Source organism: Ranitomeya imitator, chromosome 3, assembly GCF_032444005.1.
Source record: "Ranitomeya imitator isolate aRanImi1 chromosome 3, aRanImi1.pri, whole genome shotgun sequence".
In the NCBI taxonomy this organism is placed as follows: domain Eukaryota; kingdom Metazoa; phylum Chordata; class Amphibia; order Anura; family Dendrobatidae; genus Ranitomeya; species Ranitomeya imitator.
This window is the reverse complement of record NC_091284.1, coordinates 129,906,369-130,011,415: the sequence shown is the minus strand read 5'-3', so window position 1 is coordinate 130,011,415 and position 105,047 is coordinate 129,906,369. Positions and strand designations below refer to the sequence as shown.

General features: G+C 44.6%; 1 protein-coding gene across 3 annotated transcripts; it reads right to left on the bottom strand.

The window, feature by feature from the left end:
* Positions 1-3,852: 3,852 nt before the first annotated feature.
* Positions 3,853-96,565, bottom strand: MTMR4 (myotubularin related protein 4). 3 transcript variants are annotated; one of them, XM_069761445.1, is made up of 19 exons: positions 96,435-96,565; positions 78,758-78,801; positions 52,601-52,687; positions 45,083-45,199; positions 43,767-43,849; positions 43,095-43,261; positions 42,101-42,197; positions 39,391-39,504; positions 38,578-38,774; positions 38,347-38,475; positions 25,655-25,766; positions 17,636-17,831; positions 17,362-17,547; positions 17,036-17,206; positions 11,168-11,322; positions 9,391-10,432; positions 8,711-8,821; positions 7,811-7,899; positions 3,853-5,908 (listed from the first exon to the last, which is right to left on the bottom strand). In XM_069761445.1, exons 2-19 carry the CDS (start codon positions 78,758-78,760, stop codon positions 5,731-5,733), a joined length of 3,234 nt encoding a protein of 1,077 aa, XP_069617546.1. In that variant the 5' UTR covers positions 78,761-78,801; positions 96,435-96,565; the 3' UTR covers positions 3,853-5,730. The 3 variants fall into 3 exon arrangements, with proteins under 3 accessions (XP_069617546.1, XP_069617547.1, XP_069617545.1); XM_069761446.1 differs by lacking the exon at positions 96,435-96,565 and adding an exon at positions 79,980-79,998; XM_069761444.1 differs by lacking the exons at positions 78,758-78,801; positions 96,435-96,565 and adding an exon at positions 58,868-59,030.
* Between the last annotated feature and the right edge of the window lie 8,482 nt (positions 96,566-105,047).

The following is a 105,047-nucleotide window of genomic DNA, read 5'->3' as shown; positions in this document are numbered from 1 at the left end:
CATCAATAATTAGAAGCCGTCTGTCTGTGTAGATGACACCCTCTCAGTTATTTGTTGTCTCTCTCCCTTGTGGAAGCAGTCTCTGCCTTAGGCCGGTTTCACACGTCAGTGGCTCCCATAGGGGTGGAGCCACATATTCATCACTTTAATGGGCGGCACCACGTGACCGCTCATACAGGAGAAGCTGCGGCGAGGAGAGGAAGCAGCGAGGGAGCCGGGTATTTTATTAAGCGCGGGGGTGGGGGGCGGGAGGGGGGTTGCGCACAGGGGGTGAGAGGGGGTTGGGGACAGGGATCTTTTTTTTAAGCACCAAAAAAAAAAAAGATTTTTCATATCTTCTCTCCAGCGAACGCTGCTGGAGAGAAGAAATGAATGGCGGCTTCAGCACCAGATGCAGGGGACAGCGCTTAACTGCATGGTGCGTGTGGTACCCAGTCGGCACACGGATGCCGCACGTGTACCACACTGATGTGCCACGTGAGCACATGGACACACGGACACGGATAATTCCGGTACCGGAATTATCTGGACGTGTGGGACAGGCCGTAGGCCGGGGTCACGCTTGCGTGTGTAATGCGAGAAACTCGCACAGGTCTCTCGCCTCAATACTCGGCACTTTCGCCTGCACTTGGGACTGGAGCGTGCAGCTACATGTATTTCTATGCAGCTGAACACTCTGGTCCCGAGTGCCGGGTATCGATGCGAGAGACTCGGGCGATATTCTCGCATTACACACGCGAGGAAGTGTGACCCCAGCCATATAGGAAGATCCCAGCCTGGAGATAGATTGTCCATGTCCTCTCTGCTTGGGATTGCCCTTATACGTGTTCTTTACTCTTTCCATATTCTTTCCTGCTGTAGTGGAGATTCATGTTGATCCCCTTCTATGCTTCAGGGAGAAGGAGGGTATAAATCTGAATAAGGAGATCCCACACTATTAAAAGTAATCCAAGGAGTTTGTTCCATCCATATTGGTGACATGAAGGATGAGACTGGTATCTGGGCTAAGAGAATAGGAGGCTGTCTTGTTCCTGAATGATGCGCAACTGTGCTGGGGCGCCATTTCGAGAGCCCCCCTCCCATGCTGAGTAGGGCATGTACTCTCTGGTACCAGTGTCAGGGATCTCACACACCATCTGTGGGAGCAACACCCTCTCTGCAATTGATGAGGAAGGCGGTAGGAACCCGGGGCCACTCAGCTCAGTGGAAGATTGCAGAGATGCTGCTCTTCAGGTGCCAACGCCATCTTGGAGGCTTCTGGCACTGATAGTGAAGAGGTCGTACTTCTAAGCAAGCAGGTAATACTTGCTGGAGAAGGCAAAGAGAGGGCAGTATACAGTGGCAGCATGTTTCTCTTCTTCTTTACAGACATTGACAGCAGTGAGAGGTATCAAAGAAGGGCCAGGAGGGCTGAGAGCTGTGGATCGTGCGACTTTAACCCTCCATGACCAGGCCACGCTCCTCCATCATCAATAATAACCGATTGTTCAGGTAGGAGAAGGAGGTGAGCTGTAACTGACACAAATTATTTTTCTCTTGGAGGCCATAACCTGGGCAAAGAGGATAGCCCGTTTGCGAACCTAATTTAGCAGTTTAGAACTCGGCCAGACTTCAATTCCAAACATTGTTTGCAGTAGATTTTCAGACAGAACACAAAATCTGAATAAGCCCATCACCTGTATAATTATTTTATTTGAAGTGTCTTATTGTCACAGCACATATCAGGTTGAACACATATCTTACAGAGATATAGTCAGTATTAACATGTCATTTGCATTACCCATCAGTTTACATTGCTCTAATTCTGGTGCATTCCGGTTGAACTTCTTCCCTTCCCAAACGCTCTGTTGTGTGGGACAGGGAGACATACATAATGCATTTTTTCCACAGTACACAGATATGGAATATTTTTCCATGAACATTTCCACATCACAATAAAAGATCCTCCTGGGAAGGGAACATGGCACGTTCTGAAATGAGGCAGCAATAACGGAAACTTTTCCATCACGTCTTGCATTATTTTGTTTGCAAATGAAAATGGATTTTGTGGCTGGGAAATTAAATCAAGTCTTAAGCCTAAAAGGTGAGCCTAGAATTACCAGTGATTCTTTAGAAGGACCACTCCAGAATCTATATTATTTATTTTTTTAATTATCTCCTCCGTTAACCCATCAGTATTTTTAGTACAGTGCCGCCAAGAACTTGTCAATTGCAGTGTTCTGCCTTCTCCTACATCGCTCTGGCACCATGCAATTGCAGTTGTGACTAGCGTCTTCTGTGTGGACCGGAAGTCAATTTCTCCATGTAAAGCCGGGATCACACATGTGAGAAATACGGCAGAGTCTCGCATGTTAATAACCGGCATTGCTGCCGTCACTCAGGAGCGGATACATGGCATAGCAATACATGAAGCCGCACGCTCCGCTCCTGAGTGACGGCAGCAATGCCGGGTATTAACATGCGAGACTCGGCCGTATTTCTCCCATGTGTGATCCCGGCATTAGTCTGTGACTCAGAACAAGACACTCAGACTTACATTAAGAAACGAATTAATGGTCCATTGTGTGACATGTCAAGAGAATGCCATTGTCATATGGTGCATAAGGGGAAAGGAGAGGAAGAAGACCGCAATCAGTGTACAATGCAAGCACTGTATACACTACTAATGGCTAACAAAAAGGGGGCAATTTTATTTACTTTAAAAAAAAAGTTCAAAGAAACTCATTTGTCACGGTCTGCATTTGCCTTAGTGTTCTGGTAAAGCTCTTGGCCATGCCTTAAACAAATCCATAGGCCCTAATCATTGGCCACTATGTGTTTGATAGATAGATGTATATTTTCTTTGCTGTATGAATAGTGCAGACCGCACCATTATATATTGAGACATCAATAATAATTAAAAAAAAGTATACTAAGCGTTATACGCTTTTACATATGGGAGCCTATGAGTGACATACCACTTAGTGGCATCAGTTTAACTTTCGGTCCAGAAAACCTTGTATACACACAGCAGAGCAGCGTGAAAGGCGCTGGGGCAATGAAGCCTCCAAATGATGGTGGTTTGTGAGCGTTCCTAACAAACTGATCCTCTAATCTAATGACTGCCATTTACAGTGAATAATATTAGTAAGCGGTGTCAAGCTTGTGACTTCATGTGTTAGGAATGGTTCCGAAATTACACCGTGCCCCTCATGAGGAAGCCAGCTGTGCTACATGCCTACACTTTACTGCATGTATGATAAAACTACACAATTTCTTATATGAAATAAGAATGTAAAACCTACGTAACTATTCATAGTAAGGTTACATGGATCTAAGTGGATTAAATCCAAGTTAAAGGGAACCTGACAGCTGATACATGGTGCCCAATCTGTGTGCAGCATGTATCTGGCACCGGCTGTATCATCACAGCAGGTACGCTTGACCCTGAAATGCAGCGTAATTATATACTTATATAACCGCCAAGGACCGAGCCGTGCTATAAACTAGTCAGACAGGCGGGTCTCCGGATAACCCCTTCATCGCTGACCTGGATTGACAAGTCTCTGCCTATACACTCAAGTAGGCAGTGACCTCTCAATCGGGGGCATTGGGTGGAGAGAAACCGCCAGGGACCGGCCTGTCCAACAAGTCTACAAGACCGCAGTGTTTCAGAGTCAAGCATGTCAGGTAGAGATCATGCAGTCAGTGTATGATTCATGATGGCCAATGAATGGGCAGCATGTATCAGCCGTCAGGTTCTCGAAGGAAGCTTGTCACGTTGAACATCCTGTCCGATTTAGGAATAGTAGGTTTTGGAGCAGAAGGAGAATACATTGACATTGTTTTGTGGGAAAAAGTAGAACTTGTCAGTTTTTTTTTTTTTTCAATTTTATTCTAACTCATTTTGGGCTTTGGAGTCCAGTGGATGGTCTCATCAGTGACTAACTTCCTTAGGCTACATTCAAAAGGCCATGTACAGAGTGGCTAGGGGTCTCCTAACTCGAAACATCTGATATGAGGCTGTTGAGTTCGGGTTGAGAAATTCGCCATCATCTTGCTTGGACCGGGATTTCCAGATGGAATATGTGAATGCAGCCTTACTTGTGAATACAGATATTGCGCTTTATCTGTAGTCAATGTGACAATTTCCTCGTTTCCCCGCAAACCTGTGGTCCAATAGAGGACTGCCATGTTCAACGTGACCAGTTGCCTATAAAAACGGAATACCTCTGTCAATACATGATCGTACCAACATTCATCGCTCTCCTCCCAGGAAGCAGACATGCAAGTCGGGTGAGACAATATTGTCTAACAAGTTTTCTACTACACTGAACCATAGTGTACCAAGGTTGTAAAGCAGATTGGTAAAATAGGCGCTGCATAGAAATTATTGTACAAGTTGCTTCTGGAACGACCTCATGACTGGTGTCACCAAAAGATGGCATAGTGCGTTGTTCATATCTAAACTACTTTCATAAAAATAAAAATAAAAAAAAAAGACTCCAAAGCTAGCAAATCTTTCTGCTCTGCTACATCTTTGTCTGGCTTTTTCAAAAGTGGAGAATGATTTCACACCTTGACCAAGCCCACAACATCAAAAGTGGCCATGGCTTTTTACGACTGCTGGCGGGAAAAAAAAAAATCCCAAAAGCTCGCAAGAACCAAGTATCTACACGACAACGCTGAAGCAACAGGACACCTCATGGCTGATTTATGTAACAAAGTGGCACTTCACAGATTAATAGTAGAACAAAAAAAAAAAAAAAAAAAAATCAATAATATCCATTTCTGGCATCACAAAGCCTTTTGGTATCATTTCATCCCTTGTCTGGGTTACATTGGTTAAGTGCACAAAAATTCAAATAGCAGCATTTAACGTGAAGCCCCTCGAACGGAAAACCAGAGAACAGCCAAGACTTAAAAGGAGACGCTTCAACCACTCAGGAATCAAGTTTTTAAGGAGTCTAACAAAAGGTAGAGTTAACTCTAAACAAAGACATGAAAGACAAAAGTAAAGGTCTACAGACACAGATGAAAGTACAAGTATAGGATATAAGTGCCATTAAGCTGATACATACAAAGTGGAGAAACTCCAATTAAACCCTTAGCAGCAAGAGGCAAACTACCATTTGCAGCAAACTCCTCCACCAAGAAAAGGGTTAATATTCACAGTTTTTTAGCACTCGGAACCTAGTATTTACATGTAAACCCTGCATAAATTGATCCAGATCATTCTAACCAGGTTTGTTTTAGTTTACGCCAGATTTAAAGGCAGCAGGGGCAAATCTCCACTGGACAACAATACGGCACACACAGACCTTAAAATAATAAAAAAATAATTAAAAAAAAACAAAACAAAAAAAAGTACAAAATAAAAAATATACAGAAAAATGCAGCTTGAATTCTTGTCACTTTTTTTTTTATACCTCTGAGCTCTTCGCAGCCAGATTGTCTATCCACATTCCAAAAAGAATTCCTCAACAAAAGGAGTTTCCCCAGAACCATGCCAAGAGTAATCGGATACCAGAATCTTCTAACTGAGAACCCGAAAAGCCCATCACAAATCCTACACTTTACATGGGAAACAACCCTGTTCTGGTGCAGAAGTGTAATGCTAAGGTAGGCCGCTGTGTTGCTTACAACCGAAGGAGGTGTTCACCGGCATGCTGACATAGTAGTAGTCACGCCGTTCTCTTAAATCTTCATCTTGGCTGCAAGGAACTAACGAAGGATCTTAAAGCCAGACACTCAGCTTGATGCTGCAGTGAGCGGTTTCTTTAGCTGCTGGGACATAAGTTCCCTAGCCCGACTGACTTGGATGTGGTCGTAACAAGTATTGCAAACTAAAACCGGATCGTAGAGCTGTTGGTCAGGAATTGGAAGCTTCAAGTGACAGCAGCCAGCGCAAAAAACATTCCCGCAGTTCCTAGAGAAATCATAAAAAATTACTTGTCTACAGTGTGGGGGAAAAAAAACTTGGACATAATATAAATGCACAATTAAAATTTAATAATGAGCATTATTATATTTATTATTTTTGATGCAAAAATCCATAGAAAAATCCTGAACTATTACAATTTTCACACTAAACACCGAGGCACATAATTTGTTTTGTTGTACAGATTGGGACAGGATGAGCAAAGTCCTCGTTAGGGGGCAATTTAAAGGGACACTGTCACCTGAATTTGGAGGGAACAATCTTCAGCCATGGAGGCGGGGTTTTTGGGTGTTTGATTCACCCTTTCCTTACCCGCCGGCTGCATGCTGGCTGCAATATTGGATTGAAGTTCATTCTCTGTCCTCCGTAGTACATGCCTGCACAAGGTAATCTTACCTTGCGCATACGTGTACTATGGAGGACAGAGAATGAACTTCAATCCAATATTGCAGCCAGCATGCAGCCGGCGGGTAAGGAAAGGGTGAATCAAACACCCAAAAACCCCGCCTCCATGGCTGAAGATTGTTCCCTCCAAATTCAGGTGACAGTGTCCCTTTAATGGCGACACCCAAACGCATGGTATACATATCATTTGCAACTGCCTGGTCTCTACGGGAGAGGATTGCCGCAGTGCAGACACAAGTCACAATGGCGTGGTTTAGTAGATGACAGCACGCTTACCTGCCATCATCTGCAATCCATGCCGCTGCTCAGCACTTTTTGTTGTTTTTGGCAGCATAGCAGGTGGACCTAGCCTAAAACTATGAGTGGTACTTAAAGTAGATTTATGAGACTACTTTATTCTTTTTTTTCACTATGGGCTAAGAACTACCAGTCAGGTAGCTACTAAGAACCTGCCTGTTCTACTTGGCACTAGCTTAGAGCAGTCAATGGCGGCTTCTACTTGCGATTCTGCTGCTTCACGTTAACAGAGCAGCTCTTACCCTTCTGGGCTGCTCGGTCATCGAGGCTGTGACAGCCAACATCATGCTGACTGACAGCCGGCTTCGCGCAATTAGGCAGCATCACATCAGCAGTCACGCCCCTTCAACAGAGCAAAGCGAAAGAGAATCACATCCTCTGTCGACGTGGCGACTGTAGCAGAATCGCCGGCAGGAGCGGTCTGCGACTGTTCTGAGCCAGCAGTGGGCAGAACACGCAGGTAGCAAGTACCTGCCTGTTAGTTCTTGAGCACGCAGTAAAAAAAAAAAAAAAAAGTCCTGAATAACCCCTTTAAAGGACTAAAGATGACACATTGCTGTAAATAATGCTAGGGATTACAAATGGCTCCAGAGGGGAGATCAGGGCCTTATAGTCCTTTTCTGAGGTCAGATGATTCTAAGTCTCAGGCAGAGATCAGTCTGAATCCACTTGTCGCATACAGAGATTCAATAAAACATGTTTTTTTCTTTCTTTTTTTCCTTTATCAAGAATAATTGATAAAATGGTGTTCTGTAAAGATCAGACTTCTGTACACTGCAATGGATAAATGTGCTTTGGGAGATAGCAATATATCTTCGGTCAATTTGTTCATCCAAGTACCCCCTATCGGAGATTGGCATTCAGAGCAGATTAAGTAGGGATTAGACATGAGCTGATCGCTTTGGCACAAACCAGGTCCATTCTTCAGGGCAGTGTTCTTTGGCCGTGGACAGGAGCAGTACGAGTTTCCCGCCACAGCGTGGTATTTGCTGGCTTGGTGCGACGCGCTCTGTACAGCGAAAGACGCACATGTGACATATATCCACCCTGGGTAATCCTAAGTCGAGAGGGTACAGTAGTTCACACAGCTCCCATCTACGGCCAGAGAGCTCTGACAAGAGCCATGGTCCTGGGGTGCACAAGGCGATGCACTTATCTCTAGGATACCTTGTAGGCATAACAATTTACCTGCAGTGATGTCTCCGTTTGGCCAACCAGAATTCGGTGTCACAGTTGAAACAATGTGAAGCCATATGATCAGGGACCCACCTGGTGACCTTTTAATGAAAAGAAAACACACCCAGATTGTTAAGTTACTTCAACTGAAAGGTATCCATACACATGAGCTGTTGGCCGAAAAAAGGGTTCAGTTGACTGCTCTCTTTTCCATACACAAACGCTTGTCTCGGCTGAGCTTTCATGCATTTGTAATGGAGAAAGGGGGAAAAAGCACCAACTTTCCTCCACAGAGAACCAAAGGAGGAAGTGTTTAAATTCAAAAAGGCCGATGTAGCTCTCCAAAGAGGGAGGAGACCCCCCACCCATACACATCAGATGACTCGCCAGATTAGCCAGCTTTACCCTCTTCCTCACTGGCAATTTTTAGTTTTTGTGCTTTCAGATTTCCCCTCCTGCTTAACATGAGTTTTTCCTCCATCTCTCTTGACATTGACACTTCCTTTAGCTTCTATCATAATATGTAGTACATTTAATAACATTAGCAAATACCTCCAATTAGAAAAGTAGTATAGTTCTTCCGATTCGCTATGTCGCTTCTCCCACGTGCAGGGCATTGCATTACCTTAGGTATGAATGGTTACGACCACTCAAAGACAGTCGTTCGTGGTCGTAACCATGACTACCCAAGCTACTGCAATGACCTGTATATGGGGTAAGCGCCATTGAATCAGGAGAACTATACTACGTTTCTAATTGGAAGTATTTGCCATTATTATTATTGCACCCACTATATATTGGGATAGGATCATGGAGACGGAAATACCCTTTTAATCTAATGTGTATGGGGGTGTATTAGTTTTCATACTAAACTGAATCGTGTGCCCACCAGTAATAACACAAAACAGTTACCTCAGTATCTTTCTTATCTACTGGTTCCCAACTGGCCTCCGATAGTCGGTCTTCACTTTTATCAGAATACAGGTCATCCATATCGCTGCTGTCTGATTCTTTTACGCAAGTCTGTTACCAAAAAGTTTATAGTTAAAGGATGTATCATGTGATATAACAAAGTTGGGGAAATGTAGGAAAGCAAATCATTTATGTACTTATGTCATAACATTTTCTCCAGACATCCCTTCTCTTCTCCACATCCCACCCTCCCCTCATTGAACGATTACGTTTTTTGTAGATACATTTTTTATATATGTGGATTGCGCTCAAGAGACGGGAAATATGATCCTTCCATTAAGCTAAATTCTACACAAATAAAGGCAGAGGTAGAAAGCAAAAAACACCGGGTGTTGACGACTGGCTGTGTAGAACGTACAGGAGAAATCATCAATTTACAGAACACTTTTTTTTACCCCCCCACCCCTCCCAACACAAAAAAACTCACTAGCTGTAGATTTTCTAAATTGCAGAATCCTCACTATGGTCCTACAATAAAGCTACAATGTAAGGGGTAACATCTTTCGCAACTCCAGAGTACAACATCCCGGTTTTGCTGCAGAAATATTGTGACTTTTCAAAGATACAAATAAAAAAAAATCTAAGTGTGAACTTCACATATCTACACCAAAAGTACTCACAAAGTCATCCTCATAATCGGCCTCAGGTTCCGGAGGTGGAGCACAATACTGTCGTATTTCCAGCTGGAGCTGCAATTCCCACACCTGCCTCCGCAGCAGCTCAACCTCCTGCTTATAGCTGGCTTCCATCTGTCTCAGGCGCTGCTGCACTACATCACTGGGAATTGGTAAACCATCATCGTCTTGGTATATAAGAGGTGCAGGAGAAGGACACACCAAAGGAAAGAATCGAGGCCTGTTATGAGACGCTATGGACCCCCTAAAGCTTCTCATTGAGGGGCCAGAACAGTGCATTGAGGCAGGGAAGTTGTATGGGATCTTTGCTGCGTCTCTAGATCCAGCCGGATGTCTTCCATGCTTGCTATGAAGGCTTCTTGTAGAGTACTCGTATGACAAATGACGGCGGAGTCCACTCTCTCCAACAGGTACAGATTTCATCATTCCTTGTAAGCTCTCCCAGTTAGACGCAAGAAAAGAAATCTCATTTCTCGGTAATTGTGGGACGGCTCTCCTATCAGTCCTACAGGCTTCCTTTACCATCTTGATAGATTTAGTCAAGTCTCTATATGAGGTATTCACATACAGGTCACCCGCTAAGTTTGGACAAGGAGGTTTTGTCAAGGTAGGACCCTCCTGCTGATCCTGGTCAGAGATGGATATCGTAATAGTCTGCTCTTGGATATCTAAGCCATTTTCCAAATCAGGTTTTTCACTATCATATTTCAAGTCTGGAGAGTCAGTAAGCAGAGAATTACCATGACGCGTCACATTATTGTTATGGGCTTCAGTGACTTCTGGCAGATTTCCTTTGTCACCTTCGTCAAAATTGTGATCATCAGCTGCCTCTTCTTGCTTGGTCTTGAGGTCTGCGGCTTGCTGCAGAGGACCCTGACAATCTGTATCACTACCCTCATCATTGCCGCATCGCGGGTCCAAGCTAACTTGATGATTATTTAAGTTCGGATCACTAGACGTGCGTGTCAGCATTCCCCCATTATCACAAGCAGTGATAAGATTGTCCATCGAGCGCGTTTTGGGTAACCTATTGAGAAAAAATAAAAAAATGATATTTTGGGGGGAGATAAAAAAAAAATTCTTTTAGTGTTTCATAGACCAAAACTTGAAAAGGCTCAAAAGGGGCAAAATACCACATAATTATAACAGAACCGTTACTTGCTAGTGCTTCCCAAAGTCACAATGACATCCCAGACTACAAAAGTGACCACAACAACCAAGCCCTGGCCTCAAGGGGTCTCATGCTGTATGCCAGCGAGACCAGTGGTTGGCTACAGTGGTGACATACAGAGGGGGATTTACACAGTGGCGGACATCTCTGCTTCCAGTTCAGCTGCATATGGGCCAAGAGGGTAGGGAGGCTTGTGCCAGCCACACAGGACTGCTGGGCAGTACATCGGAGCAAAAGAATAAAGATTTTTGTAAAATATTCCCTTTATCAGCAGTGGTGCCATGTGTATGACCAGATTGAAGCATATGTACTTAAAGTTTGTTGCATTAGATGAATAAAAAAATACCAGTGCAACAAAATAAATTAAAAAAAAAAAAAAAATAAAAAAGATAAAAAATAAATCTGAGCATACAGTTCTTATGAAGTAAAAATTAATTCTACGATTACAAGATTTTTCCCTTCTATATGCCCTCTCTGTAATTTAGTGGGAAGCAGGAGTGTCACATAGCAGGCTTAAATCACAATTTTAAAAACAATTTTTTTTGTTTAATTGAAAGCATAGGGAGGTAATAAAATCGTAATAGTTTATACCTATCTAGAGACCGAGAATTAAAGTCTTGTCCTTGAGAAGCTGGAGAAAGGTAGAGCTCCATTCCATCATCAATAGGCATACAAGGTGAAGATGCAGGAATGTATACCGCGGTCCAGAGCTGAAGAGCCCGGACGTGACAGACTGGGTGTAGAACCTACCGAACAAGAATGTTTAAAGTTTGGTCAGATCAAAACCGCCTTCAAAATGCTCATTATATCAAGACACCTAACAAGGCCACCATCCAATAACCGACAGCGCTGGAAAAGTAGTTTGCAATGGTAATGCATTTAATTTCTACAAAAAAAACCCTCAGAAGTGAAATGTGAGTGTGAACTCAGCCATATTTGTTCAAAAGGAAATATGGTTTGTTAGGCAGTGAAGACCTGGAGTCAGATGTGTAGAATTATCTATGTTTCTCCTTCACTTCTGGAGGTCAATAGTTTTGAAAAGTTAAAGCAGACTTTTTTGATCCACACACAACCTCCAACCCACCCAAGAGCTCTGGAACAGGACTTTACAATGAAACTCTGGTTTGCTATAGACCCCTAGGGTACCTTCACACTGATCAACTTTACAACGATCACGACCAGCAATACGACCTGGCCGTGATCGTTGGAAAGTCCTTGTGTGGTCGCTGGGGAGCTGTCACACAGACAGCTCTCCAGCGACCAACGATGCCGAAGTCCCCGGGTAACCAGGGTAAACATCGGGTTACTAAGCGCAGGGCCGCGCTTAGTAACCTGATGTTTACCCTGGTTACCATTGTAAAAAAAGTAAGAAAAACAAACAACTATATACTTACATTCCGGTGTCTGTCACGTCCCTCGCCCTCAGCTTCCCGCACTGACTGTATGAGCGCCGGCCGTAAAGCAGAGCACAGCGGTGACGTCACCGCTATGCTTTATGGCCGGCGCTCACAGTCAGTGCGGGAAGCTGACGGCGGGGGACGTGACAGACATCGGAATGTGAGTATGTAGTGGGGTTTTTTTTTTGTTTGTTTTTTACTTTTACAATGGTAACCAGGGTAAACATCGGGTTAGTAACCGCGGCCCTGCGCTTAGTAACCCGATGTTTACCCGGGGACTCATCGCTGGATCGGCGTCACACACGCCGATCCAGAGATGACAGCGGGTGACCTGACGACAAAATAAAGTTCTGAACTTCTAGCTCAGACCAGCGATGTCACAGCAGGATCCTGATCGCTGCTGCGTGTCAAACACAACGAGATCGCTATCCAGGACGCTGCAACGTCACGGATCGCTATCCTTATCGTTCTAAAGTTGCTCAGTGTGAAGGTACCTTTAGTCATGTTTTAATCCTCTTATGGGGCAGACACCGACTTACAGGACAGACTAATAATTGTCCTTCTGGAGGAATGCCAATCTGCAGTCCATTAAACTGTTGTAGTTTTGGGAGTCAAAAGTTATTTTCTGACCTAGTATTTTTTTTTATTAATTGAGAAAACGAAAAAAAAAAGCTGCTAGTCATCTGTCCACACGAGTGGTAAGCACATTGTTGATCTACTGGGTAAAGCCAATGCCAGGCAGTAGACCCAGAAGATCCTAGCTTGTCTGGTGACACAGCATACCATGTGACAGTTCTATGTACAGTGGCTTTTTTGTACAGAAGCACAAATGTCAAATTACATGATTGGATATCCAGACACATCAGCGAGTATCACACGATAGGCTCAGATATACTGGGTCACCAGCACAGTTGATGTTACACGTGTCCAGCTGCTCAGTACTTTGCACGATATACTTGGGTACACCAGCTAAGCATCACACAGGAGAAGAGGCTTTGGGAGACCTGCTCAGAATCATATATAATGGTTGATGTGCCATTCAGTCTGAAGCCGAGATGGGCGGCATCTGCGCAGTGTAGCGCCAGAGTCAACACATGCGCATACACCGTGGTCTTCAACAAAATAGCACCAGATATTTTATTGAGGAATTTTACTACAACATCAACATAGCAGTGAGTACGCGCTGGCCGTTTTTGGGGTTGCTGTTTGGGCACTCTGTCTCTATAAGGTTCGCCACCACTGTTGTATCATTGGAGTCAGCGCGTGCGCATACTGCGATTTACGTTGCCACTTTATTGAAGACACTGTATAAATGTATCAATAAAAATTCTCGCCACCCAGACATAGAATGGGTTCAATAGCTAGTATAGAATAACATCACAGGCTCAGGACTAGCTCCGAATCATACTGTTTTATACACTGAGAACTTACATTGGCTGTTACATTCAAATCCCCCAAAACAGGATTCCGTGGATAAACCCCAGAGAAGTAACCACTATAATGGCAGCACGGTGGCACAGTGGTTAGCACAGCAGCCTTGCAGCGCTGGAGTCCTGGGTTCAAACCCCACCAAGGACAACATCTGCAAAGAGTTTGTATGTTCTCTCCGTGTTTGCGTGGGTTTCCTCCGGGTTCTCCGGTTTCCTCCCACATTCCAAAGACATACTGATAGGGAATTTAGATTGTGAGCCCCATCGGGGACAGCGATGATAATGTATGTAACCTGTAAAGCGCTGCGGAATATGTTAGCGCTATATAAAAATAAAGATTATTATTGTTATAATGAAGCAAACTGAGCCACCGCACTGCTCTGTTGGGGCGGCGTCAGTAGACCATGCTACTGTGTCTGCCCCAAAAGACAAGACACCGCTGGAACAAGGGCCAGAAAGAGAATTAAGGGGCCCCAATTCATCAAAGTGTTCACGCCAGAAAAATGGTGCAATTCACTTTACAAAGCAGTAACATTTTTGTGCGATGTGAAGTTGTTAAAAATGTTGCAACTTTTGGAGTTTTCATATCAGTCCTGGCCAGGGAAGCAAGGGCTGGACGGGGAATGGCAACGCACTCACACATCTAATTCCTGACCAGACATGGCGTACCTTGCGCCAGAAATCTTAGACCAGTTCTTGATTAATATTGCACCCGATTCATTAAGTGGTGTGAGCTTCTTAATGAATAAGGCATCTGGCGCCACAATTAAAACTCTCAAGAACATCGCCAGTCTTAATGAATCGGGTTCCTTCTGAAAACCATTTTTGGACAGAACTTCCAACTAACAGGATAACAGGACAACTAATACGGTCTAAATTATTATAAGCGTAGCTAGCACTAATAGCAGCAGTGTCTAACTTATGTGACTATAGGACTGCATCAGCATTGTATGGAACATGAACGGCTTAGCTACACAAGCGTTATAGACAGGATCACGTGCTAAAAGGCTACGATACACCAGATAGACAGCACAGCACCACGTATGACACACTTAAGGCCCCTTCACATTAAGCGACGCTGCAGCGATACCGACAACGATCCGGATCGCTGCAGCGTCGCTGTTTGGTCTCTGGAGAGCTGTCACACAGACCGCTCTCCAGCGACCAACGATGCCGGTAACCAGGGTAAACATTGGGTAACTAAGCGCAGGGCCGTGCTTAGTAACCCGATGTTTACCCTGGTTACCATGCTAAAAGTAAAAAAAAACAAACACTAGATACTTACCTACCGCTGTCTGTCCCCGGCGCTGTGCTCTGCTTCTCTGCTCTCCTCCTGTACTGGCTGTGAGCCGGAAAGCAGAGCGGTGACGTCACCGCTCTGCTTTCCGGCTCACAGCCAGTACAGGAGGAGTGCAGAGCACAGCGCTGGAGGACAGACGGCTGTAGGTAAGTATCTAGTGTTTGTTTTTTTTTACTTTTAGCATGGTAACCAGGGTAAACATCGGGTTACTAAGTGCGGCCCTGCGCTTAGTTACCCGATGTTTACCCTGGTTACCAGTGAAGACATCGCTGGATCGGTGTCACACACGCCGATCCAGCGATGTCAGCAGGAGTCCAGCGACGAAATAAAGTTCTGGACTTTCTTCAGCGACCAACGATCTCCCAGCAGGGGCCTGATCGTTGGTCGCTGTCACACATAACGATTTCATTAACGATATCGTTGCTACGTCACAAATAGCAACGATATCGTTAACAATATCGTTATGTGTGAAGGTACCTTTAGGTATACAGTCATGGCCAAATGTATTGACACCCCTGCAATTCTGTCAGATAATACTCATTTACTTCCTGAAAATGATTGCAAACACAAATTATTTGGTATTATCTTTATTTAATTTGCCTTAAATGAAAAAGCACAAAAGAGAATGAAGCAAAAAATTGATCATTTCACACAAAACTCCAAAAATGGGCCAGACAAAAGTATTGGCACCCTCAGCCTAATACCTGGTTGCACAACCTTTAGCCAAAATAACTGCGACCAACCGCCTCCGGTAACCATCAATGAGTTTCTTACAATGCTCTGCTGGAATTTTAGACCATTCTTCTTTGGCAAACTGCTCCAGGTCCCTGATATTTGAAGGGTGCCTTCTCCAAACTGCCAATTTTAGATCTCTCCACAGGTGTTCTATGGGATTCAGGTCTGGACTCATTGCTGGCCACCTTAGAAGTCTCCAGTGCTTTCTCGCAAACCATTTTCTAGTGCTTTTTGAAGTGTGTTTTGGGTCATTGTTCTGCTGGAGGACCCATGACCTCTGAGGGAGACCAAGCTTTCTCACAATGGGCCCTGCATTATGCTGAAACATTTGTTGGTAGTCTTCAGACTTCATATGCCATGCACACGGTCAAGCAGTCCGGTGCTAGAGGCAGCAAAGCAACCCCAAAACATCAGGGAACCTCTGCCATGTTTGACTGTAGGGACCGTGTTCTTTTCTTTGAATGCCTCTTTTTTTCTACTGTAAACTCTATGTTGATGCCTTTGCCCAAAAAGCTCTACTTTTGTCTCATTTGACCAGAGAACATTCTTCCAAAATGTTTTAGGCTTTTTCAGGTAAGTTTTGGCAAACTCCAGCCTGGCTTTTTTATGTCTCGGGGTAAGAAGTGGGGTCTTCCTGGGTCTCCTACCATACAGTCCCTTTTCATTCAGACGCCGACGGATAGTACGGGTTGACACTGTTGTACCCTCGGAGTGCAGGGCAGCTTGAACTTGTTTGGATGTTAGTCGAGGTTCTTTATCCAACATCCGCACAATCTTGCATTGAAATCTCTTGTCAATTTTTCTTTTTCATCCACATCTAGGGAGGTTAGCCACAGTGCCATGGGCTTTAAACTTCTTGATGACACTGCGCACGGTAGACACAGGAACATTCAGGTCTTTGGAGATGGACTTGTAGCCTTGAGGTTGCTCATGCTTCCTCACAATTTGGTTTCTCAAGTCCTCAGACAGTTCTTTGGTCTTCTTTCTTTTCTCCATGCTCAATGTGGTACACACAAGGACACAGGACAGAGGTTGAGTCAACTTTAATCCATGTCAACTGGCTGCAAGTGTGATTTAGTTATTGCCCACACCTGTTAGGTGCCACAGGTAAGTTACAGGTGCTGTTAATTACACAAATTACAGAAGCATCACATGATTTTTCGAAGGGTGCCAATACTTTTGTCCACCCCCTTTTTTATGTTTGGTGTGAAATTATATCCAATTTGGCTTTAGGACAATTCTTTTTGTGTTTTTTTCATTTAAAACAAATTAAATGAAGATAATAATACCAAATAATTTGTGTTTGCAATCATTTTCAGGAAGAAACTGAGTATTATCTGACAGAATTGCAGGGGTGTGAATACTTTTGGCCATGACTGTACCAGCTAAGATGCAGAGTATCACACAGGATAGACTTGGATACACCAGGCTAAACGGAGAAATAGCATTATTTAAATCACAGCATTAGACACATCGGCATAGCCATAACAGACCATGACGCTGCTTGTGATCCCAGATTCTGGGGAATTTCTGCAGCTTTTGGATAAACTATGTAAGTTTTTTTTTGTTTCAGCATATGTTCCTGCAGTGGACTTACCATCTCACCGCCAGGCATGTAAAGTAGATTGTGAAAGTTCTTGTTGCCAGTTCTTAATAGGGACCAAACGGAGCAGGTTCTCTTGTAAATGTTCCGCGTCTCTCGCTCACATGGATTGTTGGAGAGGAACGTTCCATAGAGACACGAGTAAGTGTGCTGCACCAACTTCACCTGGGACCAGATAACATGACATTTCTAAAGAATTTACCTAAACATTGCAACTCACAATATTCAATTGTACTTTTTTCTTCCGTTTACATACTGAACACTGATTAAAAAGCTAATTTATTAAAGAAAAAAATAATTAATGCAAAGCGACTTATTACCAAGAAGGTATGGTTGAATTCAAAGTGACAAGGAAACTGGTGGAGAAGCTGGTGGACGCAGTCTAGCCACTGTAAGAAGACTGGACATTGCTCGTTCTGATCTTCAGCATTTTCCTGATGGCCACAACGATCCCCAAACTTATGGCCATAATCTAGCCAGTCTGTCTCAACCAAAACCTGGAATCCCTAAAAAAAACAGGCAAAAAAAAACCCTGCTGTGATTAACACTACAAAATGCATACTAAAATATTTATCTGTCGGCAAAACTGTTCACCTCCAATGTTCGGTAATATGGATCCAGTAGAAGCTTTGCCAGGGATACAATCTGGGGGGTTCTGTCCCACCCATCGGAGCAGTGAACCAACACCGGACGCTCTTCTCGATCCACTGCGTTGGCCACTACAGTGGCAGCTTTCAGCATGACAGACAGGTGCTGCAGCCACTTGGTGCTTTCCAATGCCGATAACCAGCTACAAAACACACAAGGGGTTTATCAGACAGGTAAGTGGCATTATTTAATGGAAATGAAAAAATTATCAGGCCAAAAATCATAAGGGAAACAAAATCCCAAATATATGTTAAAGTCTAATTTAAAAAGGTTATCCACTACTTTAACATTGATGGCCTATATCTGATAGGTAGGGGAGTGACACCTGGCACCCCTGCAGATGAGCAGTTCTCGGTGACGGCCGGAAGTGCTTTGGTACCGAGCTGCTCCACATACTGAGTGCCGCAGATGGGCATTGCTCATCTGCCACCTATTCAAATCAATAGGGGGCTTATGTGTAGGAGCTGGCCACTATCAGTAGATGGAGCAGCGCTGCAAGGCTGGGTTCACACTTGCGTTTGGGTAGAGTGCGTAGGGCTGCGTACTTCCTCCCTTAAGCTCCGCCTACTTCTGCATGCTTCATGTGTACCCATCTTTAACACAGGGTACGCAGAGACATGCGCTGTATGCGGATGCGTCCGCACGTGTTTTGACGTGCCCGCCGACTGCACAGGAACACTGGGGATGAGGTAGCCATGCTTACAAGGATGGGGATGAGGAGGCCATGTATACCAGGATGGGGATGAAGGGGCCATGCATCCTGGTGGATGGGGATGAAGGGGCCATGCATACCAGGATGGGGATGAGGAGGCCATGTATACCAGGATGGGGATGAGGGGGCCATACATACCAGGATGGGGATGAGAGGGCCATACATACCAGGATGGGGATGAGGGGGCCATGCATACCAGGATGGGGATCAGGAGACCATGTATACCAGGATAGGGATCAGGAGACCATGTATACCAGGATGGGGATGAGGAGACCATGTATACCAGGATGGGGATGAGGAGACCATGTATACCAGGATAGGGATCAGGAGACCCTGCATACCAGGATGGGGATGAAGGGACCATGCATACCAGGATGGGGATGAGGGGGCCATGTATACCAGGATGGGAATGAAGGGGCCATGCATACCAGGATGGGAATGAAGGGGCCATGCATACCAGGATGGGGATGAAGGGGCCATGCATACCAGGATGGGGATGAAGGGGCCATGCATACCAGGATGGGGATGAGGGGGCCATGCATACCAGGATGGGGATGAGGGGGCCATGCATACCAGGATGGGGATGAGGGGGCCATGCATACCAGGATGGGGATCAGGAGACCATGTATACCAGGATAGGGATCAGGAGACCATGTATACCAGGATGGGGATGAAGAGACCATGTATACCAGGATAGGGATCAGGAGACCCTGCATACCAGGATGGGGATGAAGGGACCATGCATACCAGGATGGGGATGAAGGGGCCATGCATACCAGGATGGGGATGAGGGGACCATGCATACAGGGATGGGGATGAGGGGACCATGCATACCAGGATGGAGATGAGGGGACCATGCATAAAAGGATAGGGATGAGGAGACCATGCATACCAGGATGGGGATGAGGGGACCATGCATGCCAGGATGGGGATGAGGGGACCATGCATACCAGGAAGGGGGGACCATGCATACCAGGATGGGGATGAGGGGACCCTGCATACCAGGATGGGGATGAGGGGACCATGCATACCAGGATGGGGATGAAGGGGCCATGCATACCAGGATGGGGATGAGGGGACCATGCTTACAGGGATGGGGATGAGGGGACCATGCATACCAGGATGGAGATGAGGGGACCATGCATAAAAGGATAGGGATGAGGAGACCATGCATACCAGGATGGGGATGAGGGGACCATGTATACCAGGATGGGGATGAGGGGACCATGCATACCAGGATGGGGATTAAGGGGTCATGTATACCAGGATAGGGATCAGGAGACCATGTATACCAGAATAAGGATGAGGAGACCATGCATACCAGGATGGGGATGAGGGGACCATGCATACCAGGATGGGGATGAGGGGACCATGCATACCAGGAAGGGGGGACCATGCATACCAGGAAGGGGGTACCATGCATACCAGGAAGGGGGGACGATGCATACCAGGAAGGGGATAAGGGGGCCATGCATACCAGGATAGGGATGAGGGGACCATGTATACCAGGGTGGGGATGAGGGGACCATGCATACCAGGATGGGGATGAGGGGACCATGCATACCAGGAAGGGGGGGATCATGCATACCAGGAAGGGGGGACGATGCATACCAGGAAGGGGATAAGGGGGCCATGCATACCAGGATAGGGATGAGGGGACCATGTATACCAGGGTGGGGATGAGGGGACCATGCATACCAGGATGGGGATGAGGGGACCATGCATACCAGGAAGGGGGGACCATGCATACCAGGAAGGGGGGACGATGCATACCAGGAAGGGGATAAGGGGGCCATGCATACCAGGATAGGGATGAGGGGACCATGCATACCAGGATGGGGATGAAGGGACCATGCATACCAGGATGGGGATGAGGGGGCCATGTATACCAGGATGGGAATGAAGGGGCCATGCATACCAGGATGGGAATGAAGGGGCCATGCATACCAGGATGGGGATGAGGGGACCATGCATACAGGGATGGGGATGAGGGGACCATGCATACCAGGATGGAGATGAGGGGACCATGCATAAAAGGATAGGGATGAGGAGACCATGCATACCAGGATGGGGATGAGGGGACCATGCATGCCAGGATGGGGATGAGGGGACCATGCATACCAGGAAGGGGGGACCATGCATACCAGGATGGGGATGAGGGGACCCTGCATACCAGGATGGGGATGAGGGGACCATGCATACCAGGATGGGGATGAAGGGGCCATGCATACCAGGATGGGGATGAGGGGACCATGCTTACAGGGATGGGGATGAGGGGACCATGCATACCAGGATGGAGATGAGGGGACCATGCATAAAAGGATAGGGATGAGGAGACCATGCATACCAGGATGGGGATGAGGGGACCATGTATACCAGGATGGGGATGAGGGGACCATGCATACCAGGATGGGGATTAAGGGGTCATGTATACCAGGATAGGGATCAGGAGACCATGTATACCAGAATAAGGATGAGGAGACCATGCATACCAGGATGGGGATGAGGGGACCATGCATACCAGGATGGGGATGAGGGGACCATGCATACCAGGAAGGGGGGACCATGCATACCAGGAAGGGGGTACCATGCATACCAGGAAGGGGGGACGATGCATACCAGGAAGGGGATAAGGGGGCCATGCATACCAGGATAGGGATGAGGGGACCATGTATACCAGGGTGGGGATGAGGGGACCATGCATACCAGGATGGGGATGAGGGGACCATGCATACCAGGAAGGGGGGGATCATGCATACCAGGAAGGGGGGACGATGCATACCAGGAAGGGGATAAGGGGGCCATGCATACCAGGATAGGGATGAGGGGACCATGTATACCAGGGTGGGGATGAGGGGACCATGCATACCAGGATGGGGATGAGGGGACCATGCATACCAGGAAGGGGGGACCATGCATACCAGGAAGGGGGGACGATGCATACCAGGAAGGGGATAAGGGGGCCATGCATACCAGGATAGGGATGAGGGGACCATGCATACCAGGATGGGGATGAAGGGACCATGCATACCAGGATGGGGATGAGGGGGCCATGTATACCAGGATGGGAATGAAGGGGCCATGCATACCAGGATGGGAATGAAGGGGCCATGCATACCAGGATGGGGATGAAGGGGCCATGCATACCAGGATGGGGATGAAGGGGCCATGCATACCAGGATGGGGATGAGGGGGCCATGCATACCAGGATGGGGATGAGGGGGCCATGCATACCAGGATGGGGATGAGGGGGCCATGCATACCAGGATGGGGATCAGGAGACCATGTATACCAGGATAGGGATCAGGAGACCATGTATACCAGGATGGGGATGAAGAGACCATGTATACCAGGATAGGGATCAGGAGACCCTGCATACCAGGATGGGGATGAAGGGACCATGCATACCAGGATGGGGATGAAGGGGCCATGCATACCAGGATGGGGATGAGGGGACCATGCATACAGGGATGGGGATGAGGGGACCATGCATACCAGGATGGAGATGAGGGGACCATGCATAAAAGGATAGGGATGAGGAGACCATGCATACCAGGATGGGGATGAGGGGACCATGCATGCCAGGATGGGGATGAGGGGACCATGCATACCAGGAAGGGGGGACCATGCATACCAGGATGGGGATGAGGGGACCCTGCATACCAGGATGGGGATGAGGGGACCATGCATACCAGGATGGGGATGAAGGGGCCATGCATACCAGGATGGGGATGAGGGGACCATGCTTACAGGGATGGGGATGAGGGGACCATGCATACCAGGATGGAGATGAGGGGACCATGCATAAAAGGATAGGGATGAGGAGACCATGCATACCAGGATGGGGATGAGGGGACCATGTATACCAGGATGGGGATGAGGGGACCATGCATACCAGGATGGGGATTAAGGGGTCATGTATACCAGGATAGGGATCAGGAGACCATGTATACCAGAATAAGGATGAGGAGACCATGCATACCAGGATGGGGATGAGGGGACCATGCATACCAGGATGGGGATGAGGGGACCATGCATACCAGGAAGGGGGGACCATGCATACCAGGAAGGGGGTACCATGCATACCAGGAAGGGGGGACGATGCATACCAGGAAGGGGATAAGGGGGCCATGCATACCAGGATAGGGATGAGGGGACCATGTATACCAGGGTGGGGATGAGGGGACCATGCATACCAGGATGGGGATGAGGGGACCATGCATACCAGGAAGGGGGGGATCATGCATACCAGGAAGGGGGGACGATGCATACCAGGAAGGGGATAAGGGGGCCATGCATACCAGGATAGGGATGAGGGGACCATGTATACCAGGGTGGGGATGAGGGGACCATGCATACCAGGATGGGGATGAGGGGACCATGCATACCAGGAAGGGGGGACCATGCATACCAGGAAGGGGGGACGATGCATACCAGGAAGGGGATAAGGGGGCCATGCATACCAGGATAGGGATGAGGGGACCATGTATACCAGGGTGGGGATGAGGGGACCATGCATACCAGGATGGGGATGAGGGGACCATGCATACCAGGAAGGGGGGATCATGCATACCAGGAAGGGGGGACCATGCATACCAGGAAGGGGGGACCATGCATACCAGGAAGGGGGGAGCATGCATACCAGGAAGGGGGGACCATGCATACCAGGAAGGGGGGACCATGCATACCAGGAAGGGGATGAGGGGGCCATGCATACCAGGATAAGGATGAGGGGACCATGTATACCAGGATGGGGATGAGGGGGCCATGCATACAAGGATGGGGATGAGGGGGCCATGCTTACCAGGATAGGGATGAGGGGACCATGTATACCAGGATGGGGATGAGGGGACCATGCATACCAGGATGGGGATAAGGGGACCATGCATACCAGGATGGGGATGAGGGGGCCATGCATACAAGGATGGGGATGAGGGGACCATGCATACCAGGATGGGGATGAGGGGACCATGCATACCAGGATGGGGATGAGGGGGCCATGCATACAAGGATGGGGATGAGGGGACCATGCTTACCAGGATGGGGATGAGGGGACCATGCATACCAGGATGGGGATGAGGGGACCTTGCATACAAGGATGGGGATGAGGGGACCATGCATACAAGGATGGGGATGAGGGGACCATGCTTACCAGGATAGGGATGAGGGGGCCATGCATACAAGGATGGGGATGAGGGGACCATGCTTACCAGGATGGGGATGAGGGGACCATGCATACCAGGATGGGGATGAGGGGACCATGCATACAAGGATGGGGATGAGGGGACCATGCATACAAGGATGGGGATGAGGGGGCCATGCTTACCAGGATAGGGATGAGGGGACCATGCTTACCAGGATGGGGATGAGGGGACCATGCATACCAGGATGGGGATAAGGGGACCATGCATACCAGGATGGGGATGAGGGGGCCATGCATACAAGGATGGGGATGAGGGGGCCATGCTTACCAGGATAGGGATGAGGGGGCCATGCATACAAGGATGGGGATGAGGGGACCATGCTTACCAGGATGGGGATGAGGGGACCATGCATACCAGGATGGGGATGAGGGGACCATGCATACCAGGATGGGGATGAGGGGACCATGCATACAAGGATGGGGATGAGGGGACCATGCATACAAGGATGGGGATGAGGGGACCATGCTTACCAGGATAGGGATGAGGGGGCCATGCATACAAGGATGGGGATGAGGGGACCATGCTTACCAGGATGGGGATGAGGGGACCATGCATACCAGGATGGGGATGAGGGGACCATGCATACAAGGATGGGGATGAGGGGACCATGCATACAAGGATGGGGATGAGGGGACCATGCATACAAGGATGGGGATGAGGGGACCATGCATACAAGGATGGGGATGAGGGGACCAAGTATACCAGGATGGGGATGAGGGGACCATGTATACCAGGATGGGGATGAGGAGACCATGTATACCAGGATGGGGATCAGGAGACCATGTATACCAGGATGGGGATGAGGAGACCATGCATACCAGGATGGGGATGAGGAGACCATGCATACCAGGATGGGGTTGAAGGGGCCATGCAGACCAGGGGACTGGGGACATATATATACCAGGATGGGGGATATTAGTACAGAATGGACCGCATTTTTTGCATTTTTTTTCTAATTTCCCCCTCTAAAACCTAGGGACATAACTACAATATGGGGATATAGATACAATATAGGAATATAACAAATGTGCACTCATATTGTACTTATCACCACATCCATAACGACCTAAGCTCTAAAAAAAAAAATAATACACTGCAAAAATGTTCAAAAGGTGTATAGAAAAAAAAAAATGGTATCACTATAAATGTCATTTTGTTCTTCAAAGAATACGGCCTCTCAAATTAAATTTTTTTCTATATGCGGCCCATATATCCAGCAAAGTTTGAGACCCCTGTTACAGACTAATTTAGGTCGAGAGATCTGATCACCACTTGAGGCCCAGAAGAAGGGAAAAAAAACCGTCAGTATGCAATCATGTCCATTAGCCTTTAAGGGTCTTGGTTACATTTTACTTTCTGAATGAAAACAAGCCTTTTCATAATGTGTCCATCCTCTGCATGCATTTCCGTCATGGTGTTGCCCCATTAAACTGCACCTGCCTTTGCCGTTCACAGTGCAAGGAACTGCTGATTTAAGCCAAGAGGACAGTGAAGCCTTTTTATAAAGAGGATTTGGAAATGATTAGCAAAAATTAAGGTCTTAAATTTAACAACTACTGGATAAGAAGTGGTGAAAAAAAAAAAAAAAAAGTGGCCATAATCCTTACATAAAGTAAAAGATAATGTAATCGTATACGTTGTGACCCAACAAAGCAGAAGACCCTTATGCATTTACACTGGATGATATTGTGAATGAGAGTTATTAGGAATGCTGGATTCCTGATATTTAGGCCGCCAGTCACCCAATGAACAAACAGTACACTTGTTCCCTGGGAAAAAAATGTTTTATGATTGCAGTTATCCACAGAAGCTTCTGCTTCAACAATGACAGTGAATACAAAACAATCTATTGCTGATCTGATGTGCAAGGGAAATGAAGTCGCCCGTCTAAAGAGGCAATTAAACGACCAACTATAAGCTACAGGTTTGCTAATCTGTGGTCATTAAATAGCAGACACATTGACTAGAGTTTAAAAATAAAAAATAAAAAGAGCACAATACAAAGAGTTCTACTAATATATTCCAACCAAATTCCTAAAGAAAACTTACTTTCCTGGATCAGGCACTTGGTTGCACACTGCTCGCAAATACTGGAAGCTATTCCGGATGGAGTGAATATTTGCCATTCCCATAAAGGCAACTTCACAATTCGGATAGTACTCTAAAAGCAAAAGAACAATGCAATAAATGATTTTACTACACTTTCAATGTGGTACAAATGCAGAACATTTATAAAAATCTTTAACCCCTTCACCCCGGATTTTCATAAGGGTAACAGGAGAAATTGCACCATGGAATTTGTTGTGCAATTCCTCCTGAGTACGCAGATACCCCATATGTGCGGGAAGACTACTTGTGAGGCACAGTGCAAAGCTCAGAAGGGAAGAGGCGCCATATTGGAGTTCAGATTATGCTGGAATAGTTTCAGGGGGCCATATCACATTGGCAGAGCCCCCGAGGTGCCAGAAAAACGGAAACACCACGATATGTGACCTAATTTTACAAGCTGCACTCCAATGAATTCATCTAGGGGTGCAGTGATCGTATTGACACCACATGTGCCTCACAGAATGTTATACCGCTGCACTGTAAGGCTATGTGCACACGTAGGAAATGTGGAGCAGAATTTTCTGCACTAAATCTGCATCTCCTGGCAGAATCCGCAGGTGCGTTTTTTTAGTGCAGATTTTACCACTGCGGATTTCTATTATGGAGGGGTGCAGAAACACTGCAGAACTGCACAAAAGAAGTGACATGCACTTCTTTGAAATCTGCAGCGTTTCTGCGATTTTTCTGCACCATGTGCACAGCTTTTTTTTTTTTTCACATTGATTTACATTGTACTGTAATCACAGTGCAGTTCTGCAGCGTTTCTGATGCAGAAAAATCTGCTGCAGTTCTGCACTAAATCTGCATCGTGTGCACATACCCTTAAACTACATTTACCACTAAAATTGTGTTTTAGCCTCAAGTTTTAACATTTTCTAAGGGCTAATAGGAAAAGAGGCCCTGAGGTGCCAGAACAGCAGAACTCCCCATAAGTGACCCCATATTACAAAATACACCTCTCAATGGGTCACAGAATTTTATACCATTGGGCAGAAATTATACCATTAAGACAAAATAACTACATTTTTACCACCAGTTTTGTTTTAGCCCCAGATTTTACATTTTCACACCTGAAGTGGGTTAAAATGACACCCAAATTTGTCCCACAATTTCTACTGAACGTGGCAATACCCCACATGTGGCTGTACAGTACTACTTAGCCATATAGAGAGACTCTGGAGGGACGGAGCGTTATTTGCATCCTGGAAAAGTCTGCGGACTCCATGTACAGAGCCCCTAATTGCTAGAAGAGCAAAATCCCCAATCAAGTGACCCCATTTGGAAACTCTACCCCTTGGGGAATTTATCTACAGGTGTAGTGACGATTTTGACTCCATAGATATTTTCCAGAAACAAGCAGCAATGAATGTTGCCAAGTGAAAATTGCAAACTGACGCTGCAGTGACCAGCACGCTGCAGTGACCAGCACGCTGCAGTGACCAGCAAGCTGCAGTGACCAGCCCGCGCTATTGGATTCAAGTTAGGTGGGCTCTCATTGCTTCAAAAATGCCAAACATGGATGATATATGTCATTTTAGATACACTGTGGGGCTCAGAAGGGAGGGGGGCATTTGGATTTGGGAACGGAGAATTTGCTGAATTTCTTTTGGCGGGTGAAGAGCCATTTTGTTCTTCCAGAGCTTTGGGCTACCAGTAGTGTGGAAGCCCCCTATATTTCTGTTAACAGATGACAGACCTTAGAGGGGACTTGCTTTTTTTGTGGATTGAGTTGAAGCTTTTATTGGGAACATTTTACAAAACATTCGGGATCACATTTATCTGGCGCTCTACGCAGAGCGCTTAATTTGGGGTTTCCATCTAAATCTCCGAGTGACGTGATTCAGCTGAAACCCCCAAGGGATTCATTCACTATAATGAGGCAGCAGAGTCACTCTGGACTCCGTCTGGCTTCTGTTCAGCAGTGTCCTCCTTTTCAGAAGTGCACAAAACTGTGGCCAACGGCACTTTTATGTAATCCTAACAAGACGGACACGGCCAGATCACAGGTCAGACAGTGTCCAAAGTGCCTCCATCTGTCTCATTATAGGGAATCTCCCACCAGAGGCTCTGTCTGAATCACAGATTTCAGGGATTTACACGGAAACACCGATGTAAGAGCTTAACGCAGACCGCAGGAAAAACGTGCGCCCGATCTTTGGGAGGCAGAATAAGAAAATGAATAAATAAAAAAAATCAACAGCATGTGAAGAATTGGTTTTATTTTTTACGCTGTTCCTTGTGCGGTATAAGTGATTAGGCAACTTTATTCTTAGGGTCGGTGCGATTACAGAGATACTAGATTTATAGCGGGTTTTTATGTTTGGTTGAAGTCACACACTGAGATTTTTATTGCAAAAAAATAGTTTTTGCATCATCACATTTTGAGAGCTATAATTTTTCCAGATTCTGGGTCACAGAGTTATGAGAGGTCTTGTTTTTTGCGGGACGAGTTCACATTTTATATAGGTTTTTTTTTTTATGCTTTGGCACTTTTCCACTGACGGAGCTGTACGTTGGCTTGTTTCTTGCGGGAAAAATTACGTTTTCAGCGGTACCATGTTTATTTATATGTCTTTTATATCGCATTTGTACCACTTTTTGTTCGGCGGTATGATAAAGCATTGTTTTTTGCCTTTTTTTATGGTGTTCACTAAAGGGGTTAAGTAGTGGGACAGTTTTATAGTTAATGCCGTTGTGGATGCGGTGATACCAAATATATGCCCTTTTATTGTTTTTTTCAATCAAATTTATTTTGAGATACAATATCTTGATTTTTTAAAAAAATATATTTTTCTTTTTTTTTATTTATTTTTTAATTTTCTCTAAGGCTGGTTTCACACTTGCGTTTCAAAACGCATGCGCGGCGTTTTGACGCGTTTACATGTGTTTTTTCAAGCGTTTGCGTTTTTTAAACGCATGCTGAGAAATGTGTGACAGCTGCCAATCATCAAAATAAAGTAAAAAACCCACTATAAACAGAAATAGTTAGGGTTAGGGGTAGGGATCATAACCCTAACCCTAAAGGGATCCTAACCCTAACGGGATTAGGGTTAGGATCCCTTTAGGGTTAGGGTCCCTTTAGGGTTAGGGATAGGGTCCCTTTAGGGGTAGGGTTAGGATCCCTTTAGGGTTAGGGTTAGGATCCCTTTAGGGTTAGGGTTAGGATCCCTTTAGGGTTAGGGGTAGGGTTAGGATCCCTTTAGGGTTAGGGTTAGGATCCCTTTAGGGTTAGGGTTAGGATCCCTTTAGGGTTAGGGTTAGGATCCCTTTAGGGTTAGGATCCCTTTATCACCTTTATGGTGGGGGGTGGCATATCAGTGTGTTTTCTGTTTTTTTTAAAATAAAAACGCATGCGTTTTTAATGCAAACAAACGCATGTGTTTACATAGACATCAATAGGTTTTTTTGCCGCGAAAAAACGCATGCTTTTTTTGCGGCAAAAAAAAAAAAACGCCGCAAAAATTACTACATGTTGCATTTCTGCAACACAACGCATGCAGAGAAAAAACCGCATGCATTGCAAAAACGCGTCAAAACGCATGCAAAAAACCGCATGCGTTTTTAATGTTAAATATAGGGGAAAAAACGCATGCTTTTTTTGCGTTTTTTACCGCAAAAAAAACAAAACAAACCGCAAATGTGAAACCAGCCTAACTTTTTTACTTTGTCCCACTATGGGACTATCATTTTTTGCAGGCTGATGGCTTCCGCAGAAAGGAAGTGGCAGAGAGACTGCGCATGATCAGCAAGTTTCCTAGCTGTGGTGACCCGGATTTCCCCATGAAGACATCCCATGAAGTCACCATGGCAACGATCGGGACCCCACGTCATGCCATGGGATCTCAGATCTAAAGGTTGAGGGGCTGTCAGCACTCTGCCTGCTCCCGGAATGCTGCAATCGTGTTCGCAGCATTTCAAGGATTAAAGTGCCAGGTGTCAGCTGGCAGAATCAGCTTACACTCGGCGACGATCACCCGCACACTCCCGTGTGTGCTGGTGATTGCGATGACGTAATGATCCGTCCCTGACCAAATAGGCCCAGGGCACATGGATGCATCATTATGTCTAATGTCAGAAAGGCGTTATCCAGTGTCTTTCTCATGTTTCCACTGGCAGTCAGCAGTGCCAAGACCGTTATAACCCAACCGGGTTGATCCCCATTCTTGACATATCCTGAGAATATGTCAGCCATGTCCGAATATCCACTTTATCACCACACATCGCAGTTCTAGTCAGGGTTTCAGCAGTATCCGATTAGTTGGCCATTAACCTATGTTGTCTGCAGGATTCCTTCCATACGGTTTAATACAAGATTACTTTGGCTAAACCAGACTACAGTGTTGTACTGAGAGTTTACCATCATGTAGCGTTAAAGCTTATGTGCACCTCTGTTAGAAATGAAATTATATAGCTATATACAGTGGCATGTAAAGGTTTGCGCACCCCTGGTCAGAATTACTGTTTTTGTGAACAGTTAAGCAAGTTGAAGATAAAATGATCTTTAAAAGGAATAAAGTTAAAGATAACACATTTCCTTTGAATTTTAGGCAAAAAAAAATTTTTTTTAATCTTTTACATCTTACAAATTACAAAAACGAAAATGGTCTGATGCAAAAGTTTGGGCACCCTTAGAGATTTGTGTGCTCAAATAATTCAGACCAAGGTTTCAGACCTTAATTAGGTTGTTAGGGTTATAGCTTGTTCACCATCATTAGGAAAGGCCAGGTGATGGAAATTTCCCAACTTTATTAAAACTAAGCTCAAACTTTGTGCCAAAACCCAGCAGCCATGGATTCTTTTAAGCAGCTGCCTAGAACTAGTATGTGAAGGCTATAAGAAGATAGACAAGCATTTTCAAGTTGCCATTTCTTCAGTTTGAAATGTAATTAATAGCAGTAAACAGAAACAGTCAAGGTCAAGATAAGATCTAGAAGACCAAGCAAAATGTCGGTGAGAGCTGCTCGGAGGATTGCCAGAGGCGCAAATCAGAAACCCCGCTTAACTGCAAAACACCTTCTGAAAGATTTAGCAGACTCTGGAGTTGTGGTACATTGCTCTACTGTTCAGAGACACCTGCACAAATATGGTCTTCATGACAGTCATCAGAAGAAAACCTCTCCTGCGTCCTCACCATAAAAAAAGCATCACTAGTATTAAAAGAACATCTAAAACAATCCTGATGCATTTTGGAAATACGTCCTATGGACCGATGAGGTTAAAATAGAACTCTTTGGCCACAATGACCAAAGATATGTGTGGAGAAAAAAAGGGTACAGAATTTCAGGAAAAGAACATCTCTCCAACCATGAAGCATGAGGGTGGACCAATCATGCTTTGGATTTGTGTTGCAGCCAAAGGAACGGGGAACATTTCACAGGTAGAGGGAAGAATGGATTCAATGAAATTTCAACAAATTATTGATGCAAACATAACGCCATCTATAAAACAATGCTGAAGTTGAAAAGAGGATGGCTTCTACAAATGGATAATGATCCTAAAACACACGTCAAAATTCACAATAGAATACCTCAAAAGGCACAAGCTGAAGGTTTTACAATGGCCTTCATAGTCCCCTGATCTGATAATTGTTGAAAATGTGTGGCTAGACCTCAAAATAGCAGTGCATGCAAGATGACCCAGAAATCTCATAGAACAGGAAGAAGTTTCCAAGGAAGAATGGATGAAAATCCCTCAAATGAGAATTGAACGACTCATGTATGGCTATAAAAATTATTCACCACCTGTGAAACTTGCAACAGATGGTGCAAGTAGGTGCCAATCATACAGGGTGACCAAGCTTGAAATGATCTCTGAAAGGCCTAAAGTTAACCTTCAACTTGCTCAACTGCTCACAACAGCAATTTTGGCAGGGGTGCAAAACTATTACATGCCAATGTATATTATGCACACACTGAAATATAAAATATATATATATATATATATATATATATATATATATATATATATATATATATATATATATATATATATATATATATATATATATATATATATATACAGTGGGGCAAAAAAGTATTTAGTCAGTCAGCAATAGTGCAAGTTTCACCACTTAAAAAGATGAGAGGCGTCTGTAATTTACATCATAGGTAGACCTCAACTATGGGAGACAAACTGAGAAAAAAAAATCCAGAAAATCACATTGTCTGTTTTTTTAACATTTTATTTGCATATTATGGTGGAAAATAAGTATTTGGTCAGAAACAAACAATCAAGATTTCTGGCTCTCACAGACCTGCAACTTCTTCTTTAAGAGTCTCCTCTTTCCTCCACTCATTACCTGTAGTAATGGCACCTGTTTAAACTTGTTATCAGTATAAAAAGACACCTGTGCACACCCTCAAACAGTCTGACTCCAAACTCCACTATGGTGAAGACCAAAGAGCTGTCAAAGGACACCAGAAACAAAATTGTAGCCCTGCACCAGACTGGGAAGACTGAATCTGCAATAGCCAACCAGCTTGGAGTGAAGAAATCAACAGTGGGAGTAATAATTAGAAAATGGAAGACATACAAGACCACTGATAATCTCCCTCGATCTGGGGCTCCACGCAAAATCCCACCCCGTGGGGTCAGAATGATCACAAGAACGGTGAGCAAAAATCCCAGAACCACGCGGGGGGACCTAGTGAATTAACTGCAGAGAGCTGGGACCAATGTAACAAGGCCTACCATAAGTAACACACTACGCCACCATGGACTCAGATCCTGCAGTGCCAGACGTGTCCCACTGCTTAAGCCAGTACATGTCCGGGCCCGTCTGAAGTTTGCAAGAGAGCATTTGGATGATCCAGAGGAGTTTTGGGAGAATGTCCTATGGTCTGATGAAACCAAACTGGAACTGTTTGGTAGAAACACAACTTGTCGTGTTTGGAGGAAAAAGAATACTGAGTTGCATCCATCAAACACCATACCTACTGTAAAGCATGGTGGTGGAAACATCATGCTTTGGGGCTGTTTCTCTGCAAAGGGGCCAGGACGACTGATCCGGGTACATGAAAGAATGAATGGGGCCATGTATCGTGAGATTTTGAGTGCAAACCTCCTTCCATCAGCAAGGGCATTGAAGATGAAACGTGGCTGGGTCTTTCAACATGACAATGATCCAAAGCACACCGCCAGGGCAACGAAGGAGTGGCTTCGTAAGAAGCATTTCAAGGTCCTGGAGTGGCCTAGCCAGTCTCCAAATCTCAACCCTATAGAAAACCTTTGGAGGGAGTTGAAAGTCCGTGTTGCCAAGCGAAAAGCCAAAAACATCACTGCTCTAGAGGAGATCTGCATGGAGGAATGGGCCAACATACCAACAACAGTGTATGGCAACCTTGTGAAGACTTACAGAAAACGTTTGACCTCTGTCATTGCCAACAAAGGATATATTACAAAGTATTGAGATGAAATTTTGTTTCTGACCAAATACTTATTTTCCACCATAATATGCAAATAAAATGTTAAAAAAACAGACAATGTGATTTTCTGGATTTTTTTTTCTCAGTTTGTCTCCCATAGTTGAGGTCTACCTATGATGTAAATTACAGACGCCTCTCATATTTTTAAGTGGTGGAACTTGCACTATTGCTGACTGACTAAATACTTTTTTGCCCCACTGTATATACACACATATATACATACATACATATACATACAGGTCCTTCTCAAAAAATTAGCATATAGTGTTGAATTTCATTATTTACCATAATGTAATGATTACAATTAAACTTTCATATATTATAGATTCATTATCCACCAACTGAAATTTGTCAGGTCTTTTATTGTTTTAATACTGATGATTTTGGCATACAACTCCTGATAACCCAAAAAACCTGTCTCAATAAATTAGCATATCAAGAAAAGGTTCTCTAAACGACCTGTTACCCTAATCTTCTGAATCAACTAATTAACTCTAAACACATGCAAAAGATACCTGAGGCTTTTATAAACTCCCTGCCTGGTTCATTACTCAAAACCCCCATCATGGGTAAGACTAGCGACCTGACAGATGTCAAGAAGGCCATCATTGACACCCTCAAGCAAGAGGGTAAGACCCAGAAAGAAATTTCTCAACAAATAGGCTGTTCCCAGAGTGCTGTATCAAGGCACCTCAATGGTAAGTCTGTTGGAAGGAAACAATGTGGCAGAAAACGCTGTACAACGAGAAGAGGAGACCGGACCCTGAGGAAGATTGTGGAGAAGAACCGATTCCAGACCTTGGGGAACCTGAGGAAGCAGTGGACTGAGTCTGGTGTGGAAACATCCAGAGCCACCGTGCACAGGCGTGTGCAGGAAATGGGCTACAGGTGCCGCATTCCCCAGGTAAAGCCACTTTTGAACCATAAACAGCGGCAGAGGCACCTGACCTGGGCTACAGAGAAGCAGCACTGGACTGTTGCTAAGTGGTCCCAAGTACTTTTTTCTGATGAAAGCAAATTTTGCATGTCATTCGGAAATCAAGGTGCCAGAGTCTGGAGGAAGACTGGGGAGAAGGAAATGCCAAAATGCCTGAAGTCCAGTGTCAAGTACCCACAGTCAGTGATGGTATGGGGTGCCATGTCAGCTGCTGGTGTTGGTCCACTGTGTTTCATCAAGGGCAGGGTCAATGCAGCTAGCTATCAGGAGATTTTGGAGCACTTCATGCTTCCATCGGCTGAAATGCTTTATGGAGATGAAGATTTCATTTTTCAGCACGACCTGGCACCTGCTCACAGTGCCAAAACCACTGGTAAATGGTTTACTGACCATGGTATTACTGTGCTCAATTGGCCTGCCAACTCTCCTGACCTGAACCCCATAGAGAATCTGTGGGATATTGTGAAGAGAAAGTTGAGAGACGCAAGACCCAACACTCTGGATGAGCTTAAGGCCGCTATTGAAGCATCCTGGGCTTCCATAACATCTCAGCAGTGTCACAGGCTGATTGCCTCCATGCCACGCCGCATTGAAGCAGTCATTTCTGCCAAAGGATTCCCGACCAAGTATTGAGTGCATAACTGAACATTATTATTTGATGTTTTTTTTGTTTGTTATTAAAAAACACTTTTATTTGATTGGATGGGTGAAATATGCTAATTTATTGAGACAGGTTTTTTGGGTTATCAGGAGTTGTATGCCAAAATCATCAGTATTAAAACAATAAAAGACCTGACAAATTTCAGTTGGTGGATAATGAATCTATAATATATGAAAGTTTAATTGTAATCATTACATTATGGTAAATAACACTATATGCTAATTTTTTGAGAAGGACCTGTATGTATGTATGTATGTATGTATGTATGTATGTATGTATGTATGTATGTATGTATGTATGTATATATATATATATATATATATATATATATACATATACATACATATATATATATATATACACACACATACATATATATATACACACACACACATATATATATATATATATATATATATATATATATATATATATATATATATATATATATATATATATATATATATATATACACACACACACACATACATACACATATATATTATATATATATATTTATTTTACACATATATATTACATACATCTTGCCTGAGAAAGGTTCACATGACGGGTTGATTAAATATCACCTATGGTAATTATATTGGAGTGGCGTGTGTGTCTCTCTCTCCATATATCTGTATCTCTCTCTATTTTATAATAATAAAAATTATTATATTATATCCATCCATCATCCCCCACAGTACCTATCCCTGTATACTACATGAGCCTTGGTAAAACTAATGTTTATTTGGTCCTGCCAATAAAGCAGCTTTGAATTTGAGAACTAATTTTCAAAGTTATTATATTTCTAAATAAGCTATTGGCATGAAATTCTCACACAGACAAATAAATCAAATTATAGATGTCCATAAATAAGGAGTAATGAGAAATGACACAGGGAAAAAGTATCGATCACGCTTCGTGAAATGTAATACTTCATACAAAAGCCTTTGTTGGTGATAACCGCTTCAAGACTCCTCCTGCATAAAGAACCTAGTCACAGGCATTGCTCATGTGTGATTTTGGTCCATTCTTCAAGTCCTGAAGGTTCCACAGGCTCCTTTTATGTACTCTGAACTTTAGCTCCTTTCATAAAATTTTCTATTGGATTCAGGTCTCTTGGATTCTAGTAGCTTTACTTTCCCTTCTCTGAAACAAATTGAGAGTTTCCTTGGCTATGTATTTGGAATCATTGTCTTCCTGAAATTGTCCAACCTATTTTAATCTTCATTATGCAGGTAGATGGCAGCAGATTTTTTTATCAAGAATGTCTTGGTACATTAGTCCATTCACCCTTGTTCCATAATATGAAGTTTGCCAGTGCCATATGCTGAAAAACAACCTTTCACCATGATGTTCCCACCTCCAAACTTCACTTTTGGTATGGTGTTTTGGGGCCTTCAAACATGGTGTGTATTATGGTATCCAAAAAGTTTACTTTTGGTCTCATGACAAGACTATATTCTCCCAGTATCTCACAGGCTTGTCTAAATGCTGTTGAGCAAACTTTAATCACGCTTTTTTGCTCAGCAATGGAATCTAAAGGTACCGTCACATTAAGCGACGCTGCAGCAATATAGACAACGATGCCGATCGCTGCAGCGTCGCTGTTTAGTCGTTGTGTGGTCGATGGAGAGCTGTCACACAGACAGCTCTCCAGCGACCAACGATGCCGAAGTCCCCGGGTAACCAGGGTAAACATCGGGTTACTAAGCGTAGGGCCGCGCTTAGTAACCCGATGTTTACCCTGGTTACCATTGTAAATGTAAAAAAAACAAAAAAAAAACAAACTACTACTTACTTACATTCCGGTGTCTGTCGTGTCCCCCGGCGTCAGCTTACCTGCACTGTGTAAGCGCCGGCCGTAAAGCAGAGCGGTGACATCACCGCTGTGCTCTGCTTTACGGCCGGCGCTGACACAGTGCAGGGAAGCTGACGCCGGGGGACGCGACAGACACCGGAATGTAAGTATGTAGTGTTTTTTTGTTTTTTTTTACATTTACAATGGTAACCAGGGTAAATATCGGGTTACTAAGCGCGGCCCTGCACTTAGTAACCTGATGTTTACCCTGGTTACAAGTGAACACATCGCTGGATCGGCGTCACACAAGCCGATTCAGCGATGTCAGCGGGTGATCCAGCGACGAAATAAAGTTCCAGACTTTCAGCTCCGACCAGCGATGTCACAGAAGGATCCTCATCGCTGCTGCGTGTCAAACACAACGATATCGCTATCCAGGACGCTGCAACGTCACGGATCGCTATCGTTATCGTTCTAAAGTTGCTCAGTGTGAAGGTACCTTTACGTGGTGAGCATGCATACAGGCCATGGTGGTTGATTGCATTATTTATTGTTTTATTTGAAGTAATTGTACCTGCTAATTCCAGGTATTTCTGTAGCTCCACAGGTGGTCCTTGGCTCTTGGACAACTTATCTGATAATTCTTTACACTCCTCTGTTTGAAATCCTGCAGGGAGCACCTGGCTATGGTCTGTTTATGGTGACATTATGTTTTTCTACTTCTGGATTATGTCCACCAACAGTGCTCACTGGAGCCTTTAGTAGTTTAGACATTCTTCGGTAACCAATGCCATCAGTATGTTTAGCAATAATAAGGTTGCAAAGGTCTTGAGACACTTCACTGGTCTTATCTATCATGAGTTGTTTCTTGGGTGGTACCTTTGTAATGAGACACCTTTTTATAGCTGCTAAACCATATGACATTTTTTCACCAGGTGGCAGGATTGCTTTCTAATTACTGATAGCTTTCAACTGGTGTTAATACTTTCCCTGACTTTTTGCACCCTTTACTTCATGTGTTCAATACTTTTTCTCTGTGTAATTTCTCATTATTACACACAACTTAATTTATGGACATCTATGGTTTGATTTATTTGACTGTGTGGATTGGATGAGTTGTTACAGACATCTGGTGAGAATTTCATGTCAATAGTATGTTTAGTAATAAATTTACTTGGTGACGTGTTCAATACTTATTTCAGCCGCTGCATATAAAATATATGTGTATGGGTATGTAGCACAAATTCAATACATATATATTTTCATCTACTTCTCTCCAGCTATATAAAGACAGCGGGTGTTCCCTCTGTAGCATGCCATCCTCCCTCCCTTCTGAGCTTAGAAGTCTCCTCAGGAATATATAAGCCTGCTGTTGCGGTATCTGAATGACACCATGGAGAGAGTGACTGTACATGGCCACTTCTCTGCAAGGGATGGATGCCAGACACCAAACTAATCAGAAATGGCTCCTATAAGTCAACCTCTGTTATGGTTTGTTTAGACAGCCCTATTAAGAGTTTTGTGTGCAAAGAACCACTTACGGTAATTTGATCGTTCTATGAGCACAGAATATCCTTGTTATACTGTGCTGCTGGGAAAGTTTATTTTGATGCTGGCAAGAATGATCCAATCAACGGAAAAACAAGCATTTTCTTCGTCAGATGATAGATTATCTGCTTGTGTAGTCCTGGAAGCAAACGGTCTAACGAATGCTCATACCCGATTATCAGCTCTTCAATAAGAAGCCTTTACACATCCATCTAAACCTATCCACTGCAGAGATTTATCTCAGGCTAAACCTTCACTTACCTTCACATTCGCAGCCTCCACCTTTGGCTCTGTTCGCAACTGCAGCAGTGTAAGATCTTGCATCGAGGATTAAGAGTTTCTGAGGTGCTCCGCTCCCTTCGATACCAGGACAGGCAGTAAGAGAAGAGTCTGTAAGGAGCAATCAAAACGGTCAACTTTCATCAATAGCAAAAAAAAAAAAATCTAACAGAAGATTGATTATTTAATCTCTAACTTAATTCAGTTTCTTACCGAAGTCAGTATCTCCATTTTCATTTCCATCATTGCTACTTTTGCTGAAGTTTGCAGTAGCAGCACGTCCTCCTGGATTTAGGGCACAGGCCTTTGCTATGGAAGTCACCAGATACTCATCATCGGCATTGCGCCAGCCCCACCAGCTGATCTCTGGTTGACTACACCGTGCAATCACTGCGCCTGTCCTTGTATGTCTACAAGACAAAGAAACATGACATAGTAGAGAAATACTATTGCTTTCATTTCTTGTATGACAGGCTGTACAAACAAAGACCATCCGCATTTGAAATATGGTCCATGGCATCACAAGTTACTTTTACGGTCCCCGCAAAGGTAAATCTAAGGGCACATTCAAATAGTTTTGTTTTCTTCAGTAGAAACTCTCCAAGGCCTCCTCAAAAATTTGGAAGTTCCAGCTCCAAACACTCAGGAAAAAGACTCCGAGTTCACATACCCTTCCCCTTAGGGCAGTCTCACACCTCTCAAAGAAATAAATTGATAAACATCAGTGATATTCATCAATTTGATAAATGAAAAAAGGATGAAAAAGTTGGAAGGGAGCTTTCCTAGCAAATTGGCTAAATACTGCAAGTCTGGCTACAAAGGCGACCACCCAAGAGCTAGGTTTGCTAGAGAAAGTCATGGCCAGCTAAACATTTAAGTCTCTAGAGCTGGAGAAACCGCGTGTCTACCTACTTTCAATAGGTCTCACTCTGAAGCCGAATAGTAAGATACACGTCATTACATAATAACACGCACACATTTACCATGACGGTTAGATGGACAGTACAGAAAAGCCTTTAGTTTTACCTGTACACCACGACCGGAATCCTTTTCCACGATCTGAAAGAAGAAACATTCTCGAGCTCCTTGTCGGTGATCCAGACAGGAACCAGCAGTTTTTGTGGATAACTTGCACACAGTCTATAGAGAAATCAATACAAATGCATAACTATTAGTCCAACATATTGGTCCGAGTCATATACACTACAAACAAATTGTAAGGGGACATTAACCAATTCTGAGGGTCTCAATGAAACCATCTATAAACAGCAGGCGGCCATGTTCACATGAAGTCATGACGTGTAAGGGTATGTTCACACGTTCAGGATTTCCATCCTTTTTTTTTCAGGACTGTTTTTTTAAAAAACTGCAGCTCTTGGCAGAAAACGCAGGTCCTTTTTTGATGCGTTTTTTGATCCTTTTTTTATGCAGTTTTCTAACCCTAACCCTACCCCTACCCCTATTCTAACCTTAGTGAAAAAAAAAAAAAAAAAAATTCTTAATTTTTTTATTGTCCCTACCAATGGGGGTGACAAAGTGGGGGGGGTGTCATTTACTATTTTTTTATTTTGATCACTGAGATATAACCTATCTCAGTGATCAAAATGCACTTTGGAGCGAATCTGCCGGCCGGCAGATTCGGCGGGCGCACTGCGCATGCGCCCGCCATTTTGCAAGATGGCGGCGCCCAGGGAGAAGACGGCCGGACGGACACCGGGACGCCGGGTAAGTATAAGGGGGGGAGATTAGGGCACGGGGGGGGGGCATCGGAGCACTGGGGGGGGGCATCGGAGCACGGGGGGGGGGGCATCGGAGCACGGGGGCGGGATCGGAGCACGGGGGGGCAGCCACACTCCGCCCACGCACTTCCGCCCGCTCCCCCGCACTTCCTGCTGCAGCGGTTCTGCACATCAAATCGCAGTAAAACCCGCAGATATATTTTTGATCTGCGGGTTTTACTGCGGTTTTGACCTCACAATGGAGGTCTATGGGTGCAGAACCGCTGCGGTTCAGGAAAAAGAAGTGACATGCTCCTTCTTTTTTGCCGCAGCTATTCTGCGCGGCTTTTTAAACGAAATTCCGGATCATGTGCACAGCAGTGACTGTTTTCCATAGGGTTACATTGTTATGTACCCTGCATGGAAAACAGCTGCGGAACCGCAGCGGCAAAACCGCTGCGGTTCCGCAGTAAAAAACGCACTGTGTGAACATGGCCTAAATGTGATTTTTTTGGGCAGGTGTAGACACCAAAATATATAAGCTTCTGGTTATTGTATTTTAGATGTATGCTTTCAGATTTGAAGCAGCGTTTTTTTTTAAGAACTGAAAAGCTTTAATTATGCAATTAAAATTCAAATGCATTTTTTATTGATTTTTTTTACATGCTTGTTTTGTTCATTCGGGCTCTCCATAGAAGCCTATACTAAAGAAAAAAAATAAATAAAAAGATACAAAAACACAGTTCAACACAGTCTTTGGATACACAGCAGGCAGGAATTTTCAGGAAATCTCATCGACCATGATGGTAATGTAAAACTTTATTTTTTGTGTGGCAAAAACGCAATGTGTGATCATTCCAAAGACATGCTGATATGGAATGTAGATTGTGATCCCCAATTGGGACAGTGATTATATCCTGTAAAGTGCTGTGGAATAGATTGTGCTATATAAGTAAAGCATAATAAATAAATTAAGCCCTTAAAGGGAACATGTCACCCCCAAAATCGAAGATGAGCTAAGCCCACCGGCATCAGGGGCTTATCTACAACAGATAAGCCCCCGATGTATCCTGAAAGACGAGAAAAAGAGGTTAGATTATAGCCACCCAGGGGCGGTCCCAGTGTGGCCCGCTCCGATGGGCGTCGCGGTCTGGGGCCTCCCTTCTTCATAGGATGACACCCTCTTCTTGTCTTCACGCTGCGACTCCGGCGCAGGAGTACTTTGACTGCCCCGTTGAAGGCAGAGCAAAGTAGTGCAGTGCGCCAAGAAAGGTCAGAGAGGCCCGGCGCCTGCGCACTGCAGTACTTTGCTCTGCCCTCAACAGGGCAGCCAAAGTACTCCTGCGCCGGAGCGTGAATACAAGAAGAGGACGTCATCCTATGAAGATGGGAGGCCAAGGACCGGACCGCGATGCCCATCGGATTGGACCGTCCCCCCCCCCCAGGTGAGTATAATCTAACCTGTTTTTCTCATCCTTCAGGATACATTGGGGGCTTATCTACAGCATTACAGAATGCTGTAGATAAGCCCCTGATGCTGGCGGGCTTAGCTCATCTTCGATTTTGGGGGGTGACAAGTTCCCTTTAAGCTATGTGGTATTATGGCTGTACAATTCACCAATTTCTTGGAGGTATGTGGGGGTCTGTAGATTACATGATGTACACAGCATTTCGGTCTTCATTACTAGAGAGGACAACAATATATAAGCTTCCAATATAAACAAACCGGAGGGAAAATTCAGCAACAATCAGATTCTGATTTTTATGCTGATGTTTAAATGAAATGTCACACAGCAAATTGATCTTTTGCCAAAATCCACAGCATTTCTTTCCCTCCTAAATGCCCCCTTTATGTGCGAGTCTGAGCCTGCAGCACATTCCTTCCTGTGTGGTGCCAATGATAATTACAGGGGGTTAGCACGCTAAATGAAATTGGTGTAACGTGTGCCAAAACATAGGGAGAAAAAAAAAACGTGTTAACATTTAACTAAGCATGATGTATGGATTTAATTCCTCACTTGTAGTTGTGGTTGATGTCAGACACTCGCCAGGCATTCTGCATATCAAAACCCATGCGCAGCAGCTCCATCTGGAAGCGATCCTTCACATGGTCACCTGAAAATAAGCCAATCACAAACATAGTATACGAGGGACTCCCCAGGCAGATAATGGACCCTACACAGTGGTAGAGACTCCAACCACCACAGCAGATGTGACAGAAGAATAAAATCTAATCCCCGGTCATCCAGTGAAGAAGCTGCAGTGCGCACTGGTTATAGTTTACAAGTAGCTGGCACTTGCCCACTACCACTAGTCCGAGGCTTTAGCAGTCACGAGCCATATAACTGCCATTGTGGCTCCCACTGCCGGTAATATGGCACGTAAGGCTTCTTTCACACTTCCATCGTTTGGCCAATGTCACAATGCGTCGTTTTGGAGAAAAAAAGCATTTTTTCTCCATAGACTTGCATTAGCGACGCATTGCGTTGTATGGCCACACGTTGCATGCGTCGTCCACTGGATGCGCCGGGTTTTGGCGGACCGTCGTCTCAAAAAAACGTTCAAGGGAACGTTTTTCCGTACGTCGCATCCAGTGTTTCACACCGCGCATGCCCAGCAGCTCAGCAACGCAGATGGAAATGTGAAAGCAAACACTTCCGTCGGTACGTCGCGCCGATGCTTCGTGACGACCCCGTACCGACGGAAGTGTGAAAGAAGCTTAACTTGTAAAGTCACAGATTAGCTTCAGCTTTCACATGCCAGCAGCTTGAAAACAAAAAAAAACAGTAGCCGCACAGCTAGATCGCCGAAGAGGAAAGCAGGTTGTTTAGGTTCTTTTGCTACTTCATCATAACATGTAGTTATTTTTTATATCCCATAAAGCTGGACACCCCCTCTAATGGATTCTATGAAAAGGAAAGAATTGCCCGAACGCCGTTAACAGGGGCACTAAATTCTGGAGCGTTTTACAGGGCTGCAATTTCCCCTTGTAATAGCAGAGATGTAGCTCACCTGGGCGACAGAGGTGGATATGGTGGTCTTCATCATCTGTGCAGATCCCCTGACACCAGGCATGGTAGGCAAACGCAAACAGATCTTCCTGTTTGGTTGGCCGAGCCGAGGCTCTGCTCAGTCTCTTCAGCCACTCCTGACATTGCTTGAAGGTGGAAAAGTGACATCTGAAAACACATGAGAAAATCTTCGTTACTGTAACAGTTGCTGAAGGATGTAGACTGGACGGGAATAGGGAGAAGAGCTGTATGGAGAGGTGGCCAAGCATGTGCATGGCGGGCCCACACAGGTCTACTGGCGGTAACGACACAGGCAAGAGTTGCAGATAAAGGATGATGGATTGAAGGCCCGTGCAGATTAGGATATCCGTGCTGCTGCCTGCACAAATCTTTGGGTGGATACTGCCTGCTGAAGATGCACGTACTGAACCCCGCAGAAATGGGTTTCCACTATTAAAAGGTGGGGCCCCGTGTTATTAAAGGCAGATAATCTACATGGTAAGGAAAGCTTGATTTCAGATCATTAGTTAGAAGCAGGAGCACGCCGCTAAAATATCCGTAAGCTCAAGATCTGAACACGCAGGACAACAAACCACCAGTAAAGCAGCAGATAAGGGCCGACGTGTAGACTTCACACAGTGCCAAAGGCTAGAAAATACATAACTAGCCGTACCTGACGACCTTAGAGTCCTTGCATATAATCTGCAGCTGGAACATATCACGGCTCTCCACAGTCTCAATCATCCTTAAAGGCACCTGAAACAAAACAAAAATAAATCAGAAATTCAATATTGTATCATATACAGTATATGGTCTATCCTGATCACCAGTGTTTCCTCCACTTATTGTCAGCTTCCCATTTACTTACTGTGTATGAGCAGACCACCATACCCTGAGGGAAGAAATACAAACCTACAGAAGATAATGCATAGATGCCCTGGATATATACAAGATGCACTCTAAATATTAAAGTCCCAGAAGATAAACCCCCCGTTCATAATGGATCTGATCACACCTGGGAGGCCAGCCAGGTGTTTTCCCTGCAGTGCCCCCTACTGAGGAAACATAGAATTATAAGGACATCTGAATGGTTAGCCATTTATTCAAATCACCATTGATCAGCTTTCCATTCCGGCTCATTAAGGAGGTGTCCTGAGTAGAGACCTCCCTTTATGAGGTCTATAGGACTGTTCAGTGCACTGGTGTCTTTGAGAAAAACACCCAAAGGGTCACGATAAGGATACTAAATCAATGAACGCCGAGTCCCTACCCTGTGGCTGCAGAAAAACACCAGCAGCCCTTTTCAGAGGCAATTGACCAGTATGAAAATCTGTATATAATGTTTAGACATTAGAGGGCTGGAGTAAAACATATACCGCCTATCCAAAGGCTAGACAATAAACGCATGATTGCTGGGGGTACAAACTTTGGGATCCCCAAAGTCCCCTGTATGAAGAGACCAGTGATGAGCATGTATGACCACCACTCCTATAAACTGTGGTCGCACATGCTCACTACTGCTCCATTCATACAGAGCACTTTGGAAACTGATCTCGTGATCGGTGGGAAAGGGAGGTGGGGAGGTGGTGGTGGGGGAGGGGTGGAATGTATAGACCTTTGGAAAGTTGATATTTGTTGCTCATGGCATTAACTCATTAAATATTCATTAATCCAGATGTCAAGCAAGGGTCACAACAAACTACGGCACTGATTTACAAAGGATTTTGAAAAACAGAATTCCACAGAAAACATCTGAATCAAAGAGCAATCACGGAATAGTCCGAGAACCTTTTGTTGTAAGTACCACTCGGATTATCACATTCACAAGCAGCAGATTTGCTGCAGAAGTGTCAGTGACTGTCCTATAAATCAGAATGAGGGCCGCCAAAATCGAGGAGTCTCCGATTTTCACATTCAAAAATTTCGGCCACAAGTTTGTGGCATCTGAATTAACCCCAATGGTCCTTCTTTGCCCGGACAATAACTCACATTGATGACGGAGTCCTTGAACTTGATGTGCAGCCTGTAGTTGGAGACTGCTATGACCGCATCATTCGCGCTGCCTAAATACTCCACGCTCTCGCCCGGCAGCACTTGGAAAGGTACCTGGGTGGTGGAAGAAAGAAAAAAAAGAAGAAGTTGGATGACAAAGACAGATTTTCTCTAAAGGAAACAATTACATGCAAAAGAGAAAGGATTTGAGCTGATTAATAATGTACTGCCGCGCTCTGCACAGGCCATCTCTAATTCAAGCAGCTCCCGTTTCATGGCCGTCTTATTTGCATGAACCATATACCATCCTGTTTTGCTCAGACGACACATCCAGTAACTGCAGAGGATTGATTTTCATCTCTGCCAAAGAGCTTTATTCAGAACTAGCCTTAATCATAACGGGAGCAGATTGCTGCCAATGTCCGTCCTTTGTTGGAATAAATTTGGTGGCCTCAGAAACTATTAACATTTCTCTAGACACTTTGCTAAGGAAGAGAAAAATGCTGCATTATATTGTTTGGCCCCTTCTTTTCTGGGAAGGGCTAGGCGGATGTTTTCTGATTATAAAAGGTACCTGACAGGATGACTTTATTGCTGATCTTTTGTATGGCTACAAAAATAAAATGATACCTGTCTTATTAGTACAACATGTCAGCACTAAAAGTTTTCATGAAAATTGGGTGTGGAAATGCATGGAGCGTACCAACCACACCCCTAATGCACTTTCAAGCTAATTTGCATATTTCTTCAAAGCTTGATCTCAGCACTTTAATCTCAGATCAGATTACTACAAAACCGGTATTATTCGTATTGCTGTACTGATCACTAGTTTCCCTATAATGAGAGCAGTCAGGTATGGAGTATTAGTAATGCTCAATGGGGAAAACATGCAGATTAGCGTTCGCCAGACGAAAAACGCTCATAAGGCCGGTTTCACACGTTCTGATATTTCCGGTACCGGAGACGTCCGTGTCTGTGTGTGTAATACGGTACTTGCAGCACACGTGTGGCAACTGTGTGCCGCATCAGTACCACACAGACGGGCGCCAGGGAAGAGGCGGTACAGTTAGCGCTGCTCCCCGGTGCTGAAGACGCTCTCATCACTCTCCCCTGCTCTGCCGGCGATCAGCGAGAACAGGGGAGAATGATGAGAGTTATATTCAAGTGATAATGACAGCAGTCCGTGGAAACCCGCTGACATCACTTGAATGGGTCTACGTGTGTGCAAGTGTCTCCTTTACATGTGAAAACGGTCACCACACGTACCGGAGACACAGATGTGTGAAAGAGCCCGAAGAGCTACCACCCATTTACCCCATGTCATCCCTATGTCCTCAGGGGTGTTCATTTTGGCGACCACACAGGCTTACTGTGCCCTATAATACTCTCTATTCTTTTGGGATATTAGGTATTCGCCACTTGTCTTTGAACTTTCATGTACTAGGATCAACTACTTGCCTCATTTTGGCTGTATCCCCTCAATCATGTGCTTGACCACTTATTCTATTGTATGTCAATTGATAGGATATTGTTCCCCTATTCTTACTCCTGGTCTATTAATAAATAATTCTTAAAGAAGATTGATTTAACACATTTTTGCACTTTATAGACCTTTGAGTTGTCTATTTGCATGATACTGGGAATATAGGATCTCTCTTTGACGTACCGATGAATTATGAACTCTAGATCATGAAGGAATGCTTGCTTATGTCAGATACTCTTATAAAATTAGTTTAATTTCTTTGATAATTGTCTAATAAAGATAATTTTATAATCTGGCTTGTACTCCTGTATGTTTATATGATTTTGTAGGTGAATTCTTGGGAGAGCCCTTACTATTAATCTGGTAGACTGGGACAATATCCTCAGAAATAAGAATACAGATAATAAATGGGAAATGTTTAAGAACATCCTAAATAGGCAGTGTAAGCGGTTTATACCTTGTGGGAATAAAAGGACTAGAAATAGGAAAAACCCAATGTGGCTAAACAAAGAAGTAAGACAGGCAATTAACAGTAAAAAGAAAGCATTTGCACTACTAAAGCAGGATGGCACCATTGAAGCTCTAAAAAACTATAGGGAGAAAAATACTTTATCTAAAAAACTAATTAAAGCTGCCAAAAAGGAAACAGAGAAGCACATTGCTAAGGAGAGTAAAACTAATCCCAAACTGTTCTTCAACTATATCAATAGTAAAAGAATAAAAACTGAAAATGTAGGTCCCTTAAAAAATAGTGAGGAAAGAATGGTTGTAGATGACGAGGAAAAAGCTAACATATTAAACACCTTCTTCTCCACGGTATTCACGGTGGAAAATGAAATGCTAGGTGAAATCCCAAGAAACAATGAAAACCCTATATTAAGGGTCACCAATCTAACCCAAGAAGAGGTGCGAAACCGGCTAAATAAGATCAAAATAGATAAATCTCCGGGTCCGGATTGCATACACCCACGAGTACTAAGAGAACTAAGTAATGTAATAGATAAACTATTATTTCTTATTTTTAGTGACTCTATAGCGACAGGGTCTGTTCCGCAGGACTGGCGCATAGCAAATGTGGTGCCAATATTCAAAAAGGGCTCTAAAAGTGAACCTGGAAATTATAGGCCAGTAAGTCTAACCTCTATTGTTGGTAAAATATTTGAAGGGTTTCTGAGGGATGTTATTCTGGATTATCTCAATGAGAATAACTGTTTAACTCCATATCAGCATGGGTTTATGAGAAATCGCTCCTGTCAAACCAATCTAATCAGTTTTTATGAAGAGGTAAGCTATAGACTGGACCACGGTGAGTCATTGGACGTGGTATATCTCGATTTTTCCAAAGCGTTTGATACCGTGCCGCACAAGAGGTTGGTACACAAAATGAGAATGCTTGGTCTGGGGGAAAATGTGTGTAAATGGGTTAGTAACTGGCTTAGTGATAGAAAGCAGAGGGTGGTTATAAATGGTATAGTCTCTAACTGGGTTGCTGTGACCAGTGGGGTACCGCAGGGGTCAGTATTGGGACCTGTTCTCTTCAACATATTCATTAATGATCTGGTAGAAGGTTTACACAGTAAAATATCGATATTTGCAGATGATACAAAACTATGTAAAGCAGTTAATACAAGAGAAGATAGTATTCTGCTACAGATGGATCTGGATAAGTTGGAAACTTGGGCTGAAAGGTGGCAGATGAAGTTTAACAATGATAAATGTAAGGTTATACACATGGGAAGAGGGAATCAATATCACCATTACACACTGAACGGGAAACCACTGTGTAAATCTGACAGGGAGAAGGACTTGGGGATCCTAGTTAATGATAAACTTACCTGGAGCAGCCAGTGCCAGGCAGCAGCTGCCAAGGCAAACAGGATCATGGGGTGCATTAAAAGAGGTCTGGATACACATGATGAGAGCATTATACTGCCTCTGTACAAATCCCTAGTTAGACCGCACATGGAGTACTGTGTCCAGTTTTGGGCACCGGTGCTCAGGAAGGATATAATGGAACTAGAGAGAGTACAAAGGAGGGCAACAAAATTAATAAAGGGGATGGGAGAACTACAATACCCAGATAGATTAGCGAAATTAGGATTATTTAGTCTAGAAAAAAGACGACTGAGGGGCGATCTAATAACCATGTATAAGTATATAAGGGGACAATACAAATATCTCGCTGAGGATCTGTTTATACCAAGGAAGGTGACGGGCACAAGGGGGCATTCTTTGCGTCTGGAGGAGAGAAGGTTTTTCCACCAACATAGAAGAGGATTCTTTACTGTTAGGGCAGTGATAATCTGGAATTGCTTGCCTGAGGAGGTGGTGATGGCGAACTCAGTCGAGGGGTTCAAGAGAGGCCTGGATGTCTTCCTGGAGCAGAACAATATTGTATCATACAATTATTAGGTTCTGTAGAAGGACGTAGATCTGGGTATTTATTATGATGGAATATAGGCTGAACTGGATGGACAAATGTCTTTTTTCGGCCTTACTTACTAACTATGTTACTATTGATGGTCAGTTTGGTAACTTATAGACTATAACACATATGTAAAACCATAATATACAAGATACAGATGATCCAGTGACAATCCAGCTCTGCAGCCTCTTAGATTTCCTTGTAATGCACCGATTTCAAGAAGTTTTGCTGAATACCTGTCTCCCTCTACAATGGCGCTGCAGCTTGGGGATGGAGGGAGGATAACGCAGCACCTCCTCCTGCTGTCAGATACGTGCATATTACGCCAGCTACCGTAATCACCGAGGGTCCCAGAGGACTTTTCTTACTATCAAGGGCCTGTCCATAGTAGCAGACTCCCCCTTCCAGTGTGGTTTCTTTCACCCACTGTCCATGTGCCCAATTTCCATACCACAGAAAGCTGTAACATGTCAGCGAGAATCTTTATGTTGGTAATTGCTCCATAAATGTACGGGCACAGCAGAAAACATTTGTGTTCGTGAATAATTAACAATATAAACCGGCCTGGAATAAAAATACACTGTAGCAAATTGGATCAGGATGCAGAGCATAACGGCGTAAAGGGCCAGCAACCCTGAAAGTCCAAATAAATAAGACATTGCACACATGAGGGCTTTTTTTTTTTTTTTAAATTAAAAGGGGCTATCCCAAGACCTAAATCCATTCAACCACCCAGGTTTACACAAAGTATACTCTGACTGTCATGTGTGACTTTCCGGACCCCATTACAACACTAGAGCCCCTTTCAAGCTTTCAGGGATGAGGTGAAACTTGCAGTTTCAGCACACTAACAAGCAAATTGTCTCTTCGGGGCGTAGGAGGGCTACAACTCTAGCGCCACCTATAGGAAGTAGCCATCCTGAAAGTCAATGTCGACCCTTTAACGAGGCTTGTCACATGACACAGGATAAACGCCAAACCAGAATCTCAATTTGCAGACACTGTTTTGGGGGTACCACCCCTCATCAGTGCAAAGTGTGAGATTTGGTTTGGCGGGGTGAGAGGCAGTTGACCGGGATCCACTCCTTAGTCCCAACAACAAAGTCTGCTCATACCCTCACCGACCCCACACATCACTCATGAGGTCTGTGTCCAAACACAGCAGGAAACGCAATCAATGGAAAGCTGTGAATGAAGGGGGCTGGCTGATTTCTCCTTCATCATCCCCTTAGCGGACACATACTTGGATGACGATCCAACAAAGCAGCCACATGGATCAGTGTCATTAAGGAAGCAGAAACAAGACTTCCATAGACATGTACCAGTCCCCAAAGCAGGGAACCTGCATCCTATTGGACCAACATATACATGTAGAAGTCACACTATTATGTAAAAAGATCATTGGCATATAATTAAAATTTTCCTGGATAAGCCCTTAAAAGACATACTGGCATAAAGCACAAACACCTCACTGCTTCCATGCCGTGCTCTCCATCACATGGATATAAGCCATTCCAATATTCAGTCTACTACACTGAATTTACTAGAACATAAAATTCCACAGCACCTCTCTACACAATGAGCACACTGCTACCCAGCATCCTGAGCTCGGTGCTCCATGGCGGGGCCAAACATTACAGTGGGGAAAATAAGTATTTGACACACTACCGACTATGCAAATTTGGTCTGTAATTTTCCATATTGCAAGAAGACTTGTTAAAAAGTTGATTGTGACTTGTAGGATCGCTACTTCCAACAGGTGGCGCTATAGAGTTAAAGTCCTCTTTCTCTTTGAAGAGGCAATTTGCATATATTGTAGCTATATACATCTATAGGTTCCTTCATAGAGCTGTGTGTGTCTTTACGTGCCTACATAGCAGTGTGGTGTATGGGTATACGTGTATACGGGGGCTGTCAGAGCCTGTCTACAGGCGGTTATTGGTATTGCAGTTCAGCTTCACAAGTGAATACTGCACTGGATGAGAGGTCACATGAAATGCAAGTGCCATATTCCTAAAAGGTGATTGATAAAACTAAGAAAAAGAAAACACAGTAAGGCTGTGTGCACACGATGCAGATTTGGTGCAGAATTTTCTGCATAAAATCTGCACTAAATCTGCATCTCCTGGCAGAATCCGCAGGTGCGTTTTTGATGCGTTTTTTGTGCGTTTTTGATGCGTTTTTTTACCAATGGATTTCTATTATGGAGGGGTGCAGAAACGCTGCAGAACTGCACAAAAGAAAGAACTGCACAAAAGAAGTGACATGCACTTCTTTGAAATCTGCAGCGTTTCTGCGCAATTTTTCTGCACAGCTTTTTTTTTCATATTGATTTACATTGTAGTGTGATCACAGTGCAGTTCTGCAGCGTTTCTGCTGCAGAAAAATCTGCTGCAGTTCTGCACTAAATCTGCATCGTGTGCACATACCCTAAGGCTTCCCTATCTTAGAGATGAACAGTAAAATCAGCACGCCAAGTTTACTATTCAATGGGACTGAGCTTCCAACATGAGGCCAACCCTGACTGCTGGCACGGCCAACCCTGGCTGCACGAGTGCAACTGCAGGACATGGTGCAGCAGCGCGAGCAGTGACCCCCTACAGACAGGCTGAGCTTTTGGTTACACTATGGCACTATAGGGCAGTATAAATGTGGGAGAGGGACATTAAACTGCTCTTATGTATTGCCCGTCCACTTCTTGCCACCTATAGTTAGGATTAGTTATGCCAAGCTAGGATAGCTCTATGTACACATTTTTTTGCAGACGTCCCCTCTACAGGACATTACTAATTTGTTAAAGAGTACTGTACGCCATGCAAGGGAAGGTGAAAAGGACATGTCAGGCTTTTGATGGGTGAATGGAGCATTTCCCAGCACATGAGTCAAATAGAGCGCTGTGTGCACAGAGCTTTACCTCGTCATAAATTATATGGTTTGTAGAGGAGAAAGCGGTTTATAAAAGGTGGAGCACAAACCATAGACCTCTCCATTCAGGTTACAGCTATGACTTTCAAATTCTAACAGGTAACAACAAAAATAGAATTGTCTTTCTAGATTGCCAAAGTAATTACTGCAACATCCTATTGGTGTAGAAGAGCAGCACTTCTTTTGTCGCCTCGTTCCTCTGCTGTGCAGGTGTGGGGACAGGAGCAAACCCTGCTCGTCTCTGGCTGGGGAGCAGCTGGCTGCAGCACAAGTCTCCCACTATCCTGTCTGCCAGAGAGACATGGCTCAGACACCTCCGTTATCATCTGAAGAAGTGGACGACAAGGGGGGGAATGAAACCCAGATACCTGCAGGACTGTGATCCTGGAATCAGAGGTGGTCCTCATTCCCTCTTATTTACAGACATGGGTGGCCAGAAACGACCAGATCCAGTAAGAAAAATAAAATTAGAAAACCAAAACACAGAGTGTGTATGTGCAGTAAAGTACGGCGTCAGGTAATGAAGGTGTGCATATGGCAATACAGACCAAGCGAGCGTCCCGTGTGGGCACCGTGGCCAGGCTGCAGTGACAGCGGCCCTTCCAAGTGCTGGGCATTGGCAATATACAGTAAGGAGGCGACTGGTTTCTTGGCGCCTACAGCGCGTGTGATAAAATCTCACCTGTAACTTATCCTCTTCTTTCACTAGTTCCCGGGGTGGGAACAGATCCTTGGCTTGGATATATTCCAGACTGGGGGGTTCTTCACCCTGAAAAAAAGCAAGGTAAGAGTGATAAGTGATTTACGTAGGATATTAGTTTTATCATACTCTTCTAGGTTTAGTGTTCCTTTTAGAGTCACCAGGAGATAAACAGCTGAAGAGTGAGACTGGCAGTCTATAGGATTTGATATAAGGTTTTGGAACAGTTTAGAAAACCTGCAGGAAAATTAAAAAAAACACCACAAGGTGTACATATCTGTCCCCTATTTTCTACCGGAGAATGGCAGAGTACATGAAGCTTATGGGGCACTTGGATATGTAGATAAGCGTCAGACGAGGATCTGTAGGATCACAATGCAGCGATCACCTGACAAGTGAGAAAAACACTCAGAAAAATATAACATTATAATTGACAGCACATCAGTACAGGTAAAGAATGTGCTGCCGGGAACAGAGTCACCCTCTAAGTGACTGTACTGCTCGGCCTGTCTAAGCAAGCAGGGAAACGAGTGCCGAGCAACTTGCTATATAGTCAACCAGCGATTCATAGGCCACGTTCAAACGTTCAGAATTTACATCAGTATTTGTAAGGCAAAATCAGGAGTGAAAAAAATAAAAAGCATTGAACACACTGAAAGGTAACCTGTCCAACACACCTTTATCCTGGTATCTGCCATCAGAGGAGTCCGAACACAACCATACACTAGGAGATCAGCGGGACCCTTATGTATGAGCCCTATACAGGGAGCAGACGGCGCGAGGACAAATCAAAGATCGAGTCCTACTTTTCTCAGTTAAAATTTCAATGAGAGAAATAGGTCAAAAGGACGAAATATAGGCTTGGATTTTTAATGTTAACTTTCTCGTGTCGGGTGAAGGGGGGTGCTTCAGTATGGTTAGTGTCCCCTTAAGAAAGATATTACAGTTTGTAGTATTACAGAAATTTTATATATATATATATATATATATATATATATATATATATATATATATATATATATATATATATATATATATATATATATATATATATATATATACACACACACAAAAAATAAGTATTTGATACACTGCTGATTTGCTGAATGCAGAGGTCTGTAATTTTTATCGCAAGTACACTTCAACTGTGAGAAGATAAAATCTGAGGCTATGTGCACACGTTGCAGACTCTCTGTGGATCCGCAGCGTTTTTTGGGGTGCAGACACGCTGCAGATCCGCAATTGATTTACAGTACAATGTAAATCAATGAGGGGGAAAAAAAAAAAGCTGTTCACACGTTGTGGAAAATCCGCTGCGGAAATGCTGCGGTTTAAAAGAAGTAGCATGTCACTTTTTTGCGGATCTGCAGTGTTTTTGTACCCATTCCATTATAGAAATCCGCAGGGGTAAAAAACGCAGCAAATCCGCAGCAAAAAAAACGCTGTGGATCAACACAAAAACAAGCAACAAATCCGCAGCTGCGTTTTCTGCCAGGAGAGGCAGAATCCGCACCAGAAATTCCTAAGCCTAATCCGTAACTTGTGCACATAGCCTATAGGTTAAAACAAAACAAACAAACAAACAGAAAATCACATTTTATGATTATTACAATTGCATTTTATTGCATGAAATAAGTATTTGATCACCTAACCACCAGCAAGAATCCTGATTCTCACAGACCTGCTAGTTTTTCTTTAAAGGGAACCTGTCACCCCCCCCAGGCGTTTGTAACTAAAAGAGCCACCTTGTGCGGCACTAATGCTGCATTCTGCCAAGGTGGATCTTTTAGTTCTGGTCCCTGGCACTGCTCAAATAATCGTTTTTATAATGTGCCCCTCATAGCTCTAGTTTGTCAAGGGGGCAAGTCTTTCCCGCCTGACACAGACGCCTCACAGCCATCAGTCTTTTGCTCCTTTCCCCTGGGAGCCGCCTCCTCAGCATTCAGTTATGTCCCCGGCACATGCGCTGTCATTTGTTTTCTCGGGCATGCGCAGTTAGTGCTGTCCTTCGACTGACATCACATGTAGGAAAGAGGTGGAGGGAGATGGGGGAGAGCCTTAGAGAACTACTGCGCATGTGAATAAATCAGAAGAGACTGGCGGGATCTCGGGTTGCGTGTACACGCAGGCGCGAGAATGAAGACCTCATGTGATGTCAGTCGAAGGGCAGCACTAACTGCGCATGCCCAAGAAAACAAATGACAGCGCAGGTACCGGGGACATAACTGAACACTGAGAAGGCGGCGACCAGGGGAAAGAAGCAAATGACTGATGGCTGTGAGGCGTCTGTCAGGGGGAAAAGACCTGCCTCCCTGACAAACTAAAAGGTATGAAAGAAATTATAAAAACAATTCTTTCAGCGGTGGAAGGGACCTCAAATAAAAGAGCCACCATGGCAGAATGCAGCATTAGTGCTGCACAAGGTAGATCTTTTAGTTACAAACGCCTGGGAGGGGGAGGGGGGGTGACAGGTTCCCTTTAAAGGGACACTGTCACCTGAATTTGGAGGGAACAATCTTTAGCCATGGAGGCGGGGTTTTCGGGTGTTTGATTCACCCTTTCCTTACCCGCTGGCTACATGCTGGCTGCAATATTGGATTGAAGTTCATTCTCTGTCCTCCATAGTACACGCCTGCGCGAGGCAAGATTGCACCTTGTGCAGGCATGTACTACGGAGGACAGAGAATGAACTTCAATCCAATATTGCAGCCAGCGGGTAAGGAAAGGGTGAAACAAAAAACACAAAAACCCCGCCTCCATGGCTGAAGATTGTTCCCTCCAAATTCAGGTGACAGTGTCCCTTTAAGAAGGCCTCCTACTCATTACGTGTATTAAATACACCTTTTTGAACTCGTTACCTGTATAAAAGACACCTGTCCATACACTCAATCATATTCCGACCTCTCCACCATGCTTATGACCAAAGAGCTGTTTAAGAACACCAGGGACAACATTGTAGACCTGCACAAGGCTGGGATGGGCTACAGGACAATAGGCAACCAGCTTGGTGAGAAGGCAACCACTGTCGGCACAATTATTAAAAAATGGTACAAACACAAGATGACTGTCAATCATCCTTGGTCTGGGGCTCCAAGCAAGATCTCACCTCGTGGGGTAAAGATGATTCTGAGAAAGGTTCGGAATCATCCCAGAACTACACAGGAGGACCTGGTCAATGACCTGAAGAAAGCTGGGACCACAGTGTCGAACATTACCGTTAGTAACACTACGCAGTCATGGATTAAAATCCTGCAGGGCACACAGGCTGGTTCTGCTCCTGCCACATGTCCAGACCTGTTTGAAGTTTGCCAACCGCCATCTGGATGATCCAGAGGAGGCATGGGAGAATGTCATGTGGTCAGATGAGTCCAACATAGATCTTTTTGGTATCAACTCTATTTGCTGTGAGTGGAGGAAAAAAGGATGAGTACAACCCCAAGAACAACATCCCAACCATGATGTATGGGTGGGTGAAACATCATACTTTGGGGGTACTTTTCTGCAAAAGGGACTGACGACTTGCAAAGTATTGAAGGGAGGATGGATGGGGTCATGTATCACAAGATTTTGGCCAACAACCTACTTTCTTCAGCAAGAGCAGTGAAGATGGATCGTGGCTGGGTCTTCCAGCATGACAGTGAACCAAAACACAGTGTGTGCGTGTGTGTGTGTGCGTGTGCGTGTGTTCGTGCGTGTGCATGCGTGTGTGCGTGTCTCACACTCTTGGCACCTCGACAGCGGCTGATTGAGGAGCAGAACAGCTCAGCTCACTTAACGGTTTCTTGGCCAAGAATGGGTCCTGCAAATTGGCCACTACTGAAATGAACAGAAGTCATAAATAATCAAATTATATTTGTTATAGCTGGCAGACATTAAGTGTGTGAGTGTGTCAGTCCCAACACTTACCCAGCTGATTTAGTTAGGGAAATCTAATGCACGTGGGGAAAATATAGAATCTCATGATGGCAGAAAAGGATCAGGCATGTTGGATTTCAATATGCCTTACCCTATGTTCTCATAAAAGATAAGCCGGCAGCAGAAGTGTGTGAGCAGCTTGTTCCCCTCTGCCTACTGAAATTACATGCATGCTCAGTGTAGCAGAGTATGCGTGTGTATGAGAAAGCAAGAGGAACAGCTGTTGACCAAACAAGCCTTCAGCTCCTAACTATTGAAGGGCACATTAGACAGCCGACACTGGTTAAATAAAGATGTTGAAAATGCATTTCTCTATTAGAAAAGCTGCACATCCCCCTATACCTTGAAAAAAGGAAACCTGTACATATTTGGGGCTACACTGTGACTTTGGCCACAACATATGACGTGTGACAAAGGTTTGCTCAGTGCGCGGCTACATCACAGTACAATACAAGTGACAGGAGACAGGGTTGGACTTCTTGCACGTTCTTTGTCACAGTACCTCAAGGTTGCAAATCAAGCCCATTCACTTATATTATTGCACTGTGACGTAACAGCGGAAGTGAGCGAACTTGGGTGCGTGACAGGTGTCGTGGCCAAAGCATTACCCCAGCCAGAATGGGAATACTACACCAACAGGTCTCATGTGTATTACAGTTCAAGAGGTCTACAGAGAACAGGTCATCAAGACTGTGCGTGAGGGAATTTGTCAGTCAAGTCATAGTGCCCAAACCATGGGCGGCATGAACCCGATCCGGGCTGTGTGACTGCAGATGAGTATGTTTTAATCTGGAATGCTCCAGATAATCAGCAAAAACAAAGTATAATGAACCATCCAGGGACCGTAGGCAGAGAGGAGATGGGTCTGATGTGGTCCCGGACCGGACTCTCCTCACCCCTCTCCAGGCGATTGACAGGGCTCTCCCTATGTACATGTAAGAGAGACCTGTCAATGATTTAAAGTGAGGCAAAAGATAATCTGTCTAGGACCACCCTGGTCTCCCCCAATGGCCCCAGACTGGTGTTGTAATCGTGCAGCCAGACAGACAGACTGATTTATACTGACCACAGTTTTGGGAGCACGAATACAGTCACTAGTTCCTTTAACAAGTAAAAACCATCTTTTCAGTCAGATGTGAAACACAAGATGTCTAGGTTATACCTAATGCACTGGTGCTGCAGTGTCCCTATGAATTATACCAACAGGTCATTAGGAATAAATCCCAGATCCGCAGAGGAGAGCTATGCAAACCACAAATCATACTAAGAGGTCTTTTCCTTCGACTTTCAATCAATAGCCAGGTACATAAATCAATGGGAAGAACTCCCAGGAGTCCCTGTTCCATTCCTCTACGTTCTGGTGTCATACCTATTTTAGCTAAAAATTGTGATGGAGGCAAAGGTGGAAAAGGACAATTGCTTGGGCACCATTACTACTCATGAAATGAATAACCCGATCATAGAGGAGCTTACCAAGCAAAATACACATGTTGATATGCTTGATGATCTTGGCATGTCATCATCCTGTCCTACCCCTGGCATTCACCTTATTAATATAATAAGGCAGCAGGTTAGGATAGTCACAGCATTTACATGGCTATAGATATATAGATATAGATTCCCAATGAGTAGACTTGCAAAATCAGGTGAGAATGGATGGAAACGGATGCTCCATAGGCTCTTAGGAAAGTGAGTAATGAAGTTTTCCTGGTGTTTATCAGCCTCCTCACTACGACAGAGCCGGACATTTCTCCGTATACCTTGGAAGGTTAAACGTCCTGGTAAATGAGTGGGAATGTGACGGGTTTGCAGAGCAATCATTTCCACCCGGACCACGGCCAAACAGCACAACCTGCCAAGTGACGATGTACTTGGCTGACAGAAGGTTTGCCGTCACCGGGCCTAGACAGGTAAGACCTCTGCACCACAAACCATACGTACTTTCTCCAGCTCCATCCATCATGAACAAGCAGAACACAATATGCCTGGGAATGGATGTGAGATTTACCTACACACGCCACGGTGCCCACCAGTGACTATGGGCAACCCCGTCTACACACACCCTGTTACTGGGCATGATGGGCATCCCCAGCGCATACAATAGCAGGCACACAAACAAAAGGCACGTCTAAAAGCAGGGCTTATCCCTGGAAGGGAGTGGTTCAAACTATTCACTACAGAACGCAGCGGAGGCCTGGTGGCTTTGCCAAGTCTAAGGGGTCTTTGTGGGTGTGTGCAGGAAAATGCCAGGTCCCAGTGTCAGACCTCACTCAGAGCACCCTACCAACCCCTCTCCCAGAACATCGCCTCCACGTAGCAGCAGAGCAGACTCACAAAGCAGCTGAGCACCGAACAGTGGGGGCGCGGAGAAGGCTCAGTCATGCTGACAGGGGCTGCCCGGTCCGGCCGCAGCTCGCACACAAGGGCTGGCCCGGTGTCACCATCGCGTCTCCTCTTCTGCCTCTGCACCCACAGCCAGCTCACTGCAGCCTCTCCATCGCACAGAAGAAGGGAGGAGGTGGAGGGAGGAGCAGGTGCTTCAGCTGTCAGTGCTGCCCGATGCCTCCTCCTCTGGCATGGAGTCAGGGACACACACCCCCTCCCATCTGCCGGGGAACCAGGCCCGAACACTGACACCTACAGCCGGTACAGAGCGAAGATGCAGATGGTGGGGCTCAGGGATCCTGGCAATGGAGGCCACAAATCCTGCACTGTACAATAGCATCTGCCGTCTCCTGCAGAGGCATGGTGACCACAGGAGTACCCCACAACACCACCGTCCACTATGGCCACTGAGCCAAGGATGGCTCATCTTTCACAATCACGCACATTTCCCAACCTCCATGCAGAAGATTCATTTTGTCTTTCTTTTCTAAGGTTATAATTAGTGATGAGCGAATATACTCGTTACTCGAGATTTCTCGAGCACGCTCGGGTGTCCTCCGAGTATTTTTTTAGTGATCGGAGATTTAGTTTTCATCGCTGCAGCTGAATGATTTACATCTGTTAGCCAGCATAAGTACATGTGGGGGTTGCCTGGTTGCTAGGGAATCCCCACATGTACTTATGCTGGCTAGTAGCTGTAAATCATTCAGCAGTGGCAAGAAAAACTAAATCTCCCAGCACTAAAAAATACCCGGAGGACCCCCGAGCACGATCGAGAAATCTCGAGAAACGAGTATATTTCACTCATCACTAGTGATAATACAAAACATTTTTATCCATTTTATTTGATACCACAGTTCGTGAGCACAAATCTCAATAAATAGAAACAACTTTCTTTTTGGTGTTCAATGTTGAGGAGTGTATGTGGGATATGTCACGCCTCACTCCTCGACATTGAAATTGCAACACAAAGAAAAAAAAGCTGTGGTGTTCTGGAAATAATAAATTACAGAATCAATAGAAATGGTAATACGCATTTACACACTTAGGCTGCCATCAGTGAGGTTATTAATGGCTGTCTGATGACTGTTCTTCCCCCCTAAATGCAAGTGGGCAAATCATCAACATCCTCTGCTGGCAGCTCCCATTACAATTGCCAATCAACGATGTGCTTAATGGGAGACAAGTCCGGAGACACTGCAGGCTGTGTGTGGCCTGAATCCGGAGACACTGCAGGCTACGTGTGGCCTGAATCCGGAGACACTGCAGGCTACGTGTGGCCTGAATCCGGAGACACTGCAGGCTACGTGTGGCCTGAATCCGGAGACACTGCAGGCTACGTGTGGCCTGAATCCGGAGACACTGCAGGCTACGTGTGGCCTGAATCCGGAGACACTGCAGGCTACGTGTGGCCTGAATCCGGAGACACTGCAGGCTACGTGTGGCCTGAATCCGGAGACACTGCAGGCTACGTGTGGCCTGAATCCGGAGACACTGCAGGCTACGTGTGGCCTGAATCCGGAGACACTGCAGGCTACGTGTGGCCTGAATCCGGAGACACTGCAGGCTACGTGTGGCCTGAATCCGGAGACACTGCAGGCTACGTGTGGCCTGAATCCGGAGACACTGCAGGCTACGTGTGGCCTGAATCCGGAGACACTGCAGGCTACGTGTGGCCTGAATCCGGAGACACTGCAGGCTACGTGTGGCCTGAATCCGGAGACACTGCAGGCTACGTGTGGCCTGAATCCGGAGACACTGCAGGCTACGTGTGGCCTGAATCCGGAGACACTGCAGGCTACGTGTGGCCTGAATCCGGAGACACTGCAGGCTACGTGTGGCCTGAATCCGGAGACACTGCAGGCTACGTGTGGCCTGAATCCGGAGACACTGCAGGCTACGTGTGGCCTGAATCCGGAGACACTGCAGGCTACGTGTGGCCTGAATCCGGAGACACTGCAGGCTACGTGTGGCCTGAATCCGGAGACACTGCAGGCTACGTGTGGCCTGAATCCGGAGACACTGCAGGCTACGTGTGGCCTGAATCCGGAGACACTGCAGGCTGTGTGTGGCCTGAATCCGGAGACACTGCAGGCTATGGTGGCCTGAATCCGGAGACACTGCAGGCTATGTGTGGCCTGAATCCAGAGAGACTGCAGGCTGTGTGTGGCCTGAATCCGGAGACACTGCAGGCTATGTGTGGCCTGAATCCGGAGACACTGCAGGCTGTGTGTGGCCTGAATCCGGAGACACTGCAGGCTACGTGTGGCCTGAATCCAGAGAGACTGCAGGCTATGGTGGCCTGAATCCGGAGACACTGCAGGCATATTCAGGCCACACAGGCTGTTCACAGTAAATCTAACCACTGTACATTACGCCAGTCTACAACAATCCCAGGAGTAGAACCTGAGTGATGTTCCCTCATTAAGAACTCATGAAATTGCCCACCTGGTCTAATCAGAATTGAAGAATGGCCGCCCTCGTGGCCTAAAGCATCTCTAGACAAGTTTGTCATTGAGCACATCTTGGAAGTCACTGTCAGCAAAGCCGGTGCCAGCTGCGGATCTTGATTTGCCAAGTGTATGTTGCGTGGCAGAACATTCCTCAGACAACCATTATTAACATCTCTGACAGTATGCCAAAACGTGAAAGTGCAGGTATATGTGTGGTGCTAATACTCTATACCAAAATTAAAATGTTGAGGTTTTCAAAATGTTGTTCCAATTTGTTTTATCACGTGTATATCTTTAACATGTCTATCAATCCTGTGATTACCATAATTCCACAACTTTCCTTAGAGTTTGTGTATAGAATATATCATATAGACTACCTTTCTTGTATGTGGTATAGAATTTTTTTCCCCCATAAATGGCACAGTATAGGAAACAAGCGAGACATAATGCACACATTTCCATTTAGTGTGTGATATTTTACAGCGGTTTTATTGCTATATTACTGCGGCCGGGCTGCCTACAAAAAGGTGTAAATTAACTAACGAGAACCCCTGGCATTCAGAAATAACACCTTTCTGCTATATATACACAAAGAAAAATTATATACACACACAGTGTCAAAAGTTTGGACACACGTGTTCATGCAATGGTTTTCCTTCTTACTAGAATGTGCACACTTTAAATTCAGACTGAAATGGTCAAAACCACAAAAACACATGTGGAAAGAAGAAACACGCAACACAAAGCAGATTGGTGTGTTAAATCAAAATATCCCTCTTTTACTCTGACAGCTTTACAGACCATTGGCATTTCTCCAACAGACTCAAAACAGTTCCCAGAGGTGCTGAGTAGTGATGAGCGAATGTGCTCTGATCAGGCGTTATCTGGGCATGCTCGGGTGCTAACGGACAATCCCTGCAGGTGTTACGGCTGTCGATTAGCCGTGAGACATGCAGCCGTGGGGACTCTGACATTTTTCAAGCACGCCGAAGACACTCGGTTAGCACCTGAGCATGCTCAGATAACACCTTATCAGGGCACGTTTGCTCATCACTAGTACTAAGCACTTGCTGGCTGCTTTGTCTCTTCTCTTACTTTGGTCTGCCTGTAGAGGTAACTAAATGACATCTGATCGGTGCATATTGTGCCGCTGGTCAGTCCATGTAGACGCTCCCTTATAAGCAGCCTCAACCAGATTATCTTGCTACTATAAATCCATCTATAAACTCAGAAAGACATTATTTCAAGAGATCACTACTTTTTTGCTACACCGAGAACCTCCAAAACATACAGGCGCTTCTCACAAAATTAGAATATCATGAAAAAGTTTGTAACCGTTTGTCAGACTCCTATAAAGAACTGAACGACACCATGTGTGAGATCCGCTTGCTGTCACACAGGTAGAATCCAGAAGATTATTTGGTGCACGGAAAAAGAATCTCTGAGCTTGGAGGGCCTTTAGTGGTACTCGGAATCTAAAGACTATTAATGGCAATTCATCTATACTCCTCTAATGGGTTAACACCATGTAGTACACATCATTGCTTGCACGTTTCAGACCTATAATGAGTAACTTCCTTTTTAATGTGTGTGATTCCAAGCAGGGACACTGTACAATGACTGAGGGTTGCCTCTTTAAACTTTATTGTAGAGATTTTATTCTTTATTTCAGTTCTTCAAAGCAAAAAGTGAAACTCCTATTATATAGAGTCATTACAAACAGAGTGATCTATTTCAAGTGTTTATTTCTGTTAATGTTGATGATTATGGCTTACAGCCAATGAAAATCCAAAAGTCATTATCTCAGCAAATTAGAATACTTTATAACACCAGCTTGAAAAATTATTTTAATATTCAACATGTTGGGATACTGAAATGTACGCTCAGTAAATGCACTCAATACTTGGTCGGGGCTCCTTTTCCATCAATTACTGCATCAATGCGACGTGGCATGGAGGCGATCAGCCTGTGGCACTGCTGAGGTGTTATGGAAGCCCAGGTTGCTTTGATAGCAGAATTCAGGTCGTCTGCATTGTTGGGTCTGGTGTCTCTCATCTTCCTCTTGACAATACCCCATAGATTCTCTATGGCGTTAAGGTCAGGAGAGTTTGCTGGCCAATCAAGCACAGTGATACTTCACACTAGACCTCAGCTTGGATTGTGGCTTCTCCACTCTTCCTCCAGACTCTGGGACCTTGATTTCCAAATGAAATGCAAAATTTACTTTCATCTGAAAACAACACCTTGGACCCCTGAGCAACAGTCCAGTTCTTTTTCTCCTTGGCCCAGGTAAGACGCTTCTGGCATTGTCTATTGGTCATGAGTGGCTTGACACAAGGAATGCGACACTTGTAGGCCATGTCCTGGATACATCTATGTGTGGTGGCTCTTGAAGCAATGACTCCAGCAGCAGTCCACTGTTTGTGAATCTCACCCAAATGTTTTAATGGCCTTTTCTTAAACCTTTCAAGACTGCGGTTATCTCAGTTACTTGTGCACCTTTTTCTACCACACATTTTCCTTCCACTTAACTTTCCATTAATATGCCTGGATACTGCACTCTGAACAGCCAGCTTTTTTTTTTCTTTTTTTGTGGTTTACCCTCCTTGTGGAGTGTGTCAGTGACTGCCTTCTAGACACCTGTCAAGTCAGCAGTCTTCTCCATGATTGTGGATCCTACTGAAACAGACTAAGGGATATTTTTAAATGCTTAGGAAGGCTTTGCAGATGTTTTTTGTTAATTATTCTAATTCACGGAGATAATGAGTTTTGTATTTTCATTGGCTGTAAGCCATAATCATCAACATTAACAAAAATAAACACTTGAAATAGATCACTTTGTAATGTCTCTGTATAATATACAAGTTTCACTTTTTGTATTGAAGAACTGAAAAATTAACTTTTTGATGATATTCTAATTTTGTGAGAAGCACCTGTATATACTGTATATGAAAGGGTAGCAAATCTTCACTTTTCTGAGCTGCGGATTGCAGGGACGTTTTGTATAAAGTAGTCCTACATGGTTACAGAACAAACTTCCACATACACACTTGCGTTGGCCTTGACGGATGGAATTCCCAAAAGTTATTTCACCTGATTTATTTCCTCAAATACAAATTATTTAAAAATTCCCATTTTTCTTGTAATTGTTCATGCAAGTACAAAATACATAGACGCTACCCAACATTAGCAGCTTAAAGTGTGGCATGTAGACGATTCTTGGAGCTCTAAAGTTGGCCACAGACCATTAATAGTGGTCAACAAAAGGCTTGTTAATCGGTCCGCTATATCTCCAGACTTAACCATACACACACATGAATGTGCTGTTCAGCTGAGCGTACATGTGTTCTCAATAGGGAGAGGGGAATTTGCTGCTTCCAGACACATTAGGCGGTGGCTTAGCTCCCTTGATAACAATGAATCATGAGAGTGTTAAACTTTGTGGACCACCACGAGTCTCCTCCACCGAATGTTGATGACAGGACACTGGCAAGGGGACACAGTACCAAGTGTGGAGAATTATTGTTGTTCTAGGAGGAGATTGTAGGTTTTCATTATTTCTTAATATTAGTGTGCCCAGGGTGGTGTCACTTTCAAAGTAGTGAATAGCCCCTTTATAAACTAACTAGATGGTGGCCTGATTCTAACACATCGGGTATTCTAGAATATTCTGACTGACTGAACGTGTTCAGTAAACGTGACTGAACTGTCACACTGTGACCGACTGAACGTGTTCAGTGACTGAACTGTCACACTGTGACTGACTGAACGTGTTTTGTAAACGTGACTGAACTGTCGCACTGTGACTGAACATGTTCAGTAAAAGTGACTGAACTACGGCCGGACTGCGCCTGTCGCTGATTGGTCGAGGGCGGCTGGCGCGACCAATCAGCAACGCGGGCTTTCCATTACAAACAGACAGAATTAGACGATTATATAGTAGACTAGATGGTGGCCCGATTCTAACATATCGGGTATTCTAGAATATGTATGTATGTATGTATGTATGTATGTATGTATGTATGTATGTATGGCAGCCACATAGTATATAGCCCAGGCCACGTAGCATATAGGAGTACTACGTGGCCTGTGCTATATACTATGTGGCTGCTATATACATACATACATACATATTGTAGAATACCCGATGCGTTAATACAGCCCACGTAGTATATAATACAGCCCACGCAGTATATGGCAGCCACGTAGTATATAACATAGCCCACGTAGTATGTAACAGGCCACTAATATCTAACACAGGCCACGTAATATATAACACAGGCCACGTAATATATAGCACAGCCGACATAGTATCTATCACTGGCCATAGAAGTAAATAGTCCCATACAGCTTCATATGATACACGACTACTCCGCACAGCTGGGGCCACCGTACACATAGATCAGTATGCCCGGGCCCGGCCACTCACCGTGTAATTAAAATAAAAAAATAGTTATATACTCACCCACCGGGGTCCAGCAAAGCTGTGCCGATGCGCGCGCGCGCGGCTGCCTCCATCTTTCGTTCCCAGGATGCATTGCGAAATTACCCAGATGACTTAGGCTACTTTCACCCTAGCATCGTGTGACGGACGTCGCAATGCGTCGTTTTGGAGAAAAAAAACACATCCTGCAAAGTTGCCCGCAGGATGCATTTTTTCTCCACAGACTTGCATTAGCGACGCATTGCCACACGTCGCATCCGTCGTGCAACAGATGCGTCGTGGTTTTGGCGGTTCCATGTAACTTTTTTTGTGTGTCGGGTCCGCCATTTTCGACCGCGCATGCGTGGCTGAAACTCCGCCCCCTCCTCCCCAGAACTAACAATGGGCAGCGGATGCGTTGTAAAACTGCATCCGCTGCCCACGTTGTGCTAATCATTCACACTGTCCGTCGGTACGTCAGGCCGACGGTTTGCGACGGCCCGTATGGACGGACAAGTGTGAAAGTAGCCTTAGGCTACGTTCAAATTAGCGTTTTGCGTGTTTGCGTCGGGCGACGCATGCGTCATGCGCCCCAATATTTAACATGGGGGACGCATGGACATGCGTTGTGCGACGCATGCTTTTTTTTTTTTACCACCAGCGCCTGGCGCAGAAAACGCAACAAGTTGCATTATTCTTGCGTCCAAATTTCGGCAAAAAACGACGCATGTGTCGCAAAACGCAGCGTTTTTGCGTGCGTTTTGGTGCGTTATTATTTGCGTTGTGCGTTGCGTCACCGACGCAGTGGCGCACAACGCAAATGTGAACGTAGCCTTAGCGGTCTCGCGAGACCGCTAAGTCTTCTGGGTAATTTTGCAATGCATCTCTGGGAACTGAAGCTGGCGGCAGGCGCGAGCGCATCGTCGGACAATGGACGGCGAGAATAGCAGGTTTTTTGTTTTTTAGATAAAGTCAAGTCAGGAAACTGTGTGACAGGTCCAATGGGCCATACTAACATATCCTCATGCCAGACTTAGACCCCCCAAATTTTTAGTCCGTATGCTGCATTGTATACTCCACCGACAACAGACTGGTCCAATTACCGATGCGCACACCAATGATTTTTCACCTTATGTAATTTCTCGATAAAGAGCACATACTTTAGATATAATTACTCATGTGGGTAAAGTTTAATAACCATATAAAGCCAATCTTTGTTTACAGTCATAAAATATCAGAGGTCACGGATACTTGGGAGGGACACAGGCGTGCCAGGCACGTTAGGACTCTTACTGGAAATCCCTTCTTTTTTTTTTTAATAGAAAATTAAAATTTTTGCCAAATTAAGATACACGCAACTATAAAACAAGATGTTACTACATAACCGGATTGTATAGTTCTATTGGGTGATAATATATATGTGAAACAGATTGGGTAAGAGATTTTAGGCTGTCCCAAGCCCAAGCAATAGAGCCTAGACAAGGCTAAGTATGAGAAAATACCTAAATGCCGAGTTATGTTACCGTGTAGCCAGGAAAAGCAAAAAGGAGTTTTAAAGGCGTCGATTGTTTGGAACTTGAACCGCTAACCTTTAACCCCTTAGTGACAGCCAATTTGCTGCCTAATGACCGGGCCAATTTTTGCAATTCTGACCACTGTCACTTTATGAGGCTATAACTCTGGAACACTTCAACAGATTCCACTGATTCTGAGATTGTTTTTTCGTGACATATTGTACTTCATGTTCGCGGTAACATTTCTTCAATATGGCTTGAGTTTATTTATGAAAGAAATGGTAATATGGTGAAAATGTTGAAAATTTAGCCATTTTCAAACTTTGAATTATTATGCCTTTAAATCAGAGAGATATGTCACACAAAATAGTCAATAAATAACATTTCCCACATGTCTACATCAGCACAATTTTGGAAAAAAAAATATTTTTTTGTTAGGACGTTATAAGGGTTAAACCAGCGATCTCATTTTTCCAACAAAATTTACAAAACCTTTTTTTTTTTTTTTTTTTTAGGGACCACCTCACATTTGAAGTGACTTTGGGGGGTCAATTTTAAAGAAAATACCCAAAAGTGACACCATTCTAAAAACTGCACCCCTCAAGATGCACAAAACCACATTCAAGAACTTTATTAACTCTTCAGGTGCTTCACGAGAACTAAAGCAATGTGGAAGGAAAAAAATTAACATTTTACGTTTTTACACAATAAATTTACTTTGGAACTATTTTTTTTGTTTTCACAAGGGTATCAGGAGAAACTGGACCACAAAATTTGTTGTACAATTTCTCCTGAGTACACCGATACCCCATATGTGGGGAAAGCCACTGTTTGGGTGCCTGGCAGGGCTCAGAAGGGAGGGAGCACAGCTTGACTTTTTGAATGCAAAATTGGCTGGAATCAATGGTGGGGGCCATGTTGTGTTTGGAAACCCCCTGATGTACCTAAACAGTGGAACCCTCCCAATTGTAACCCTAACCCCAACACACTCCTAAACCCCAACCTTAGCCCTAACCCCCACCTCAGCCCAACTCTAACCCTAATGGAAAAAAGGAAATAATTTTTTTTATTTCATTATTTTCCCTATCTAAGGGGGGTGATAAAAGGGGGTTTTATTTACTTTTTTTTTTTTATTTTGATCACTGCGATAGTGTCCATCACAGTGATCAAAATGAACCAATAGGAAAATTTTCCTATTGTTGCCAGCCGGCCGATCTCGGGGGGTTCCTGCGATCACATCAGAGGAGAGAGAAATTAAATAATGGAGAATATAACTTTTTTCTTTGCGGTCACTGTTAATAACGGCAATCGCAACACCGAGATCAGTAAAAAACGACCCAAATGATGTCCTCTAGGAACTCCAGCTACCCCCCGGCAGCCGAGACCCTGGAGAAATTCTGACTCCTGCTGCAGACAATCACTGGCTTTACAGTATTGTGACAAACAAGCTAGCATCACTGCTGAGGCCTGTGATTGGCTGCACAGTCAGAGATGCATCTGATGTCATCACTGCTGAGGCCTGTGATTGGCTGCATAGTCACAGATGCATCTGATGCCATCACTGCTGAGGCCTGTGATTGGCTGCACAGTCAGAGATTCACCTGATGTCATCACTGCTGAGGCCTGTGATTGGCTGCACAGTCAGATGCACCTGATGTCTTCATTGTGGAGGTGGCAGGGGCCGTCGCAGCAAAGGGGGTGTTAGGGCCGATTTGGTGAGCACTTATCTTTTTTGTTATTTTATCACATTCTGCTGTGAGCCTTTTTTTTTTTTTAAACCCCCACAATCCTCTGATTTTGGCCGACAGCCTGTGTTGGGAAGGGGGTGTAAGGCATAACGCATGTGATCATCAAGATTACATAACCAGCGCAGATAGATAAGCAGCGTGGAGAAACTCCTGCCTGCAATGGCTGCTCATGTCAACCGAGGTCGATACACACCCAGTAACATTACAGACAGACCTGTAAACATTCCTGCATTAGTCCGAGCTGCCAGGCTCCTACCAGCTGGGACCCAGAGTGAATACGCTCATAACTATCAATTAATAGCGGTGTGACCAAGTCTAGGTGAAACCTCAGCGCTCACATACTCATGTCATTGTGCGCAAGGAGAAGCTCCCGATCGCCTTCTTATGTCAGAGCAGGCAGCAATGCAGAGGTTAATAGGGCACACTTCTCAGGTTGGGTCATGTACAGGAATGTTTACATACTGTACATTCAATTCTAGGAGGGAGATTAGTTTACTGTTTATGTAAAGCAACCTGACGCCACACAATTCACAATACTACGGCTCGGCTTACACGTTCAGATCATGCTCACCCAAAAAAAGACAGGAGTACAGAGAATTAAAAAGATCAATAAAACAAATTTATCAATAAAAAAAAGTTAAACTCTATCCTGCAGTGTACCAAATTTAATTAAAAGACAGTACTATGGAGGAGAGCTCCTGAGCCTGCGCACACGGGGCATAACTGTGCCCTGTGATCACTCCACAACGCCACCTAAATGTGTACTGCTCTGCATGAAGGGGCTACTGTCCATGCATCACAGCTTCCTTATCTATCGATATACATAATTGTCTAAGGGTCACTTCCGTCTGTCTGTCCTTCTGTCACGGTTATTCGTTCGTTGATTGGTCTCGGCAGCTGCCTGTCATGGCTGCCGCGACCAATCAGTGACGCGCACAGTCCGGAAGAAAATGGCCGCTCCTTACTCCGCACACTGACTGCCCGCCGCCCGCATACACCCCTCCGGTCACCGCTCACACAGGGTTAATGCCCGCGGTAACGGACCACGTTATGCCGCGGGTAATGCACTCTGTTACCGTTGCTATTAACCCTGTGTGACCAAGTTTTTTACTATTGACGCGGCCTATGCAGCGCCAATAGTAAAAACATCTAATGTTAAAAATAATTTAAAAAAAACAAAACGATTATATACTCACCTACGCCGCCTTTCCCGCTCCTCGCGATACAACCGCCACATTCCGTTGGCACAGATCGTCAGGCAGAAGGACCTGCCCTGACGTCACGGTCATGTGACCGCGACGTCATCATAGGCACTGCACGAGCAGGCTGGGACTGGAAGCTGCCGCCTGTACGTCGCACAGGCGACAGAACTACAAGGGGCCCTCGGATCGGAAGGCGAGTATGTTTATTTTTTTATTTTTTAACCGGTGACATACGTGGCTGGGCAATATACTACGTGGCTGGGCAATATACTACGTGGTTGGGCAATATGCTACATGGGTTGTGCAATATACTACGTGGCTGCATGGACATGCATATTCTAGAATACCCGATGCGTTACTAATCGCAACCGCAATGCACTCTTGAGACCGGAGCGCGTGAGGAGCGTCGGTAAACACTTCCTGGATCCAGGGGCCAACGGAAGGTGAGTATATAACCATTTTAGAATTCTTTTCTTTTAACAGGGATATGATGCCCAGATTGCAATATACTACGCGGGCTGGGCAATATACTACGTGGGCTGGGCAATATACTACATGGCTGGGCAATATACTACGCGGGCTGGGCAATATACTACGTGGACATGCATATTCTAGAATACCCGATGCGTTAGAATCGGGCCACCATCTAGTATCTAAAGAACACACTGAGGTTTTCCCATAGATGTCGTGCCCTAACCTTCAAAACACAACCTACAGATGCATTATAAAAATAAGGCCACGTTCTGACTAGCAGTATTTGGTCAGTATTTGTAAGTCACCCCTGGTGGACGAAGCTTTCCTGAGCGAAACGTGCGTCGGGTGTCCCTGGCTGGTGGTTTATATTGGGTAAATATGTTCCCTTCACTTGCTTTTTTCTAAAGCTGTTATTATATCCTCTGATGCTTCGGCTTACAATGATCCTGAACCCTTAAAAACGTTGCTATTTGTTGATACTTATATTTATTCCTAGCTGGTACTTTTGCACCTTATCTTTATATAAAAACTATTTTATCATATATATGCACTGGCTTTGGGTTCATTGTCATTGACGGCTGTGGTATCAGGTGTATTATTAATGTTTTATATACAAGTCCTTTGAACATGTGATTACTTTGCTGTCATTATGATGATGCTGATATTGTGAAGGTTAATCCAGATTGTCTGTTACCATTTTTTTCCAGCCATACCTTGTGGTTTTTCTGTATTTTTTGGTTCCCCTTGGTTATGTATGGTATTTACTTGATTGATTTTATTGGTGTTATAATAAAATTTATATATTTTATTACTTTTTCGCTTAGTGCTTTTTCTTTGGTGTATTCATGACTACTTGCCTGGCGTAATAAGGATTTAGGTGCGGTTTATAGGTGTTACAGTATTTGTAAGCCAAAACCAGGAGAGGAACAATCAGAGGGAAAGTGTAATAGAAACATATGCACCACTTCTGGATTTATCACCCACTCCTGGTTTTGGCTGAGAAACACTAATGTAAAATACTGAACGTGTGAACATTGCCCAAGTGTTACAGTTTTGGACAAAGAAGGGTCAGGCTTATAAGTGTTTGCCCTATAGGGCACAGGGTTGGGGGTGGGCTTTTTCAATAAGCAGACCCAGGACAGGGAGTAAGATGTTAGTCATAGATCTCTTGAAGATTTCTTCCTGAGTTTTAGGCCTCATTTAGACGTCCGTGTTTCACATACAAGTCCATGCTATTCAGGAACACAACACAGATATTACCATCTATGCCGCTGTTCACATGTCTGTTTTTTTCCCATTAGCACGGATGAAAAGGGCCCATACAAGTCTACGAGTCCATGAAAACCACATACAGCACATGGATGGCATCAGTGTGCAGTCTGTGCAAAAGGATAGACGGAGCTTTGGAATTTATTTATCCATACATGAAAACACAGGTTTTTTTGTTTGCTTTTTTTTGGCTCGGAATGAGGCCTTAAGAGGATCTGTCACCGGGTGAGAATTTGCCAGGTTTTAGTGTCATCTGATCCCTGCTGCTCTGGAATAGTCTCTTTTTAATGTTGCCATACAATTCCATAAAGATTTGGATCTTTATACTTGGTGCCTGCAATATGCCAGATTTTAGTCTTTACCAAGGGGGTAATAGAGGTAATGGTAATAGCGAGCCGAGCCCCCTTGTGTAACCCACCAAACAAAAAAGCCAATTTCTCTGGCACCATATGGCAGACTTACGATGCAGATTAAGGGTATGTGCACACGTTGCACATTTCCTGCAGATCTGCAGCTTTTTTTTCTGTGCAGATACGCAGCAGATCTGCAAGTCATTTACAGTACAATGTAAATCAATAGGGAAAAAAATGCTGTGCTAATGGTGCAGAAAAATCTGCACGGAAAACGCAGCAGATTCAAAAAAGGACCATGTCAATTGTTTGTGCAGATCTGCTGCGTTTCTGGACCCATTCCATAACAGAAATCCGCAGGGGTAAAAAAAGGAAGAAATCTGCACAAAAGTCTGCAACGTGTGCACATACCAAAGAAAGGCGCAGAATCTGACCTGCATTTTCTGCCAAGAGATGCAGAATCTGCACAGAAAATTCCACTGTCAAATCTGCAACGTGTGCATATAGCCTTAGTGCAGAACTGCAGCAGATTTTTCTGCAGCAGAAACGCTGCAGAACTGCACTGTGATTTACAGTACAATGTAAATCAATGTGAAAAAAAAAAAAAAGCTGTGCACATGGTGCAGAAAAATCTGCGCAGAAACGCTGCAGATTTCAAAGAAGTGCATGTCACTTCTTTTGTGCAGTTCTGCAGCGTTTCTGCACCCCTCCATAATAGAAATCCGCAGGTGCATTTTTTATGCGTTTTTTTGTGCAGATTTGTGCACAAAACACGCACAAAACACGCACAAAAAACGTACCTGCGGATTCTGCCAGGAGATGCAGATTTAGTGCAGATTTTATGCAGAAAATTCTGCACCAAATCTGCATCGTGTGCACACAGCCTTATAGAAAACAAAAAAAAGCAATACTCAGGGGAACAGCAGGAATAAAATAACAGTAAGTGCTGCCACTTTTCATGTTATGACAGCTCCTCTTTAATAGTGAAAAAGAGATCAGTGTCAGAGGGGATCTGCCATAACCCCGTCATACTCCACTGTCCTGGATCTAAACATTATAGTTATTAGAGAACTGGGTGCAACAGCGGACCCCCATCCCTAGTCTGAGAATGTAGCCTGGCTTTATGCTGCCTCGGTAGTGTTGTGACTGTTCGGAGGGTGTACTTTACACTCCGTGTACAGACGCAGAATGCATTAACCTTACGCCAGCTGTGTGACTGACAGCTGTAACGTGAGGTCTTGCTACGTCCCAGTAACGAGGGTCTTTGCAATATATTGGCGGGCACATGTATCCACGATGTCAAAAAACAACGGAGACGTAACCATTTAAAATGCAAAAGCCAATGCAATTCAATATGAAGCGCGCCTCTCAATATACCAAAGTGCAATGGTTTATCTATGCATCAGCACGCACGGTCATTATAAATAGTGCACAGATTGTGGCAGATGAGAGGATCCGCGAGGCGCTTGTTAATGACTGACAAATCAAGGTTGCAGCGTGATTAATATGTTACTGTACTTGTCTCCTTTGGGTGCTCGCCCTTTCTATCACAAAGGTGAAACATTTGTTTATGCTCGATTATGTCTCCTAACCTTGTACAGTGTCTGGTTTATGTATATTCCCCTCATGTTATGTAATGTCTCGCCCGGTGAGATTATGTGAAACGCCATCTTCAAGTCATTTTAGAGGAGACGCACATTCAGGCCATTTTATTAGCAATCTACAGGTGTTGTCAAAGGCAAATCTGCTCCACAATCCATAGATTGTGCGTGTGGGGGGGAAGTTGTAGAAATTATGCAGCAATTAGTGGGATAATTTTGGAATTTATTGACTACTTACATTTTCATATCTCCCGTTTACTTTATAGACAGTAACCTAATAGGAGTGATCACTTTTTTTTTTTTTTAACCCCTTTACCCCCAAGGGTGGTTTGCACGTCAATGACCAGGCCAATTTTACAATTCTGACCACTGTCCCTTTATGAGGTTATAACTCGAACGCTTCAACGGATCCCGGTGACTCTGACACTGTTTTCTCGTGACATATTGTACTTCATGGTAGTGGTAAAAATTCTTCGATATGACTTGTGTTTATTTGTGGAAAAAATGGAAATTTGGTGAAAATTTCGCAATTTTCCAACTTTGAATTTTCATGCCTTTAAATCACAGAGATATGTCACACAAAATACTTAAGTAACATTTCCCACATGTCTACTTTACATCAGCACAATTTTTAACCAAAATGTTTTTTGTTAGGGAGTTATAAGGGTTAAAAGTTGACCAGCAATTTCACATTTTTACAACATCATTTTTTTTTTTTTTTTTTTTGGGACCACATTTGAAGTCACTTTGAGGGGTCTATAAGATAGAAAATACCAAAAAGTGACAGCATTCTAAAACTGCACCCCTCAAGGTGCATTTAAGAAGTTCTTAACCCTTCAGGTGCTTCACAGGAATTTTTGGAATGTTTAAAAAAAATAATTAACAATTAACTTTTTTTTTTTTTTTTTTTGTACAAAAAAATTACTTCAGATCCAATTTCTTTTATTTTACCAAGGGTAGTAGGAGAAATTGGACCCCAAAAGTTGTTGTACAATTTGTCCTGAGTACACTGATACCCCACATGTGGGGGTAAACCACTGTTTGGGCGCATAGGAGGGCTCAGAAGGGAAGGAGCGTTGTTTTACTTTCCAATGCAAAATTGGCTGGCATTGAGATCACACGCCATGTCGCGTTTGGAGAGCCCCTGATGTGCCTAAACAGTGGAAACCCCCCACAAGTGACTCCATTTTGGAAACTAGACCACCTATGGAATTTATCTAGATGTGTTATGAAAACTTTGAACCCCCAATTCTTTCACTAAAATTTAAGTTTACAACGCAGAGCCATGAAAAAGTTTTTGTTTTGTTTTTTGTTTTAACACAAAAATGATTTTTTAGCCCCCAGTTTTGTATTTTCCCAAGGGTAACAGGAGAAATTGGACCCCAAAAGTTGTTGTCCAATTTGTCCTGAGCATGCCGATAACCCATATGTTCGGAAGGGAAGGAGCATAGTTTTACTTTTTCAACGCAGAATTGGATGGAATTGAGATCGGACGTCATGTTGTATTTGCAGAGCCCCTGATGTGCCTAAACAGTGGAAACCCCCGCACTTCTAACTCCAACCCTAACCCCAACAAACCCCTAACCCTAATCCCAATCCTAAACCCAACACATCCCTAACCCTAATCCCAACCCTAACCACACCCCTAAACCCAACACACTCCTAACCCAACCGTAAACGTAATCCAACCCTAACTTTAGCCCTAACCCTAATGGGAAAATGGAAATACATTTTTTTATTTTATTATTTTTTCCCTAACTAAGGCGGTGATAAAGGGGGGTTTGATTTACTATTTATAGCGGGTTTTTAGGTTTGGCAGTTGTCACAGACTAAAAGACCCTTTTTATTGCAAAAAGTAGTTTTTGCGTCACCATATTTTGAGAGCTATAATTTTTCTATATTTTGGTCCACAGAGTCATGTGAGGTCTTGTTTTTTGCCAGACGAGTTGACGTTTTAATTGGTACCATTTTCGGTCACACATCACATTTTTTGATCGTTTTTTATTCCGATTTTTGTCAGGCAATATAAACAAAAACCAGCAATTCATGAATTTCTTTTGGAGGGGGGGAGGGGGGGAGATGAGGGGGAGAGGTGTTTACACCGTTCCATGTTTGGTAAAGTTGATAAAGCAGTTTTATTCTTCGGGTCAATATGATTATGGCGATACCTCATTTATATTTTTTTATGCTTTGGCACTTTTATACAATAAACTATTTGATATAAAAAATTATTTTCGCATCGCTTTACTCTAAGAGCTATAACTTTTTAATTTTTTTGCTTATGACGCTGCTTGGCGGCTCATTTTTTGAGGGACAAGATGAAGTTTTCAGCGGTGCCATGTTTATATCCGTCTTTTTGACCGCGTGTTATTCTACTTTTTGTTCGGCGGTATGATAATCATGCATTGTTTTTTGCCCTTTTTTTTTTTTTTTACGGTGTTCACTGAAGGGGTTAACTACTGGGACAATTTTATAGGTCAGGTCGTTGCAGACGCGGCGATACTAAATATGTGTACTTTTATTTTTTTTATTTATATAAAGAAATGTATTTATTGGAACATATTTTTACACGTTAATTTTTATTTTTTTTTTTTTACAGTTTTCCTTTGTCCCAGGGAGGGGACATCACTATATAGTGTCACATTGCTGATCTGACACTTTGCAGAGGACTGTGTCAGATCAGTGATCTGACAGGCAGTGACGGAGGCTTGCAGGCGCCTGCTCTCAGCAGGCATTGACAAGTCACCTCCCTGCAGGACCCGGAAGGACCCCGTGGCCATCTTGGATTCAGGGACATTCCGGGAAGAGGCCCTCGGAACAACGCGATCACAGCGCGTTGTTCTGAGGGTTTCAGGGAAGCACGCAGGGAGCCCCCTCCCTGCGCGATGCTTCCCTATGCCACCGGAACGCTGCCATCTTGTTTGATTGCAGTGTTCCGGGGGTTGAAGTGCCGGGAGCAGTCCGTGACCGCTCCTGGCACATAGTGCCGGGTGTCAGCTGTGATAATCAGCTGACATCCGGCCGCGATCAGCCGCGCTTCCCCCAGGAGTGCGGCTGATCGCATATGACGTACTATTCCATCCATGGGAATTAGGGCCCGGGTCACATGGAAGGAATAATACATCCTATGGTATGGTTCTTAGTTTCTTAAGAACTTGTGAATGACCAGGGACCTGGAAACTCAATAGACTGATTAAATGTATATATACAAAGATAGTTAAACATTGAATTGGTCATGTAGAGTACAAGCATTAACATTATTACAACAAAACAAAACAACAAGTTACTATTAGCAAATATTATATAAAGCTGATGTAATGTCTGCAATTCAGAAGCACTATTCTTGACGTTTAATTACAAAAAAGAGGTTTCTATACGTGCCTGCCTATATAGCAGAGCTGTATGTGTCTATACGAGCCTGCCCAAGTAGCAGAGCTGTGTGTGGCTATATGTGCCTGCCTATATAGCAGAGCTGTGTGTGTCTATACGTGCCCGACTATATAGCAGAATTGTGTGTGGCTATCCGTGCCTGCCTATATAGCAGAGCTGTGTGTTGCCATCTGGTCAAGGACTATAGGGAGAGACGAGTCCGGCGTTGTCCCCGGTCGGCTTCTCCAGCACTACAGGTGATTGCAAGGTCTACCCCATGTGTGTACGAAGGAAGAGACCTGAGCAAGGCAGGGAAAAGATGGCCGGATCTTCAAAATAAAATTTCCTCTGAAACACTGGAGTGATTCAGACAAAAGCATACATGTCCCAAACATGCAACCAGGCTCTGATTCATGATGCCTGAGGTTTGGGCAGCATGAATCAATGACAGGTTTCCTTTAGCCGTCTTGCATATTTTTTACGCTCCCTCACCCTTTTCCCGCGGTCCAGAGGTGATTTTCTTTGGGTAATATAAAGAGTCTCACTCCATCTCCTATAAACAGTGCTTAGACACCCCAGACTGGGCACAAATACTGGGGAAATACCGGGGGTTTTCTTTGCCAAGGATTCAATTACTGCATTTTGGCAATGCAAGAAGGTTAATGTGGAAAAGAAGATGCTTTTTTCCCCCCATACTGTGACAATACTATAAATTATAATTACAGTTTATAAAAAATATATATTAATAAGAAATAACTTTTGCGATCAACGCAACGTGAAATCTAGCAATATATGGTTTCCATTGAGTGAACTACCCATAAATGAGCTGCATGCTGCTCTCCACTCTAATAGCATGGTGATCATGAAGAGGAATCTCCCATTAATAGGATAAATACCTCTCAATTAAAGGGCGTTATCTGGGACTTTGCTTTTTTTTTTTGTAGCGGCTAAGAACTTACCACCAAGTAATTGCTAACTACCTGCCTGTTCTGCCCTGCAACAAACCTTTTCCATCTCAGAGCAGTCACAGACCGCTCCCTCCTGCTGGAAATTTCCCTGCTTCCTGTGAACGTCAAATGGACAGAGCAGCCAATTCATTTCTGCGCTGCTGTCAACAGGGCGTCACTGCTGACGTCATGCTGATTGGCAGCCGGCTCCTCACTGCCTAACTGCTGGGAGACGGCTGTTAATCAGCATGACGTCAGCAGCGACGCCCCGTCAACAGAGCAGAGTGGAAGAGAAGGAGATGCTCTGTTGACGTGTTGTCAAAGAAAGCAGGAGAATCGCTGCCTGAGCAGGCAGAGATCGTTGCAGGAAGAACAGGCAGGTAAGTTAACTACCTGCCAGAAAGTTCTTAGCCCCACAAGAAAAATAACCAAAGTCTCAGATAACCCCTTTAAATGTGGGAAAGCAAAATGTGAGAAAGGCTTACTCACCATAATGTGGTCTTGTGGTCAGTCTTATTCAGTCAGACACAAACCTACAAAAGTAAAGAAAAAAATATATATATATATAAAATGAAAAAAACTCTTACTAAACACTGAAAACACAAGTACAAGGCAATGGCACCATATAAGATATTGACATTACTAAGCCAAGCGCAGAAACAGCAGCTGAAAATGCACAAAGTGAGGAATATACATAGGGAAAAAATGTGTTTGAAGAGGATTCAACAGGTGCGCTAATATATACTGATCTGCCCTGTGTATAGGAATATTCTGGAGGGGGTCCGCAGCGCTCATACATACAGTAATGAGAGGACAATGTGGAGATGACCGCCTGGACTAGCAATCCCCCAATACACTGCACAGACCACAGTACTGGCAGAAATCAGGATAATGGGGCACAGTCAGGAAAAATGGCTACCAGACAAATATATCTATTTTGCTCTTAGTACTGGACTGATTGGGTCCTGTGGGTAACAAGAAGAACAGCCCTTTAAAAACCCCTTTAACCTTTCAGAAAACATAAAAATCCACCATAGTCACAGCCAGAGTCAGCGACACGGATCACTACAGTGGTGAACAACGTACAAGTGCAAAGGTACAGTCTAATAAAGTAATGACCATGGGAGTAAACAGCAGAGATTGTCCGGAACTACAGGCAGCTGATGAGATCTGCAGCGAGCAAATGATTATTATAACACCCGCAGATCCCACCCATTTTGGTCGGCTGAGACCCCCCTCCGCGTACAACACAGTCCGCCTAAACCCAGCCTGAATGACTACTCTAGGGGACCCCAACTCACTCATCCTGCAGACTGATAGTATCCCAACTCGGTTGTGCTGATCCTATCTGTTTTCTTATTATTTAGAAGAGGAAAAAAAAGGCTCTGGGGTCCATTTATCCAATATGATGCAGAGTTCAGGAATATGGTGATCGCCGCCAGAAACCTTACTTCATGCAGAGACTGGAGTGAAAAAAAGAAAAAAAAGTGACATTTTGTGAATCTTTCGAAAATGGCTGGATAAGCAAAGTTGTCGAAGACAAATAAGAAAGCTGACAACTTAAAAAAAAAAATATGACAACCATAACGAAGGCGGCCCAATAAAAAGGAGCAAACTACTCCAGAAAACTGGAGCGGCAACAATGACGCATTGGGGCCACAGTGCATTTCCCCTGTGTGTACAAGGTCTTACAAATGAGCAATTTCCTCACCTGAATGCCTCATATGTAGAGTACTACACCCGAGCGTCTGCGGGTTGCAGTGATATGCCAGCCTATTTATAAGGAACCAGTGGCGTGACTAAGGTAAGAGGAACAAGAAGCGATTATTATTTAGAGTATTAATGCCAGGGAGTTTTTACTAAAGGGGATTTCACATGTCAGCCTCATCTCATTCTATACCTGTGAAAAAAATGTGTTAAAGAAAATCGGTAAGCAGTTTTTGCTATGTAATCTGATGTAGGGGCAGAGACCCTGATTCCAGCAATGTGTCACTTACTGGGCTGCTTGGTGTACTTTTGATAGTATCCCTGTTTGCTGTAGATGTAGCAGTGCTATGAATTCTGAGCGGTGAATAGCCCCACCCACATCCTGAGAACGCTGCATCAAACAACCAATCAGTGGTGGGGGTGGAGTTACCCAGATTAGCAGGACTGTACTACATGTGACAACTAGTCCAGCATTGGTAATCTCCTGCTAATAAGACACCGATTATATTGAAAGTAACTACAGCACACAGCCTAATATGTGCCTGGAATAAGGCTTCCTGTCCCTATATTATGCTGCTCTCAGATTAAATAGCACAAACCAGCTAACAGATTCCCTTTAAGGGGATTGTCCAACATATAAACATTACAATCTGTGGATACTGATAAATTAAAAAGATAAAGCCCCCTAAAAGATAGTACTTGGTTGTGCTTTGCTCTCATAATGCAGTGATTCTCCCAGGCTTTGCTTACATGCAGCCGAACGTGACAATTAGTGGCCGCAGTGCTCACGTGCTGCACTATTAGCATCACCACTCAGTGATGGGAGCCACGATGCCACCAGGGTGGCACATTGTTGCTGCAGAGGTCACATGCCCGCTGCAAGTCAAAGACAGGAAGCACCGCTGAGGGGCAGTGCTGCATCAGCAGGATCCTTTTATTTGGATTATTTAGATGAACCCATAAAACTGTGGGCTACATGTCTAAATAGTTAGGCCATGCTGACACGTGCACCCAGTGAGTTTTTCTGCAGGAGTCCATAGCAAAATACGCAGGGGCAATCTGCTGTGTTCACGGCTTTATTCTGTCTTTCCCCTTGTTTGTGATACAGACACAGCAAGGATGCAAAAAAAAAAAAAGTTATGGAGCTTTTAATCAGCCTCCCACTACTGCCTAAAACTGCAGCTCCAGGTTTGTCGGTCGGCTGCAGCCGATCACTGAGCTATTGACATATGCAGATGACATCACCACTGCAGCCGATCAGAGATTGGAGTGGTTTTGTATGTATTTTTTCAGGATCTCCCAAAGAAGTCTTCACAGCAGATTTGAAAAGCATCTACCACCAATCTCGGGCTGCTCTTTTCATCTACTAAAAACAGTGGTTAGCCCCTATTCTGTGCTGCCTAAATACATTCTAGTAAATAAAACTTGCAGAAATGTCCATAATGCTCCCCGAAAGAGACTTTCTTTCTTTCAGCGTTCATTCATCGGAAAGAACGAGATCTCGCTCACTGCAGGATCCATATCTGAATGATGGGATCACACAACTCGGAAGTTCAGGCCCAACTTTGCAAAAAAGTTGGACTTTATTGGGGGACATTAGGGACACACAATTATTATTATTATACATTTTTATAGCGCCATTTATTCCATGGTGCTTTACATGTGAAAAAAGGGGCAAATATAGACAAGTACAATAAACATGAGCAAAACAAGGCGCACACACACACACACACAAGTACAGGAGGAGAGAGGACCCTGCCCGCGAGGGCTCACAGTCTACAGACTAGCCACCATGGATCTACACTCCAACATTCCTAAGGAGGATGGGATTGCGGCATCAAAATATTTCCTTCAAGAAAACAATCTGGCCACAGAACCAACTCCGCAGTTTATCAGGTTTGTGCTCCATCACAACTATTTCTCCTTTGGGAACAAGTCATTTCCACAGTGTATTGGCAGCGCCATGAGAAGCAAATGTCCTCACAACATGCTCACCTATTTATGGCGAAACTAGAGGAGCAGTGTTTGTCATCTTGCTCTATTAAGCCTCTCACATACTCCCGCTACATTGATGATCTGCTGATAATCTGGACACGCTCAGTAGAAGAACTGCTGACTTTCCACAATAACTTCAACAAATCCCACCCAACCATCAAGCTCCTCCTCAGCTTCTCAAAATCCCAAATACATTTTATGGACATGACAGTATACATAAAGGTCAACTCCATACAAACGTCAATTTACCTGGAGCCCACAGGCGTATCTAATGGAACAGCTTTCATCCAAGACACAAAAAAATCCACCATCTATAGTCAAGCTCTGAGGGACATTCCAATCTGTTCAGACAGTAAACTACAGCTCCCATCACCGAGGAATACATTCCTACAACAAGGATACCATCCACTGGTAATAATAGATGAGCAGATCCACAGGGCTACAAGGATCCCAAGAAGCGGCCTCCTGGATGACAGAGGGAGAATGACAACAAGGTGCCTATTGTGGTCAAATACAACCCCCACTTGAGCATCCTAAGGAAAAGCGGTGCTGATCTCCAACCCATATTCCACAGAGACCACAAATTGAAAGACATATTCCCAGAACTACCACTTCTCTCCTCCAAACAGCCCCCTAACTTAAGAAGTCTCCTTGTCAGGTGTCTTCATCATCAACAGTGACGGGCACATTCCCTTGTAACAATACAAAATGCAGAACTTGTACCCACATAGTATCAAGAAATACAGTCCGCATACCAAACAAATCAAGAGTATAAGATCATGGCTTTATTTTCATGCACAAGGTGCCCTAGAGGTTACTACATTGGGGAAATCATGCTAAAACTACAAACAAGAATGAGTCTACACAGGCACACAAGATCAAGCTGGACACGGCTGTGGGAAAACATTTCTCTGGACCTGGACACTATGACAGATTTAAAAGTCTTAAAGGGAACCAGTCACCAGGCTTGGCTGATATAAGATACGGCCACTGCCTTGTTAGGGCTTATCTATAGCATTCTATAATGCTGCAGATAAGCCTGCGATCTGACCTGAAAGATAAGAAAAATAAGTTATATTATACTCACCCGGGGGCGGTTCGGGGCCTCCCATCTTCATTCGATGACGTCCTCTTCCTTGCTTCCTGTCGCGGCTCCGGCGCAAGTGTACTTATCTGCCCTGTTGAGGGCAGAGCAAAGTACTGCAGTGCGCAGGCACTGGGCCTCTCTGACCTTTCCCGGCGCCTGTGCACTGCAGTACTTTGCCCTCAACAGGACAGAACAGTACGCCTGCGCAGGAGCGCGATGCCGGGCAGTCATGAAGCAAGCAAGAGGGCGGCGTTACAAGAAGATGGGAGGCCCCAGACCTGTGACACCCATTGGACCGGACTGCCCCAGGTGAGTATAATAAAACGTATTTTTCTTCTCTTGCAGGTCGGATCGGGGGCTTATCTACAGCATTATAGAATGCTGTATATCAGCCCTGAAAGGCGGTGGCCGTATCTTATAGCGGCAAAATCTGCTGACAGATTCATTTTAATACTAAAAGGTAATTTTAAGTACAACAGAAGAATTTGGGAATACAAACTAATAAGGATGTTCAATTCTTTGACACTAGGACTTAAAGGGAACCTGTCACCCCCAAAATCGAAGGTGAGCTAAGCCCACCGGCATCAGGGGCTTATCTACAGCATTCTGTAATGCTGTAGATAAGCCCCCAATGTATCCTGAAAGATGAGAAAAAGAAGTTGGATTATACTCACCCAGGGGCAGTCCGGTCCAGGGCCTCCCATCTTCTTACGATGACGTCCTCTTCTGGTCTTTAGGCTGCGGCTCTGGTGCAGGCGTACTTTGTCTGCCCTGTTGAGGGCAGAGCAAAGTACTGCAGTGCGCAGGCGCTGGGCCTCTCTGACCTTTCCTGGCGCCTGCGCACTGCACTACTTTGCTCTGCCCTCAACAGGACAGATAAAGTACGCCTGCGCCGGAGCTGCAGAGTGAAAACAAGAAGAGGACGTCATTGTAAGAAGATGGGAGGTCCGGACCGCAACGCCCATCGGATCGGACCACCCGCGTGAGTATAAGCTATCCTCTTTTTCTCATCTTTCAGGTTACATAGGGGGCTTATCTACAGCATTCCAGAATGCTGTAGATAAGCCCCTGATGCCGGTGGCCTTAGCTCACCTTCGATTTTGGGGGCGACAGGTTCCTTCTAAAGGGAACCTGTCAGCAGGATTGTGCACAGTAGCAGTGCACGGTCAGCGCCGTTATACTGATTAAAATGATACCAGAGTTGATGAAATCTGTCTTGTGGTTAATTTTAATCTTTAGTTTTGAGTTAATGATATGTCCGTGCTCCGGGGCGGCCTGTGGGGGCTCCGATTAGCTATTCATACTGATGGCTTATGACAGGTCACTGATCTGGCGATCCGATAAATGCTACTGCGTAATTGCCGCCATCAATTTTTTTCCCTCCAGCAAAATGGCGCTGGTGGTGGTGCCTGTACAGTAGCATCTAAGGCGTTCCCAATTATGCTGCTGCACAGATGTGACTGGCACCATTTTGAATTACCGTATATCAATAAAATGAACAGTGCACAGCTGAGCCTTATTACACAGGAAATCTTCCAGGAGCTCTCAACTGAGCAGATTAACCCCTGCACTGCTAAAAGAAACTGCACCGTTTAATATTAAATCAGTTTAGGAGTAGGATAAATCAGACGCTGCGGGCTTCCGGCTCCTCTCTGTTGCGGCAAACCCATGACAGCTACTTTATTTGTTGCTTATATATGGAGATGGCTACTCTTAGTAAGCACCTGGACAGATCAGATTTCTATTTTGAAGTGACGGTCAGTCGTTTGATATTTGTATACATAGGCTCTCTGAGCACTCCACCCCTCAGCCTCAGGCGGTTTTGATTACAGCAGGATCCTACCTTCCCATATACAGATGCTTCTCACAAAATTAGAATATCAAAAAGTTAATTTCAGTTCAATACAAAAAGCGAAACGCACATGAAATAGTCATTACAGAATGATCTATTCCAAGTGTTTATTTCTGTTAATGCTGATGATTATGGCTTGCAGCCAATGAAAACCCAAAAGTCATTATCTCAGTAAATTAGAATACTTTATAACACCAGCTTGAAAAATGATTTTAAAATCTGAAATGTTGGGCTACTGAAATGTATGTTCAGTAAATGCACTCAATCCTTGGTCGGGGCTCCTTTTCCATCAATTACTGCATCAATGCGGCATGGCATGGAGGCGATCAGCCTGTGGCACTGCTGAGGTGTTATGGAAGCCCAGGTTGCTTTGATAGCAGCCTTCAGCTCGTCTGCATTGTTGGGTCTGGTGTCTCATCTTTCTCTTGATAATACCCCGTAGATTCTCTATTGGGTTAAGGTCAGGCGAGTTTGCTGGCCAATCAAGCACAGTGATACTGTTGTTTGTAAATCAGGTATTGGTACTTCTGGCAGTGTGGTCAGGTGCCAAGTCCTGCTGGAGCATGAAATTTCCATCTCCAAAAAGCTTGTCGGCAGAGGGGAGCATGAAGTGCACTAATATTTCCTGGTAGATGGCTGTGCTGACTTTGGTCTTGGTAAAACACAGTGGACCTACACCAGCAGATGACATGGCTCCCCAAACCATCACTGATTGTGGATACTTCACACTAGACCTCACGCATCTTGGATTGTGGCCTCTCCACTCTTCCTCCAGACTCTGGAACCTTGATTTCCAAATGAAATGCAAAATTTACTTTCATCTGAAAACATCTTGGACCACTGAGCAGCAGTCCAGTTCTTTTTCTCCTTGGCCCAGGTAAGACGCTTTTGGCGTTGTGCCAAGCCACTCATGACCAAGAGACAAGGAATGCGACACTTGTAGCCCATGTCCTGGATACGTCCGTGTGTGGTGGCTCTTGCAGCAATTACTCCAGCAGCCGTACACTCCTCGTGAATCTCCCCCAAATTTTTGACAGGACTGCAGCAGGACCGCCCCTGGGTGAGTATATTCTAACTTGTTTTTCTTACCTTTCAGGTTACATCGGGGGCTTATTTACAGCATTACAGAATGCAATAGATAGGCCCCTGATGCCGGTGGCAGCAGCTTATAGGCCAAAAATGGGGTGACAGATTCCCTTTAACAATCCTTTCAAGACTGCGGTTATCCCGGTTGCTTGTGCACCTTTTTCTACCACACTTTTCCTTCCACTCAACTTTCCATTACTATGCTTGGATACAGCACTCTGAACAGCCAGCTTCTTTAGCAATGACCTTTTGTGGCTTACCCTCCTTGTGGAGTATGTCAATGACTGCCTTCTGGACGTCTGTCAAGTCAGCAGTCTTCCCCATGATTGTGGAGCCTACTGAAACACACTATGTGACCTTTTTAAATGTTTAGGAAGCCTTTGCAGGTGTGTTTGCTAATTATTCTAACTTACTAAGATAATGACTTTTGGATTTTCATTGGCTGTAAGCCATAATCATCAACATTAACAGAAATAAACACTTGAAATAGATCACTCTGCTTGTAATGACACTATATGAGAGTTTCACTTTTTTGTATTGAACTGAATTAACTTTTTGATGATATTCTAATTTTGTGAGAAGCACTTGTAAATGTAGGCTATCAGCCAATGAGAGGAGTCCCCATAGGATAGGTCCCAGCTACGAGAATCGCCTTATCACAGCTGCCAGGAACACATGAATTGGCCAATTTCTGCACTAAATATCTCAATTTTTCATTAGTGCAGTAATGCAATTCAAATTTCATATATTTCATGTTTGCCTGCTATAGTGCTATGCTACTTTATTTTGTTGGTTATATATGAAGATCATCTCAAGTAAAAGCCGAGATCCTCAGATCAGGACAGCCATTTTATTATTATTATTTATACATTTTTATAGCACCATTTATTTTATGGCGCTTTACATGTGAAAAGGGGGCAAATATAGACAAATGCAATAAACATGAGCAAAAAAACAAGGCACACAGGTACATAAGAAGGGAGGACCCTGCCCGTGAGGGCTCACAGTCTGCAGGGGATGGGTGAGGGTACACTAGGAGAGGGTAGAGCTGGTTGTGCGGCGGTTCAGTGGGTTGAGGATCACTGCAGGCTGTAGGCTTGTCGGAATAGGTGAGTTTTCAGGTTCTTTTAGAAGGTTTCCGTGGTAGGCGAGAGTCTGATGTGTTGGGGTAGACAGTTCCAGAGTATGGGGGAAGTGCGTGAGAAGTCTTGGATGCGGTTGTGGGAAGAGATAAGAGGGGAGTAGAGGAGGAGATCTTGTGAGGATCGGAGGTTGCATGTAGGTAAGCAACGGGAGACGAGGTCACAGATGTATGGAGGAGACAGGGTGTGGATGGCTTTGCAAGTCATGGTTAGGGTTCTGAACTGGAGTCTCTGAGCAATGGGGAGCCAGTGAATGGCTTGGCATAGGGGAGAGGCCGGGGAATAGCGGGGAGATAGGTGGATTAGGAGATTCGGGAAGCTCAGTCTCCTCCATCAAGGCCGGTGGATAAACTTTTTGTCCCAGTTCAGTTTCGTCTCAGGGTCCTCCGGGAGTTCCACGACTCAGCTCTGGGTGGACGTCCGGGGATCTTGGCCACCCGGAGGGCCATCACTACTTGGCCACCCGGAGGGCCATCTGGGTGGACGTCCGGGGATCTTGGCCACCCGGAGGGCCATCACTAGGGTATTCAGGTGGTCCTCCTTATCCTCTGATGTTGGGGAATTTGTGTCTGCTTGTGAGGTATGTGCCTGTGCGAAAACCCCCCATAACCGACCGGCAGGGGAATTGGTGCCACTGCCAATCCCTGATGACCCATTTGTCCATGGATTTTATCACCAATCTTCCTCCTTCCAAGTTTAAGTCATTTGGATAGTGGTGGACAGGTTTAGTAAGCAGACACATTTTGTACCCTTGGCGGCTTTACCTAATGCGGAGACGTTGTCCGGATTGTTTGAAGGATGTGGTGAGGTTGCATGGGGTGCCCCTGAATGTGGTGTCTGATAGTGGGTTGCAGTTTGTTTCCAGATTTTCGAAGGGCGTTTTGTAGGTGGTTGGGTATTGGTCTGTCTTTTTCATCTGCTCATCACCCGGAGACTAATGGTCAGACTGTGTGGACCAATCAGTCTCTGGAGCAATTTTACGTTGCCTGTCCTCAGCCCGACAGGATGATTGGTCTACTGCGTTACCTTTGGCCAAGATTACGGGCACATCCCCCTTTTTTCTGCAGCTATGGGTTTCATCCACATTTTGGGGAGTTCTCCCGTTTGGACTCGGGGTGTCATGGGGTGGATGGGGAAATCCAGCAGTTGGGGGAGTCATGGCGGGAGATCCAAAGGAACATTTTGAAGGCTCAGACTAAATATACGTTCTTTGCAGACAAAAAACGGTCCGTGGGGCAGATGTTCTGGTTTGGGGATAAAGTTTTTTTGTCTACTAAGAACATAAGACTCAAGATATCGGGCAGCACGGTGGCGCAGTGGTTAGCACTACAACCTTGCAGCGCTGGGGTCCTGGGTTCTAATCCCACCCAGGACAACAGCTGCAAAGAGTTTGTATGTTCTCTCCGTGTTTGCGTGGGTTTCCTCCGGGCACTCCGGTTTCCTCCCACATTCTAAAGACATACTGATAGGAATTCTAGATCGTGAGCCCAATCGGGGACAGTGATGATAATGTGTGCAAAACTGTAAAGCGCTGCGGAATATGTTAGCGCTATATAAAAATAAAGATTATTATTATTAAGATATGAGGGGGGGCGGGGGGTCATGGTCTTCCCCATCACAGGTTTTGGTGGATGGACAGTCTGAGTACGAGGTGGAACGGATCGTTGACTCTAGGATGGTCCGTCGTGCTCTTCAGTGTCATGGGTTCCTGCACAATCTGTTCATGCAAATCGGTTGGTCCGGGCCTTTCACGCCAGGTATCCTGGGAGAGGGGGGTACTGTCATGATCCAGGATGGGGTTTGGTCTTTATCCCATCCTGGTCAGACATGGGTTAATTCTATCTGCCTCTCTGTGGTGTTAGAGCGGCTATTTAACTGCCATATGACCTAGGTCCGGTGTCGGTGATGGCTCCGGTCCCTCGGCTAGAGCAGCTGACCTAGGTTGCTCTGTTAGTAATGCTGTTTCTCTGTATGCATGCCCGCCCGCTGTTGTGTGTATGACCTGGCTTGTTCCCTGACCTGAGTTTCTGTTCTCCGTTTTGGTACTGTTTAGCTTGCTCAGTTTTCTGATCCCCTGGCTTGTCTCCGATTACCCTTCTGTTTTTCCCCCCGGTACCGTGTGCCCGTCTGGTTTTGACCTATTGGCTTGTTTCTGACCACGTGCTTGCTGAGCCCTCTGGTATTTCATATGAGTGCTTGTTGCTGACCCGGCAGGACACAAGCTCTTGTCTTCCGCTTGTTGCCTTTTATTTGTAGATTTTCTCTCCGTTGCTGTGGAACTGTATAATATAGAAATATTCTTTATTTTATGACCCGTTTCTCCTGACACTTGCAGCAATGTGTTTCTCGGATTTACCAGTGTGTTTTCCTTGTGTACATTCAGTTTATGACGTGTTTCCTACATATTGTATATAGGAGGGGCGCTGATTAAAGACGTCCCCTGACCTCGTGTACGATCACATGACGCTGAGGAATGATATCAGGCTCTGTAGAGTCCTGATTTTACAGGGCTGACGTGGTGTGAGGTAACGGACCCAGCAGTTTCCTCATTAATGTACACGTTGCTCACCATCTTCTCAGGTTGAAGGTCGCTTGTGGAAGGCGGGGGGCTCAGCGTTCCGCAGGTCCAAGACTTAGTTGCCGGGCAGCACCCGGAAAGCGTGTGATTGCTCCCCTCTGGCTGGCATACCCTTGTTCCTTAGTTAGTCATCTTCCTCTTAATTTTATAGGACATTTTATAACTTTCCCAAATTTTTATGAAAAAAAATTACAGCACATCCTGCACTGTACTACTGAACCTATTTATTATATATTTTAGGAGTTGGTTCATTATATACCGACTCCACCAAAATGGACACAAACTCCACAGACCTGGTCAAGACAGATAGATTTGATGCTGAGCTGCAACTAGCAGCATCTGGGAGGGAAGAGTGAAACTGCAAGTCCTCCAGGAAGAGTGAAGAAATGCCCAATTGGACCAAAGATCACATATTGTATTTTAAAAGCAACATGTAAATACACTCACAAAAAGTTAGGAATATCTGGCTTTCACGTGAATCTAAAATGTAATGTAACAGTCTCAAACTTTTTAAAGCACATGTCTGACTGTTCAATGTTTCAGTACTTTTTCACAACCTGCTGTTCTCTAAGGGTAGGTGTACACGGTCAGCAAACGCTGCGGGTTGGATGCTGTGTACTTGCGTAGGGTCCAGTTCGCACCATCCAGATGTTACTTCAAGAAGTGCCATCCACTAAGTGACCAGAGACGCATGCGGATCACCCGTGGAGACGGACATGCAGTAGATTCACCTGCGTTCAATAGCCCGCAACGCTTTGGAAGCAGTGTCCAAAGCGCTGCCAATTACTGAACATGTGCACCTACCCTTACATGGAGCTTAATGGCAGAATTCCACAACTGTTGTTGGCTTTTGTTTCAATAAATTGTTTGGAACGAGGAAATCACCATTGCATGCTTCTACTCAAATGCCCTACTGTCATGATAAAATACAAGTTTACCATAAATTTCATCTAAAAATTAAATACCCATGACTTTTCGTGAGTGGTGTATGTCTGTAATGCAGCGACGCAGTGCAAAAAAAAAAAAGGAAAGGAACAGCAGAATTAGGCTATGTGCCCATGTTGCGTTTTTAAAGTATTTATTTCTGCATTTTTCCGCTGCGGAAATGTTTAAAAGCATCACATTATTTTTAATGGAATACCGCATTGTTGTGCCCATGCTGCGATTTTCCGCAGCGCAAACGCATCGCAGAAAAAACGAAGCATGTGCATTAATTTTGCGGAATCACGGCAATTTTGCTGCTGTATAATTATATGGGGATGCATGGAAAACGCTAGAAAAACGCAGAAAAAAAGCGACAAATACGCAAAGAAAAAAAATTGGAAAACGCTGCGAATCCGCAGAAGTTTCCCATGAGTTTACATTACAACGTAAACCTATGGGAAACAAAAAACGCTGTGCACATGCTGCGGGAAAAAAAAAAAAAACGCGGAAACAGCGGTTTACATCCGCAGCATGTCACTTCTTTCTGCGGATTCCGCAGCGGTTTTACAGCTGCTCCTATAGGAAACCTCAGTTGTAAAACTGCAGTGAAATCCGTGGTAAATCCGCTATAAATCTGCAGCAAAAACGCAGCATTTTTGCCCTGAAGATTTATCGAATCCGCTGCAGAGAAATCCGCAGTGGACCATTATACGTGTGCACACAGCCATAGGGTATGTGCTCACGTTATCTTTTAGATACCGATGTACTCAAGTTCTTCAGGCTGAGAACACTTCATGAAAACGCCTGTGATTTTTCCCAAAGCATTTAGAGTCCGTTACTTTTCTTTTGTGGTGACTTTGCCTCCGGTATTTTTCCCCCCCCACTTCTATGTATAACTTGATAAACAACTTTCAAGTAAAAGCCACCTGAAGAACGGATCGGTCACTCCATTTAATAGCTTCACATCTTTGACAACTTGAAAAAAAGCTGAGAAGACTGGTCACATGTTCAGCAAGTCGTTTTACAATTACTGTGAATACATTCAATTTTTTTTGCATTTATTTTGTGCTTTTTCAGCACATAGCCTTAAGGTACCATTACACTAAGCGACGCTGCAGCGATATAGACAACGAGCCGATCGCTGCAGCGTCGCTGTTTAGGTCGCTAGGAGACGTCAAACATCGACAACAGCAGAACGATGAAGGAGCGATCCAGTGACGTACTTATCGTTCTCGCTGGTTGTTGCTCCATGAAAAAACATTGCAGGCATCGTTGCTTTTGCTGTCAAACATGACGATACACGCCGACCTGACGACCAAATAAAGTTCTGGACTTCTAGCTCCGACCAGCGATGTCACAGCGGGATCCTGATCGCTGCTGCGTGTCAAACACAACGAGATCGCTATCCAGGACGCTGCAACGTCAGGGATCGTTGTCGTTCTCATTGGAAAGTTGATCAGTGTGAAGGTACCTTAAGGCCATGTGCACACGTTCAGTATTTTTCGCGTTTTTTGCGCTATAAAAACGTGATAAAAACACGAAAAAACCGCTTACATGTGCCTCCTATTATTTACAGTGTATTCCGCATTTCTTGTGCAAATGTTGCTTTTTTTTCCGCGAAAAAAAAGCAACATGTTCATTAAATTTGCGGAATTGCGGGGATTCCGCACACCTAGGAATGCATTGATCTGCTTACTTTCCACATGGGGCTGTGCACACCATGCGGGAAGTAAGCAGATCATGTGCGGTTGGTACCCAGGGTGGAGGAGAGGAGACTCTCCTCCACGGACTGGGCACCATATAATTGGTAAAAAAAAAAAAGAATTAAAATAAAAAAAATAGTGATATACTCACCCTCTGATGGCCCCGGAGTCTTCCCGCCTCATCGGTGCACGTTGCCGCTTCGGTTCCTGTAGAGATGGTGTGTGATGGACCTGCGATGACGTCGCCGTCTTGTGATTGGTCGCGTGACCGTGACGTCATCGAAGGTCCTACACACACACACACACACACACACACACACACACACACTCTATAGGAACGGACGCTGCTGAGGAGATCATCTGTCTGCAGGTAAGTATAACCATTTTTTTATTATTTTTAAACATTCTATCTTTTACTATAGATGCTGCTTAGGCAGCATCTATAGTAAAAAGTTGGTCACACTTGTCAAACACTATGTTTGACAAGTGTGACCAACCTGTCAGTCAGTTTTCCAAGCGATGCTACAGATCGCTTGGAAAACTTTAGCATTCTGCAAGCTTGCAAAATGCTAAAAAACAAAAGGGGAAAAAAAAAAAACGCAAAAATTTCTTCAGGAAATTTCTGCAAGAAATCCGGACGTGTGCACATACCCTAAGGGTTATTACACAAAGTTTTTCAGTCTGATCCTATCCAACTCCAAACTAAAAACAGCTCTGAATATGTTGGGGGAGGGGGGCGGTTATGCTACTCTGATCAAGGCAGCAAGTTTTGATATTTCTGCTTTGGCATTTGAAGGACTAGGCATGTAAAGCATTCAGACACTGCAATGTGCGAGCTGCAGATGAAAGGTCCGGGTCTTTGCATACATGACTTTCATAGACTTACTATACTAATATACAGCGGGTGACATAAGTATTGAACAAGTCAATTTTCTAAGCAAGGGTAAGTTCACACTAGGCGTTTTTTTTTTCTTATGCAAATATTCAGTTGTGTTTTACAGTACCAGCTATATGCACACAGGCTCCCCCGTCTCGTGCTCCGGCGCAGGCGCACTTCTCTGCCCTATTGAGGACACAGTAAAGTCCTGCAGTGCGCAGGCACTTGGCCTCTCTGACCTTTCCCGGCTCCTGCGCACTGCAGTACTTTACTGTGTCCTCAACAGGGCAGAGAAGTGCGCCTGCGCCGGAGCGCGATACGAGGGAGCCTGTGTGGATGACATAGGGACACGTTATCCACACGAACCAAAAAGGAGGACGGAGATCGTAAGAAGGAGGGAGGCGCCGGACGAAGACCAGTGACACCCCTCGGACCAGACCGCCCCCGGGTGAGAATAATAAAAGTTATTTTTCTTCTCTTACAGTCGGGTTGGGGCAGATATACAGCATTATACTGTATAACAGCCCCGAACAGTGGAGGCCATAACTCATAACGGCCAAACCTGGTGACAGATTTAATGGATGCAGAATCTGCAATCGAGCCTTACTGGCCAGAAATCGCTCAGTGCAAATGAGCCAATCCTGGTGTGTGATTTTTTTTTTTTTTTTTTTTTTTTTTTTTTTTTTTAATATATAGTAGATGATAAAAATTTAATTAGTAAAACTTTTTCACATTTTTAAATGCATGTTTGTTGTTTTTTTTTTAAATGTTACACTTAAATTAACAACCAGGCGTTTTAAGTTATGAAGTGTGATAGGAACATTATCCAATCAAGAAAAAAAAAATAGCCCCATTTACCAACACACAATAATAATGATAAAGGTGGAGGCAGCACAGGTAGAAGACACTGATGAGATGACCACTCACAGACCAGGCATGTACAGGCGCCAGTCACACAGGTGTAAGGCACAGTCTGGCTGACAGGCGATTGGTGATTGGTCAGACTACTAGATTCTAGGTTATTTGATGTTTTCGGTGAACTGACATCATCCACGTAGATCTGACTCGGCAGGGACACATCTTTCACAATACAATGGTAACAAACAGTTGTCAATTCAATGACATTTCTAAGCAGGATTAAGAGGACCAGCACAATGCAGAGTTAGGGGCTATGTGAACACGTTGAGTTTTTGCTGCGTTTTTTTTTTCTTTAACTCAAAGTTTAAGCCGCTTACAAAAAAAAGTAGATTTTGTTTAATGTTTGGTGCGTTTGTGTCTGGGTACATTTGTTTCGTGCACGCCGATAACGGTTTAGTGCATAAAAAAATAATCTGATTCAACTTCTTCAGGTTTTGACACCTAAAATGCAGCAAAGCTTCATACCTGCTGGGGGGGGGAAGGGGTTGCACTATACTGCCTTCAATGGGTTAAAAGACACTGAAAAAAGTGACATGCCGCATTTTGCAAAAACACAGCTCTTTGACAAAAAAGACAGTCAGGAAAGAAACCCACGCCGTGTGCACGGGACATCGCAGGCATTGGGAAACGCAGCTGAAAATGTGCATGCAAAAAAATGCTGCAAAAAACGCCGGGTGAGAGCACGGCCTCAGGGTGTATGCACACCGGGGGGTTTTCTTACAGTTTTCCACGCGGGGTGTTGGCAGGGAGAATTCCGAGTGCACGATGGGCGGATTTTTATTAATTCAATTGAAAGGGTAAAAAATAGCAGCAAAACACTGACGAATGCTGCAGATCTGAGAAACGCACCGACGCTTTAGGCCATGTTCACACAGTGCGTTTTTTACCGCGGAACCGCGGCGGTTTTGCCGCTGCGGTTCCGCAGCTGTTTTCCATGCAGGGTACAGTACACTGTACCCTATGGAAAACAGGACACACTGTGCACATGGTCCGGAAATTGTAAAAAAAAAGACGCGCTGAATAGCTCCCGGAAAAAAGAAGGAGCATGTCAATTCTTTTTCCGGAGCCGCAGCGGTTCTGCACCCATAGACCTCCATTGTGAGGTCCAAACCGCAGTAAAACCCGCAGATCAAAAATATATCTGCGGGTTTTACTGCGGTTTGATGTGCAGAACCGCTGCAGCAGGAAGTGCGGGGAGCGGGCGGAAGTGCGTGGGCGGAGTGTGGCTGCCCCCCCCCGTGTTCCGATCCCGCCCCCCGTGCTCCGATGCCCCCCCCCAGTGCTCCGATGCCCCCCCCCCCAGTGCTCTGATGCCCCCCCCGTGCCCTAATCTCCCCCCCTTATACTCACCCGGCGTCCCGGTGTCCGTCCGGCCGTCTTCTCCCTGGGCGCCGCCATCTTGCAAAATGGCGGGCGCATGCGCAGTGCGCCCGCCGAATCTGCCGGCCGGCAGATTCGTTCCAAAGTGCATTTTGATCACTGAGATATAACCTATCTCAGTGATCAAAATAAAAAAATAGTAAATGACACCCCCCCCCCCTTTGTCACCCCCATAGGTAGGGACAATAAAAAAAATAAAGAATTTTTTTTTTTTTTTTTTTTCACTAAGGTTAGAATAGGGGTAGGGGTAGGGTTAGGGGTAGGGTTAGGGTTAGGGGTAGGGTTAGGGGTAGGGTTAGGGGTAGGGTTAGGGGTAGGGTTAGGGGTAGGGTTAGGGGTAGGGTTAGGGGTAGGGTTAGGGGTAGGGGTAGGGGTTAGGGGTAGGGGTAGGGGTAGGGTTAGGGGTAGGGTTAGGGTTAGGGGTAGGGTTAGGGGTAGGGTTAGGGGTAGGGGTAGGGTATTTTCAGCCATTTTAACCCTAAAAAAATTCCTAGAAAACACACAGACTCTGGCTAGAAAACTGCATCAAAAAAACGCATCAAAAAACGCATCAAAAACGGACCAAAAAAAGGACCTGCGTTTTCTGCCAAGAGCTGCAGTTTTTTAAAAAACAGTCAGGAAAAAAAAAGGATGGAAATCCTGAACGTGTGAACATACCCTTACGGTTTCAGGAAGAATAAAACGCAGAGAGCGGATGACATTGTGGGAATTACAGTTATTAATACTATAGAACAGGAAATAAACGCTGCAACAGTGTGAACAAGCCCTGACCAGACATGATGGGGAAAACATCTAATGCACAAACCCCCGGGCTCCGACGTGCCTTCATGGCCGTACACAGAATACAGGCGGACTGCATCCACCGGTGCCGGCAACATGGCGGCCCAGCACAGCCCGCAGTCCACCCCGCCGCTCACCTCGTGCACTCGCCCTACAGCGGCCGCTCAGCTCGGGGTCTCGGGGCGCAGACCACCCGACCGCTCCTCCGCATACTTCTCACTAATCACTTCCTGATGGAGTCGCCCTCCGATGACGCAATCCTTCCACTATAGACCCCGCCCCCTGACCTCTTCGCGGCACTCCGCACGTACCTCATGTACCACCAAACACGGAGCGCGCTGGATCCGCTACCGGGAAACTACAAGCCCCACAATCCCCCGCAGTGTGAACTGAGCGTGATGCAAGGCAAAAGGATTGTGGGATATGTAGTCCACTAGCCGCTGTATAATGTACGATAGGAAAAAGCGCAGGGAGGCAGAGAGCTGCTGATGAGGATTTCTGCTCTGTGCCCAGACTGTCACACATGGCTGCTGTTGCTGCTGCTGCACAGTCTGCTTTTGGGGCCTAAAAATGACATTGCACCCACAGAATTAGATTTGGGACAATTCACATTATTACAAAGCTTTTCTATCCTAACATCACTTGGTAGCAGGAGAAATTTACACCAATATTTCACTAAATAAATGTCCCCGTCCTTAGTGAATTTGTCTTGAATCCTTCAAAAGCTGCAATTTGTGGCAACTGTCTTAGGCTATGTGCCCATGCTGCGGATTTTGCTGAGGGTCCGCAGCAGCTTCCCATGCATTTACAATACAATGTAAACCTATGGGAAACGCAATCCGTAGTGCCCATGCTGCGGAAAAAGACGCATGGAAACGCATGTCACTTCTTTGTGCGGAATCCGCAGCGGTTTTACACCTGCTCCATAATAGAAAACCGCAGTGGAATCCGCACAAAAACCGCAGGAAATCCGCAGGTAAAACGCAGTGCCTTTTACCTGCGATTTTCACAAATCCGCTGCAGAAAAATTCACAGACCTCAAGAATACGTGTGCACATACCCTTAAACTTGCCAAATAAAACACCTTAGAACTTTGGAAAATTTGCCATTTCCTTGTATCCATAGACTTCGGCCTTCGGTCACATAGATCTTTATTTTAAACACTATTATTCATATCTTCTCTGCAGCAAACGCTGCTGCAGGGAAGATATGAATCGCGGCTTCAGCACCATGTGGGGGGGACAGCGCTTAATGTAGCGCTGTCTCCTGCACGGCACACGGACTGCACACAGACAACGTCTGTGTGCGGTGCGTGTTTTACACGGACCCATTGACTTTAATGGGTCCGTGTAATACGTGCGCTCCCACGAACACTGACATGTGTCCGTGTTTGGCACACGGAGACACGGTCCGCAAAAAATCAATGACATCTGCACAGATGCATTGATTTTTATGTGTCTACGTGTGTCAGTGTCTCCGGTACGTGAGGAAACTGTCACCTCACGTACCGGAGCCACTGACGTGTGAAACAGGCCTCAGACAGATGTCTGTCCAGCCTCTGTATGAAGACTTCCATTGAAGGAGAACTCACCACCTCTTGTGGCAGCCTGTTCCACTCATTGATCACCCTCACTGTCAATAATATTTGTCTAACATCTAATCTGTATCCTCTTCCTTTCAGTTTCATTCCATTGCTTCTCGTATTTCTATGTGCAAAAGAGAAAAAGGATGATCTCTACACTGTGACATCCATTCAGACATTTGTAGGCAGCTATTAAGTCTCCTCCCAGTCTTCCTTTTTGCAAGCTAAACATTCCAGATCCTTTAACCATTCCTCGTCGGACATAATTTGCAGTCCTCTCACCATCCTGGTAGCCCTTCTCTGAATTTTCTCCAGTTTTTCGATGTCTTTTTTTAAAATGTGGTGCCCAGAACTGGACACAGTATTCCAGATGAGGCCTGACCAAGGAGAAGTAGAGCGGGATGATTACTTCATGCGATCTAGACTCTATGCTTCTCCTAATACATCCTAGAACTCTTTGCCTTTTTTGCTGCTGCATCACACTGTTGACTCATGTGCAGTCTGTGATCTATTGCTACACCCAAGTCTTTTTAGGCCACTTCTTTGGCATAAACTATGATAAATTTGGCCTCAATCAACCACCCCCTCCTAGATAATATACACCCACTTTTCAAAAAGATGATAGAGCTGGTCAAAACTGGGGTAAAAAAAACAAAAGTTACAACATTTTTTGCACAACCATTTTACCTGAGAAAAACTGCCTGATGAATAAGGGCCTGTTTATCAGGACATTGTCATGCATTACAATCACAAAACAAATCCTAGCACAAAAATATGATTAGGACCTGTTCACTTTTTTTTCTCTTGATCATAGTAAAACCACAGCAATTTTGCCACAAAGACCCCACTGAGACTGCAACGAGTCAATGTCAATGCAGATTTGAACATTTATGACTGTAAAGTATAATTAATGTCGAGTTTTATGTTATGATTTTCCCAATAGAAGTGCATTACATGCGGAAAATCCACAGTTAGAAACGCATGTAATCCACACGATATGTCAGAGGGGGTTGTGGTAGTGAGGTACGTACAGCAGACGTTCCGGGACTGCAGGGCATAGACCCAAATTCTGAAGTGTCCCGCTGTATCTGGGATGGTTGGGAACTATGGATTGAATTTTTTGTTCATTCACTCATTCATAGTTCTCACAGTCATAATTTTTTCATTTTTACACAAGCTTTACTGTATGATGTCATGCCTTTTTGCCCTGTTTAAAGCTAAGATTGGTTTTTGATATTTCACATTAGGCCTGGACAAAACTTTATTGATACAGTTATGTGCGGATTACACGCGCTTTTAATGTGTTTTCGTAGCTGAAACACGCTAGAAACCCATGTACATTTTTATTTGCAGATTTTCCACATCTAATGCAATCCTATGGTGAACACCGCACACAAAACAGCATAACTGCAGGAAAAATTGATATGTTGCTGATTTCAAACACACACCGCAAGTCAGATTTCACAACATAACAATAAGCACAGCGGGCATCAGATCTCGCTAAATCTCATGCACTTTGCTGGAACTAAAAAACGCTCAGTTTTTTGGCTCAGCGAAAATGCGCAACGTGAATAAATCATCATGTTTCAGAGTCAGCCCTACTTGTTACAGCCAGGCCCACAACATCGCTCGTATGTGATGGCGCACACTACATGTTGGCACCTGGACGTCATGTGTGAGAACACCAGAAGCATGAGATGAAGGCATGAGTGAGGAGTAATTAAAGCCGTGTGGTCTCAGTTATGAAGTATGTCATGGGGTAGGGTCCAAGGTATATTTCAAAATAAAACATGGTCTTCACCCATTAAGCATTAAAAGTAGATATTATCCAGTAATTGATTCACTTTACATAGTTATTTATACATGGATTGTATATATCTCGTAGATTATAAGCTTGTGAGCAGGGCCCTCACTCCTAATGTACCTGTTTACAATGTCCTACCTTGTATTGAATGTATTGTCTGTATATATCCCCGCTTAATTGTAAAGTGCTGTGGAATATGTTGGTGCTATATAAAATAAACTTATTATTATACTGAAATGTACATTATACCATTTGCAAACCACAAAAAAATCAGTACCCACACAAAAATAATGTAAATCTTAAGTTTATTACAAATGCAAAAATAAGTACACCAATTATTGATCCTATATTATGGCCATAAAGCAGAGAGCATAGGAACACCTAAATAAAGGCTTCACAACAAAGGCCAGGATGTGAACGGCTAAAAAATACACTGCTCAAAAAAATAAAGGGAACACTAAAATCTCACATCCTAGATATCACTGAATGAAATATTCCAGTTGTAAATCTTTATTCATTACACATTGGAATGCACTGAGAACAATAAAACCTAAAAATTATCATCGTAAATCACAACCAATATCCCACGGAGGTCTGGAGTTGGAATGATGCTCTAAATCAAAGTGGAAAATGATGTTACAGGCTGATCCAACTTCAGTGGAAATGCCTCAAGACAAGGAATTGATGCTCAGTAGTGTGTGTGGCTTCCACGTGCCTGTATGACCTCCCTACAATGCCTGGGCATGCTCCTGATGAGGCGACCTGGATAGTCTGGTGCAACGTGACATTGATAGATGGTGCGAGACATTATGTCCCAGATGTGTTCAATTGGATTCAGGTCTGGTGAACGGGCGAGCCAGTCCATAGCTTCAATGCCTTCATCTTGCAGGAACTGCTGACTCACTCCAGCCACATGAAGTCTGGCATTTTCCTGCATTAGGAGGAACCCAGGGGCAACCGCACCAGCATATGGTCTCACAAGGGGTCTGAGGATCTCGTCTCGGTACCTAATAGCAGTCAGGCTTCCTCTGCCGAGCACATGGAGGGCTGTGCGACACTCCAAAGATATGCTACCGCACACCATTACTGACCCACTGCAAATTCGGCCATGCTGAAGGATGTTGCAGGCAGCAGATCGCTCTCCACAGAGTCTCCAGACTCTGTCACATCTGTCACATGTGCTCAGTGTGAACCTGCCTTCATCTGTAAAGAGCAGAGGGCGCCAGTGGCGAATTTGCCAATCCTGGTGTTCTGTGGCAAATGCCAAGCGTCCTGCATGGTGTTGGGCTGTGAGCACAACCCCCATCTGTGGACGTCGGGCAATCAGACCATCCTCAAGGAGTCAGTTTCTAACCATTTGTGCAGACATATGTTCATTTGTGGCCTGCTGGAGGTCTTTTTGCAGGGCTCTGGCAGTACTCCTCTTGTTCCTCCTTGCACAAAGGCTGAGGTAGCGGTCCTGCTGCTGGGTTGCTGCCCTCCTATGGCCCCTCCACGCCTCCTGGTGTACTGGCCTGTCTTCTGGTAGCACCTCCAGCCTCTGGACACTACGCTGACAGACACAGCAAACCATCTTGCCACAGCTAGCATTGATGTGCCATCCTGGATGAGCTGCACTACCTGAGCCACTTGTGTGGGTTGTAGAGGCTGTCTCATGCTACCACGAGTGTGAAAGCACAACCAACATTCAAAAGTGACCAAAACATCAGCCAGAAAGTATTGGTGCTGAGATGTGGTCTGTGGTCCCCACCTGCAGAACCACTCCTTTATTGAGTGTGTCTTGATAATTGCCAATAATTTCCATCTGTTGTCTATTCCATTTGCACAAAAGCATGTGAAATTGATTTTCAAACAGTGTTGCTTCCTAAGTGGACAGTTTGATTTCACAGAAGTTTGATTTACTTGGAGTTATATTCTGTTGTTTAAGTGTTCCCTTTATTTTTTTTGAGCAGTGTATATCAGTTTATTCAAACAATTTAAAAACAAAACATATAAAAGCAGTTGAAGGCAGGCACCACAGGTATACATGAATAAGCTGGGAACACTCAGATAATATATAAGAAGTACCGTATTTTCCGGCGTATAAGACAACTTTTTAACCCCTGAAAATTATCTCAAAAGTCGGGGGTCGTCTTATACGCCAAGTACGGCGTGTGCAGGGAGCGGTCCTGTATGGTTCCCAGGATCTGGAGGAGAGGAGACTCTCCTTCAGGCCCTGGGATCCATATTCATGTAAAAGAAAGAATTAAAAAAAACAACATGGATATACTTACCCTCTGACGGCCCGCAGCTCTCAGCGGTGCAAGCGGCGGCCTCCGTTCCTAAGGATGCATTGAGCGAAGGACCTTCAATGACGTCACGGTCACGCGACCGGTCACGCGATGTCAGGTGTGTGGAGCTGGAGCAGAAGCAAGGAGAAGACCACGTTTCACAGAGCTGACAGAAAGCCGTGCGCACCACCGTATTAGACTGCTGGGAGGCCACCTGGGACTTGACCTGATTCTCCAACATCACCTGAGTTTGATCCTGTTTGGTGCACCTGTTAGGGCCTAGTGTAGGCTTCAATAGTCAGTACATGGGAGCCGTGTGGCCTGCTTAGTAAAGGCCAGGGAGGTTATACGTAGAGTAGCATCATCACTTGTTTATTGTTTACATTTGCTTGTTAGACATATTTTGAGTCTGCAATAGTTGCAGCACCGTGTTGTTTTACGGAAAAGTTAAAGTTCATAACTCTGGTAAATTGTCTGTTGCCATTTTATACCCGTTTGCATCTTCCTCATTCCCTTCATTCCTTGCCTCTAATAAATCTACCCTTTGTTGCTTGCACCTCATCTTGTGTACAGTAGTCTTCCTGCACCGTGGTGGTCCCCCGGCCATCGCTTCAGATGGTAGAAAGAAATCTCTTAAAGTAGCATGCCCAGCAAAATTTTTATCCAAATAATTTCTACATATGTACCGTATGTAGTGTAGTGTAAGTGTATTTTATTGGTTACAGAACACATCTTCTCCAATTTTCAGCACAGTCCCAATTCTGTTCCAGACCACGTCACAGCTCTTAGTTGTTGCCGGCACACACAGCGTCTGCTGTGACGGTGGTGCTGTTTGTCATACATACATACATGTACATACACACGTATACAGGTGCTTCTCACAAAATTAGAATATCACACAAAAATGGCAGGTACTCTGAACAGATGCAAACTTCAGGGGATTTGATGAACCTGCAGTAAGGCAGAACCTAAGATGTGACTATTCCTTCACTGAGTCTAATGGGCTAGGTAAGGAGAGGATGGATTTGGTTTTCGTTTCTGCTGTATGTTTCTTTGAACACATATAGCTCTGGTGAAAATTAAGAGACCACTGCAAAATGTTCAGTTTGTCTGATTTTTCTCTTTATAGGTATATTTTTCAGTAAAATGTAAATTGTTCTTTTATTCTATAAACTTCTGACAACATGTCTCCGAATTTACAAGCAATACATTTTGTGTTTTTTTTCTGACAAAGAAAAATGGTCAAAATTAAAACAAAACAAAACAGTGCTTTCAGACCTCAAATAATGCAAAGAAAACAAGTTGATAATCATTTAGAAACAACAATACTAATGTTTTAAATCCGGAAGAGTTCAGAAATCAATATTTTGTGGAATAACCATGATTTTTAATCACAGCTTTCATGTGTCTTGGCATGCTTTCCACCAGTCTTTCACACTGCTTCTGGTGCAAAAATGTAAGCAGTTTTTCTTTGTTTGATGGCTTGTGACTATCCATCATCCTCTTGATTACATTCCAGAGGTTTTTAATGGGGTTCAGGTCTGGAGATTGGGCTGCCCATGACAGGGTTTTGTTGTGGTGGTCTCATAATTTTTGCCAGAGCTGTAGTTGCAAATTTTCTGCAAATATGTACGTCTGATTTAAGATGAACCTGAAACTGAGATTATAACCTACTAGATGGTGGCCCGATTCTAACGCATCGGGTATTCTAGAATATACATGTCCACGTAGTATATTGCCCAGCCACATAGTATATTGCCCAGCCACATAGTATACTGCCCAGCCACATAGTACACTGCCCAGCCACATAGTACACTGCCCAGCCACATAGTACACTGCCCAGCCACATAGTACACTGCCCAGCCACATAGTATACTGCCCAGCCACATAGTATACTGCCCAGCCACATAGTATACTGCCCAGCCACATAGTATATTGCCCAGCCACATAGTATATTGCCCAGCCACATAGTATATTGCCCAGCCACATAGTATATTGCCCAGCCACATAGTATAGTGCCCAGCCACATAGTATATTGCCCAGCCACATAGTATATTGCCCAGCCACATAGTATATTGCCCAGCCACATAGTATATTGCCCAGCCACATAGTATACTGCCCAGCCACATAGTATACTGCCCAGTCACATAGTATACTGCCCAGTCTCATAGTATATTGCCCAGCCACATAGTATATTGCCCAGCCACATAGTATACTGCCCAGCCACATAGTATACTGCCCAGCCACATAGTATACTGCCCAGCCACATAGTATACTGCCCAGCCACATAGTATATTGCCCAGCCACATAGTATATTGCCCAGCCACATAGTATATTGCCCAGCCACATAGTATATTGCCCAGCCACATAGTATATTGCCCAGCCACATAGTATATTGCCCAGCCACATAGTATATTGCCCAGCCACATAGTATATTGCCCAGCCACATAGTATATTGCCCAGCCACATAGTATATTGCCCAGCCACATAGTATATTGCCCAGCCACATAGTATATTGCCCAGCCACATAGTATATTGCCCAGTCACATAGTATATTGCCCAGCCACATAGTATATTGCCCAGCCACATAGTATATTGCTCAGCCACATAGTATATTGCCCAGCCACATAGTATATTGCCCAGCCACATAGTATATTGCCCAGCCACATAGTATATTGCCCAGTCACATAGTATATTGCCCAGCCACATAGTATATTGCCCAGCCACATAGTATATTGCTCAGCCACATAGTATATTGTCCAGCCACATAGTATATTGCCCAGCCACGTAGTATATTGCCCAGCCACATAATATATTGCCCAGCTACATAGTATATTGCCCAGCCACATAGTATATTGCCCAGTCACGTAGTATATTGCCCAGTCGCGTAGTATACAGCACAGACACGTAGTATACTGCCCAGTCACGTTGTATATTGGCCAGTCACGTAGTATGCACCATATTTCTGTTAAAAAAAAGAATTAAAATAAAAAATAGTTACATACTCACCTTCCAGAGCCTCCAGATCGAAGCGGCCGGTTACCGATGGTCCTCGCGAGCTCCGGTCTGAAGAGTGCATTGCGGTCTCGCGAGA

Bases quoted from the DNA above. Each gene is read 5' to 3' on its own strand.
- MTMR4 (XM_069761444.1), bottom strand. From the start codon at position 58,915: ATGACTGAGCCTTCTCCGCGCCCCCACTGTTCGGTGCTCAGCTGCTTT. The intron at 38,476-38,577 runs GTAAGAAACTGA...TGCTCCTTACAG, and splicing joins AAATGGAGATACTGACTTCG to ACTCTTCTCTTACTGCCTGT. The intron at 25,767-38,346 runs GTAAGTGAAGGT...TTTTGCTTTTAG, and splicing joins TGGAGGCTGCGAATGTGAAG to AGTACTATCCGAATTGTGAA.